The 139,900-nt window shown below is 53.7% G+C and overlaps 10 protein-coding genes across 14 annotated transcripts in view; 7 read left to right on the plus strand and 3 right to left on the minus strand.

The window, feature by feature from the left end:
* fs(1)h (female sterile (1) homeotic) overlaps positions 1–6,184 on the plus strand; it is a gene marked incomplete at its 5' end in the record, with an annotated part of 6,362 nt that extends 178 nt beyond the window's left edge. The window contains 8 exons of the mRNA XM_037223276.1: positions 1,209–1,382; positions 1,840–2,112; positions 2,824–3,071; positions 3,522–3,642; positions 3,787–4,177; positions 4,980–5,150; positions 5,695–5,817; positions 6,048–6,184. Coding sequence (XP_037079171.1) covers positions 1,209–1,382; positions 1,840–2,112; positions 2,824–3,071; positions 3,522–3,642; positions 3,787–4,177; positions 4,980–5,150; positions 5,695–5,817; positions 6,048–6,184 — 1,638 coding nt within the window. The remainder of the gene's footprint in view (positions 1–1,208; positions 1,383–1,839; positions 2,113–2,823; positions 3,072–3,521; positions 3,643–3,786; positions 4,178–4,979; positions 5,151–5,694; positions 5,818–6,047) is intronic.
* A 21,592-nt stretch (positions 6,185–27,776) lies between these two features.
* Positions 27,777–35,479, minus strand: LOC119101705 (endochitinase). Its single transcript, XM_037225122.1, has 2 exons — positions 35,399–35,479; positions 27,777–28,360 (listed from the first exon to the last, which is right to left on the minus strand). The coding sequence occupies exons 1-2, from the start codon at positions 35,454–35,456 to the stop codon at positions 28,158–28,160; spliced, it is 261 nt and encodes an 86-aa protein (XP_037081017.1). The 5' UTR covers positions 35,457–35,479; the 3' UTR covers positions 27,777–28,157.
* Positions 35,480–43,880: 8,401 nt separating this feature from the next.
* Positions 43,881–50,290, plus strand: Arp2 (Actin-related protein 2). 4 transcript variants are annotated; one of them, XM_037222990.1, is made up of 3 exons: positions 43,881–43,977; positions 47,815–48,667; positions 49,072–50,290. In XM_037222990.1, exons 2-3 carry the CDS (start codon positions 47,839–47,841, stop codon positions 49,425–49,427), a joined length of 1,185 nt encoding a protein of 394 aa, XP_037078885.1. In that variant the 5' UTR covers positions 43,881–43,977; positions 47,815–47,838; the 3' UTR covers positions 49,428–50,290. The 4 variants fall into 4 exon arrangements, with proteins under 4 accessions (XP_037078885.1, XP_037078883.1, XP_037078884.1 ...); XM_037222988.1 differs by having other exon boundaries at positions 43,882–44,148; XM_037222989.1 differs by having other exon boundaries at positions 43,882–44,054.
* A 2,207-nt stretch (positions 50,291–52,497) lies between these two features.
* On the minus strand, positions 52,498–60,254 carry LOC119099898 (proliferation-associated protein 2G4). The gene is made up of 9 exons (XM_037222992.1): positions 60,067–60,254; positions 57,790–57,918; positions 56,902–57,007; positions 56,144–56,306; positions 55,242–55,463; positions 54,666–54,796; positions 53,889–53,983; positions 53,330–53,457; positions 52,498–52,824 (listed from the first exon to the last, which is right to left on the minus strand). Exons 1-9 carry the CDS (start codon positions 60,155–60,157, stop codon positions 52,732–52,734), a joined length of 1,158 nt encoding a protein of 385 aa, XP_037078887.1. The 5' UTR covers positions 60,158–60,254; the 3' UTR covers positions 52,498–52,731.
* A 4,719-nt stretch (positions 60,255–64,973) lies between these two features.
* LOC119100168 (uncharacterized) lies at positions 64,974–70,409 on the plus strand. The gene is made up of 8 exons (XM_037223277.1): positions 64,974–64,988; positions 65,226–65,300; positions 65,370–65,497; positions 66,002–66,184; positions 67,915–68,070; positions 68,985–69,168; positions 69,455–69,628; positions 70,234–70,409. Exons 1-8 carry the CDS (start codon positions 64,974–64,976, stop codon positions 70,342–70,344), a joined length of 1,026 nt encoding a protein of 341 aa, XP_037079172.1. The 3' UTR covers positions 70,345–70,409.
* Positions 70,410–72,751: 2,342 nt separating this feature from the next.
* Positions 72,752–80,694, plus strand: LOC119100169 (dynein regulatory complex protein 1). The gene is made up of 12 exons (XM_037223278.1): positions 72,752–73,019; positions 73,344–73,498; positions 73,669–73,920; positions 74,289–74,451; positions 74,689–74,853; positions 75,302–75,400; positions 76,486–76,590; positions 77,147–77,304; positions 78,102–78,312; positions 79,133–79,431; positions 79,988–80,020; positions 80,646–80,694. Exons 2-12 carry the CDS (start codon positions 73,344–73,346, stop codon positions 80,692–80,694), a joined length of 1,689 nt encoding a protein of 562 aa, XP_037079173.1. The 5' UTR covers positions 72,752–73,019.
* A 1,625-nt stretch (positions 80,695–82,319) lies between these two features.
* On the plus strand, positions 82,320–97,131 carry LOC119100170 (protein kinase C-binding protein 1). The gene is made up of 11 exons (XM_037223279.1): positions 82,320–82,714; positions 83,528–84,258; positions 85,230–85,490; positions 87,892–88,072; positions 89,265–89,395; positions 91,547–91,662; positions 94,775–94,868; positions 95,465–95,615; positions 95,933–96,212; positions 96,621–96,852; positions 97,120–97,131. Exons 2-11 carry the CDS (start codon positions 83,548–83,550, stop codon positions 97,129–97,131), a joined length of 2,169 nt encoding a protein of 722 aa, XP_037079174.1. The 5' UTR covers positions 82,320–82,714; positions 83,528–83,547.
* A 293-nt stretch (positions 97,132–97,424) lies between these two features.
* On the plus strand, positions 97,425–101,703 carry LOC119101008 (protein kinase C-binding protein 1). Its single transcript, XM_037224246.1, has 4 exons — positions 97,425–97,771; positions 99,479–99,632; positions 100,539–100,756; positions 101,183–101,703. The coding sequence occupies exons 1-4, from the start codon at positions 97,481–97,483 to the stop codon at positions 101,270–101,272; spliced, it is 753 nt and encodes a 250-aa protein (XP_037080141.1). The 5' UTR covers positions 97,425–97,480; the 3' UTR covers positions 101,273–101,703.
* Positions 101,704–109,320: 7,617 nt separating this feature from the next.
* On the minus strand, positions 109,321–133,952 carry LOC119101041 (syndecan). Its single transcript, XM_037224289.1, has 5 exons — positions 133,721–133,952; positions 126,162–126,465; positions 115,443–115,588; positions 111,137–111,353; positions 109,321–110,380 (listed from the first exon to the last, which is right to left on the minus strand). Exons 1-5 carry the CDS (start codon positions 133,784–133,786, stop codon positions 110,211–110,213), a joined length of 903 nt encoding a protein of 300 aa, XP_037080184.1. The 5' UTR covers positions 133,787–133,952; the 3' UTR covers positions 109,321–110,210.
* Positions 133,953–134,456: 504 nt separating this feature from the next.
* Positions 134,457–139,900, plus strand: part of Cand1 (Cullin-associated and neddylation-dissociated 1) — a 21,273-nt gene continuing 15,829 nt past the window's right edge. The window contains exon 1 of one of the 2 annotated variants that reach the window (XM_037224087.1): positions 134,457–134,561. The gene's annotated coding sequence lies outside the window, so the exon portion shown is untranslated. The remainder of the gene's footprint in view (positions 134,562–139,900) is intronic. The other variant, XM_037224088.1, reaches the window with a different exon arrangement.

A 139,900-nucleotide genomic window follows, 5' to 3' on the forward strand; every position in this document is an offset into this window, starting at 1 on the left:
GTACCCCACACTTCATTTTTTGGTGTTCTTTGCCAGGTTAGTCAGGACAGAAGGAAAAGTCATGAAGTTTGTTCACAGCATTTGCATTTTGCAAACATATTGTTCCAAAGCCCCTCTGTGTGTGTGTGTGGTGTTGTGTGAGAGGCATATGGAAGCATTTGCTTCACGTTTGTTTGCAATTTCCATGAACAAGGATATCATTGCCTGACCTAAATATTGGTAAAATATTTTAAAAGCACCAGGACAACTTTCAAACAACGTTGGTTCGCCATTAGTCAGGATAGTGTCATTTAAGTTTGATCCCATAGCAGCGACATGAAATGTATGCAGTGAGAGGACATTGTGGCTCACAAAGGGGAAATATGATGTGCATAGCTTTCTAGTCTTTTAATGTTTTGCTGTTCTGGTCACTTCTATCTTGTGATTTGAAATGACATGACAGGGCCAAGTCCCTGAGTTGATAAATTGCATTGTATCTGCATTAAAACTCACTGCCAATGATGTTTGTTAAAATTAATCAGGAAGCTCTCATCAAGAATGAAATAGTTGCTTGACTTAAAATTAATCAGGAAGCTCTCATCAAGAATGAAATAGTTGCTTGACTTCTGTCTAGGTGCTGGTAAAACTGTGTGTGTTAAGATCTGTTCATTCTGTGGGATCATTATTTACTACAGAAACAAGGAATATCAAAAACTCTGGTTACTGATGTTGCCATATCTTTGTTATGTACAGTTTGGTGTTGCTATTGTGTTGTTTATTTTGGCGATGTAGGAAATAGCTCACTATGAATGAACAGCAATACATATGCTGTTAGTAATTTCACCGATTCTCTGGAACTCCAATATGCTTATCACCCATGAGCTCTTTTCACTCATTCTGGTCTGTTAGGTTGTATGCAGGACATTCGTCATTTCTGTGTGTCGTACCTGCTGAAATCTGCTTGTGATACTGACATTCCCTGTGCCCATGTATATGGTTAGTTCGGGGCGTCTCTGCTGAGCTCTGTCCGCCCCTGCCGAGCTCCTGGTCAGGTCAGCTCCTGGCAGCCATGTGTGCGTGTGTGTGTGTGTGTGTGCGTGTGTGTATGTGTGCGTGTGTGATGTGCGATCACCTGTATGTATCACCATGTGACCATCTGCGTGATCGTCCCCGGACGTCGCCGCGCGGACTCGTTTGTCCGTTATCAGCCGCTGACGCCGTGCCTGCAGGTGCTACCGGCGGTGACGACGGCTCCCTCCAGTCAGCCGGCGCCGGCCGCGCCGCCTCCCCGGCAGCCGGCGCCGGCTGCGCCCGCGCCTGCCCCCGCCCCGGCGCCGCCGCCAGCCGCTCCCGACGCCCAGAAACCGGCGCAGCCCGTCTTGCCGCAGGTGACGCCGCACAAGGTAGCTACCTGTGCCGAGAGGTGGGCCGAGGCCGACCGGCCCGGCGGCGCAGACATGAACCCGCTCAGACATACGAGGCCTCGAGGAGAGGCGACAATGCGGTGCATGTGTTTCTCAGCAATGCGGGTCATACGCTACTGAATTGGTCTGTTGCATGCTGTGACATGTAATGTGGTGGATGAGTGGACAACAGCTGGGCGTGCTTTCTTGGTTGGATGCATATTTTTCTGCTGTGTTGACATGTGCTTGAAATGAATGCCATCTGACTTGGTGAACTAGCTGTACATGTCGCCACTCATGTCATGTGATGTGTTTCGCACCTGAGTCAAAAGGCGCTATCAAACCCAGTCTTGTAAATCCTTCCAGACATGTGCGTTGGTCGTAGCTGTCGTGTGATAACTAACGGCTCACTTTGGCAAAGGCATATTTTACTTATTTCTACGTGTTTTGCCTGCAGGTGCCGCAGGTGAAGAAGGGTGTCAAAAGAAAGGCGGACACGACGACGCCGGCGATGGCCGGTACGCCGGACCCGCCGTTCGCTCCCACCGAGCCCAAACTCACCAAGCTGGGCAAGCGGCGCGAGTCGGGTCGCCAGATCAAGAAGGTCGTCAAGGATCTGCCCGACTCGCAGGCGCGCAACGCCAACGCCGGCAAAAACCGCGAGAAAATGCAGGAGTCGATGAAAGCCTGCAACGAGATCCTGAAGGAGCTCTTCTCGAAAAAGCACTCGGTGAGTTTTCGGGGCTTTGCGTTTTGCTTGTGCGTGGTGTCCATACAGTGGCTGGGGTGAAGGTGACAGAGAGTTTGTTGTTGGTTAAGAAATGACACTAGCCAGTGCTGGAATGGAGTTGCTGTATGATCAGAGGCTTTGGGTTGGCCTCGGTAGCGTACTCAACAGTACTGCGGTGTCTGGCCCGCTCCCGTAATGTGCTTCTCGTCCGATGATGTGGTTCCTCGTTGCTTTTTGTGCCATTGAGTCCAGCGCAATATTGTGGGCAACGTTTGCCTGTTTTGTTTGGAACCCAGCATAATTGAATAAAGAATGGGTCAATTGACGCAAACCTTTATCATGGCGTGTTTACTTTTTCAGTTCTTGTGCAAACGCCGCAGTGCTATGTGTCCAAGCCCCTGCGTTTGTTTTGCTGGGGCCGAATTTCGCTGAAATAGAAAGGTCTTGCACACGGCTTGTTCCCCGACCGTGGCGCCGTGTCCATCGCAGTTCAGCATGATGACATCTTAGCCCATGCGCGTCATCTGAGGCGGTCCGCCCGGCGGCTGGGCGCCGCCGCCGGCCGTGTTCTACTGCCGGCGGCCGGTGTCCGCTCGCTGGGCCCCGCCCGGGATCATAGCGGAGCTTCTGACCGACCGGCGGCCGGTCGCCCGCTGAGTCCGGCCTCCAGCCCACCGTGACGTGGCGCCCGCCGGCTCCGACTGCCCGCAGGCGTACGCGTGGCCATTCTACAAGCCGGTGGACGCAGACAGTCTCGGCCTACAGGACTACCACGACATCATCAAGCAGCCGATGGACCTGGGCACGGCCAAGAGCAAGATGGACAACCGGGAGTACCGCACTCCCAGCGAGTTTGCCAACGACGTCCGGCTCATATTCACCAACTGCTACAAGTACAATCCGCCCGACCACGACGTCGTCGCCATGGCGCGTAAATTGCAGGACGTCTTCGAAATGAAGTGAGTGGCGCTCACCGCTAATGGTTTATGCTGGTTGGTTGTATTCTTGTGATGGCGAGTTTTGAATATTGACGCTGCGCACCGTAATGAATTTTGTCACGTGCCGCTCCATGTTGGAAAATTATTTAGACGAAAAACACGACTAAAGCCAGACTGAAGCTAAAGCAGACTGAGCTCTACCAAAGTTTAAAACAGCATTCGGTAAATTATGTTAAAAGCTTGTCTCAAAAGGAACCATTTCGAAACAGCTTTGGATGTATGCCCCCAAAAGCTGCCCGTTTTGCTAGTTGCACATTGTGATAGCTTTATATCCCAAACTATTGTCGGTGTACGGAATTTGTCTGTCCGGAGGCTCAGCGGCGCCGTCCGGTGCTGTGGACGTGGCCGTCGGCCTCAGCGGGACGGCAATGGAGCGGGGCGTGTATGGCCGCTGACGACGCTCGTTCGCAGGTTTGCGAAGATTCCGGAGGACGAGGCGCTGCTGTCGGAGGAGGAGAGGTCCAGTTCGGAGTCCGAGTCGGACCACTCCGAAGAGGAGAGGGAACAAAAGCTCTTAGTCCTTCAAAACCAGGTGTGTGAGAAATACAGTTCCCTTCCTATGACATCAACTTTCGAATTTTCCCCAGCCCCGATTAGTGCGTATCGTCCGCGAGCACGTCCTGTGTGCGGACCTGCAGACCTGATAGCGAGCTGACCCTGGGCTCGGTGCTTGCAGTTGCGAGTCGTCCAGGAGCAGATCAATACGCTGCTTCAGGAGAGCTTATCGAAAAAGAAGAAGGACAAGAAGAAGAAGAGCAAACGCGACCGGCACCACGGCGACGGGCTGACCGTGCTCAGCCCGCTGACCAACAGCCTGGCGGGCGCGGGCGCGGCGGCCGGCGCCAACAAAACGCTCAAAACGAAACCGATGAAGGCTCCCAGCAACAGCAAGCTGGGCGCCGGGCGGCGGCCGCGCGCCACCAAAGCGGCCAAGGCCAACAGCGTCAAAAAGAAGCAGACGGCCGGCCCGGCGCCCGCCTACGACTCGGAGGAGGACGAGGACAACGCCCGGCCCATGTCCTACGACGAGAAGCGACAGCTCAGTCTGGACATCAATAAGCTGCCAGGTGAGGCGTCCACCGGATGTCAAGGCGACCCGCGATGAGGTGACGGGGTGATCTGTCTGCGGGGGACGGCTCGGCCTCGCGCGCCGCCTCCCTTGCGAGAGGCTTTCTTTTCTTTTCGACTTTTGAGAGCGTGTCGCTACGTCGGACTGTCCTCGTCTCGGGTGCCAGTCACGCTTTGTTTCGCGACCGACGCCGGTCCTGTTCGCTGCTGCGGCACGGATGTCGGCCGCGCGGTGTCCCCGCGACGGTAGCGAGCCGCGCTCTGCAGCTTGCGACTGGTGCCGTCCACACTCTGTGTCTCCCGCCGACTGACGCCGGCGCCGCTGCGTATGTCGCACCACTGACGTCGGCGCTGCTACGTGTGTCGCACCACCGACCGGCGCTGCTGCGTGTGTCTCACCACTGACGCCGGCGCCGCTACGTGTGTCGCACCACTGACCGGCGCTGCTGCGTGTGTCTCACCACTGACGCCGGCGCCGCTACGTGTGTCGCACCACCGGCCGGCGCTGCTGCGTGTGTCTCACCACTGACGCCGGCGCCGCTACGTGTGTCGCACCACTGACCGGCGCCGCTGCGTGTGTCTCACCACTGCCGCCGGTGCCCCTGCGTGTGTCGCACCACTGACTTCGGCGCTGCTGCGTATGTCGCACCACCGACTCCCACGCTGCTGCTTGTGTCGCACCACTGACTCCCGCGCTGCTGCGTTTGTCCCACCACTGACTGGCGCTGTTGCGTGTGTCCCATCACTGACGCTGGTGCTGCTGCGTGTGTCGCACCACTAACCGGCGTTGCTGCGTCTCAGGAGACAAGCTGGGCCGCGTGGTGCACATCATCCAGTCTCGCGAGCCGTCGCTGCGGGACTCGAACCCGGATGAGATCGAGATCGATTTCGAGACCTTGCGGCCATCCACGCTCCGAGAGCTCGAGTCATACGTGGCCAGCTGTCTGCGCAAAAAGCCTAGGAAACAGTTCGGTGAGTAGCTGCTACTGCTCGGCTCCCCTGTGTGGCAGGCCGAGTCCGACTCTGTTGTTACTCCGCCGCAACTAGATACCGCCCCCGTCATATCATCTGTATATCCTCCTTCCCCGACGTCGCGCGCGCATTGGAGTTGAATTCGGATTAAGTTATCCCATTTCCGTTACCGGGCTTCGATGAAATTAAACACCGCGCTGGCATTCATTTAAATGCCTCCGTGTTCGTGGGAAAATACTCCCGCGGTTATGTCCTCTGGCAGCGAGCAATTATATTCTGAGTGTGAGATCCCGCGTTGCAATTTGTGTCGACATTGTTGGCAACCCGTATGGAACTCGTTTATCAGCTATTGTTTTTTTCATTGGTGACTCCATACTTGCCAGGCATTGAGTAAGACCAGTTTGTTGAAATGTCGTTCTTGCAGTGCTGCAACATTTGAAAGGTGCGGTGGGTTGTGATAATGGTGCAGCATTTAGCTCCATGTGACACTTCAGTTGTTGCTGATTGGACCTATATTGACCTAAATCGGTCTGTTTAATTTTAGACAAAAAGCAGAGCAGCAAGTCAAAGGATGAGCAGATGATGGAGAAAAAGCAGGAGCTAGAGAAACGGCTTCAAGACGTCACCGGCCAACTTGGCACTACCACCAAGAAGCCAGCTAAAAAAGGTGCCTGCCAGACCGTAACGTTCAATTTTTTGCTTTCATTATGTCTTCAGTTGATCAGATTTTATGATTGCTATCTTCTCTGCTTCACACTGATGGGCCCCGCTGACATATTCGTTGCTCAACGTGTAACTCTATGAAAGCGTTCGGAATCCTGGCTGACCGGCGCCCGACTTGTACTTAGCTGTCGGCCCGGATGTGGTGCTAACCGCCGCTGTGCCTCCTGTCGTCAGACGAGGGTAAGGGTGGCGGCGACGGCGGCGGCGCGTCGCGACTCTCTGCCTCTAGCAGCAGCTCGTCCGACTCGGACAGCAGCTCCAGCTCCTCCAGCTCCAGCAGCTCCGACTCGAGTGACTCGGAGGCGGGCTAGACTCAGCGCCCGGGCGCGCCTCAGCCATCTCACACATTTTTATACCGGACCAGTCGCGCCCGGAGTCGATTCATGCCCAGCGGGCGGCCGGCGCCGCGGCCGCAGTGGAGCCGCGCGCACTCGTCCGACCGTTCCACTGGTTGTGAATTTTAAGTGAGCGTTTCGTTTTATGTGACCGTGTGAAGCCATTGAGTGCAGAAATGTTTTGGCGTTCGGCCCTGCCGCAAGTGCGCGCCGCGCGGGCCAGCCGGCCGGCGGCGCTCGGCCGGCACGTCATGGAGAGGGGGCCGCTTGTGCACGGTCCTGGTAGGGGCGCGCGCGCACCCGCGCCGACGCCAGGCCCTGATCTCGCCTTAGCACGGGCTGGTCTGGCCGTCAGGCGTGGTACGCACTTGATGACCCGCCGATCCTGCTGCGCGAGCCCGCGCGTGTTTGTGTTCGGCTGTCGTCCCCGCCCATGCCCAACTGCCCATCGCTCGTCTCGCATTGTCAACATAGACGTTTATTATTTATCTAATGTGTACAGCGAAGGTTTATGAGTGTTCTCCAGGGCTAACGTCACTGGTCGACAGTGATACGTTTTATATGCTCCCTCGTCCCCCTGTAGTTCTGTCATAATCATTTTTGTAGAAATTCGTGTAGATCGCGCATTTCTCATGATCTTTCTCTTGTGCGTTGCCACAGTTCGTTCGGCCGCTTTTCAGATGTTGCCATATTGTAATTAGCAATAAGGTCATGCTCGAAAATTCATGTTCATTGTAGCGGTGTGCGTGGAAGCGAATAAATGATCATTTGTCATTTGCGATGTCCGATATTTCTGCACTCAATGGTTGGCACTGAATACAGGCTATGACGTGTGGCATGCTGTTTGGCATCCCGTCTGCCGCGCGCGGGAGACTGTGCCGCTGGTGTACGGCACACGAATGGGGTGTGCCACACGTCGCGGTCAGAGCGGTGTGAGGTGTGAACGGTGACCTGAAAGCCCATTCGCATGTGAGGACGCTGGCGACGGTCACGCGCCATCGGGCCGAGGGCGTTTGTTTGCAGGCATGTTCGTGTGTGGCATGTGGGACGTTCTGCGACCGTGGACATTAGACCCGTGTGGCCGTGGTCTGGCCGGGCCGTGCGCCCCGCTGGCCAGTGCGACGTCGCGGCTTTCGAGGGTGACCTGGCGCCGGGCCTTCGCTATCATTCAGTTTGTCAGATCGAGACCGGCAATTCAGCGAATGCCATCCCGGGTAGTTGCATGAAACAATGCCATCCCGGGTAGTTCCATGAAACAATGCCATCCCAGGTAGTTCCATGAAACAATGCCATCCCGGGTAGTTCCATGAAACAATGCCATCCCGGGTATTTCCATGAAACAATGCCATCCCGGGTAGGTAGAAGGTGGTAGACAGAGCGTGGGAAGAACATGCCCAGCGCGTCGGCGGGTCATGCCGCAAGAGGTGCGCCGCCGACACGACAGACGCTGCACCCGGGAAAGGAGGGTGGCTAACTGTGATAAGGAAGACCCTACCTGGCCGTCCCGCTGCTTTGCCGATGTCCGTGACGGTGGGCTTAATACCCGTTGTTGGGGATTAAGGGCGCGTCGACAGCCGCGGTCAGGGCTTGGTACCCAGCCGGCAGGGTATAACCCTCAGCCTTCGGGCGTGTTAACTTGAAGGCCTCGGTTTCTGTGGCGCCCAGTGGTCGGGGCGGCCCTCAGCTGGCCGGTGGACTAAACCAAGAACTTGAGACTGCTGTACAGATAAATCAATGGTAAACCCATTCTATTGGCACGACTGCAAGATGGGCTGTGAACGGGATAGTGAGATAATGTCAAGTCCATTAAGCGCAGGGCGTTTCGAACTAGCGCGTTCCGTCATTTGTATGCCAAGGTCTGTATAAGGTCATCATAGCAGACAGCAGGCTGAAACCATACGTTATACATCCTTTGTTCTACCGCTTAGAAGCCTGCGGTTTCAACACATTGTCATCAGCACAAGTTGGCAACAGTAGTTGCAACACAAGTTGGCAACAACATACCCCTGTGCTTGGGGTATGCGGGAGTCCCGGGTTCGATTCCAAGCAGAGCACAGAACGTCTTCCATCGTGTGGTGTTGGTAGACAGGCCTTGGCACGTAAAAAAACTAGGAAATATTTTTGCCCTGGCTGATTAAGATCTGTGAAAGACGCCGATTAGCGTCTGGACTGGGTTGAAAAGTGTCGGATTGCTATGGATCGGATTCCAAAGATGCAGTCTGAGAAGCTCTCTAGTTGGCAGTTGACCTATTCTCGAAGTAAAATACCACTATCGTCACGCCCCGCGTATTCTTTGCGTGCCAATAGACCGCGATTATGCTTTATGAATCGGCTGTCTTAATGCTTTGATTAGTGTAATGGGTTGACTCCAGATGAAATATCGATGAGATATGTGCATTTCAATCTTGTTAATATCGCTCGCGGCACAGATGGCGGCACTGCGTGCGCACAAAGCAGTTTGAGAGCCACTGTTCCATGAGCCAGGATAGCCAAATATAAACCGTAGAGCTGCGCATGCATAAATTTCGTTGGACGGACGTTACCCGCCACTTACCTCGCTATGTTGACATGCCATCTGGTCGCTAATTGCTTACGATTCAAGCAAATGTCTCGAAGCTGATGATCTCTATATCAGCGCATTCTCGAGACCGCACGTGACCTCAGGGATGCGCGAACCTTTCACTGAAAGCCTCACTAGCCGCGACGTTCTTCAATTTGGCACCACATTCACATTCAGATTGCAGTCCATATTCGGAATCCAGTGGACTCCTCAAATTGGCCTGAAACCTTCTATACAGATGCCGTTTAATCTCCTTAGCACAATGAGGACAAAATATTGGACCGGTTCGCCCTATTACCGCAGATATATCAATATGAAAAACCACAATAAAAAATGCGGACACCTTCAATTGGTTCGAAACTCCGTATGCTGATAGAAATTGACCTCCTGATTACGAATAGCACAAAATCTTGCACCGGTACGCTGCGTCAGAAAAGTTAGAGCTTTTCAAATGCCGGGGCCGCTAATCCAGCAATCATGTCCAACTGGGACCCATGTGGGTCCAGGGTGGGCAGCGTTATGAGGCCTATCAGGGCTGCCCACTTCGGTCTCACGTAGGCATGTCATGAGCAACCAACTGGGTCCCACATGGGCAGCCCACCCGGGGCCTACGTGTGGACTAACTGTGATCCACATGGGGTCCACCTGGACTACCCAGTTGGGACCCGCGTGGGCATGTTCAGCTGGGGGCCCACATGGGTATGTCTTGCTGGGCCCCATGAAACCAGCTCAGATGGGACCCATATACTTAGCCCAGATGGGACCTTTTTAACCGCCCCAGATGGACCCCAGTTGGGCTCCACCGTATGCCCTTTCAAATTCCACCTGGTTGATGGACCGCCGTAATTCCAGGCATACTGTTTCATGTCATTGATGATAAGTCAGGTCAAAGTTTATTCACCATGTATTTGACCGAAATTGCCTCGGCGACAGCACCATTGCACAAAACGTACACTTCTCTGTCATCATGCCTGGTGCGATTATCACTAAACCATTCACGAGATGTCACGCGTTGCCGTTGCTGCCGTTGTCAGCGCGATGTTTCCGCAGTCTCTCCCGCCAAAGCCATTTTTCTGGTACCTATTCCGTTTTGTTGCGGGAGACACCGTAGCGCGATGTGTTGCGCAAGATGGCCCCTGAAAATGGCGATATTCAGTGCCTCAGATCACCGCCCCATGGCTTGAGTATGGACGATAATTCATGTAGGCGGATTTTATGTTGAGTCGTTTACCGAGGTAGAGCCGATGAGAGCAACCATGTCGAATAGAAGTTCAGAAATGCACTACACATGTATTCTCTTGGAGTGTTTGTATGGCAAAACTTTACGTGAGATCTTTTGCATGGAGTACTTGCATGAAAGCCGACTTGAGTAATGTTTGCCTGCGGTCACGTTAACAACAACAAACTATTGATGATGCTATTTATGAGGGTAATCCAGCGAAACGTTTGTATTTTATGAGAATGACATGCAGTGTTGTCTGTTACTTTGTCAGGACGATGATAACGAGCTTATCAGCCATTATTAGAAAGACTGGAACATAGTAGCTGCCAGCCAGCTGTCTATACGGGAATAAGATATTGTTTCGATAGATCATTTTCTAAAGGGCGGCTGCTTTCCGATGCACTCACTCATTAATTGATTAATCTGGGTCGTTTTAGGCACTCGCTCTTTGTCCCCGTAATGGATGGCCTGCGTCTGATAGCAACAAATGCAGTCGTCAATGATTAATAGATGCACTTGTTAAAAGTGTTTGAAATAAAGAATAAAACGGCAAATCCCGGGCAAATAGTATCAGCACCCCCCTTAAAAGAGATTGCTGCCTTTTTGTTACGTCGCGATTCCAAAACGTCGTTTACGGATGTTTGTCCGTGAAAGTGCTCAGAGAAATGAAACAGATAACATGGATTTGTCTTCGCCATGCTCATCTTATGGAATTGCCAAAAATCGTGACAAGGAAACCATCGCTGTAAATTTTAGCAGTTGTACATGAAGTACGAGCCGAATATTACGAAACCATATAGATAATACCTGCTTTCCCAAGGATGATGATTATGGAGCAGCACCAGTTGTCTTTCACAGAAGCTTCTGATTGCTATGCCAGCTTGCTGACAGACATAACGTTTCCGGGCGACCACGGGCAGTCCTCAAGCAATCCTCCAGAGCGGAGCAGCCGCAGTTCCCAGCAGCAGTTCAGAAGTTCAACAGTGGAGCATTTCTCCAGCTAACCAAGGGCTGGAGCTGATGCCTGTCCCTCCCTCGTCGAAATGCGCAACAGCGAACCTCATCCTGCCGGAAAAACACGCAAAAATGGGACGTAAACTGAAAAACAAGAGCACATCGCTTGCATATTGCAAACACATCGGGAGAAACAGGCGATGAGGTGTTGCAAATGTATTGTCGAAAATGAAAAAAGTAATGCACGCTCAGGGTCTCTTCTAAGACCTTTTCAAAAAGGGAGGGGGAGATTTGTTACGCATGCATAATTAGCCTCATATGACGCTTTACACAATGACGGGAACCGGTTTCGTTTTACTGGGGTTCATTTAACTAGGGCAGGGGATTTCCACACCACTGGGTGGAGAGGGATGCACAACATTACAGGGATGTTCGCCCTCTATTCCACATGGGCGCACGGCACCCTGCACGGCACAGCACGGCCCTGCGGGTGTACCGGTCGTATCAAACACATCAAATCAGTCGAAAGGAATCCTGCCACACGAAAGCACAATGCACGAAACGAAAATGATTTCGCACAACGCACACTCACCGATGCGCCCAGTACGCAAACGAAAACGCTTCCAGGGACCGTCCTCCCCACGCGCCTACCTGCCTGGGGAACGCAGCCACCCTTCCCGAGCCGCGCGCTGGAACCGGCCTAACGCCCCGTGGCCGCCAGCCTCCAGCAAACAGCCTGGACGCCGGGGCGGGGACAAGCAACTTTTACGTGCGTGTTTTTGTGAAGCAAGTTTGTGTGGCCAGCATCGACGTGCTTAAGATTGTTTAAGATGAATTTCATACTTTACCTAATGCATGCAAACTCTTTGTCTGGGAGCTTTAGCCTCCCCTTCAGCCTATTGTTATAACAAATATGTTGCAGGCGTTCTGCATAGTTTGCATGGTTTAATCATGAAAATATTTGCTTAATAGGTCTTTGGTTATAGCTCTTTCGCACGTTCATTTACCATACGCACTTCTACGTACGTTCTTTTACCATACACGTCATACGTATTACGCACATTTGTTTGCTGTGAACTGTGTATGAATTTGCTCGATGCACAAGGCATCTTCCAAGCGCATTTTTGTCCTAAAACATTTGTCTTGGTGGTGATTAATAACAGGTTTCCAACGTAAGTGTTGGCTGCAACAGCAGCACACGACTGGCGATCAGTGCCTGCTAGTTCATACTGTGATGGCTAAATTCGATACTACTGCAATTAAACTGTGATTTAATCCCGGAACTGAGTGGTAATGCCCTATATATTTATGCTATTGAGCATGGGGATTCCCTCATAAATAAGGCATGTTCTGCGCACCGAGCCACGGGAGCCGCAGACCGGGTCGCTCGCTGATATATTTGTTCCCATACCCTGCCATTGCCGTTCATCTATTGCGAAATTGGTTTGCACGCATATGCATTAGGGTACATGACTGTGCGGTTGGTGGTGCATGTACTTACTTGTGTACGGCTCGGCTACGGCTGCGGCTCTACGGCCCACTCAGGTGTCGAGGCTATGTGGCGTCGCTTGCTTCTTACCCTGGGAGGAAGAGCGGACACAGCGGGGAATCGAATGGAATCCCGTGTCCCTTAATTTTTAGACGTGTTCGGCTTGTCCACTCTACTGTCAGCACTCCTATGTATTCACTTGTGATGAGATTCAACATACTCTATGTTTTCACAGCTGCTGGACTTAACTACTGGGCAGCACAGACACTCGAAGGATTTGGTGGTCCTCGCTGTTCGAACTGCAAGAAGCAGAGCTCCCGGGACAGGGGACCAGCCCACAGAGAGTCATCTTTCACCAGCCCAGCCAGCAATTCACTGCTGTCCACGTAGTCCGTTCCTCGCCAGTCCAGCTTCCTCCAGAGACGCCCATCTGTTTCCAGCTAGCCCAGCTCCGTCATAACGCCCATTGGCTTCCCCGTCAGCCGAGCTCTCTGCAGGACCACCCATCTGTTCCCTGTGAACCCAGCTTCCGCCAGGACCACTCACCTGGCCGTCGCCAACCTAGCTTCCCCACACAAAACCCACCGGCTCTCCGTCAGCATTACTCCCCCATAAAACACCCTAGATCGGTCATCAGCCCACCTCCGTCGTACCGCACCCGCCGGATCCTCGCCAGCCCGGCTCCCCTGTTCCGAAGCCACCTGTTGTCTGCAAGCCAAGGTCCCTCGACCGCACTCGCCGCCGCGATGAAGACTTGCGGCGATCGATCTGTGTGCGTCCTAATGCTGCATTAAACATGTGTTCTCGCGGCAAATTTCGTGTATCATACATTTGCCGCTGATCCGGATTATGCCCAGAGGCGGACACAAGTATTACAACGTGGGACTGAGCGGGGAAAGCTGTAACTTACATCTCAACTCTTCTAGGTATGAAAAATGACTGCATCGTATATCCCCAGGATCTTGCTTTCGTTACCAATTTGAGGTACCTTGCAGCGGTGCTTTATGGTCCTCAGGTATGTAATATGAAAGTGCTAAAAATGTAGTCAGCTTAAATAGTCCATGAAGTTTAAGAAAAAGGGTTAAGTTTGTCCCGCTCTTAGGCCTTGGCAAGGACACCAATGAAGTTGTTTGATCTTTTGTAGAGGCTGTTCGGACCCTCAGTTTTAGATGGAGACCTGGCTCGTCAAAATCGGTACCCATATGGTCTGATTTGTCTGGAAAGTAGTTAAATATGAACGTGTAAATGTGATTGCTGCTTCGGCGATCATCGTTGCTGCTTTTTTTTTCTTTTTACATCCCATCACGTACGTTTCCGTGGAATGAGGCATATTCCACAAACATAGTTCGCTCAAAAGTACATGACGGGTACCTTTGTGTTTGGGGGAACCTCTGCACTGATGTACAATGCCCTGCGTGATTCGACGGCCAACATCCTCAGCGCGACACCATGGCTGACCGTGAAACGCGCTCTCTGAAGCATGTGCGGTCTAGCGGTCTAGCGGTCTACTCTCTGAAGCATGTGCTAGAGAGTGCTCCGCATTTCTATGGGGTTTTGAGCTGAAATAGCCATCTTAAAGATCAGTCGGTGCAGTTCACAGCCCCGCCCATCTTAAGACCTAAATCCTTGTGGTGTCTGAACTACATGCCTGCGAATGTATGGAGACTATTTCGGGAAGAGTATTTCAAGATCACATTGGCATTCAAGACGTCATAATAACGTCACTCAAATCCTGCCACTCCATAAGCCGTGCGGTAATCCAGGCGAGAAAACATGTGATGGTAGATTCATTCATATCAGGCGTTCGTGAGCACGATTATTAATGTTATGCAAGGTGCGATGATGTATCATCATGATGATGTGCCAACAATGACGTATCAAAGAGCATGTTTAAGTTGTTTAGTGCATTTGCGAGGAATACTATTCACATAGGTAAGACAGTAGTAATAGGCTTATTGCTCGGAGAAAGATGAGGAGAATAGAGATGCAGATGCGTTGATATTTCGGCAACATGCCTGTATCGAAACGAACAGCGAAGTGGATTCACTTCTGCTATCTGTCGGTCACGCACTGCACGACGCTTGAAATCTACGTTTGCTGCTATTCGCCCCTCGGCCCTCACTTCTAAGCCAAGCAGCTGGTCGCTACGTTTCGTGGCCGGCCGGGGCTACGTGGCCCTCTAGACGGACACTTGCCCCTCAGTGTTACGGCGGGAAGGTTGTGCGAGCCTTCCCACTTTGTCAGATGATGATTTAAAGTGCAACATCACCCGACCGATGCGTATGTCGTGAGTGGATGTGGGGGGAACTGAATTGAGGCAGAAAGAGCGTTGAAAAGACCAAAATATCCCTCCTGGCCAGGTACACGAATGTCGTGTTAAACTGTGGGTTAAACTTTCTTGCGGGTCATGTAGAACCGTGATGGCGACGTGCTGCATGACATGCAGAGTGAGAGCTCTGTGTACACCAGAAGTGAAGCTTCTATCGCGTTGAGGGGCAGGAGTCTCCGCCGGGAAACGTGGATTGATCAAGCGCGCTTGGCACGAACGCCTCAGACGAGCCGACTAAAGTAAAGAAAGGTGTAGTTAGATGGGTAAAGTGGGCGACAGAAACGAGATGTTTTAAACCTAAAAACCGTATGCCGTTGGCGCGCTTTCTTGGCAAGCGATATATCCGTCTTTGTCTCGCACCTCCAGCTCAATTAGGAGTAAAAAAAGACGTTATCTTTTTTAGATGTTACGTTTAAGACAGTGTTATCAGGGGAGAAGGGAACAGGTTGCCCAGCCTCACAGTGCGTGACAATGGGGGAGATAGGGCTGAAAACGGCCGTAAATTGCGTAACGTAAGTTGTGGACGGCCTGTGAACATATAAAAACCATCCGATCCCGGGAACGCACCGAAGCCAATCCGGATGCATGAGTAAGAGTGTGGTGTTGGTCGCTAGTGCCGTCGTCAGTGGGGCAGCTGTCAGACCGACTGGGGACGGGACGCAGGACGGCGTACTGGTGACCATAAATCAATCAAAGCGAACTGGTTGGCCGGCGTATCGGTGACAACAGCAACACTGCCACCAGCTAAGGTCGGGAGCGGGGAGTGGGCTAACTGCGGCGCAGCGCAGGAGCTGGGCAACTGTTAGGAATCCATTGGTCTGGCGGATGGAGGGTGTCTGATGGTTACACTGAAAAGCTTGCAGCTGACTGCTACCAGAGGGTGGTCACGTATCAGCCCACAAATGAAAACAATGTATCACTCGACGGATGCGTTTCGGATGGATGCGAACTAAAGTTAACGCGCATCGAACAAAGTAGGTTGAGTTTGCGAATCTTTAAGGTATACGTAATTGAATCCTCGCTCGGCGTATTGGGTCCCCCGGTCTTTCTAATCGGTGCCTGCTCTTGGGCTGGCGGGGCTTCCTGTGCTCGTAATGTAATCAAGGATGGGGCATTTCGGGCCTCCTGTCGACCAAAATGGCGTGATGTTGATCGTCTTAAGCTCTTACAGGTCTTTTTCTCCTATTTTTTTCTCTCCTATGTGCCTTAACCCTCGCTCTGGTAAGGGGGTGGGGTTATACAACTCCCCTAAGGTCTTTGAGGATGCCTCTCCGGCATGTTGCGCGATCCCCCTGAAATTTTCAGCAAACTGTGGAGCATCCAGTTGTCTGTTCTGACACTATAATCATGAATCAGGCAGTTCTGGTTTCGGAGCAGCGGCGGTTTTAGGGAAAAACTGCACGGCGACATACGGCCGACGCATGCGACGGGCAGCAACCGATGATGTCGTTGAACGCGCGCGGGGGATCGTTATTGTCACATTAACGTAGCGATATATCATAACTGTATGCTCAAAACGCATGAAAACACACCATTGTGCTCAAAACGGAACAAGAAGCACGTCTGTTGAAGTTTTGTGGTTCTGCAAGGAACTTCATTGCATGTATAATGCTGCAAAGCTGAAAATGTTTAATTTTCTGGAAAGCTCGACCTTTGACCTGTCATAATGGGCTCAATTATGAAACAAACAGTTTGAAAACTAGTACCAATCGCGAGATGCCGTTGAGACCAAACCACTGGTGTTTTTCGCCAATTCTGATTGGAAACATGAGAGGTCTCATCCTCCGCCCATCAGTCCACGTTAGGAAAACGGCGAATCAGGGCGAGGATTAAGGGCCGTTTTTTTGACTTGATGAAAATGCATACAAGACTAGCGAACAACGTGAGCACGCGCATTGTCCGCCGGTGGCGTCGGCAGCGATCCTCTTGTACTAGGTCCGCTTGCCGAGGACATGTTTCAAGCACAGTAGCTCCAGTATCCGGGTGCCGTATTGCTAGCAGAACACATTTCACACATGTCAGTTCAAGACCCTGAACAAGCCGGCTATCCGAAGAAGCGATAGTCGTGTAAAAGCTCCCATTTTAGGAACGCGTGGAAGCAACCGCAACACCAGCAGCCTTATGTTGCACAAGGGCAGAATAGTGTGTGTCAAACAAGCCGAGTCAGGCAGTCAGAGTCAAGCAGTGAGTCAGAGTCAGGAAGGCAGGCAGAGTCAGGCATGGCCTGGCAGTTAGGCAGTCAGACAGGCAGTCAGGTAGTCAGAAGCAGGCAGGCAGTCAGGCAGGCAGAGTCAGGCAGGCAGCCAGGCAGTTAGGAAGGCAGTCAGGCAGAGTCAGACAACCAGAGCCAGGTAATCAGTCAGGTTGAGTCGGGCAGGCAGCACCAAACAGTCAGGCGGGCAGCAGGCAGAGTCAGACAACCAGAGCCAGGTAATCAGTCAGGTAGAGTCGGGCAGGCAGCACCAAATAGTCAGGCAGGCAGCACCGGACAGTCAGACAGGCAGAGCCAGGAAGGCAGATGGGTTCTAGAGAGTGATATATATATATATATATATATATATATATATATATATATATATATATATGTGTGTGTGTGTGTGTGTGTGTGTGTGTGTGTGTGTGTGTGTTTATACATATATGTATATACATATTCAGAATATACAGCAAATTCAATGCTCATTTTTGTTTGCGGTCAGTGCATCACATTTGTTTGCGTAAGTCTCCAAGAACTGGACGGATTAAACAGCCGCCAAGACCTATTGACAAGCCCATGCTTCTAGCCTACGTCACAGATCAATACAAAACCTTCACAGTTTGATGCTGATTGGTCAAAAGCTTACCCATACCAGAACATGGTGACCCTAAGATCGGTCAAAGGTCACCAAAAATTCCAAAAAGTGGAAAAATAGACCTGGAAACATCCCCATCTCCAAGCGTATGGAACAGATCACTACAAAACTTTCACTTATTGATGCGACATTGTTGGAATCCTCTCCTTTTCAAAACATGGTGACGGTTGGTCAGGTCAAACGCCACCAAAAATATCCGATACCTCCAATATTGGCATAGACAACCCATGTTCAGAACCTATGTGGGTGATCGGCACGAGACCTGTGCCAATCGATGCGACATGGTCGATAGCCATTCTATCCAGAAGGTAATGTCCTTGCGTAGGTCAAAGGTCACCAAAAAATGTCCCAACCTACAAAAAGTTAGTTTGCAGATAAGCTTCGCCGACGGTCTACCCTTTCCAGAAGACGGTGACCCTGGGTCAGGGCAGGTTGCAAAAATTCCCGAAACCTCTTAAGTTAGTTTGCAGACAACCCCATGCTTTGAGCCTTATGGGACAGGCACAAAACATCTACCAACAGAAATCTGTACCATTCGGTGCCGCTTGGTGGATAATCTGGCGAGGTCCATCTTCTCACCTATTCATCAGGCCACGATCTCCGCACAATCCCTGACGTTCTTCAGCCGTCGTCTGCACAGTAACTGCACGATCTCCGCACAATCCCTGATGTTCTTCAGCCGTCGTCTGCACAGTAACTGCAACTTTGAGACCATCTGCCTGAAAAAAACGCGCTTCATCCACATAATTGCAACTCGATTGTCTAATATTGTCACGGTATTGTCACCCCAATATTGTCACGGTTAGCAAAGTAAGACAAAACTGTGGTTTATAAAAACCTTTTCCATCGCATGTCATGTTCGGGCTGTCATCCATTTAACAAAAAAATTTAAGATGTGAAATGAGTTATGGTGTAGACAGTGGAAGGAATTTCACAGGTTCAACTAATAGTGAACTCAAGCTTACCATGGCTTTGTCTGCCGCCGAGCGTGCCGTTTTGTTCCGGCTTCCTGTTTTGACTCTTAGAATTTCAGATGTATTGGAATGTGTTTCAGGTGCACGGAGGGAGTGAAGGGAGGGAGGGAGGCACAGCGCAATAAAGGCTGCTGATGAAAATTATAAAAAGTTTATCAGACTTTACCTAATTTTTTCACCTTATAATCCAGTTCTGTCAGCGTTCGCGCATTTAGAGAACATCAATAGATTTTACAAACTTAGGAGACCGTCGGATATGCGGGACGGGGGAGGGCGTGGGCAACACGCTAAGATGATAGATATACTGGTGCATAGCACACTACTCACACTTGTAGATGGTAGCACACCAAGGGGGTAGGGAACATTGCCTTTCCAGGTCAGTGGCTAAAGAACCTTTCCATCCCAGCCCAAGGTATTCACTATTTGCCAACTCGCGGCATGGGGATTGGGCCTCTTAGTCCATTCGGAGGCCCCCAGGGAATGTATCGTATATCGGTCCCCTCCTCGACGCAGGCTGTCTTCTGACCGAAGCAGCTGCAGCCGGATCGACGCAGTGGCTCTCACTGACGCAAAAAGATCACTTACGGGCGCAGATTTGCACAGGGGACCAATAATTTGCACAGGGGACCCAGTTCCGCTCAACGAGTCACTGGTTGAAGCGGGGTAGAGGGCTCCGGATCGTTACTGAGGCCTCCTGTCTGAATCGGAGCCCTTCAACTGTCTCGCTGACTCATTATGTACTCTTTCACTGCTATCAATCTTCTGTCGTTCTCAGAGTGCCTGAACCAACGGAGGAGGCCTGTGATGGGCTGTGATGGGTGCTAAATGGGCCTCTGGCCGGCTCGAGCAGCACAGAATTTCCTTTTATGTTTGCACTGTTTGTTATTTAGATTTATCAGATTATTCATATATTATATTATATATTGTATTATACATGGATATTGTCAGAGGGTCCGGTCCTTCGGATTGGAGACCCCCGACCAGCCCTGCGGCCTCTCGAGCCTTGTAATCGGGCCGTTGACTGTCAATCCCGAGGGACCTTCTGGATCCCGGGGGACCGAAGGGGCCACGTGCCCCTTGTGCCTGCTTCCCCCTCCCCTGTCTGCGCCCGTATGTGAGATGGCATCGTATCAACGATGGTGGCAAATGAGTACCACTCAAAGTGCCTATGAGATTCCTTATGTTCAAAACAAGCAAACTTTATCGCGCCGGACGGGGTCCCAGCTTCACGGAACTAGATCAGAGTGTATGTCTGGTGCTTGTAATTATCTAGGACCGGTCACCGCCTCCAATATCAGGATAACAACATGAAGCGCCGCTTTCGTTACACCGGGCTGAGCACATTGTAACCAATAATGTGCATATCGGAGCGTCGGTTGTAAGCCTCCAGGCTTTGTGCCGTACGTATAACACGACAGAAACGTTTTCCCATCGCGTTACGCGAAAGTCAGTTTTTGGCTGTAGCTCGGCCTAAAATTGAATGATTTCAAACGTTTGAGAAGTTCAGACTCCTTTTGAGGTCTCGCGTTATCTACGTTTTGCCACGAGAAGATCCGTTGACCAGCATTCTTCCCGTGCTAACTTTAAGTAAGGCTCAACACTACGTTCCAACAGTAACCTATATACGCATGAACGGAGATAAGACATCGTATCGGCTTGCCGATTCCGGTCTCCAAAACTTTGTGTTTATGATTGATCGAACAACCTTGTATTATTACGTTGGTAAATTTCATGACCATAGCCTAACCGGAAGTGACGTCAAGGGGCATTTGGAATTGAGGATGAATCTACCACGTCGATTTTCCGAGCGAGAACCAATTCATCGCTGACAGGGATAAAATCATCACCTTTGTGTTAGTTCTCAAAATCAGACACCGGCAGAACATAAAATTCGCATACAATTGGTATCTGCCGCGGTTATTCAAAAAAATAAGATTAAGTTACGATCCCGGTCGTTCATTGGCGTCCAGTGTGGAATAATGTGCTTTTTCTTGCGCAATCTATCTCCGAAAATGATTCAGAAATTGGCCTATTGGTCAAGCAACAATGGTTGTCCCAATGCTGCTCAAAAATTGGATGAGGCGATCAGAGCTCTATTTCTGGAAGTTGACTCACCATGATACGGGCATGCCATTGTGTGACAAGACGTAAAGCACGACAATACACTCACTTGCTTTGTTGTGGTGGGTGTTACATTCTGACGTTAGTCAGAACTGCTGAAGGTATTCTTTAACGTGCTGTATATGTTGTTGGAATATTATAAAGCGAGTCATCTAACATTTCTAGTCATGTTTCCTACAAAAGATGGCGTTTTGCATTGTCCTTTGATTGAAACTATTTGCGTCATTCCATTTAGTAAAGATGCCGAGTTATGAGCTTACTTGAACCTTATCATTTGATATCAAAATATACCATGCAACCCTAAAAATGCGTTCATTTCCACTTGCCGTCAATGATTGATGATTTGCCACAAATTTTGACGGGCTGCAAAAATCCGGTTGTGAAAAGTAATTGGCACGTCAACGGTTCAAGCTAGGCGGGGTCCAACTAGCAGGATACCACAAACAGGCCGATTTTTGACACTCAAGTGCGCAAATGAAACGTAGCGAAAGTTGTATAAAAATGCTAGATTACGAGATGAAATCATTTTTTCGTTTTCTTTTCTATAGTGATGAAAATTTCTAATGTTGTTAAAATCAATTGATTGATTACAGAAACACGTACTCCAAACATTCCACCTGAAGTGTTTAACATCTAAATAAGTGTATGGGACTCCGACGTATGGCGCTTTTTTAGTCGCATATTTGAGGAAAATGAAATCTGACAGGACGTAGAAAACGGCGAGCAACAAGATATTGCAAGGTATAGTAACAACCCTTTGTTGTTATATAACACATAAACTTTAGGCACAACAAGCTAATTACATTTTTGGCGATCTCTTTACCTTCAGTTGGACATTGCTGTTTGATCCGATGTATCATTTTGTTGTGTTTCTTACACAACGTGGACGTTGCCCGCATCTATCAGGTACGATGAACCTTATTTCAAAACTGAGTTAACCAACAGGCAATATTGTGAGAAACTATACCAAAAAAGGTAAGTGACTTTAACAAATTTGTTTCGATTGCTGCTTGTCGGCACGCCCTTAACGCCTATCTGGACGGGCTGCTCAGCACTGCTTGTCAATCGTTGTTTCATTCTCAACGTATTAAACCATAGGCTGACAAAGTTGACCGTTGACAAAAGTTGGAGGGTAAAGTTGAAGTTGTGTAAAAGTTGGAAGTTTATCAAAAATGGTGCAGTTATGACTTCAACTTCCATCAGCGTGTCTCGGCAATATTGCTGACGTTGGCTTTGACGTAAAACACGACCCAACACACAAATCTGGCGACGTGATTTACACAGCCCCGCAACTTTTCCTTAAGTAACTGGAAAGTGCTACGAAACTTTTTATATTCGCTTGGTATGCTCTCTATGAAAGGACTCCTCTACTAAACTTCTTATCTCCGGGAAAGTGAGCAAACAACTTTTGGAATCGAGCGACCCAGCCATAGTGTAGCCACAGGGTAAGGATTCATGAAATATCACCATGCGAAGCTTTTGCTACTACACGTACCTACGCACCGTTTAGCACTAACGCCTACATACATACATATACGCTCACTGCCTTTCTGCCTCACTGCCTTTACACTGCCTTTCGAGACCCTCGGTCCCTCAAATCAGACCCTTAATCGTTGGTCCCTAGCGGCCCTTTAGGCTCCTGAAAATCCAAAGATGGGGAAACTGCCCCCCCCCCCCGCCCCCCTGCTTGCGCCACTGGCTAGCAATCTAGCATCGGGCTAGCAATCGGTTGGAAAAACAAGCATGAATGCACGCAGGTCACCGAGCATGCGCCCTCGCGGGTTTCCGAGAAGACAACCATGAATAGCCCCATGAGAGAGCCGATGAAACCCACACTGCTGTCCACAATGCCCGGATAACATTCACGCGGCGACCGCCTATCTGATCACTTGTGAGGGACGGTTCCACGACAGTAGTGCTACAACAAAAACTCCTACCGACAGTAGTGCTACAACAAAAACTCCTACCGACAGCAGTGCTACAACAAAAACTCCTACCGACAGGAGTGCTACAACAAAAACTCCTACCGACTGGAGTGCTACGACATTACTCCTATTGCCAATGCTTATGCACGACATTAGTGCTACGCGACAAAACTTCCTTTGCAAAGACTTAATTACGTCATTTCTTCTGATGCGAACATTTGTGCAGTCATTACACGCGACATTGCATCCACTGCCAAAAACTTATGCGCAGCGTTAGTGCTACAAGACAAAACTTATACTTTGAGAACTTAAACCTGCTACTACCTTTGCTGCAAAATGTATGCAGCCATGGCTTATACACGACATAGCTTCTACTGCAAAGGCTTAGACGCAACATAAGTGCTACAGCATAGCTACGACATTAGTGCTACAGTATTGTGATGCAGTCCGTGGTCTAAAAGTGATGACGGGCATAAGTTTTTGCAGCATGAGTTTTGTCGTGAAGCACTCATGCCGTGTATCATTTTTTGCAGAAGTAGTGTCGCGTATAAGTAAGGACTAAGTTTTTGACGCATGAATGCTGTCGTGCAGCGCATAGTCTTTGCGGTACAAGTAATGTCACGTATATGTAAAATATGTTTAAGTCTTTGCAGTAGAAGTAGCGTCGCATTTAACTAATGTAGCACTAATGTCGGCGGGAGTTTTTGCCGTAGCACTAATGCCGTGACACCGTGGGTGACATGTGAATCATCAGAACCACTTCGAATGCGCATGAAGGTCTTATTGGTGGGAGGTAAGGCGTGTGGCGGAAATGTATGTCTTGTTGAAATGGGGCCGGTGTTGGTTGTGCAAAGCTACGTAAATGTGTACGTAGATGAGAAAAATTCACTCGTTCAGGATCTATAAAATCGGCATCCTAAGCAGGTCGCAAACGCGGACGAGTGTTATTACTTTAATTTTTACGGTTTAAGTTTTCCGTGGACCCTTACATGGGAGGAAGATAACCACGGCACTGCACGTGGAGGAGATGAAAAGAAGTGGATAACATATGTGATATTGATATGCACTCGTGCGATTTCCAACACTGTGTTATAGCCTATGTTATACCACAGCGAGGTGCAGTTATGTAGATTAACTGTATTAAGCTAATCCCGATCATTTCATATATGAACAACATCAAGCGCAGCGTCCCGACACGCAGGGGACTACCAATGACGCAAACATTTCAGGCTTGGAAAAGCTTCTCAGGACAGCGCACATGAGAAACTTCTCGCAACATTGATTCGCATCCCTTTTTAATACGAGACGCGAATCAATGTTACGTGGCAGGGGGCGGTGCCATACCGGCGCAAACGCAGCCAGCGTCCTCAGCTGGTCACGGCATCGGCCCGAAGAAGCGAACGGGAACCACAGCTTCAAAAGATTTTTATCTATTGTCCTGAGCGCGGAGAACAGCACTGCGTCGGAGCGATCCTTGGGTATCAACAGCTTACAAACGTCAGCTTAAGTCCGGTTTGCACCGCTGAGACACAAGACAACGTCATGTCGTTGATGGTGGCTTCGCCGGCGCCAGAAGCGTCAGCTTAAGTCCAGTTTGCACCGCTGAGGCACAAGACAACGTCATGTCGTTGATGGTGGCTCCGCCGGCGCCAGTAGCGTCAGCTTAAGTCCAGTTTGCACCGCTGAGGCACAAGACAACGTCATGTCGTTGATGGTGGCTCCGCCGGCGCCAGTAGCGTCTCCTGTTCGCGAAGCGCTGAGACACAAGACAACGTCATGTCGTTGATGGTGGCTCCGCCGGCGCCAGTAGCGTCTCCTCTTTGCGAAGCTTAGTAAGCGGAAACTGCTTGTTGCCATTCCCAAACATTCAAGTCGCTGAAGTCTGAATCTGTTTCCGGCCTGCGTTCTGTTTCCGTTCCCGATGTTTCCAACCTGTTTTATACGACATTAAGACAATACATTTACCAAGCTAATCGAATGACAAGGTAAAACAATGGTGATATAGCGCCACAAAAGATATGCCACCTGTTCAAAGCAACCCGGACTTGTGCTCCAAAATATCACAGCACAACTTTTAGATAATTGTGGCAATATTTGCTGAAACATTCATGGTAGCACGTTCAGTGCACTAGTCGCAGCGTGCTGCTTGGGCATCACCGTGTGCACCAATCACCGTGTGCACCAGTGCAAATACAAAAACCCGCCAAAAACGTTACTGCATGAGCCAGGCCACACAGTTGAATAACATTAACCTTTTCAGGCTATATGAAATTGAGACTTACTCGTCCTGCGGCCCAGCAAATCATTACTGGTCGACTCCTTATGTGCAGTCATTATGTAAAACATTTACTATAAATTGTCAATGGCGAAGCCAATACGGCTTGGCTCGGCTGGCTTGTGGCTTGGCTTGATGGTTTGTGCATCCGTATGTTGGAGGCCGGTTTCCCAGCTATCAGTGACGTCATTCTTCACATTGTCATCTCCTTTCTTATCCATTTAAACATCCCCGGTGCTTGGGAACATCCCCGGTTGGTCCCATTTTTATGGCCGGTAATCCATCTGACCCATACAATTTCGGTCCTATATCTCTCGTCCCTGTTATTACCAAGTGGGTAGGGCGAGTCGTCCAGCAGTAGCAGCAGCAGCTTTACTACAAATCATCCAACAACCATCTTGCATCCTCCCAGCACGGTTTCCGTCTTCGCCACTTGACGGGAGTCGCGCCGATGTCGGTCTCCGACCACAATCTTGGCCTCACAATCACAATCAATAGGGGTGAGGTTTCAATACTGTATATGATTCATCTAAGTAAGTGTTTTGACGAAAGTTCCTAAGTGCATTTGGAAATTGGTAAGGGCTGTCTTGACGTCATCCATCAGCAGATTTTGATTCTTCAGCTGCTTATGTACGGTATTCAGACCTGGCTCGTTCGCCGCTTGTTTTCACCCACGACTCAGACTGTGTGCCTAAATGATGGGTACGGACCCAAGGTACTGTCACGGTCGCTCGCCAACAGCAAGGTGCTGTAAAGGTTCAGCATTAGGCCCAGTCCTTTTTACAGTTTGCTCGAACGGCCTGTCTCTGCACGCAGAAAATGCACATGTTTTTCGATATGCAGATGACATCCGGGTTTCTGTGTGCGGTTCGAGGGACAACCTGAGGAGACTAATCTTTCACATAGAAGCATCGCTCGCGTCACTTAGCTGCTGGCTCCGCTCGCATGGCCTGAAGGCGGACGCTGGCTCCGCTCGCATGGCCTGAAGGCGGACGCTGGCTCCGCTCGCATGGCCTGAACCCGAACGCGACCAAAACACAAGGTGTCACTTTCGGCAGGGGTCAAAATGCATGCATTCTTCCGGACTTCACCGTAAGTTTTAGTGACGCTGAGCTGCGACTATGTGCGATGATGAGGAGCATCGGTGTTATCTTTGACAGCGGCCTGGCCCAGGATTCGCACGTGTCTGAGCGCCCTGGCCCGGGATTCACGTGTGTCGGAACGCCCTGACCCGGGATTCACACGTGTCGGAGCGCCCTGGCCCGGGGTTCGCTCGTGTCGGAGCGCCCTGGCCCGGGATTCACACGTGTCTGAGCGACCTGGCCGGGATTCAAGCGTGTCTGAGCGTCCTGGCCCGGGATTCACACGTGTCTGAGCCCAGCCGCCGGTGCGTTAACGCGCTGACGGACCTGTCCGATGCGCGGCACTGCCCTCCTGACGGCGTCATCAAGACTCTGGTAACACAGCGCCGGTGCTCTTGCAGATCCGGTGCTGTCGCACGGTCTACGGTAACGAAGCACAAAAAACTGCCATCGAATCGAAAGAATCTGAAACTTTGTGGTCAGAGTGATATTTGATGTATGTGGAATTTGACCACGTGTCTGACCTGCGTGAGACACTTCGATGGGTGTCGCCTCGACATACGGGCGAATTCGAACCGGTCACCCGGCTCATAAGGTGATGCTTCACGGCGAGCTCGTTGTGCTTAGACACCCGTCTGTGTGAAACCGCGAGGCACATGTGCGACCCACTCGGCAGGATGGGCTCCTACATCTCCCTAGGCTGGTAACCGAGGTCGGTAGGAGACGTTTCGGGTACCACGCGCCAGCATTGTATGATGCACCTCCAGCCGACCCTACACAGCCAGCACAGCAGCGTTTCGCACGCATGGTGAGAGCGCATCTGTCCAGCTCTAGCGCTGTTGGTAATCGTAAACAGAAAGCTTACTGTGTGTTTTATCATTTGTACCCGGATATTTTGTCTCCTGTACATTTGGCCCGGAGCTGTAATAACCACGCTCCGTTAAGGATGTTGTTTTAGAAGTTAAGTATGTCAACATGAGACGCTGTTTGTTGCAATTAGCAGTCTAAAAGCTGTTGTTGTTGAAACCTAAAAGCTTTTTTGCTTTCATCATGAGGCATTGCCATAAAGTTAGCGTGGCTGCTAAACCGCCCAAAACGACTGGAAATACAAGGATTGCGCTTGTTAAAGATTAGACGCTTTGGATATTACACGGCAAGAATACAGCAGTTGCACTGCAGGAAAATACAGCTTAAGATTAGTTGTATTCTGGCTGCCTCGCTGCATCAAGCACCTATAATTATACTTCACCGGGTAGCTTCGAGCTTGCACCAATGTTGCTTTGTTGAAATAATTATCTGTTTTACCTGGTATTGCTTTTGCTATGCCGGCGTTCAAGTTCATCGCGTTACGGCCGGTGGAAAGCGCAGAAGTGGCAATATGCCAGGTTTTCAGGATTTTCTGTGGTTCCTCAAGCGCTTTTTTGAACCAGAATCTTTTGCTCACTCTAGAGACAAATATCGTTTTTTCGCAATGCTGATCCCATTCCGTGTTTCAGAAACTCTCCAATATGCCTGAGAATATCACGTTCATGACATTTGAAAAATAGACGCTCTGGATGTTGGGCAACACTGGTCTTGATATCCATATTAAAAACGTGTCGGTTCATGTGACTTGGTCATTGTTCTTCGTTCGAGTGGTAAGAACCAAGCAGATGCTGCATACCTTATCTGAAATGCTCAGCGTCGTGAACAACATAAAAACTAGATGCTAGATAGGCACACATGTATTACATGTGTACCTATCGGATGCGTATCAGTGTGACAGAGCAGCGCGAAGCTTCGCAAGAGTGCAATCATTTTTCGTTTCTTTAGCACGCAGCTGTTGCGTGGCTTACATTTGTTTTATCTTCAACTTTTAGACACAACAAAAAGCCGGGCTAACCAGCAAACCAGCGCACTACGACCGCGGCCATGGTCCTCGATGGTCGAGCCGCGCGTACCTGTACGCGCGGTTGTCGCGACGCATGAATGAATTATAACCTGCTCATCCCTGACTCAACGAATCGGATGGCGACTTTCCATGTATTAATGTGATACCGTCCGCCGATGCTAATTTCCACAAACTACAGATCATCCAAGGGATAGTAAGCACCACCAGGCCTACAGTTGGCTGCAGGACATTGCCCCTGTGCAGAGCAAGCGTGCCTGCTTGCGTTGAGCGCCTCAGTTTCATCCACAGCCCGGCACCTTGTCTTCAAACTCGCACTTATGTATCTGCTCCGAGAAGGCGGTGCCGTTCGGGCAGCGGAAGAAGAGCGAGCGGCCGTTAGAGCACTCGAAGAAGCAGTGGCAGTCGTCGGGGTCCGGGTACAGTCCATCCTTTTTGCTGTCACAGTCATACGCCGGCGTGGTCGTCCCGCCCTCGGAACCATCTGCAAGCGGACCGGGTCAGTTGCAACTGGCTCCCTGTTTGTTATTGCATCACATAAATAACAAAGTATGCAGCCATAGTGGCCGACGTGCCCGGCGACCACTAACATCGCAGGCCATCGTGTCAGGCGACGCACTTGGGAGAGGGAATTCGAGGCGAGATCAACACCTGCGCGTTTGAATATATAGATATATATATATATATATATATATATATATATATATATATATATATATATATATATATATATATATTCAAATATGTAGCCTAAGATGCTTTTTTCAAATATATATTCCTAAATAAATATATTTACATACACGTGTGTGTGTGTGTGTGTGTGTGTGTGTGTGTGTGTGTGTGTGTGTGTGTGTGTGTGTGTGGTGTGTGTGTGTGTGTGTGTGTGTGTGTGTGTGTGTGTGTGTGTGTGTGTGTGTGTGTGTGTGTGTGTGTGTGTGTGTGTGTGTGTGTGTGTGTGTGTGTGTGTGTGTGTGTGTGTGTGTGTGTGTGTGTGTGTGTGTGTGTGTGTGTGTGTGTGTGTGTGTGTGTGTGTGTGTGTGTGTGTGTGTGTGTGTGTTGAGAGATGTTTACAAGATAACACAAAAAAATGAACCAATACGCACTGCAAATGAAGCAACAGTGCTCTCGCCATCATAATGCTTATCGTCAACTTGGTTTAAAGATTTTTTAGGTTTTTAAGATGTCTGCCTATTACATGGTTATTGTTAGGCTAACGCCGGTCAGGCGCCTTACGTGGTTGATGAAGGGAGCGCGGTGGCAGCAGACGTGACAGCTATGACCTGCCATTGTGTAGGTCGTAGCGAACCTTAACGACTGGAGCCGGACACTTGTGGATACCCCGTCACCCATAATTATGAGTCAACAGCATCAATGCATTACAAAATCGTGATTGTTGTAGTTTTCATACTGTAAATATTACCAGACTTACACCAATGGAGTCGGTAATGGAGCCAGTCTATTAAAAAAATTCATGCAATTGACCTTGATCAAAGCATTGGAAAATTGTAACACATTTGTCTGTTGGTATCGTGCAGATGGGGCTAAACACAAACCAACGGAATCGATATTTGTTGAAACCAATATAAATGGGTTCCATCAACACCCAGAAAAATCGTGACGGATATCAGCTGTCACCCTGCAAATGATACCAAACTTAAAGTAACTGAGCCAGTCACATGTGAAAACCCACACAAATAAGTCTCATCGACACGTCCGTGGATACGCCTCTCGTCAGAGATTAACATGCAGTGTTCAATGCCATAGTGCTCGCGTGCTGGCTCACTAAGCTTGACCATTGGCTGTCTAGACTCTTCCCAGGCCTGCAATGTCAGCCCGCGGAAAGAGAGAGCTTGTAATGATCAGTGATTCGTGGTGACCTTGCTCAAGGTGTTTTGAAGGGCACGAATGTTTGAAATAGAAACTGATCACACTCAGGGGTAGCACAGCAGGGCGGCAGAGGGGGCAGTTCTCCCCTTGCCGGCAAGCAGAGGGGGGGGGGGGGGTATTAGAGTATGGCTTGCCCGCTCAAAATTTTGCGGGACCCTTTTCCAAACTACAGGTATTGTAGCTATCCGTAGATGATCCAAATTCAGATCAAGGATGCCCACATAACTGACTTTTACTTTTTTGTTTACAAGACAATCAGGAAGCCCCACTCTGGATATTACTTGGATATGATGCATGTATAAATTTGATATAAGGGTGCATACCTTTGGTGCCCCTCCTCTTTGAATACGACACTGCTCAGGAGACCCCCCCCCCTCCCCTCCCCACGCCCTGTGAGGAGGTCCCATTTTGTCTGGGAGGCTCCTTCGAAAATCTGGCCCCCTCTCCAAATTCGTGGCGCCGCCCCTGGTAGCGGTGCCTGGCTAGCACACTTGTGCGGCTTGCATGGCCAAGTCTCTGTCGCTTGAGGTCGCAGTGTGCTGTACCCGTAGCCGCTTTCAAAAGAGTTGCCAAGGGCGACTTTCAGATCGCCCGCTGACGTAATCACGGGCCAGATGGTGTTGGGCTCCTTTAGTCATTTGTAGGTGGTACACTCACCTGCATGGTACAGTTGGTTTTACGTTACGTCAGATAGCATCCGTCCTGGTTACTGAGGCCTGACATTGATTCTTAAAAACGCTTCAAAACTAGGGATCTATTGTTTGGGCCCGAGCGGATGCGACTGGCCGCACACATCGGCTCATACTTTTGCTAATGCTTTGCACTTTTTCCTTACAAAATGTGTTGGTGCCTTTGTCATGAAGCTGTGCTGCTTTTGGGAAACTATCAGGTCGTTTGTTAACCGTGTTTATCAAGTTGGAAAGTCATTTTTTGTTGGCATTTTCATGTCACGGGAAAATCACACCTCATCTAACATTGAAAACGCAAAGCCTCACACGCTCAACGGCGCAAGCTTTGCGGAACTGCTTTTCTTGTTGCTAAGGTTGACACGTCTGGCATGGGTGGCTGCAAAGATATCATCTTACATATCTTTGCATTTAAGGTTATCTTCTACAACCCTCCACCTATGCGGAACTGATTTTCATCTGCGTCGCGCTGGGCCGCTCGGATGTGTTGAAAGTTTTCCCACTGTTTAGGCAAGGCTCCGTCCGCCTGCTGTCTCGCTTGTCGAAACAACACTTGGCTGTGGCGTTGGTTGATCCTACGTATATCTCGCAACTTAAGAGCATTCGCAATCAAAGGTGCCGCTGACGCCTGCGCGCTCTCAAAAATACCCATGCAAAGCCCAAAAACATGTCAACTGTAGGGGCGGATCCAGGATTTTGCTAAGGAGGGACCGCTTTCCTTCCGGGGTGCTCAAATGGGATCGGATCCGCACTCAAACTTTGTTTATGTTATTGGTCATAACACCGCACCTATATAACACGGTGCTTTTCTCGCGTGTTCATGCGCATGCGTCACGCTCAATCTTACGGGGACTTGCAATGTTTCTGGGCCTCAGACTAATTTTGCGGGCCTGCAACTTTTCTCATCTCATGGAGCCCCACGTATATGCCATGGGGAGCATGACTCCTATTCATTCATTGGATCTGCCCTCGTCCTCTTTCCTTGCCCGATTGATATTGAAAAGAGAAATCTCCTCGACAGAGGAAAGGTACTTCATGGATCAGGACATAAGTCACAATTTTCAGTTTATCTACGGTTCGAACGGACACCCGGTAGACTCAGCTCCTTAAAATGCCTCCGCCTTTTACCAAAGTAAAAAAGTAAGCTCGTTCCGGTTTTCTGTAACAACATTTTTTTGCACTTTGCTTTGGTATTGCCATTTTAATGTTTTTGTATAAGCACCCGACAGCGTTTACTGTTAGCCTGGTAGGGCCAGTTATACCACACCCGATCACGCCAGGCAGTAGCGCAGGCAGTGATGGGGGCACAGGGGGAATGGCCCCCCCCCTCCCCCCATTAGGTTCGAGAGGATCGAAGGACCCCTTGGAACCTGTGATCCAAGGCCCGCTTTGAGGGCCCAAAGAACCCAAAAGGCCAGCCTGAGGTCTCATTTAGGGGCCCCGGCCCGCAGGTCCGTGCACTCCAATGCCAGCCAGAGAGTCCTGCGCGCTGATTAGGGGCCCACTGAGTCAATACGGGTCTATATTTTGGCCAAACTCCACCAGTAACGCACAGTCGGTTCAGTGGCGGCATGGGCCTGAGGGCCCAGTTATCGATCAGCTAAAAAGCCGGGACCAGCGATTTACACTGGTCGGGGCCTCTGTGTCTGTTAGGGGCCCGCAGTGTCCAACAGAAGGTTCTGTGCTCCCAAGGGGCTCGCACCGACCAAGGGCAGTGTTTGATGAGATCTGGAGAGGGGCCCGGACGGCCCACCGGAACCGACGATCAAAGGCCCGGTTGGAGGGCATAACGACCCGAAGGACTGGCTGTAAGTCACATAAAGAATCGCGGCCCTTAGGGTAGTGACCGGAAATATCAGTCAGGGGTCCTATTGCAACGTTTCAGGAGCCCCTGAGACAATGTGGGTGTATAAGTCGGTCAGAGACCACAAACACCGAACCGTCGACTCCATTTCCGTGTACGCCCCTGAGACCCATCACCCAAGCAGAAACGAGGCCGGGGTCAGCGATTTGAAATGTTCGGGGTCCTGTGTCGGTTAGGAGGGGCTCACGATGAGGGCTCCTGTGTCGGTTAGGTGCCACAGTGCCGAACAGGGGTCCTGTGGCGGCAAGTGGCCCCAGGTCAGAGCGGTGTTTGAGGCGACCCGAAGAGGGGCCGAAGGGTCTCTCGAGACCAAAGATCGAGGGCCCGATGGGATGGCTGAGAGGTCACAAGGGCTGGTTGTAGGTTACATTAAGGACCCCCGCCCACAGGGCCGTAATCTCAAATGTCAGCAAGATGATCTCTTGCACCGATAGGGACCCCTGAGACGGAGCGTTCCTCTATTTCGACCAGAGATCACGAACAACGAACAGTCGTTTCCGTGTTTGTTTGAACTCTGGGGGCCCATTTCCCAAGCAGGGACAATGCCAGGCCCACGATTTTCATTGGTCGGGCTCCTGTATAGTTTAGTGGCTTCCAGTGCCTAGCAGGGCATTCTGAGGCCTTCAACGAGAGGTCTCGATTCGTTCATGGGAAGATTTGCTGATCAGGAATGGGGACGGGAGCCTGAATGGCAGACGGTCTAGTGCGTTGGTCGGGGCCCTCTGGCAATCAAAGGAGACATAATGATTTATAATAAGTGCTCACACTGAGGTACTAGAGGAGTCCTTCGCCAGTCACGGCCCCCAGGACAGAACGGTGGACGCTCCATCCCTATCCCAGTATGGGCCCGTTAAGCCGAACTGGAGTCTATGTGTTATATATTTGACCACCTGCGGCGAGCAGGGATGTTGTTGCGTTAATGGCGGTTCATGCGTCGATCTGGGGTCAACTGCGGGGGTCCGTAGGCCTCCCGCGTCAGGGAGCGGACCAAAAATATATGATGTATCCCTCTTATGGCCTCCGGATCGGCCAGGGGCACCGCGCTGTGTCGCCAGAATGACGGCCGAAAAACACACCGCGGTTGGACAGAATGGCCCTGCAACCCTTAACCGGGAACAACAATGTGCCTCGTGGTGCTGTTCTTCGGAGGAACCCTTTATCGGAAAAGTAGGGGGTCTCATTAATGTTGAATTGAGTGGGACGAAAAGAGTGCAGGACACACAAGGCCATCCCATGCTTCCCTGAAAACATTCATTATTTTGCAGAATCCACTAGTAAAACATACCATCAAGAGTTTGAGCCTGCGCGCCGGGTGCCGCTAGTGTAGTGGTGTACGTGCCTGCGTTAACCGCTGCACGTCTGGGAAACCACAGGTCCGGAATTCGATTCCCCACGTTGCCCGCCCTTCCCACCAGGATGAGGGGCTGGCGGCGCCATATAGCAGCTGATTGCATCATAAAGCCCCAATGACATGCCCGTAATCTGGGGTAACAAGGATAGCGTGGCTTGGGTTGCATTTTTCGCGAAACCGAACGGCGTTGGCCACTACAAGTAACGCCAGGGGTGGGCACTGAACAACAATGTTCATTGTAGCATGATGTTTCTTAATGTCTCAAAGTAATTCGTAGTTCAACAATTACACCGGGTGGAACTTGTTTGCAGCTTTGAGGATGTCCTCTGGACAGATTAATAGTTACAGCAATACGGAAATTAGAGATTTTGCCTCACTCTTTCAGATCCACGACCAGATTCCAGCACCACTTCGCGGTGCTGTAAATACCAATACGTTTTGTCATCAATCCAATAACCGCTCAGGTGAAATATACGCCCGGAATGCCTCTAAATATGCGATTTGGTGTCCAAAAGTACTCAAAGGTACTTCTTTCAGATGTGGTACCATTTTCGTGCACTGTTGGCCACAGCTTAGTATATATCGCGAGGCGGACCCTGTGCGGTCTAGGGAGACTGCAACGCCTGGCGTCGAGATTTTTACAAGATGTGCGAGTGCGCTCAAAACTACGCTACATAACTTGTACCACTAATCGCTTCTGACTGAATGTTGAATATATCCAAACAAACGTGGCTTGGCAATTTTAATACACATTGTTGACCCATTTTGGTCTTGATTGTGCTTTCGCGAAATCCTTGCTTGCTCTATATAGGCCAGATAAAAAATTCTGACAAAATTTCTGAGCTCCATCCGCTTAAAAGAGTTCACTCAGCCATTCTGAGACGAAAAACGCCGACGATTTATTTCATGCAGCTATCTAACGCATGATTATGTCAGTATATATATACTGCGAACTGCGAAAGGCAGAATTTATCTCACGGTAGCGTCCGGCCCTTATTCCAGTTAGAGGGTAGAAATATGCTATATATATATATATATATATATATATATATATATATATATATATATATATATATATATATAAGAAAAACATGTCCTCAACAACAATAGGACCATATCCACCGATCTGTTTGCGGTGGGGCGTTTTACTGTCAGAGGGCCTGTAGTGTTCAGGCGTTTTGAAAGTTTATTTCAGTAGTGATGTTAAACAGTAGTGCCTTTAGTAGTGGTTCGGCCGCCTAGCGGAAATTGCAAGAACCTGTGTTTGGTCATGTCACCGCTGCGGAGTCTGCGGGTGGGGCGACGGCTTTTGGTGCGAATTGTTGCATGTGTGGTGCGGCGCGGCTGACTGTGTGGCTGTTGTGGGCTGTATGCCAAGCTTTTTGGGTTGATGTTTTCGCAAGTAATTGCTTGATTTAAGTATAAAATAATAAACCTGTGTTGGCGAACGGAACATTGCAGGGTCTTTTGTCAACCCCTTACCCCCCCCCCCCCCCCCAGTTGGCAAAGCTCTGGCTGCGCGCCTGATATCAGGTCACCAAAAAGGTCACGGCTACCGCACACATGCCGAGCCAATAAAGTCTGTGCCTCCCACTCAGCAGCAGTAAGTCGTTGCAACCAACATATCATCAAATCAAGAACTTCCATTTGCCATGCAGAGCGCAAATGCAGAAAAAAACGGTTTACAAGACATTCACCGCGCTGCTTATGGTTCGGACTGCGATGGCAGCTTACCACCGATGAACTGAGCCCAGGCGACCCCGCAGAGCAGCAGGATACAGGCGGCTCTCATGGTGACTCGAGGGTGCTCGTCACGGCAGCTGAAGAGAACGGACGTGCGGCAACCAGCTAGCGCCTTATATACTGACCCACGGCGCCATGGCTCCGGTCTTATCAGCGCAGGACGGGTGCAGACGTGAGCCCGCGCCAGCTGGACGCCGGACGGTGTGCCCAAAGAGTGGGTGGGAGCGGCAGGATGCTGGCCGCCGCCCACCTGCTGACTCCCAGAGAAATCCCACACCCGTCAGGGCAGCGCTTGGCTGACTCCCCTGTGCCCGGACAATAGCGGTCGAGCGTTATCCGCGACCACTGGTGCAATCACGTCCGTTAACGGGGGGAGGAGGAGCCCTCAGCCATCAGCTAACACGCCAGAGGCGTATTGCGTGCCCCCATGTGCTAGCCCCCAACCCCAGCACCACCACACTATACTGACTTTAGCCACCAATGCCACTCTGAGCCCCCCCCCCCCCTGCCAATGCTACTCTGAGTCCCCCCCCTGCCCATGCTACTCTGAGCCCCCCCCCCCCCCTGCCGACATGGACAAGAAACGAACCCTGGGTCCTGGAAAATCAGCAAGTTTTCCTGAAATACGGGTACACTAGATACCTGAAAACATTACTTTTAGGTTCATTTCCATTTCGTACCATACAGTGTTCTGAAAGGTATCTTACGTGTTGTCATTCCAACTCCTTTATATGCCAGGCCAGTCTGCAAACAATGGTAAGTTTGTCACAAGACAACACCTTACCATGTGTCCCTTGTTTCCAAGGTGTTCATACAACTGGTCACGAACACTACATCTCGTGCCTTCATGCAATATGCCTGCGCAGGGTTTGCAAGCGACCTCACATGCTACGTTCTTCCGAATCATTTTGCTTTCATCCGACCGGCACATTTGTGGTGAACCCTAACCCCAGCTGGACGCGCTGGGGTCTCGAGGACTGATCGAGCTGGCACAGACTTTAAACTAACACTACCAGTCCACGCCACCCTAAGGTCGCGCACAACGTTTGATGGTACGATGGTACGATGGGACGATGGTACGATGACATTCGCCTGTCCGCGCGGCCTGTGAGCTACAAACGGGAGTTGCACGAAACGGCAATTCGTTTATTTGTTTCACCTTTCTATCACGTCATTGTGAACCTGGTGTATTGTGCAAACACGAGCATGTGTAGAATTTTACAATTGGGTGGGGGAGGAGAGCACAACTCGAAAACGAAACAGGGCGAAGTCTGCTGCCTTCGCGAGGATTTCCTGCGTGTCGCAAAACAGCATCGCATGTGCTCGAACTTTTTGATTTTACGCGTCCAGCTGAGATCTTTGATTCAACATTCCGCTGCGTTCATGTTCATACATGAGCAAATTTGGTAATGAGGATTAGGATGGGGAGGGGCGCCTCCTCCCCCCCCCCCCCTGCCCCCGCTGCCATGTGCGTACGCCTCTGTTTTAAATCAAGAACGTGGTGTACAACCGACGGGCCTCGCCCGATGTCTTGGCCCTCCGCTGCCACGAGAAAGAAGAGAAACCGACACGCTTACACGACTAAGGATCAGAAGATGCACACACCCCTCTCCACATTTATGTTGTAAGGACTGCCTTCTTAGCCATCACCAGCCTCTACCTACTCTGGTCTGTCAGTTATGACCTGTCCAGTGATCAGTATCTACCTACTCTGGTCTGTCAGTTATGACCTGTCCAGTAATCAGTATCTACCTACTCTGGTCTGTCAGTTATGACCCGCCCAGTAATCATCCTTTACCTACTCTGGTCTGCTAGTTATGACCCGTCCAGTAATCAGTATCTACCTACTCTGGTCTGTCAGTTATGACCCGCCCAGTAATCATACTCTACCTACTCTGGTCTGCCAGTTATGACCCGTCCAGTAATCATCTTCTACCTACTCTGGTCTGTTAGTTATGATCCGTTCCGTCATCATCCTCTACCTACTCTGGTCACCTCATAGGACAGAACAAGTAGGACTAACTCTTCGGGCGTCGGCCATAGGGGTCTGAGTCGCTGCAAGTTTGTGATTCGGTGGTCAATCATTGGTGTATTTACTACCCACGCATATTTATGCCGGTTCCCGCAGTCATGCCGGAGTGTTTCTGCTTTCCCACCCTAGCACGTGACAGGCACCTGGGAATGGGTTCCTCAGGCGGCTGGTTGTTTAACCTGCCACATGCCAGTTTGCGGGAGGTAAAAGAGTCTCCACGATTACACGGCATGACCGTGTCAGTGCATTGGATGACGCGTAATAGGTCCCCCGGACTGTTAAAGGTATTTTTTCTGACGAATTGCGCTTAATTGTAACCTCAAATCGTTATCTCTGCACCGTTTGGACTAAACCAAAAATGAGAAGACTAATGCATTATTAAGAAAATACTTATTACTTGCTTACTAAACACTTATTACTATTTCCACACTTATTTGTATTTCGTGGCTCCAAGCAATCAACACCCAACACTGGAAGGTCACATTCTTGGTTTTTTTAAACTTAACAAGTGAGGGAATCACCAGCTTTGCTGTTTGTCACAATCGACGTATTGACCCAGGGCACCAATTTTTGACATCCAGACAAACGCCTCGCACGCACTGTCGTGACACTTATAGTGCACGGTGCCGCACTATTTTGCTCCTGCCCGACGAGCGCACCTGGTGTCCCTGAACCCAGAACTGTTCAGAGCTTCCTCCCGCAAACTCATGGCTTTCTGAATGCCGTTGTAAGAAGCAATGGTTGCTGCCACATGCTCGAATGTACCGGCACTCTTCCTCAGGACTTCTAAATAGACCGTAAATTTCAAACGGTTGAGTACAGCATGGCTGACACATTAGGAGTTCATACATTCAGCTATATTCCATGATACGGAAACACTGCGAACAATACTGACCCGGTTACCGACTACGTCAATACTAAATATATGCCCGATTTTATCAGGCTGTTTCTGAACCGCCCGACTTTCCTCTAACGTTTCATAAAATGCCTAGACATGGTACATCGGTCAGGCACACAACAAAGCGATCTTGCTTGTGGAAAACGCCGGCGAATTAGTGGGATTTAACACTATTTCTTATTGATAGCGCAGTACCAGTGATTTTAAGTCACTTACATACACCATCGGCAGCATACAAAGCCTTTGTTTTTGCATGACATGCACAGACTACGCCGACCGCTTATGACATCCGTCTTGAACTCCATGATCCTGCGCTGAAGGATTGCAAACAGGCATGCAGAAAAAGCAAGGCAATATCAAAAGACAGAGCGGAGCCATTGGTGCAAGTCGATTCAGAGGACCTTGGAAAGAAAAATCATATGTTGGTCTTCTCCGTGGCGCAGAAACCCATCTGACCCGGGCAAATGGTCCCAGATCAACGCCAGAGCCCTCACTTACACTAGGCGACAGCTATCGCCGCAGGTGATCCTATAATTAGCACATAAACTTCAGTTAGGTTTAACGGACCTCAGCTGAAATGGGGTGAAGGGCTCCCGTTCGCTGCTGAGGCCCTGACTGCCACAGGGTCCCTCGATTGTCCCATCGGGACCTCTCGTTATATATCTCCTTCCATTGTCGGAGAGCCCGACCAACGCAACAGGCCATCCGGCATTGCAGATACCGTCCCTCTCCCTGTGGTTCGACACAGGGCTCCCTGAGGGCCACTGTGGGTCCCTGACCGTTAAAGGGGCTTCTTATTGTTCCAGAGGCCCGACCAAAGCACATTGCGGACCCCAGTCCCGTCCCTGCGTAGGAAATGTTCCCCGCAGCTCAGACCGAATTGGACCGGCTGTTCGGTGTTCGTGGTCTCCAGCCAAAATAGGGGCCGCGTTCTAACTGGGGTCCTCAATCGGTGAAAAAGACACTTATCAGAACATCATGTGCTCTGGATCGACCTACGTTTAAGCGTCTATCTTGATTTACTTGTGGCAATTCACGCGTATGTTGATACATGCAAGCAATTTGGTAAAGGGAAGGTCGCGTGCCTCAAGAGCCGCGCTGTAGATACGCCCCCACACATAACGTGCATCATGGTGAACTTTCGCACCTCGCAATCTTGGTGTCCCCAGCTTCTATAGTTTCGTAGACAGGTGTGTGTAGTTTTGCAAAAATTAGTTAGGGTCTGAGCACTACGCAAAAATGGCTTTACAAACCGTCTAAATTCATTAAAAGCGTTTTTTTCACCGGTTTGAACCACTTTCCCCTCAAAGTTAGGGAGGAGATCGGGCATTTTCCTCTTTCCAACCGAACAGGTAACTACATCCCTGCTCCGAGGTCGTTAGAAGTGAATGAATTATGCCTCTTGCCAGAGCGGCAGTTATACAAAATCCCAACCCAAAGGCAATGATTTTCGGAATCGGCGTGTCCAGAAGGTCCTGCGGACCAAATTTTGCATGCGATCGTGACTCCCCGGAATATCCAACTGGCAGTTGAAAATCGAAATGCTGATAGACCTATCCACATCCGTCAATCCAGCAGCAGGTTGATATCCAACTGTTTTTTGGATGTTCCGGGGTGTCACGATTGTCTCCAAATTTGGTTTGCAGGGTCTTCTCAACCTGCTGATTCCGAAAATCACTGTCTTTGGGGCGGTATTTTGCGTAACTTCCCAGTTACACGACGCGTAACACGCCTGTTTGATATTGCAGGGCGTCTCGATTGCCTCCAAATTTGGCGTTCGGATTCAGCGTGCTGAGCGTGACCTTGCACACCGAATTGAAAGCAAATCGAGACGCCCTACCATATTCAACTAGCATGTCATGCGTCTTGTAGCTCGAAAGATACGCAAAATACCACCCCTCAACCTACACTTTTCGAAATCAGCGTCTTGACAAGCCCCTGCACACCAAACATGGGGGCAATCGAGACGACTCGTGATATGAAACTGGGATGTTTAATTTCTGGTAACTAGGTAGTTGCGCAAAATCCCTCCCCACAACCTATGCTTTTCAAAATTAGCCTGTAGAGTAGAACCTTCACACCAAAGGTGATGATGATCGCGATGCCTCGCAACATCAAACTGCCATATTACGCATTTTGTGAATTTGGAAGTTACGGAAAATCGCACCCAAATCCACGGGATTTTCGAAACCAGCGTGTTGAAAAGGCCCTGCACACCAAATTTGAAGGCCATCGAGACGCCGCGCAACGTCGATCTGGCGTCGTTACGCGCGCTGTGTTTCGGAAGTTACGCAAAATCCCACCCAAAAATTAATGATTTTCGGAATTCGCGTGTTGAGAAGGTCCTGCACACCAAATTTGGAGGGGAACGAGACACTCCGCAGTGTCAAACTGGCCTGTTACGCGTCTTGTAACTCGGACGTTACGCTAAATTCCGCCCCACAACCTATGATTTTCGGAATCGGCGTGTTCAGAGGACTCTGCACGCCAAATTTGGAGGCAATCGAGGCGCCTCGCAATATGAAACAGGCAGTTGGATATCCATCTGCCCTCTGGTTGGGACAGAACTACTGGTCAGCTATTCTTCAAACCGGCACCAATCGAAAGCTAGTATGCGGTTTCACTAGCCGCTCTAAAACTGGTGACCACAGCTCACCTTCTTTACCTTCAAAAGCAGTATAGGACTACTTCAAGGCATTGCAGTCCAAGTCCAAACACGGAAACCCTCAACCGATCTGCTTGGAACCCTTGGAACCTGCTTGGAACCTTATACCTGAAGATAAAGCGCATGCGATTTCATCAGCCGTTCTAAAACTGGTGACCTCAGGTCACCATCTTTATCTTCAAAAACCGCATAAACCGCTTTAGGGCATTGCAGCCAAGTTAAACTGAAAAACCGCTCAACCGATCTGCTTGAAACCTTTACTAGAAGATACAGAGGATGCAATTTTATTAGCCGTTCTAAAACTAATGAAATCAGGTCACCATCTTTACATTCAAAAACCGCATGAACCACTTTAGGGCATTGTAGCTAAGTCCAAACTTGAAAAGCGCTCAACCGATCTGCTTGAAACCTTTGCCAGAAGATAGAATGCACGAGATTTCATCAGCCGTACTGAAATTGGTGGCCTCAGGGCGCCATCTTTACCTTTAAAAAGCGCATAAGCCACTTTAGGGCATTGCGGCCAAATCCAAACTCGGAAACCGTTCAACTGATCTGACTGGAACTTTCACCAGAAAATAGAGCACATACGATTTCATCAGGGGTACTGAAATTGGTGGTCTCAGATGTTCATCTTCCTCTCCAATACTCGCGGTTAAGGCAGACGCATTTGAATTGAATCAGCGTCAAAATGCGTCGTGTATACATAAGTCGTGTATGCACCACACACGTTGACAACATACACGCGCGTGCAGGCGTAAAGACACCAAAACATACACACACACAGTCAAACTTCGACTCCCAATGTTTCCAGGATGTGTTATTTATGCACGCTTGTTAGTACAGGAAGCGCATCTGCGTCAACTCGTATAAAATCGCGTTTGCTTATAAGATTGAGAAACCGTGACGTAACACTTGCCTTCGTAATGTGATAAAACATCCTAGTCATCTTTTTAACAGTTGCAACTTCTTACTACCACATCTCCAACAGCTCTTAGAAACCCCCTCGCTCCTTAAAACTGGACGATGTCGTGAGGCTTACGTAACGCCCCTCCAGTCAATTTTTATTCCAAGATTTACATTTCTTTGTTTTGAGAGAGGTTGCAACTTTGAGGAATGGTTCTTTATTATGGCAAACTGGGATCTTAGATCTGAGGGGTCGCTAATGTGGCTTCCTCCCTACCGAAGGTGGGATTGTCAGTGACTCACTAATGTTGGTGCATAACGGCTTCGGTGCTTGGTTGAAGAACTGATCGCGTCTGATCTTGCGTTAATATAAGCTGATTTCGTCACCGGTCGCTGTAAGCAGATGTTCATAGGATTTATGGACTGTGTACGATCATTGGCAGTCATAAGCTTTGCCCACTCCGGCCTCCTGGTACATAACCACATCACGTAACGTCTCAACGATGTGATAGATGCCAAGACGCTGCCGACTGGATGCTGCGGAAATGACATCATTTATGCTCTCAGTGCGGTTGGCAGAAAACTTATCACCCATAATTCCTCTGATAAAGCTGTCGAGTGTGTATTTCTTGAACCATTTCGAAAGCTTTACTCCCTTTTGACCCAGGACACTCATCCACTTGGCCATGCATGCCTCGAGGTGTTGTGAGAGTAAACCGGCATCGGTCGTATGAACCAAACCAGCATTTTGGTCAAAAATATATGTTAAAACGACACTCTGCTCAGGTACCCCGATGAGCATATCACTAAGCTTACACTTGATATGACGCCTGAGATTAATGTGGCAGAGGTATGGTTCAGCGTGCGGAGAGCATGCTTTAAATGCACTGTGGAGAGCCTCGTCGTCGTCGCTTCCAAATGAAGCCAATAACTTTTCATGATCTACCAACTGGCGCATTTCGCAAACAAAGGCAAAATGCGTGCCCCTATCTTTATTCACATGGACCATGATTGGACCTAGCGATGTTAGATGCTTCTGTGTAGCATTTGAGGTGACGCTGAGGTTTTCGTAAGTTAACGAGGCTGACGTAAAAGTCACCCAAGTTGCACATCGTGTCTACGCTGCAAATGGAATAATTGTGTGGGCCACAACAGAACTTACCAACGTTAACTTTCTGATGTTCGGTGTAAATAAATGTGATAGGCTTATGTGCGAAAGATATTTCGCGTAGAAAACGCGTTCCACGAAAATCTTTTTTGCCCTCAGCAGTAAAACGTTGCAAAATTTCTAGTTAATGGTCACCATAAGAAAAGCCGAAGTTGACAGAGGAGGAGGCTTGGTTTGCTTTCAGAACAGCTGATGAAATCGCATCCTCGCTATCTTCTGGTAAAGGTTTCTAGCACATCGGTTGAGCGGTTTCCAGGTTTGGACTTGGCTGCAATGCCCTTAAAAGGTTTATGCGGGTTTTGAAGGTAAAGATGGTGACCTGGAGTCGCCAGTTTCAGAACGGCTGATGAAATTGCATATGCTTTATCTTCCGGTAAAAGTTCCAAGCAGGTCGGCTGGGCGGTTTCCCAGATTTGGACCCAGCTGCAATGCCTTTAAGTGGTTTATGCGGTTTCATAAGGTTAAGATGGTGATCTGGGGTCACCAGTTAACCAACGGCTAATAAAGCCGCATACTAGCTTTCGATTGGTACTGGTTTGAAGAAAAGCCGGCGTGTAGTTCCGTAGTTTGAAATTGGCTACATGGATGGCGGTAAAGTAGTGCTGTCCCCTGACGGACATGATCTATTTCCTTAACGCTTACTACAAATATGGCGAGGGCGTATTTCACTGAACGCCGCAATCTCAAAACCTGATCGGTAAATGATTCTGCTGCTGTTGTAAGCGGTAAATGACACTAAAGCTTCTGGCATTGTATCCAGAACGCTTGTTCATTGGCGAATGATCTAGAAATCGCCGCTTACTTTTTGCTTGGGTTATTTGGGCAACAGAGTTGGACGGAACTGCCGGCACCGATAGCAACGCGTCGCAAGTGTGTTCCGACGTCTGCCAGTCTCTGCCGGAAGGTGCCTAGCCGGTTTCCTGCCGGTTTTGTGGCATACATCGTAGATAATTTAATATAGCTTTCATATGACAGTCCGAGGTATTTAGCATCTCCTATAGCAGGTTAGCAATGGACCACGGAAAGTGACCGGGCGATGTTGCCGTGGGAGTGCACTATGCATTGCTAATTATTCGTAAGCATTTTGTGATGTCACGTTGTGTTTATTATCCATCATTGTTCAACTATGCGTGGTTTTTTTAAGCTGTTGATGTGTTCTTAACATATTAATCCTTGCCTTGAGTCACTGTTTTGTTATGACAGAATGGTAAGGGGTTCCCGTGTCCACACAATTGCTTGTTGCCCAGCAAAGGGAGATATATTTTGGTGGAATATCACTGATTGATTGTTATCAATAAAATGTTGTGATTGATGATGTGTTCAATTTTTCTAGGTACATAATTTACAGCTTAATGCCAAGTCAAAGGTCAATTTTTTAATATGTCAAAATTTTAGCTTTACATGCTCATATGCATGAGAACATGCTTTGAGTGACATAGTACCTAAACATGTGGATTCCATGTTCAGTTCTGAGTACTGCAATATCTAGTTTTAGGGACACGAAGCATGCACCTTTATGTGCATGGGCCACCTGTACAGTGTTAGGACATTAATAATACATGCCCCTTGGGCTGCTGAAAATTTGGGTGTGGTTGAACATTATGTAAGAGAAGCATCCTCAGGAATCCTTGTGGGTTGCATAAACCCTTCTATCTCGGGATGACAACTAGAAATATGAAACTGAGTGCATCTATTATAATGAATAGCTGAATACTTACAAAGGAAATATAAATAAACATGTGCCAAAAGTGACACAAAATGTTGACTGTTCAATGTCTACTATCCTGGTCTGTGTCATGTGTTAGGGTCACATGTCAACAGTCTGCAAAAAATAAATTTGCTGGGTGGGATGCCTATGCAGCATCTGTCACTGAACCTAGCAATGCTTGTGCTGAGCTTGGCTAGGTTAAAGTGAGCTGAATTTTCAGTTTTTGATTAAAATTTTATTCAGTGTATTTTTGCTTAGAATTACCTTTGCAATATCACAAGCTATTCACATAATGGTTTCTGTACTGAAATCATTCCTGGCCATGAGGCAAACTTCCCAAATTTGTAAAGTATGTGCACTGAAATTTTATCCTAGTTTTGCTTTCACCTCAGCCATGTTTTCTATAACATGTCTACTTTTTGAAAGTTTGACCACCATTGTGCACAGTAGGCATCTATTCATGATATGTTTATCCCATTGACTTGTAATTCATGTGTGTCAGGCCACATGTCAATGTAGTCAGATTAAAATTATGAGGGGAAGTTGGGTTGTTATGATATGAGAGGCCATCATCAGACAAACAAATCAAACACTGCAGTTTGTACTCCATTGTCAAGTGGGGGAAATTATTTGTCATGCAGCTTGAAATAATAAATTGTCATCAATAACTGCATGTTTGCTGACATGAATTAACCTAAAGTTCTTGTGCATGCTTATTTCCCAAAGGGGACTTTGAGGCAAGTGTATGTTATATTCATTTTTGACAAAGTTGGAGCCATTTTGTATCCATTCCCCAATTAGCATTTCACATACAGCATACTGTAGTCTTCAATGTGCCAGTTGGCTTGTCTGCAAAAAATCCATGCACTACACTAGATATCAGTGTGCTGTGATCAGTGTGATATCAGTGTGCTGAACCTGGATCATGTGTGCACCAAATGCAGGTCACCTCAAGTCCATATTGTGTCCAATTTTGTATGCATGCTTTGTGTGAGAATTTTTGTGCTTTCTGCTTAAATTACCTAGGGACATAATTCCAGCAAATATACTCTATGCACAGAAATTTGTAGTGACTATGAGCCAAACTTGGGATGATCATATTTGCTGTATGTACACAATGAAATTGTTGCTTAAATGTTACTCTTACTACAGATGTACTTCAATGCAGCATGTATTGTTTAGTTTGGCCAGGATGCAATTGTTAAAAAACACTGTTAGGCAAGCAGTTGTTATATCAAGAAAGCTATGACCATGAGTGCAGTGGTTACTGTGACCTTGAGCACAATGTGAATCACCCACTTTTGTCAATGTAGCTGTTGTTTGCACATCATTTGACCAATACTGCTGTCTTGGTATATTGGAGGCTGGTTGTTGGCAGCAGGCACCTTATCAGCAGGTTAACCAAGGGCACTCATGCTCAAGGTCTACAGGAAGTGATTCAAAATGATGGTCCACTTGAAGAGGTGCACTGAAGTGAGCAAAAATACACTTAAATACTGGTCTCCATCAGTGTATTGATGTGAAATACATAGCTACCTGATGAAGGCTAATAGCCAAAAATATTTTGCATCTCTGTAACATGAGTCATTCCTGACTCAGATGACTTACTTAGCCATAGCATCAATAACACTTGAATACAATGGAGTGCATACTGATTGCTGATACTGAGTGTTTGCATATTGTTGGTCATGATTAGGATTAATGTGTCCACAGTTTATCTGGGGCTCTGTATATATATATATATATATATATATATATATATATATATATATATATATATATATTGGGTATGGTATCAGATTTGGGCTTGCGCCGATGGTTACTGATAATAATGTTCCCTTTTATATAACACTTATAATACTTATCAAATCTAGAAGTCTAGACTTTTGGCTGATCTGGAGTGCTCAGGTTTGGAGCTCTGCCTTGACTTATTAGCCCTGAGTTGCTAATATGATCACCATGGCTACCAACATTTCATGGAGGATGCATGATCACATGCATCATGTTCCCTGTAAATAGGAATGAAGCTTTACCATAGATAATGCTGACAGCACAGCCAGGTGCTGCACAATCCCTGTAGGGTTAAAGAGAGGTGGGGGAGGTGCAAAAACATTATTATCATGGCACATTACAACAGTGACATTGTGTTTTGTCAGTGCCCTTGGTAGCTACCTCTTGTTGTATCTGCCACTTTGTCCTGGTGCCCTGCAAGAGATGTTTCATTGCCTTAATAAGTCATTGTGGCAATGACTCTGTCAAGTTCCTGTTCCAATATATATATATATATATATATTCATGGTAAAAATCAGGTGAATAATTATGACCTTTTTTCATCAACAGTGCAGGGCATCAGTGGGACAGCTGCCTCATAAGGTTGTCAATATTGGTTAGTGAAGTGTTTGAAAAAACGAGGTAGATAAGTACTTAAAATGGCATTAGGTCCTAAGCATTCTAGGGACACACATGTAATAGCAAATATTCACAATCTGGGCATTTGTTATTTGAACAATAACAAGCTAGTTTTTCATTGCTATTTATGTTCATATCTTCATATGACCCATGCTGGTATTTTACCTGCATTCTGTTTGAGCCTGGGTCTGAAGGAAAACGTTTTTGCTGTTTGGGTGGTTTGGTTTCAACTCTCACAAAAAGAAGAACTAGTCCCAGCCACTTATTACATATTTTTGTGATTTACACCCCTTTAGTGGTAGCCCAGTTGGTTGCTCCTTAATGCAAGGGATATTTTGCAGACATGTATTGTGTTGATTGGTTGTATTTTTCACCTACATGCATTACTAATACATTTGTATTAAGATAGATGCATACATCCTTCTGTGATGTAACATTGAATGGCATATGCTTCTACTTGTGGTCGCCGTGAGGTGGCTTGCAATGCTTTCGCAAAAATCTGTCATGCTGCTGCACTGCAGAAATGGTATTGAGCACTATAAAATGTTCTGCCCTCACTGTTGCCAGCTGCGAGGCATTTTGTCTGTCAACCCTACCCTGACGCATGATCCTGAAACATTGCAGACTGACACCAGCCAGCCAGCAGCCATGGACAGCCAGGGCCGCAAGGTGATCGTGTGCGACAACGGCACTGGCTTCGTCAAGTGCGGCTACGCGGGCGCCAACTTCCCGGCGCACATCTTCCCGTCGATCGTCGGCCGGCCAATCATCCGCGCCGAGAACAAGATCGAGGGCATCGAGGTCAAGGACCTGATGGTGGGCGACGAGGCCAGCCAGCTGCGCTCCATGCTGCAGGTCAGCTACCCCATGGAGAACGGCATCGTCCGCAACTGGGACGACATGTTGCACGTCTGGGACTACACGTTCGGCGCCGAGAAGATGAATATCCAGCCGCGCGAGTGCAAAGTGATGCTGACCGAGCCGCCGATGAACCCCGTGAGCAACCGCGAGCGCATGGTGGAGGTGATGTTCGAGAAGTACGGCTTCGCCGGCGCCTACGTGGCCATCCAGGCGGTGCTGACGCTGTACGCGCAGGGCCTGCTGACGGGCGTGGTGGTGGACTCGGGCGACGGCGTGACGCACGTGTGCCCCGTGTACGAGGGCTTCGCGCTGCCGCATCTGACGCGCCGACTTGACATCGCCGGTCGCGACATCACTCGCTACATGATCAAGCTGCTGCTGCTGCGCGGCTACGCCTTCAACCATTCGGCCGACTTCGAGACGGTACGCATGATGAAGGAGAAGCTCTGCTACGTCGGTTACAACGTGGAGCAGGAGCAGCGGCTGGCGCTGGAGACGACCGTGCTGGTCGAGTCGTACACGCTGCCCGACGGGCGTGTCATCAAGGTCGGCGGCGAGCGCTTCGAGGCACCCGAGGCGCTCTTCCAGCCGCACCTCATTAACGTCGAGGGCAACGGTGAGTGGGTGGCCGGCGGGTGGGGCCGTGAGCCGGTGTGGTGCGATGCTCTGGACTGCAGGGCGTTGTGATGCGCGAGGTTCGGCGCTTGCTGCTAGTGGCCAGCGTCCACCGTGGGCTGCATTTGGCTGTGATCAGTTTGCATAGCTTGCGGGAACTGTTTCAGTATTTTATCATTCAGTTGGCTCGTATTTTCAGTAGGTAACGCAGTCTGGTCTGGATGTTAAGAGCGTCCTTTGCCGTACTGACTGGACGTCCAGCCCAGTATGCTGCGCTACTCTGGGCCACCCCCAGCCAGGATCGCTCTGCAGCGAGCGACTGCATGCCGTATGGATCTAACGCCGCGGACGTATGAGCCGCCAGGCCCTGCGACCCGGCCTGACCGCGATCTCGCCGTCCTACAGGGATCGCCGAGCTGGTGTTCGGCACCATCCAGACGGCCGACATCGACATCCGGCCCGAGATGTACAAGCACATCGTGCTGTCGGGCGGCTCCACCATGTACCCGGGCCTGCCGTCGCGGCTGGAGCGCGAGATCAAGCAGCTCTACCTGGAGCGCGTGCTGCGCGGCGATGCCGAGAAGCTGGCCAAGTTCAAGATCCGCATCGAGGACCCGCCGCGCCGCAAGGACATGGTCTTCATCGGCGGCTCGGTGCTCGCCGACGTAATGAAGGACAAGGAGAACTTCTGGATCACGCGCGAGGAGTACGCTGAGAAGGGGCTGCGCGTGCTCGACAAGCTGGGCATGCGCGTCAGCTAAGGCTCAGGTGCGGGGGGCCGACCGGCACTGGCCAATTACGCCGCGGTTCTGAACAAATAGGTGCCGAAGGGAGGTCGGAGGTCGGATGCGGCGGTTAAACGCTCATAGGCCGTAAAACGGAAAAGAGAGCCGAGCTTGAACGCTTTGAGTACCTTGGATGATTTTTAGATGAACTGAAATTTGGCATGGCTGATATTGGCGCGTTGAAATTGAATTAACTAGCTTTTCCCTGCGCATTTTCACGTCCGTTTTTGCTGGTGCCTTCGCACAGGCATTCAAATATGTCCGAGAAGATCGCGCCTTGCACAAATGAAGCAACCCATTGTTATCCAGACCAAGTTACGCTACGCTACGTTAAGCTATTTAAGTGGAAGGGCAGGAACAGCTCGAAGCCTTGTGGGACCGAAGCACAGTAATTCTCGCCCAGATCATAGGCTCCAGTGATACAGTTCCATGGAGGGACGATTTGGGCGGCAATGCACCGCGAAAGCTGCCCGGTAAAAGGTTGCAGACTATGTACGGATCAGTCGTTGTAAAGCATGCTAGTTGAATGCGGTAATCGCCAAGGTTATTGTGATTTTGATATCTGCGCGCCAGCCAATTGAACGGCTGATCGCCGCGTTTACGCGAACAGCCACCTACCGCCGCCACGGCTTCGTATTCTGAACCGTGCGTGTGTGTTTGTGCGCGCGATGATTCGGCTTGCGCTTCTATCGGAGCGGTGCGAGTGATGTGGGCGGACTGGGACAGCACGGCGCCACTCCATTCCAGTTCCCGGACGCGCCGAACGCCCGCCTTCCCACAGCTGCCGCCTCCGGGCAGCGCTGCCCCTCAGATCTTATAATAAACACGTTGTTTCTGAACCTGCGTGTGGCGGCGGCCGGCTGGCGCCGCGCGATGACGCCAGCAGCTGACAGTAGTGGGGCCGCACCCGGCCAGAAGCCCCGCTGGCCCTGACTGGGCCGCGCCGCCCGCCGCCGGTGCAGCGGGTCGCCGTGAGAATCACCGTGGCGGCCGCAGATGCGTCCCCCCCCCCCCCCGCCCCCGCCGCCTGACGGTAGCGAGTGTTCCCGGCCGGGGTCGTCGTCGGGCTAGGCGGTGCCGGCGCCGGCGCCGCCCCGCTAACCGCATGCGGTCTCCGCTGGGAGCAGCCGGGTGGCAGATTGCAAGATATGTGTACGGAGCACGGTCTTCACAGACGGAGGGGGGGGGGGGAATAATGGGTTCAGCTGGTGACGGTGGCGTTACCGACATGAGGTGGCGCCGCAGACACATGGACAGTGACAAGGCACGGGTGCGCTGCGTGCGCAGGCGTCCAACGTCCGAGCTGCTGCTCGTTCGCTTCATGTGGATTATCGTCAACACCCTCACTGCTCCGCTCACACATTCCATATCGCCAAGCCTGTTGTCAGCCAACAACTTTTCTGCGCGTGACACGCGTGCATGGATGGTCGAGTATACGCTTGCCGCACTTCCCTCAGTGGGTTTGTCGCGCGCGCGTTTGGAATATTGCAAGAACTAACCGTATAACGTCTGTCACGAGCATGGACTTCTGTTCGAGCCCGAATTCGTATTCTCCATGTCACTGGCGCAAGTGTCCTTTCTAAGCCATGTGCATTGCTCGGGCTAGTTATCTAGTTCATGTCTGGGGTGTGGTATGTTTCCTACTCAGGTGGTGGCGGGGTCCAGTCTCCCCCCCCCACCCCCACCAACTTGGGCTCCACCCCCTGTAATTTTAAAGCGTGAGCCACATGGAGGGAAAACACGCTGGCGTGATATTGGGGGCGAAGGTTCCGCCATTTTTCGCTATTCAGTCGCCCCTCCCCAACTCATTGTGCGAGACTTCAGCTCTGTTGAGATCTGAGTCGCTGCAATGCACTGGAAACTTACGGAGCTCGGACAAATCACACCAACACTGGGCCAAGCTGATACCAGAACCGAACCCAACATGCGTGGAAGATTGGCAAAAGATGCTAGTAAATAATATCCTGAGCATGTCGCACGTGACGTGGCGGCGGAACGGCCTCCGTGCAAATAGATCTAGAGGTTACAATGATTGGATGCATAAATAAAGTCATTACATGCATCAACCCATTGCCTTCGTGAATGACTGACGTTTATTTCAAGTGTACGCGAGGATGAGCAGCAAAGCCGCTGGCGCGCAACGGGCTGAAACTTCCGTTCTTGCGCACACAGAAGCGTACCCCCGAGTACGCCGGTGCTGCGAGTGCGGAAAAAAAACTGAACATATCTATACTCATTTTACCTTAGCCTCAGGAGACGCCTCGTCACACTGCTTCACCGTCGTAAAACTGGGAGCGGCTACGTAACGGGCCGCATCCGACCTCGTCAATCGGAGTTCACTCATCACCGCTGACAATCCCAGTCTCCGCCCGGCACTGAGCCGTCAACAGCAGCAGTGACACGCATGATGAGCTGCACCATCGCCCCCGGCACCCAACAGCGACACGTCTGATGAGCTGCACCGTCGCTCCTGGTACCCAACAGCGACACGCATAAGCTGCACCATCGCTCCGGCACCCAACAGGGACACGCATGAGCTGCACCATCGCTCCCGGTACCAAACAGCGACACGCCTGAGCCGCACCATCGCTCCCGGCACCCAACAGCGACACGCCTGATGAGCCGTACCATCGCTCCCGGCACCCAACGAGGCAGGCCGACCGTCAGACCACACCGCCAGGCCAGGCCGGCGCTCCGACCCAGGCATCACGGCGCGCCGACTCGGGCGGTCCACAGCGCTTACCCACCACATACCTCCCGCCTGGCGAACTAAAACGGGCAGAGGCTTGCACTCTCGTGCCGCATAACCAGCCGGCCTCTGTCGGCGCAAGTGCTCACGGTGTAGCCGACACCGCCTCCACCGTCCAGCAGCCTCACATCCTCCTTTGCTCAGCGCCCCGCATCGGCACCACCAGGCATGCGTGGCACCACACGTGACGTCGCGAATCCCTCGGCCTCGGCCAGCAATTTCTGACTCCACTTACCGTGATGCATCATCCAGCGCCGGCCGAACCGCCCGCGGGCCCACGCCAGGCAAACGCGCCACTTCACAAAATCCCTTTATTGTTCCTCCTGCGTGATGTAAAAGAGCCAAACCAACCAAACACCTTATTAGCACAGAAGCAGTATGGATGTTCTCTGGCAGCGCGTCGCGCCGGGCCCGCTGCCTCGAGGAGGGACGCTGCCGGACACTGTTGTACTGTGGCCGGGAGGCCGGCGACACGGCGGGCCGCTGACAGGAGGGCGGACAGAGACAGAGTGTCGGCACCACGCCCAGCCGCTACTCCTTGGCCACCGGTACCGCCTCGGGCACGGTCGGCTTCTTCTTCTTCTTGTTGGCGCTCTTTTTGTCCATGGGCGTTGCTAGCAGCGACTGGAGGGAAGCACACGCGTCACACACAGAGGGCAGCAGCAAATTAGATTATTCGCGGCAGGATGAGCGGCCATTGTCAGCGTCACGATAATCCCTCAGATCCCTTAGAATCCCTCAGAAGTCACTCAAAAGCAACACAAATCGACGGACCGCATTCGTAAAGCACTCGTAAATGTCTGCCCAGCATCGGCTGAACGTGTCGACACCTACCACGGCAGGACCGTGTCAGACCCGGTAGCGGCTGTTCTGTCACCGGAATAAGCTGATTGGTTACCCCTCGTCATTGTGAGTCACCTCAGCACAGTGAGTCAGTCGCTCACTAACTTTTGCGGTCAACTGCCGAGCCACCTAAAAAACCCACGGATATCGCAACAGATATTTGAAGCCTGCCCCCAGTCGGCCAGCCGCCAGCACCGCAGCGCCTCTGGCAGCGCTGGCAGCGCTGGTCGGCCGCCCGCTTCAGCCTGCCCGCCCGGCGCGCACGGCGCCGCCGGCCGCTCCGCACCTTGACGTCGGCGTCCTCTATGGAGTGCTCTGCCCGGCAGGTGGTCGGATCGAACGGCACGCCCGTGATCTTCCTGGTGGCGTTTGGCATCAGCAGAATGGTCGACTTGAACTGGGCCACCAGCTGGTCTGAGGCAGGGCCGCGCGCGGCGCGTCACGCAACGCGCATCGTCTACCACGTGACGATGCCGATGACGGCGGCGTTTTGGGGGGGGGGGGGGGGACAGCGATACAGCGGGGACAGCGATAGTCAGTCACGGAAACGGAGCACAGGTCTGCACAACGTAACCCAGATCGCGCAGGCACTGCCCCAGGCCAATGGAATGGAGCCAGGTGGCGAGCGCGCTCCCTCGTCAGCGATAGCCAGTCATGGAAACGGAGCACAGGTCGGCACAACGTAACTCAGATCGCACCGGTACTGCTCCAGGCCAATGCGTCCCTTCGGCGTTGATCTTGCGTGGAATCACGCCATCCTGTACTCAGCTGTACGTCCCGGCACGCCGGCGGCTGCAGCAGCGTCGGCGCGCGGCCGCGACCGGTGCGAGCCCGCCGGTGCTCACCTGGTTTCTCGTACAGGACCTGGAACGGCTCTATTAGCCTGTGGTTGACGCACTCCACCACGCCCAGCTTGGCCTTCTTCTCGTCGTCCATCCCTCTGCGGAGAGAGCCGGTGATGTCACAATAACGTCAGCCGCGGCGCACCGCAACGTCCGGCGCGATACCGAATCAGTCGCGACGAGGAACGCCGAGAGCGCGGCCACGCAGAGGCGTGCCGCGGCGGCCACGTCACGCGTGGGAATGTGGATGCCGGTGCCCGGGTCGTAACCTCCCGCAGTGCGAGTGGCATCACGGTGTCACGCATTACGGCGGCATTCACTGCGGCGATGGCGGCTGCTCAGCAAAGTCGCAGTCGCCATGAGCGGGGGGGGGGGGGGGGGGATCCATCAGCGGTCTCCGAGTCTTAAGGCGGTACACAGGCATGCAATACAGGCATTGGCCATGCACGGTGGATATACAGACAATACGGCAACGGCGGAGCACGGGAGGGCGGGGCTCAGCCCCGCCGCGATGATCCTATTCACAGGCGGTCCAGCAACACCCGCTGGGCCAAGGGGGGCACACGCACACGCACACGCACACCACATGCACGAGGCGCTTTCGGGCTTGATGCCGAGAACGGCGCACCAGTATGCCTAGTATCCTCATCAAAAATATCATTAAATGCTGGAGTAAACAATACATAAACACGGCACACGACAATCACACATTTCACGATCATCCCTGTTTCAGAAATCGAAATGCCCAGAACAACCACCACTGGCAGAAGGTGGCCGCACCTAAGATTGAATGGCATGGTGCCACACTTCTTGTTGACCTGCGACAAAAACTCTCGGGACGTCTTCATCTTGAGACTGTACACCTCGTCCGTCTTCTTGTAGACCGTGGTGCGCGCGTCCAGCTCCCTCGCCTAGCGGCAAAAGGTATGACGTCAGCAACACCAACACCCCGTCAAGCTCGGTATGGACTGTGTGGGTTCGACAGCAGCGGGCCCCCCTGGTTGACCGTCCGACACAGCCCGCCAATGGACCATGCAGGACAACGGGCCGAGACGGACTGTAACAGGCCGGACAGACCGCCGAACACGCCGGAGGACCATGTAACCAGAACACAAGAACGGCAAAACTAGGATCTCCCTTACAAATATTCTATGCATAACGACCTCTCTCAACCACTTTCTCGTTTTTTGATGTCCATGTGGATCCCATGCTCACTGTTCGCATGCAGTCTGGGACGTACAAGAGCAGGCCGGACACCCCACACCGCCCCGTCACACCAGCCCCGCCGACTCCGTGCCGGAGCGCTCCTGCCGCGCGATGTCCCCGGGCTCTACCCCGTCCCCCCAGCCGACGTACCGTGCCGTCACCGGTCGAGATGAGCACGTCCAGGCCGTACACCTCATGCTTCTCGAAGTCGCACTTGTCGTGCTCCTTGCGCTGGCCCTCGGTCGGGTTCTGGATGATGGTCTTGTCGCCGTTGATGACGTTCTGCTTCAACTGGTGCGAGAGCATGCCCTCGATCGGCTTGGTTTTGTACTCGGCCGCGATCTTGGTCACCATGTCAGTCACCGTGTAGTTCTGCCGGCCCGGCCATGGTCACTGGGAAGCTTGGGCAGACGGTCAGGCAGCGCAAGCTCACACGAACTCAGCCCACACCAGGTGATAAGGCGAGCCGGATTAAAGGTGATGCAAGTTTCGTTATCCCCCGTGTGCGGGACTTGCAGGAATTTTAGTGACGCCAAGATAAACTCATGAAATGGAAAGAAACAAAAAAAAAACTTTTTTAATCTGGAACAATATATACACTACCAATAAGGAACCTCAGCACAAACACAGGGTGTTCGGAAAGATGCAGGACTCGGGAAACAAAAAAGAGAGCGGGGACTACAAAAACTGCGCGAATAAATCCGACCCCGTCGAATGTGGCGATGCCAGACATCTGTCGCAAAATCGCTCAGTCGACATATGAACTATCTGGATGCTTCTTCAAATCCACTGAGCCACTGACATAGCCACTAACGATAAGGCCCACACGCAAAAAGAAGCCGACCACCAAACCTACAAACCACCCTGTCAAAAGCATCCAGTAACGCTCCTGACCCACGGGAAGTCCGTCCGCAACGAGCCGGATGCGGCACAGACCCGCCACCCGCTGTCCGCAGCGGAGTGCGGCCACTGCCGACGGGGCGGGGCAGGGGCGGCTCACGCGCGCGCACGCACGCACGCACGCACCCACACCCACACCCACACCCACACACCTCCTGCGCCGGCTTGACCAGCCGCAGCGCCGCCTCGAAGGCGTAGTGGGCGGCCAGCAGCACGTCCGCCTTTCGGCCGGTCACGGGGTTTTCCTTGTCGGCGCCCACCACCAGGCTGTGCGCCACCACCGCCGGGAAGCCGTCCACGTGGCTGCCCAGGTCACTGGGCGACGGGGTCACGCGGTCACTCAGCCACCAATGGCGAAGAATGTGCCGGCATACAGCCACCATTGGGGCGGCAGAAATACAGTCACATGGTGGCTAGAATGCTGAAAGATCCTGACACGCGGAGGCCACCAGGGTGGCAGATAGCTGTATAGCCGTCTGCATGAAGGGACAGATGCTGGCGCATGACAGTTACTGGGGAGCCAGACACATCGACACATCAGACGACACACTTGGGCGTCTGACTGGCGCACAGCGGTTACTGGGGAGTCAGAAACATCGACACATCACACGACACGCTCGGGCGTCTGACTGGCGCACAGCGGTTACTGGGGAGTCAGAAACATCGACACATCAGACGACACGCTCGGGCGTCTGACTGGCGCACAGCGGTTACTGGGGAGCCGGACACATCGACACATCAGACGACACACTTGGGCGTCTGACTGGCGCACAGCGGTTACTGGGGAGCCGGACACATCGACACATCAGACGACACACTCGGGCGTCTGACTGGCGCACGAGTGGCAGAGGAAGGCGGACGAGGCCACGCCACCGGCGGCGGCGACAACCGGCCGGCGAGCGAGGCTCACATTTTCACCAGGTCGCCGTCGGCCAGCGTCACGTCCGGGTCTGAGTCGAGTGGCGAGAAGTGCCCGATGCAGTGGTTCACCGCCACGCACGTCGGGAACGCGATCCCTGTCGGCCGGGGCACGCGTCATCGCCCGGCGCCGTGCCGGGAAGCCGGACTGGTCGGCGGGAGCGGGGACGGTCACCGCAGGAAGGTAGGAGTGGTCGGTGGCAACTGAAGGAGCTGGAATGCAGTGACACTAAGACAGAGGTTACCATCCTTATAATGTATGACTGCGAGCGCGAAACTGGTGCATACATTGCCAGAGCTATAGATTTCTGCTGGCAAAGCCCATGAATGCCCCTTAATGCCCAACTTATAGCCAGGCTCACAACATAAGAACCAGAAGCAAGCAACACAGCTCAGGCCCAGCTGCTGCCCACACAACTGCACAGCATTCCAGGCCTGTCACAGACTACAGTACTACCTGTCACCCAATGAGAAGCTTGGCTGGCATCTCTACAAGCAGTGTACTGGTGAGTACTAGGGGTCCCACTGCAGCCCAGCCCAGAGGAGAGCAAGCACTGTCCACAGCTGGCACCCCAGGACAGTGCTCATGCGATGAGTGAGGAATGGGGGATGCACTGTAGTTGGCATCACCAGCCCACCACCTGTGGTGCCCAGGGTCCTGTCATTTTCCCGAAAGCTCCCACTTCCAAGTAACACAACTGCTATACATGGTGGAAACAACTATGGCACAATTAAAGGGAGCATGACACCTGATGCCATGCATGCAGGTTGTTATGAAAGTTTGCTCAGTATCTAGCCACTAGAGATACATGCATGTCCTAAATTGATGTCATCAATCAACTATATACAAGACATGTCACAACAGGCAGCTCATCCCTACCTTTCTTCAAATTCTTGTCTTTTCTGTAGACTTTTGCAAGTTCCTCCTCTAGAACCCTATCTCCAGTCTTGCAGAGGTCTCTTACTGATGCACCAGCCACACACTTGGCCATAACTGCCTTGAGTGCCTCTGTAAATAAAAAGGAAATAATCATCACAAAAACTGGATGCCATATTCACAGTTCCACCACACAAAAACATGAACACTAGGAAGAGAAAGATCATGTCACTGAAAAGGAGATCATAAAATATCACTGTTGTTTTGAAAATTGCTTCCAAAAATGAGAAGTTGTGCCCAAACCAACCATGCATTTTTGTCTACAAATACCATCACAGTGCAGCCAGTTTGGTCATATGGTGGTGCTTTTCAGTCATGTACAATAGCCTGACCAAATTTGCTGAATTTACCAGTATACCTAAATAGCTTTGTCATTGGCAGATATGATGTTTATGCTCCTTTGGGAGGAGACAGATCTATCTCCCACATACACATAAATATGCATGTACAAAAAACTGCTACAGCAATGAATTTCAGTACCTCAATGCCTCCTTATGCATAGCAATTTTATAACAGCCACTGACATCCATTTAGCCATGCCAGTTCACTAGACCTGAGAAGTATCCAAGCAACCTGATCTATCTAACAAACCTCATGGTTATTTTGGCTAATCTAATGGACTGGGTGATCAAGACAGACATCTGCCCCTTCCCCTCCAGCAGACATGATGCCTCATATAACCTGAGTTAAGCCTCAGAAGTTACTGATTATGTGTGCAGTCTTCATTGCCTATTTTTCTGAAGCTCACTGTTTCAGCTAAACTTTAGGTGGATGTCATTAATATATTGCTGGGATGGGGAGGGGGTAGTTAATCCTCAATGGAAAACATGCATGTGTACATCCATCATCCACTAATTATTGATGAGCATATACCCCTAAAGAAGAACCAGCAGTAGGACCAGAGATTGGATAATGACCTCTATGCATGCAGTACATCCAAATACAAATGTTCCTCTGACATGTTCTTTTTTAAGCATCTTAACCTGTATACATTTCTCACAGAATTACAAAGTTTTGGAAGAAAATAAATTAAGTTAAATTGAGCCTGTATATTCTAGTGACAGGCAATCTCCCTGCACAAATGCTGATGGTTGAAAAACAAATCTGTGTTATATGTTCTTGATGTCACTTTTCTAGCATCTCTCCATTCACATGTCCTACAAACAGCAGGAGCCTCTGACATATAAGTTCCATAACACTGTGGGAGGCCAAGCTCATAGGAGGGGGAGGGCAGAAGATGAAAAGCCCAAAGGAGGCAGAGGAAAACCAGCAAGGGGGCTGAGCAAAAACCACAAGGGACAAAAGAAATCCTTTGAGGGGAGCAGGCAAAAAGCTATAAAAAGGACTTAATAATTCAGGGCAAGGACTTACCATATCCAAGAAGAACAGGGAGCTAGAAATTGCTACTGCAAGCTAATATATTAGTAGCACCAGTATTATTCAGCCAGTACAGACCAATGGACCTGGTGATCAGCAGCTTAATTCATGAATATTGATAAACATCAGTTAGGGGTTGTATCACTTTATTCAGTTAGCTTTGCACATACATCACAAATAGCACCTACGGTTGACCTGTCATTCATACCTTATTACTACCAATGCAGTCCTTTGAATGTTTTCATGTATGCACACCCATGCTATTTTCCCATAGGCCAATATAACCATGTCTTAATATGACACTGAGCTACCCAGTTACAAGTACAGGAATTCTCTGATTGTATCAGACCTTTGACAATCAGACACCACAGTAATACTGCGATAAGTCAAAAAGCATTGGGAGAGGGAGGGCAAGCCCTAAATTTGGAAGGCAGAGAAATCCCAAGATTTCTCCCACTTCCCCCAAGGCCTTTAATAATGGAATGGGTGAACTGTCCTGTGAGGGGCTGCATCAACCTTGAGTGGACCATAACATCCTAAGAAACACAAAAATCTTCACCCACACGCAAGTCAAACATCTGAAAACCCCCCCACCTGGTGCCCACTGGGCTCAGGCACGATGGCAGGTGGGCATCTACCATATGTCCTGCAACTGCCAAGCACAAAAATGACTTACACAGCAAACTTCAGATAAAATGAATGATTTTGCATCATGGTTATGATTTCTTTATAATATGCAACACGTCCAATACAGAAAATTGGTACAATTCATGTCATTCATGCCAGGCAGCGTGTTACGACAAAACTGGCGCCCACGATGCTTTCTAGATCTACGGCACTTACTATTCGCAACCTCGGCTGCTGTCTGGTATTTTGTCACCACAATATCTTCGGCAATGGTCTTCTCCTGCTCATCATCTTCTTTAGACGCCATGGGTCCGGAATTACCACAAAAATTAAAACTAGACGCTTCCCGACCCCAATCGCAGAAATGCCGCCAACGCAAGATTGCGCGACCTCTAGTTATTGTCAGAATTGATTCATAGCTACTGGTAGCGCTCGGCGTGGATTAATACTGAACTATGAAAATAAATATGTATTGAAAAGGAATTACACAAAAATTCTTGCCATATTTGGAGTTATTTTTTAATTTTCACTACACATTATCTATTGTTACACTACAACAAGAATACGCCAACACGCCTCGCATCGTGAGGTGGTGAAAGTTTTCGTCGAGACCGAGTTCGAAAGAGAGCCAGTTGCATGCGAGGCCTTAGGAGCTGCATGTTACTGTGGGGATGTTTTGCATGAACAGTTATACCATTTTCCTTTTCTGGATCCCTTGAAATGTACACAATTTGTTTATTTTCCCTTACTTACTAAAATGGCTCGACTGCCTTATCGCCCTGCACTGCATGCGGTTGCAAGGAGCCGTAGGCCATATGAGCTCCACTCAGATTTACGTTGAAATGGATTCAAGGGGACTCCTGCGCAATAGAGCGTCGCCAACCTGTCCAGGCAACGTAAATTAGCATGATCGACCCTTAATTGCATTTAGGGTGGATCCAGGCGAAAGTTTCGACATTTTCTTTCCCTGGCATCAAAAATTGCGCCGTGCACCGCGCGGAGAATGACGATTGAAAATCCGTATCGATGAACCAGTGAACGCTGAAGGCTGCTGGTACGGCTCATCGAGAAACTGCGTACGCATGTACATAAAAATTGAAAAGCTGGGTGTTTCGTAAATCGTGTTCATTTCGTCGTCAACGAGCAGGCTGCAGTTTCGCTGTTAAGAGGGCTAGGGCGCTGCTTTTAACGATTGTACCCTGTTTTTCGTAGGATTGTAACGCTTAGCTACTAGTTCGAGCGATGAACAGCCTTGCTGGCGTAAATGCCGAATACCATTAATTTTTTGCATTCTTACCATTGCATGCCTTCGTAAAGGTAATGCATTTATTCCTTTCATCCCTGGATACTGCGTTTTGTTTGAGATCGTGCTTGTTTTTGGTGAATTTGGCAAGATATGTGATTTTTGGTAGTTATTCAGGACCTCCTTCATGTTACATGTTCGCGTTTGTTCGTGTTGGCTTGTCTGCTGTAGGTGTACCGATCGGGACCGTGACCTTTCGGGACTGTGCACGTATTGTTATCCATGTAGGTAACCTCATGCAGCAAGATTTCCCAGCTCAGTGAATGAGAAGGCAACCTGTGCCATAAGGTGATAGAAGGTACAGTGGACTTATGGGGAGGAGCGGCGTGTGAGACGTAGCACCCTTTTCTGGTCATACTCCCATTTCTACTTTTGCAAGCTTTGCGTAGGAAACGTTAGGTAACCAGGTTTTGTGGGTAAGTCCTCCAGTTCTGGTGAGAATGAGATGGTCTCGTGCTATCATGGGTGGCAAAACAACTGGATGAAGTGGGAGGTGAAAATATCCTGGGGATGCCTGTCCATACATGCTTGTGTTGCTAATAGTGGATGAGCAATGCTTTTAGCCCACTTGTCACTTGTTTCCAGCTGTATGTGATGAAGGAAGGACACCTTGCTCATTGTTCAGCCCTAAATTGAGTTAGATTGTTTACAAAGGTTATAACACGATGATAACTACCTTGATTGCCCACTGATAAACCTAGTGAGTGAAGGAAATATATTAAATCACTCACTCATTAATTATTCTACTAAGGAACTAATTAAGAAACAAATGATAGTTGGATGATGACACAATGCCTACAGAATGCAGTTAGTTGGCTGAACCCATTGGTCTGAAATATCTGGTTGTATCATATTTGTTATATAAATGTTGTCTGGAATGTCATAATCAGTGATATTCCAGACCAGGCAGTTCTAATTGTTTGCAGACAAGGAATTGGAAATGGCTGCTCTCAGAGCAAAATAGACATACACCTATGACAACATATGAGTAAGTGTTCTATGTGAGATAGAAGTCTAGGCCTGGTCTAAGTTTGCACAAGACTTAGGTCACTTGGGCCAGCCACAGACTTTGATAAACCCTGGCAAGCCATAATCCTCATGTGTTTTTTTATGTCCTGTGCACTTAACATTATCATAGGCTGTGTTAGAAGTTCCACACATGTTATGCTGGCTAGTCCCATGCTATGGCAATTTGTTTTATAGCACACACCAGCCATTTAGATTTTGGAAGCATTTTTTGGAGGCAAAATAACATTGAGCCCTCAGAGTTCAGTTGTTGGTAGAAGACATTAATAAGCTGGTTACCTTCAGGCTTTCATTGTGTTAGGCCGTGTTGACTCTTCAATGTCAAGGTCATGCTTGTTTTGTTGAGTTATAAATGTCTTCTTAAGAAGATGCTGGCATGCCCTTTTGTATGCCAATGTTGAACCCAAGCGTGGTAAACTCAAAAGTTTTGCTTCACCTTGAGGTGACCACAGGTTAATGTTATATGTTTTAAAATGATTAAATGGGGTATGGTAGTATTGGTAAGCACAGTGGGATACCACCCCATTTGTTCACGTAACCCATTTTATCAGTTATAAGCTTGGAATGGATGGCTGCCCCTCTTCCCACAAGACTGGAAAATATATCAAAACCGCAAGCTGGTGTGGTTTTATGGCATGATTCACATGTCAGATGGGGCAAAAAGCATGGGGAACTTTCATGGAAGTTGAGTAAATGCATCTCAAATGAGAGTGAGAACATCATTTTTGCCAAGAGTTTGCAGTTGGCTGAGTGCATGGCCAGGGTGTTGCCATGGAACAGCAGACAAGAGTGACAGGATGAAAAAGATGAAGCATGGCCCCAGTTTTAGCTTCAGTTTCAGGTTCATACCATGTGATATGGTTGGCATTGGCTGGGCTTTGAATTTTTAATAGCTGGCTTCAGCTTGGTCTTTGGCTTTGAACAAGTATTGAGTTATGACTCCCACTGTGGCTCCATGCAAACTTGAACTTCTGCCTTCCACTTTATAATTTTGTTTTTTCCCTGCATTTACAGTTTCTTTACAATAGTCTGTTGCCTCACCCCAAACACACCACCCAAGTTTTCAAGGCTGACATAAGCATGGTTGAAAGTTAAAGCCAGCCAATCATTCTCAGGATCAACTAACACTTGACGGCCAAAGAACTAACAGTTTGAAATGTTTTTTACATACTTACATGCAGTGAGCGAAAATGGTATTCTAGCGCGACGGACTATCTAGATGATACTCTGTTCTATTCATCAACGAGCTAGACGCATATGATATTCCGAAATAAATCCTCGGTCCGCAAATCTACATATTGTTGCAGTTATTCCCGAAAACGCTGTGATATGACAGTTACCATGGTGTTCAGTGGACTTCATCATGGCTTTGGTTCTGCGAAATAAGGTCACTCACGAGACTGGCTTCAACCCCGTGAATTTTAACCAGTGGGTTTGGCTTTGGCTTGTCGTTGCCGTATATGAAAGCCACTGGCTTGGGCTCGGGGCTCACCCGTGCAAAAGTCGTAGCCACGGCCTTCTGACCCGGGATCGCATGTTACAAATATACGAAGCCACTGACTTTGGCATTTGCCTCGCGGTTCCAGACTTCGAAACCAACGGCTTCTCCTTCCGACTTCAACTTCATGTCATTGTCTTGGCTTTGGATTCGGCTTGGACGCCAAGAGACTGGATTCGTCCCAACACCTGATTCCCATGTGTTTTATTTACCGTAGCTATCAAGGCGAAAAGCCTCCTTGTGGATCTGATGAAAAGTGCATATCATTATCATCGTCTAACAGCATGGCAAAGCAAACACTTGCCAAAATCCCATTTGTGCGTGACGTACGAACAATGTCAGAGCTTTCTGCCCTGACACCTTGCGAAGGTAAACCTGCCAGGGCAGGTGTAAAATATTCAAAGATCAGGTGGCCGGAGCATCGTCACTAGCTCATGGCCCACCGAGCAGCTTAGGAGATGCTTTCGCGAAAATGGAGGGCCTACAAACCTATCTCCAGACAGTGGCGAGGTCAAGACAGAGGTCACGATATTGACAGGTCGCTGTAAGGGGAAGATCCGTTCCGTATTGTGATCTGCTGATAGGACCGGCGCGGTTCGGTAATCTGGAAACCTGCCCGCAACCACGCTACTGCCTGCGGAAGTGTATTACGGTGCCAGTTTTACCATGACAGCTGTTCTGGCTTCTCATAGGGACGATGTAGGACCAGTCCTACGCAGAGATATTGCAGTATAAACAACAAATAGCTAGCAGAGTTCGAAATCGCCTACGGAGCTGTGGGCCATGCCATAACTTCGTATTCACGTAACTAAGGTTTTTACCAGAAATTAATTTCCGTAGCGTATTATCGCGCACCTTGTATACCACATACCACATGATCTGACCATGCATAAACACTGCCCAAACGTTCAGAAGACTCTGTTCTTCTGTCAGGACTGTCAGGGAAATATCTGTATCGCCCATTTGTAAAGACATCTGTTTAAGAGTGGTTTTTAGCGTGTCCCATGATGCCTTGAGCCCATGTAATCTCATGTGCAGCCCGTTGTACTCTGACCCGGACACAGACACATCGACCTTGGGAGGAAAGTCCCCGTCCTCCCCGCCTGGGACCGGGGGAGTCGACGAAGTTGAAAATTGCTTCCCAGGGATTCGATGGTGTGACTAGATATTTACTCCGCGGATTAAGGTGAGCTTCAAGTCGAACTGCTGCGCCGCATCCCGGTGCCTGACCGTAATCACGATAATGTGGTGTTCCACTGCCCGTGTGTGCAGCTCGTAAGCTGGCTCGCATGACTCATGTTCGGCGTGCCGGTGACCGGGCGGGCCTCCGTTGCTGCAGGTGCTGCACCGCTTCCGCCCGCCGGCAGACGTCTTGCGCCGCCGGTGAGTCACCTGTGACGTCACGCGGCGGTCGCGAGGGCCGGCCGGTGCCCGCCTGCAGGCCAGTGTCCGCCGACGGGCGCTGACAGTCGGCAGCTGCGCGCCGCCGACGCCCGTCTGCCGCCCGTGCTCTGTGCCGTGCCGGCGCCGCACCCCGCCATGCCGCAGACCGGCGCCGCCGCCAAGGGCTTCCAGGACTCGGCCGTACAGAGCGCCTGCGGCCAGGAGGAGCCGGCGGCCGAGGTCGGCAAGGCCGCCGAGCCGGCCGAGCTGACCGCCGGAGACGAGCCCGACCGCGTCTCCATTGTGGAGCTGGAGACGGATCTGGCTGTGCTGGACGTGGCCGAGGGTGGTGACAAGGCGGCCGCGCCACCCGCCAGTCCCTACCCGGAGTTTCCGGAGACGAACCCGTTCCGGCTGCCGGAGACCGGCGCGCGCCGGCGCGACACGCGCCGGGCGTCGGCCGAGTCGCTGGCGCGTCGCCGCGGCTCGGCCTCAGAGCTGACGGTGGTCATCCCGCCGCCGGCCGCCGTCGGGTATGTGGGGCCACCGGAGCTCCTGGGCAGGTGCTGGGACCTGCTGGTGGCAGTGTGTGCGGTGGCATGCTCGTTCTGCTTACCTGTGGTTCCAGGCGACGTTTAAACGGAAAAATGGAAGTCAGGGGCATAAAGAGTCACACCTCATTTAACTTATTCCTTACGCACAACGCACCCCTACAGCGTTAAGATTAAAATTGGTGACAAATAAGCAAGGCGTACACCTCCGCAGTCCCTTGTCCTACATGTTGCGCGATGCAATTTTGATTGTGATACACTGATTTGCAATCGATTGTATGTGTTTTGCCAATATTGTCGGAACTGAAAATTGGTCGCTGTTTTTTGCGTCTCACAAAGAGGTACGCCAGGGCGTGTGCGGCGCTGACCGGGATGCCGCCGTGTCGCCAGGAGCGGCTCTGCGTTGGTGGCCCAGCGGGCGGTGGGCGTCGAGTCGGACCCGTCCGGCGGCGGCCGGCTGGCCAGCCTGGAGCGGCGCGACAGTATCTGGGATCGGCTGCCGCCGCCCGACCTGGAGCAGCGCCGCCTCTCGGACCAGGAAGGCGGAGCCAGCGCCGCCACCCGCCTGCTCAGGTGCGGCCACCGGCTGCTCGCGGCAGCGTTCGCTTGGGTGGCGGGGGCGCCGATGTTTGGTCATGGTATCGCGCCCCCGGCTCGGGGTACGCTGCCTGGTGCGCTTCCCTCGCTCAAGACTGGCAGATCGTCTTCGCTCGCCTCGAGCTTGGCAAATGGTTGGTCAGGCCAGATGTCAGGGTTTGGGATCGAAGGGCGACGGATTAGCAGAGGACGAATGGTGCGTGCGCAGGCTGCCGGAGACCCGTAGTCTGGTAGCATGAATAGATATCCGTCTGCTGCACACTACTGGATGATTTGTGGGAGGCTGGCCCAGGGCGGTGGCCAGAGGTGGCAGCGGCTGGCCGTCTGGGCCGGTTACACGGGGTCATGGCCGGGCGGCCAGGAACCGGAAGAGTGCATTGTAGACGCGTCCGTGGTAGCTCATTGTAAAATACGAGGCTCATTCGCCCAGTGCTAGAGGCTCGAAAAGAGAAACGAAAGGGTCTGATGCACACAAAGAAATAATCACAAGCAATGTCTGATAGAAAGGCAGAACAACCCTCCCAGTGTGATCATCCGCCTCCCATCACTCACCTGTGTCCAGTTGTTGTTGTTTCGGCTCCGCGCCAAACAGTTGTTTGGCGCGGAGCCGAAAGACCGCCGGTCTTTCGGCAGGTCTGCTACGCACGGCGTCGAGGCTCTAGCGGCTCGTGCTACTAAATGACTGCAGAGTCCCCTGCCGGATCTGTAGTGGGCAGATGTTGTCAGCTAGAGAGGTGCCATTTTGGGCTTGTGTTACCTCGGCCGCGGCCCCGCGAGCTAAGTGTGGCGCCTCTAGTCCGCAGCAGCCGGCGACCGCAGAATCCGCAGCTGTTCTGTAGTCATCGCGTAAGGTGTAAACGGGCCTTAAAGGCCTATGGCCGTTCGTGGTACGCAGCGGAGTACACAGTTACTTATACTGGCCGCTTGGTCGGTCCGGCTGCTTGTTGCCGTTACCTACATTGCCTTAATCACTTCACCGAGTAGTCCTCCCTGCCCCGTCGCCGTCAACTGACAGAACCGAAACATCCTCCCGGGATGGCATCTGTTATGGTATTTGGGTCTTGACCTCCGGTGCCTCCTGCTCGGACCTGACGCTGCGCGTCACTATGCACGTGTGTCCGGCGCGATGAAGGCCCGCTCCTCTTCATGTCCGCCGCCGCCTTAGAGCTCTGCTGAACAACTGGCTTATTATGTGTTAGACGTACTGTGTTCAGGGAACAGCGATGCAGCCTGGTCGCAAGCGCACTTCTGTGTGCACCCGGATGTTACGTTTGGATGTTTCCTCTGACGAAGAGAGCCCTTTTGCGCGCTGTCAGCTGACTGGCCGACGCTATCCGCATTATCGGCGTTACATCTTTGATGGTTCATGAAGCTCTTTATTGTCATCAGAGAGGCAAGCGTATGTCATTCGGACTGGTTCATGCGGATGCTACCAGCTGCGCATGCGACGACGGGACTGTGACTCCAAAGCGTGGTGCCACTCGGTGTTTTCCCTCGCACAGTGGGCCTTTTCACTTCGGGCCGGCGAGTGACCATTCGTTGTGCTACCTTTGGTTTGTGATGCTCACATAGGTAGCAGAGACTAATGGGGACACTCAAGTTTTATCGGTCGGGCTATAATTAAGTCGGCTTTACGAGTATCATGGACACAAGGGCTCTGGCCTGTCAACACGACACTGATAAGCGGCGTTTTCATGTCATCGCAGGTCTCCGTTCACCCTGGGCCAGGCGACGCCGACGCCGGACCAGACCAACGACGAGGGCCGCGACCTCTTCCTGGAGTTCGTCCGCGACAGGATCGAGGAGGACATCCAGGTTGACGAGCTGGCGCTGCAGGCGCAGAACGACGACTACTTCAACAGGTGGGCACGGATGCGAAGCGGGACGCGACCCGCCGGCCGGGCCACGCAACGAGCCCGTCACCGGGCCATCGTGGTCCGGTCGCGCCACGCTCTTACCGGCCATCGCGGTCCAGCCGCGCCACGCTCTGACCGGTCGGTGGGTCCGGCCGCGCCACGCTCTTACCGGCCATCGCGGTCCAGCCGCGCCACGCTCTGACCGGTCGGTGGGTCCGGCCGCGCCACGCTCTGACCGGTCGGTGGGTCCAGCCGCGCCATGCTCTGACCGGTCGGTGGGTCCAGCCGCGCCACGCTCTGACCGGTCGGTGGGTCCAGCCGCGCCACGCTCTGACCGGTCGGTGGGTCCGGCCGCGCCACGCTCTGACCGGTCGGTGGGTCCGGCCGCACCACGCTCTGACCGGTCGGTGGGTCCAGCCGCGCCACGCTCTGACCGGTCGGTGGGTCCAGCCGCGCCACGCTCTGACCGGTCGGTGGGTCCAGCCGCGCCACGCTCTGACCGGTCGGTGGGTCCAGCCGCGCCACGCTCTGACCGGTCGGTGGGTCCGGCCGCGCCACGCTCTGACCGGCTGGTGGGTCAAGCCGCGCCACGCTCTGACCGGTCCGAGCGCGGCAGGTCCGAGCCGCGCCCGGTACCAGGCTGGAAGTCGTGCCTGATAGTTCTGTAGTGCTGGCGAGGGTGCGTGGGCCGGCCATGGCAGCTGGGGCCGTCGGTCGAAAGCGGTCCCGTTTCTCTGCTGAGTCGCAACGCGCGATTCCGATTCGTTTTGACATGCTGGGCGGGCTGTAATCATCCTAAGAGTTCGGCTCGTCTCTTATCCGAGCAAGGTCAATTGCAGAGGTCGAGGCGCCCCACGTCATCCGCTATCAGGGGACCCAGTCGACGCGCCTCGTGACGTCACGTTGGCCGTTACTGGCAGGATCATGGCGCTGCCTGGCCTCAGCAACCCAGTATGGGCGCAGACAGGCACAGAGCTGCGTGCGCTGGCCGACGCCTTCGCGACCTCCCACCAGCGTCAGGAGCTGCGCTGCAAGGCCTTGCAGACCGACCTGACCGGCATCTCATGGGACCGGTTCCGCCAGCTGCTCGAAGAGCTCTTCTCGGTGCGTTCGCGGTCGGTGGAGACCGTGCTGGGTAGGATGGGCTCGGGCGAGGAAAGGGTGGACGGCCGACACCACGGGCAGATCGTGGGGGGGGGGGGGGGGGGGTAGGGGCCTGGCAGGGCGGTGTGACGGGCCCCATGGCTCCCAAGACTGCGAAGGCTGTGTCCTTTTCAGGCCTGTCTTTTCAGTAAGTGGTGTGGTTCTTGGTCCTCCCCCCCCCCCCCCACCCCAAGGACTCGATGCTGGTCCGGCCGGCGTCGCTGACGTGACCCCGGTGCGGCGGCAGGGCGAGGCGGGTGTGACCCAGGAGCGCATCCTGGTGCTGTTTTTCTTCCTGTCCGACTGCGTGGTGGCCACCATTCGACGGCACGCCTGGACCCACCTGCGGCGCCTTATCGAGTGGAGCCTGCGCTACATCGTGGAGCGCGTCTGCGCCCTGGTGCAGCAGGCTGGCGGATGGGTGAGTCGGGCTGCATCAGGTGGGATGTGTTGGTATGTGTCGGCCAGCGGTCAGTTAGAGTAGGCCTCGACACAAAATATCTTGCCGGTTCTTACGTGGAAACCTGTGGTGTCCTCTCGGCTCTAAATGTGTCTTTCCTTTTGTGAGCATTCCATCTTTATGAAACAGCATCTTAATGAATTTTTATCGTCCTAATGGGCCCTATGAGAGGCCAGAGAACCATGGCAACGGCGCACAAATGGGCCTTTGACCGTTGATCGTCTGATTTTGGAGGATATGGCATCCGTTCTGGGAACAAGACAATTAGAAAGCGCTTTTGTTACATCCAATTATGTTAAAACAGGCTTCGTATGGGGCTTCGGGAAATCGACAGATCCAATGCGTCAATAGGGAATGCTGAGTGGAGTTAAGCGCAAATATTGGCAACGGCGGGGTGTCGTCAGACTCACGTCAGTAAACCAGGTACAGTGTGCAACTTAGTCGGCATTCAAGCCCGGTGGAGTCTTGTGAAGTGTACAACATCGGCACGTATAGCTGACATAACACGCACGAGACCCAGGGTGCCCTGATTGGCCGGTGCGTTGACGCACGTCGCCACTCTGCAGGGCGTGGTGCTTCGCACATCGGCCGAGTACGTGTACATGGCGCTCAAGATGGCCACCTGCGGCCTGGTCTGTGTCGCCGCCATCATGTACATCAGGAAGTCGCTCAACTAGTGGCGGCGGCGCTGCGGTCCGCCCGGCGCCTGCCGTGGTCAGGGACGGCGCCCGGGGCTGGACGGTCGGCCGGCAGCGGCGCTGGGGCCCGCCCGGCGCCGGCCGAGGTCAGGGACGGCGTCCGCGGCCGGCGGCGGCGCTGCGGTCCCCCCTGCGCCGGCCGTGGTCAGGGACGGCGCCCGGGGCTGGACGGTCGGCCGGCAGCGGCGCTGGGGCCCGCCCGGCGCCGGCCGAGGTCAGGGACGGTGTCCGCGGCCGGCGGCGGCGCTGCGGTCCGCCCGGCGCCGGCCGTGGTCAGGGACGGCGCCCGCGGCCAGACCGGTCATGGCCAGCGGCGGCGCGCCGCGTTCGTCGGATTACGTACGTTTGACCGATGTTAGCGTCCGCGGAGGCTCTCTCGGCGAGCTGTTTGAATGATAGAATACTCACGGCTCGGACATGGGTGTATTGGTCGCGCCGGCTGCAGCCTTGGTCACACAGCGTATCGGTCAAATCTGCTCTCTCTTTCATTTAGCTATACGGTCTAACTCGACCGTAGCCGGAGTCAGGTCGTTTCCTTTTGGCGAGACGCAGGCTGCCGATTGCCAATTGCCGCGGCCCTTGTATGTATTATGTTCCTGCGCTTTGAAGCCCTTGTTATTCGGCCGCTGTCCGTCTGCGTGATGCCGCGACCGCCTGGAGCGCAGGGTCCACCGAGGAGACGGCTGGTCTGTGTGGTCTGTGTCTGTGGTTTGGCTGGTCTGTGGGGCCTCTGGCGAATGCTCCCGGCTCGCCGACAGCCGGTGGCACGCTGGCGTGCCGTGGGAGGCGGCTGGAGGGGTTTTGAGTGTTTCAGTTGTGATATGAATATCTTTCAGACGTCGCCCTCGGAGCGAGAGGGTGGCCTCGTTCGTAGCATGCTGTAGCCCGTGCACACAAATGATTCCTCACCTCAACCGGCTCCATAGACCAACTACTGCCCAAAGTACAACTCAGAATATTAGGATCAATCCGTGCCGTCCAGTGCCGGTTTCCGCCTGTCTTTGCCGTCGCCCCATCGCGTTATCAGCGCCGTGTCATCTTTGCCCGGTGCTCCGCTGACATTCAGCCCACTGGCAGTCAGAACTGCTCCACCGAACCTCACACCGGTCCGCCACCGGTGCCAGGCGCACGCGGCCGCCACCGGCTCGCTCCGCTCATGAACGGACACGTCCGGCGGCGGACCGGCCGTGCCGTGCACCGCGGCGGTGGCCCCCTCCCCTCCCCGTCCCTCGCCGAGTGTGGTGAGACACGCCGTGGGGGCACGCCCGCCCCGCCGCGTCACCTGCCATGGGAGCTGGTGGCCGCCCGAGCTGCGTGATGTCGCGTGGCCCACTGGGGACGTCACCTGCCATGGGAGCCGGCGGCCGCTCGAGCTGCGTGATGTCGCGTGGCCCGCTGGGGACGTTACCTGCCATGGGAGCCGGCGGCCGCTCGAGCTGCGTGATGTCGCGTGGCCCACTGGGGACGTCACGTGCCATGGGAGCCGGCGGCCGCTCGAGCTGCGTGATGTCGCGTGGCCCACTGGGGACGTCACGTGCCGGAGAGCCGCTCTCATCATCGGCGGTGACCCCGGATGTCGGTGAGGGGCTCCGACGGCTGCCATTGGTCGCAGCGTGCGCGACCGTGCGTCTCGGTGTCGCCCGTGTATCACGGGAGGCCCGCGCGCGGCTGTAGGCGGGCGGGCGAGTGTCGCTGGGTTAGGGTCGGAGCGGGGGTGACTGACAGGAGCGTCCGCCGACCGCCGCTAGTGTGTCCGCCGGGGTCCGAGGGACGCCTGTGGGCCGGAATGACGTCATCATCGCGCACAGCGTCTTGGTATGTTTTGTTGGAGAGCGTCTTGTACTGAAATGGGCTTTTCCGCCTCGTTCCTGAGTAGAGTGGTTACACTAGTGACTCGCTCTGTCGTATTGGAAAGTTGCTCCTAGTCGTTTGAGTAAATAAAACGGCAATTTTATACGTGTTTTCGCCTGGTGACTATACGTGAACTACCGAACGAAGTGAGGATGAAGCTATCATGACGGGGCGTTGTGATAGGCATGACTGTTGTGATGTGCACGTAAGGTGGCATCTCGAGTAGAACCCGGTGATGTCAGGGTGACTTTGCAAAATCAATCTTCTGGGATGTAGCTCTGTTTCTGTTTTTGTTTTGTTTTGTTTTTGTTTGGTACGATGCCAACACAGCTGCTGAGTACTGAAGCGGGTATTTTGTTTCTAACCGAGTAGCGGAACTGAACAGGTGCTGGTAGCTCACATGTAAACAATCGTCATCCCTTGCGATCGATATCGGCTGCAATTATGCGTTGGGGCGAGGTTCACTGTGACGGAAGCGTTTGCATGCTAGTACCGTTACCAAGGCAACGAGTGTCTCCGCAGCTTTATCAATGAGGGGTTCAGAATCCGGCACGAACCGAACCGCAGGCGGGACGAATCTGAGTGGTCGGCAGTGGGGTGGGTGCGTGATGACGCCAAAAGGCGATGCAAGCCCGATGCATGTGCAGTGGACTAGCATGGCTTCCTTGCGAGCTAGTGACGCATCGATTGTTTAGCCGACACTGAAGTAACGACGCAAGAACGAACGGCTTCTGCGAAACGACCACAGCCGACTGAAGCACGTTTGTGTTCGCACGACTGACCACGAATTATTCGATAACGAGGTAAGCCCACGCTTGGTGTGGAAACAAGCATTGCTGCACCGTGCTTTAGTCCAATTCATTTACTGGCTTGCTCGAAGTGAAAATGCCGCTCTTCGACGGATGATTGATGGTATCTACCAACAAAGAACAGTTCGGCCGTGGGCGGCTGTCCATTGTCGCGTAATGAGTTAGGTCATTGCGAATGCCCACGTTTCGGCCACATAGCTGGCCAGAACTACTCAACAGAATAACCCGACGGCGTTCGACCCCTTTTCCTGATTCGGACGGATTTGCCGGTTCATCTACCATTTGCCAGGCCGCCGTTAACGCTCCACGCCAGCGCAGATGGCCCACCGCGGCAGGAAGATGGAGGAAGAGGCGCTGAAGAGCAGCATCGCCGCCGACCTCGAGTCTAATGTCGCCGCCGTCCGCATCAACGCACGGCGCATGCGCATTCAGCGCTTCAAGGAGAACGTGCGCCGGCAGGAGCAGCTCGCGCAGTACGTCACCGGTGGTGGGCGGTGCATGACCCAAGGCAGCTGCATGGGAATCATCGTTTGTCGTATATTACAAGTTCGATTGAATACATCGGGCGAACAAAGCACATCTGAGCGACAGTCTGTGACAGTCACTGCCACTGTTCTGCAATGACCCCGCTCCCCGTGTGCAGGCTGGGTCTGGAATCGGCGCCGGTGGAGGTGGCCATGGTGACGAAACAGCTGGCCGAGAGCCGCCAGAAGCTGGAGAAGGTCGAGGACGACGGCCTGGAGATGGTGACCAACGTTCACGTTGCCTTTCTGAGCCGGGAGGCGGGCTACCGGAAAAACGCCGAGCTCAGCCAGCAGCAGCGTCAGCAGCGGCTGCGGGAGGACGCCGAGCTGGCGCAAGAGCGGTTCGACAGGATCTCCGAGCTCTGGGACAGGTGGGACCACGACCGGCTCGGGGGTCGACATTCAGGTAGAAAGTGATGGGTGGACACCGCTTTCAGTGCGTTTCGTGACGCTGTTACGCCGCTGCGAGTGACTGCACTTTTTGTCGGTTTTCTCGTGGCGCATTGTCCGCTTGTCCTCCCAAAATCGATCGCATCAGAACACCAATCGGCCTGAACCTTTTTGCCACGGATTTTTGCCCCTGCGTGACACGAGGCTTAAATAGAGGCTAAGCGTGCGCCCGTCGGGCGTTGGCACTGTATCGCTTTGTGTTCATCAAAGGGTTAGTCACGGTGGTGATGGCGCATGAGAGCTGTCGGTTCTCATTTCGCCAGCTGACGGGTGCTCTGCTGCCGCGCAGTGCTATAGCACGTGCTCCGGGCAGTCTACATGTGCACCTGACGAGCCAGCGGGCGCTCTGCGACGAGCTGATGGCGCAGAAGGAGGCGGTCGTCAAGAGCCTGGAGGCGGAGCTGCGCTGTATGGATGACGAGTACAATGTTGAGGTGGCCACCCACGGGCAGGTGAGGTGGCTCCCGCTGCGCGAGCGTCATGACCAACCCTCCGCCGTCGGTCAGGAGCGCTCTGTGGCTGTGTTATCAGGAGCAGTGTTTGTGTTGTCTTACGAGCATTGTTTGTCCTGTCAGGAGCGTTTATCTCCGGAAAATGGTGATGTCACATGGTATCTTGACGCGCTCTCGCCAGTGACTATTCACGAGCGACCTTTCACTATTCGCCAGTTCTGCTCTCTGGCACTGTAGGACACCACGGTGCTGATTCAGAGGATGAAGGACCAGCTTGTCATCCTGCGGAACGCCTACGTTCGCGAACTGATGCAGATCTACGATGCGATGAGGGAAGACCTAGATGAGACGCGAGAAAGACATCAGCATGACTGGCAGGAAAAGCTGGATGAAATCGTTGCCGTAAGCGATGGGAATTGCGTGTTGTTTCAGTGCCGAAAAACGCTGTTTTAGATATACGTCAGCTAAGAAACGTGTTCACGTTATTTTCTGCATACTCAGCACGTTGAAGAATTTGCAAAGGAATTCCCAGTTTAGCGTCTTGGTGGTGCGGTACGGTGGTGCGATACCTCGGTGGCTGATGTGGCCGAGCACTGATGTTGACACCAGCTCAGGCCTGCCGAAGTGCTGGGGGCCCGTCAATATTTCTGCTCATGACAGGTTTGCTGCCAAGCTCATAAACCTGCGTAAGTTTACTGTTCAAAGCAGAACCGTTGCGAAGACAGTTGCGCGCGATTGCTGGGACCCTCGCCTGGTGACCGCCGCGAGAGTCGCGTGTACCGAACGAGAGAATGGCCCAGATGTGTGCCGCGTGGGTGACGCCCGTCTCGCGCGCGCCGTCTGACGGCAGATGGAGGAGAAGCGTCTAGCCGGCTACATCCAGATGACGGACGAGCACGACCAGGAGATGGACAGCGTGCACCGCGAGGATGCCGATGAGTACCGCCAGGTGAGGCGACCGCCACAGCCGCTCTATCCATGCCGTGGACAGCCGACGAGTACCGCCAGGTGAGGCGGCCGTCCCAGCTGCTCTGGCCATGCCGTGGACAGGCCGACGAGTACCGCCAGGTGAGGGCGGAACCGTCCACAAAAGCTGGCTCTGGCCATGCCGTGGACAGGGCCGACCCGAGTACCCGCCAGGTGAGGCGGCCGCCACAGCCGGCTTCTGGCCATGCCGTGGACAGGCCGACGAGTAGCGCCAGGTGAGGCCGGCCCACAGCCGCCTGGCCCGTGGACAGGCCGACGAGTACCGCCAGGTGAGGCGGCCGCCACAGCCGCTCTGGCCATGCCGTGGACAGGCCGACGAGTACCGCCAGGTGAGGCGGCCGCCACAGCCGCTCTGGCCATGCCGTGGACAGGCCGACGAGTGCCGACAGGTGGGGCGACCGCCACAACCGCTCTGGCCATGCTGTGGACAGGCCGACGAGTACCGCCAGGTGAGGCGACCGCCACAGCCGCTCTATCCATGCCGTGGACAGGCCGACGAGTACCGCCAGGTGAGGCGACCGCCACAGCCGCTCTGGCCATGCCGTGGACAGGCCGACGAGTACCGCCAGGTGAGGCGGCCGCCACAGCTGCTCTGGCCATGCCGTGGACAGGCCGACGAATACCGACAGGTGAGGCGGCCGCCACAGCTGCTCTGGTCATGCCGTGGACAGGCCGACGAGTACCGCCAGGTGGGGCGACCGCCACGACCGCTCTGTCCATGCCGTGGACAGGCTCTGCGGGGGCGATCCGGGTACCGGCGGGCGGACTCACCAGTGGTGTGGTGACGGTCTGTTTGCCTGCTCGATGGCTGGAGCGGGGTCAAGAGCCCGTGTGTGCATCGTATGCGCTGGCGTAAGCCGCTGGCTTCGTTGCGGTCAGTACGGAGTGTCTTTTCGGCTTCTGGGGAAGCGGAGGGGGGGGGGGGGGCTTTGTCAACTTCTGGCTCCATTGATGTAATGCACTTGCGAGATCCCTTGCCGGTGGCGCGATCTCGACCTGACTCTGCGCTTAACCGGGGATCTGAGTTAATGAGAAGTGCGACTGCAGGTTCGAAGCACGCTGGAGAAAGACGTGGAGCTGTTACAACAGCAACTGGAGCAGCTTAAGGCTGCCTGTTTGCTCAACACAGAAAAGCTGGACTACAATTACCAGGTATTGTGACATTGTCCGTGCCTCGCGTAAATGTACGCACATTTGACTGGTAGTGATTTGTTGGACACCGATGGCTAACTGAGCGTATCCTGATTCCCGGTGTTCAGGTCAGTGTGGCATATTGGCATCTCCCTGGTGGTGACCTGATCCTGGCATAACGGGCCGCCCATGTTAGCTGCATGAGAAGCTCATCGCCACCGTCAAAGCGAGCGCTACCTTCGATGATGGCGCCGTCTAGCTCCAGGCTGTGGCCATCTGATCCAAGACCTCCAGCCAAACCATATGTTATTCTCCTCGAGTCATCGAGAAGATCGAGAGATATCATCGAGTCGCCTGATACTAAAAGAGCACATGACAACTTTGCGCGATGCTTTTTGATGCAACACCGTCTCCGCAAACAACAGCGTGCCCATATGGATACAGTATAGGTATCTCGCTAATGGTCTTTTTTGTGCGTAGCTATCGCCAGCTTTTTGTCCGTGGCTGATGCGCAGGCGGTCTGCCCGCCTCCGTTCCTGGATGCGCCACTGAATTTGGCGTCTGCCACCACCGACAGGTACTGCGGCGCCGGGACGAGGAGTCCACCATCACCAAGTCCCAGCAGAAACGCAAGCTTAACAAGCTACAGGACATCTTCAACGGCCTGAAGCAGCGGCTGGCCGAGCAGGAGCGCAGTCAGAAGGCTGAGCTGCAGCAGCTGACGTCTGATATCAGGCACGGGCGGGCGGCGGTCCGGACGAACACAGGCGCAGCGGACCCCAGACGCGGGACCCAGCTGGGGTCCGAGCGGTCCCAGGCACGAGTCTTGAAATGGAAGAGAGAGGGACTGTAACCCAGCGAAATTGAGCGGACGTGTTAGACGTGGTGTGTGCCTGGGAGTCCGAAGACACCAGCAGCCGCGCCGTGTTCGTCTCCTGGCGTAGTCATCATCCGCCAGCGCTGCCGCGATGAGCAACCGTGGTGTAGCCAGTGATCCTCGCACCGACTTATTGAATTACGAAACTTTCCCGCTTGCCTAATTGGTATATTGACAGGGAAAGTTCCCGTAGAACTCCAGCTTGCCTGCTGCACATATGTGTTCATTGACAGTGCCCGGCTCGGCCGCTCCGCCAGCTGACAGTACCCAGCTCGGTCGCTTCGCCAGCTGACAGTACCCAGCTCGGCCGCTCCGCCAGCTGACGGTACCCAGCACGGTCGCTCCGCCAGTTGACAGTACCCAGCTCGGTCGCTCCGCCAGCTGACAGTACTCAGCTTGGTCGCTCCGCCAGCTGACGGTACCCAGCACGGTCGCTCCGCCAGTTGACCGCGCCGGCTCGCTCGCTGCACCAGTTGACCATGTCTGGCTCGGTCGCTGCACCAGTTGACCATGTCTGGCTCGGTCGCTCCACCAGTTGACCATGTCTGGCTCGGTCGCTCCGCCAGCTGACCGGCGCCGGCTCGGTCGCTCCACCAGTTGACCACGTCTGGCTCGGTCGCCCCGCCAGCTGACCGGCGCGGGCCGTGTGGCGCAGGCGCCTGACGGACATGCTGGTGGACCTGGGCGAACGGAACCAGCACTTCGTGTCGGTGCACAATCGGCAGCTGCACCAGATCTTCGAGATGACATACGAGAGCTGCCGCCGCCAGCTGGACAAGGTGGTGCGCGCCGACAAGGTCATCCACGAGCAGCAGCTGGGCCTCCCCTTCACATCGCCCGACCTCGAGTTTCTGGCGCCGCCCGAGGTGAGAACCAGGTGGCACGCGCGGCCGCTGGCTCGCGGGTTGAGCTCGCCTGCCGCCGACTACAGCTCACTGAGAGGCCATTTAAATGGGTTTTCATATTTGTGTGGGGTTTTGAACTGAAATAGCCATCTTGAGATCATTCGGTGCCGTTCAAAGCGCTGCCCTTCTCCATACTCAAATCCCTCTAGTTTCTGAGCTACGCGCCCGCGAAGGTGCGAACTTTGGTGGAGACTTTTTCAAGGTCACTCAGGCATCCAAGACGCCGTCATAACTTCATTCAAATCATGCTATTCCACTGTCCATGCTGCGATCAAGGTCAAACAAAAATATAATTGTCTCGTTCATATCTGACGTTTGTGAACACGATCTCCAGGTATAATGGCCGTTAAATGGCGTTCAAGTAATGTTTTGCAAGGTGCGATGACGTAATCAAACAATGACGTATGCAGGAGCATATGCACCGAACAGAGAAGTTGTTATGTGTAGAGGAGTCTTTCCCACTTAAAATAAGCCAATATTTGTAAGTGAGCTCATTTCATCATGGCTGATGCTTGCTTCAGTATCTTCAAATATGGAACATTCCCTTTAAGGTGGGGATGTGGCATTTGGTGGCTAAGAGTGTGTATTGTCAGTTTGTTCGACGTGCCGTCTTGCTCTGGTGTCTTGAGCTTTCCGCACCAGTACAGATCAGTCATCTGTAGACGTCGTAGCGGACCTTCCCGTTCCAGTCGATCACACGTGTGTAGCCTCAGTCGGCGGTGTGCTCCAACATGTGCTCGCTCGCCTCTTGAATACGTCACACCTCTCCCTTTCCCGCCAGATCAAGACGGACTCGGCGATGGAGGTGGTCCGCGAGACGCTGAGCGGTGAGGCGGAGGTGCCGGCAGCCGGCAGCGGCCCTGCCCTCTCGGCCGTCACCGGGCCGGCGCCGCCTCTGCTGCGCCGCCTCCTGCTGCTGCTGAGCGACGAGGCCGGCTTCCTGGTGGAGGACAAGCTACACCGGCTGCTGGCCGAGGTGGGCGGCGAGGAGGCGGTGCTGCTGCGGCTGGACGCCGTCATGACAGCGCTCGGCGTCCGCTCGCCGGCTGATCTGGAGCAGCTCTGTCAGTACTTCGTCCGGTGAGGAAGGAGGCACTCTCGACTGCCGGGTGTCACGGTGCTCGGTCAGGGCAGCGTAGAGATGGGCAGGGATGCAGTGTTTCAAGTCAGGACAGGGATGAACTGCGGCGGAGTTTCGGTACTCGGTCGATTCGGACCAGCACTGGGCCTGATGAGCGGAGTGTGATGGTATTTTATCCTGCGGGATCAAGTTGGAGACGGCCGTGCGACGAGTGTGCCGCTGTTTTTGCACTAACTACTGCGTGCTACGGTGATTTCATGGCTCACTGCATCCAGGCCTCAATCCAGTTATGCCATGAAACGTAAATGAATAAGCTACCTTTAACCATACATCGATGTTGGAACAGCTTACGTGCCACTTGGCTTCGTTCACTGACAACTGGGCGTATGTCGGCCTGAATGGCGGACTATCTGACGAGACATGGCTTATCCGCTGACAATAGCCGCCACGTCTCCATCACGGGCATCAGTGCCACGCGACAGCCGGCGTCACCTGAGACCCGAGCGACACGCCCCCCCCCCCCCCCCCCCGCCCACAACCCGCTCCTCCGACCAGGTACGCGTCGCCGGCACCGAGCGAGGAGGAGCTGCCGCCGCGGCCGTCGCGGCCGCCGCCGCCGGCCGTCGTGCGCTCGTCGCCGGCTCTGGGCAGCGCCGGCAGCCGACCGTCCGATGCGGCCGTCTCGCCCTTGGCTCGCAGCGTGCAGCGCGATCCAAGCCGCTCCGAGACGTCGTCCTCGGCCTCCGAGGAGAGCGGCAGCGGCAGTGGCGGCGGCAGCGGCGGCGGCGAGCCGGCGGACCAGCCACCAGAGCGGCTGCTGGTCTCGCCGGACGGTGTGCTCCGTGGCCTGGCCGACTTCCTGGACGAGCAGCGGCAGCACGCCGGCGCCAGTGTGGCCAACGACGGCGCGCCCAGCGCCGCCAGTCGCTGGGCGCGTCGGCCACCGCCGCCGATCGGCGCCAACTTCTGGCACCGTTTCCTGCACGTACAGCCCGACTCGCAACGGCGGCTGTGGCGCGCGCTGGCTACCGGCCTGCAGCGCTACAATACGGTGCTGCAGGAGCGCCAGCAGCTGCGCCTGCAGGTGCAGCACCTGGCGCAGCAGAACGGCGAGCTGCGCCAGCTACTGCACTCACACCTTAGCCGTCAGCTGGGCGGTAACGGCTGACGGCGGTGACGCGCGCCGGCCAGCAGCGACCCCCGCGACCGTCAGCGTCACCTCCGCCTGCGCCGTCACCGTCACCGTCACCGGACCGGCCTGAAAAATCGCACTGTCGCGGCCGACAACGTCATCGTTTTTAAAGCGTCGTGAACGGCGAGTGAAACAAAATTGTTCGAGCGTATGTCAGGCTTTTGGCTGGCGAAAGACATAAATATGGTAGTCGCCGCCGATGTTGAAGTACTTATGTTTTGAGGAGGACGACATGTTTTTCCCCGCTGTCTTGTCCGTTACGCTCACTCGTGACGTGCTGCCGACAGCGTGCTCGTTTGATCCCTCTACCCTGTAGTGAGGCTGTTAAGAAATTGTCGACTAATCATCTGCATTGTTTTACATTGTTTGGCACTTGGCGCGGGCTCTGGCTGCCGGACGAACCTATTTCTGTGCAGGCTGCCATCCGGGAGGCTGTCGCTGGGACTGAACGTCGTGTGACTGAATGAGTGAACATCGCTGACGACTTCTGGACCTGATCAAGTGCATAGGAGTGTCGGCGCAGGTGCAGATGTGCTGGTACTCGTTCCGCATTTTCCGCACGACTCCTAGTGGACCAGTAACGGCGACCGGCCGCTGCGACGTGTGCAAGCATGGTCTGCCCCGTCCTTTGATGCGTACGGATGCAGCGACCAACGGCGTGATGCTGAGTACGGTGACTGCCTTGCCACGACCAGACCATTGTAGTTGCTTCTGGAACGTCCGCGTCGCCATAGCCATTGAACCACATCTGTCACGCCTAAATACGAGTGTGGACGGAGGCCGTTGATTTAAGCAGCAAATCTGCATGTTCCGCCCTGCGTTTGTGGCGCCGAGATACAAGCAAAACAGCTGACCAGGCCAGGTACTTACACCACATGCCGTGATGAACCCGGCAAGAAACTCTTCGATCATCTATGGTCTCGAGGTTTTAGTATGCGTATTGCATACCGTCCGGCGAGTCCGACATTTGCGACTGCAGCTAGGCAGCCCCAGAATCAGCACAGTTCTGAGTACACTCGTGCCGTGTCCCAACGGTGCAGTCGCGCGTCCTTCCTTCTGCCACGTCCAACTCCACTCAATCTCTTGGCACTCGCATTCAAACCGCCTCGCTGTTCACACGCGTCCGACGCGCGCCGCCCGACACCACCTCCGCGGTGACCCGACTCTTCCACGCGAGTGTCCCACGCGTCCCGCCATCTGTGACCTTGACCGAGGCTCACGGTGCGGCGGGGACGAACCAGTGCTCGTTGCAGCGGGGTGATGAAATCTACCACGACAGTCGGTTCTGGATCCCATCAGAACACGTGTCGGCATGGTCGGCACCAAGGGATCCGTTTGAAATCCAGACATAGGCGTAGTGAGGGTGGATCGGTGGGTGCCATGACGCCTCCACTCTCCGAGTACGCTCAGTATTAGCCACGTGACAACATTTGGCGAGATTTGACTTCAAAATCGGTCTCGACACCCCGACTTTCTCATAGGTTCCTTCACCCGTGGATCCAGGGTCCAGGCACATGCATAATCTGATGGGACAGTCCCTGCCCAGCTATGGGCTGTGGCGGCCGCAAAACATTAACTGTAGGACAAGACTGACGGCGGTGGCGTTGCAACACGCGACTGCGCGTTCCGACAACACGCCGTCGGTATTGCGCTGGCACGCTCGGGCCCGCTGCTTTCGGTCGGAAACTTTGAACGCCGAGCACTCAGCCGATTACGGTTACGGCGCCCGAAAGTCCCTTCCTAATCGGCGGCACTCGTTGCCTTGTGATGAAGAAGCCCGCCTTTCACCGGCTTCTCCTGCCGAACCCACCTTCGCTCGGGGCTTGCGCTTTCCACCCCGCGCATGCGCAGAAGGTATTGAGGCCTCCCGTTGTGTGCTGCCATCATGCGGACAAAGACATGAAGTGCTGCTCCGCTCCGTCGGATGCCGGCTCGGTACCTCTGGCGATGTGGCTGGCGTCCGTCATTTTGCACGGAGGCGGCGGGCGGCGTCCTGATCTGTACGATACTATGTGAACGATATGGTGCTACCACAGCTACCGTGATTGGCCGTTGCATAGTTTGAAGAGAGCTCATTTTAGGCGCTCAAGGTGAGCAGTTATTTCAACGCGTATGTTCGTACGGAGCGTTGACATTGGGACCGTGTTGCATGCATTTGTTCGTATGAAGGTCTTAGAAGCTGCCATAAGTCATGTCTTGTCATCAATTCCTTGGAATATGGATTTACTCTGACTTCATCAAATATGTTATGCCTTTGATTCTTGTATTTTTAAATTATTCCTTAAGTGTGAGGGTTGCTTGAGTTTTTAGCATGTGTAGTGAGGCTCCAGCCCATTATGGTACAATTGGATATATGATGCAATTAACCCACATGTTGGAGGTTTATTATTTGCAAATGCTTTGCTTTCTATAAGCCAGATGGCCTTGAAGCAATTTTTACCTTGACTAAGTTCCAAAATTCAGAAAGACTTGATGCCCTTATACTTATTGTGCCAATTTTCCTTGTACCTTTGGTATTACAGGCACACTAACCATGTTCCAATGGTACTCTGGTCACTGTGTGCAGACACTGTGATCGGGCTGCATGGATCATTGCATTATGGGATGGCTAGCCATCAGGATGCGAGTTACCTGCCTGCAGTACTTCAGTTGGTGAACTGTGTCTGTATCCTCCTCTGAAAGTAGTTGTGCAATTACCTGTGTAGTTACTGCATAGTTGTTATGACCTGATAGTCCTTGTGTGAAGATGAAAATAAGCAATATCAAATATGTATTATTATGGCATAAAAAGTACTGTCTCAAATAGCATCTTTGATGTTAAGTTGATGTGTCTATTTAAGACAAACTGTGAGTGTAATTGCTTTCAGTTATAAAAAGCCTCTTTATACAATTGTCTGTTCCAGTTTTTTAAACATCAAAAACTATGTCTGGTGAAGAGACAGAAACACCAATTGTGAATGAGCAGCTGTCACAAGATGTTAAGGAGCAGCCCCTGAGAACAGAACAAGAGGCTGATGCAAAAGTGGCACTCTCAGAATTAGTCAATTCTAAGCCAGAGGTCATGGATACTACAGATAGCTTGGATGAAAGTGAAGGTGAGGTGAAACCTGTACAAAAAACACCACCTCCCTTGGATGGTGGTGCCCCTGATGTGCCTAAAGCTCAGGAGAACCAGGCTGAAAAAGACAGCAAACCTCCAGTTGTCCCCAAGGTCAGTCCAATGAAGGCAGAGGGCACTGCAGCATGTGCGGCAGACACTGCCGACTCGGACAAGGCCGTCGCCGAGTCGGATCCGTCTGCGGCGGACACCTCGCGCGGCTCGTCGACGCCGGCGGACTTCACCCGCGCCGGCAGCGCCTCGTCAGACGGCGCGTCGGCCGACGGTGCCTCCGCCGACGGCACGCCGCGGTCGCGCGTCACGCGCTCGCGCAACCCCGACTTCGCCGCCAAGCAGAAGAGCTTCATGAAGGAGTACCAGCGCAGCGTGAGCGGCGCGCCGGGCACGCCCGAGGCGGCGCCCGATGGCGCACGGTCGGAGAAGCGGGCCGCCAGCGAGGGGGCGCCGTCACCGGCCAAGCGACGCCGGCCAAGCCGCGCGGAGGACGGCCGCGCCGGCACCACTCCGGCGCCCACTGTGAGTGCGTTCGCGGTGCTGTCGCCGAGCACGGTCAGCTGCTGCCCGGAGTGTCACTAAATACCATGATTATCTTAGGTCTTGCTATGCGGCGGTGATGCTAGGTGGTGTTGCACGGAAAGCCGTATTGAAGCATGTCGTCCGAACAACCACGTGTACGAATTGAGGGGCGGCATGAACTGACTGGGGCGGATCTCAGTGACTCGGATCAGTGGGGACGTTGATAGCGTTGTTCCTCTGGGTCCGGCTGCCACGGCCCCCTCGCTAGCACCGCCAGCGGCCGCCCCGCCACTGCCGCGCCCGTGATCGCGAGAGAGCGCCGCTAGTGGCTCCAGCCTGCCGCCGCCCCTGCGCGGCCGCCGCTGCCGCTGCGCCAGCTGCCGCTGACCTTGGGAGGCGGCGGTGCCCGGCTGTGGGCACGGGGCCGGCCGGCCGCGGTGGCAGCTCAGCGGTCGGCTGGCAGACGGGCGAGTGGCGTGGGCAAAAGTCCGCTTCACAGACGCACGCACACCGGGGGGGGGGGGGGGGGGGGGCGGGGTGATTCAGGTGGCAGGCTCGCCTGGGCTGCTCTGTGTAGACCAGGCATTGACCACGGGTATGACTTTGCTGCTGTGCTATGCTCTTTGGACTAAACAGACCTGCTGTTTTCGGCGTCGGCCAAGATGCGTGCCTCATTTTTCCGGTTTCGTGGTCTTCAGTGTCACGTCCTAGCATTGTTGGCCTTGGCTGTGCTGTACGGCGTGAGGTCGACGAGAGCTCTGTTTGTTAACCGTCTCTCGGTGCGCGTGCGCCACGTACGCTTTGCAAACGGCTCGCGCATCAACACATGAAGCCAGACTCCGTTTCTCCCCAACCGGCCGGTAGCTGACGTGTGCTGACAGTGTGTGCGGACAGTGCTGACACTGCGTCCGACCGGCCGGCCGGACCCGCCCTTGGGTCACCCGCACCCCGTGACCCGACCTCGTCCGCAGGGCGCGCCCAATGACAACTTCTGCTGGTCGTGCCACCGCGAGGGCGAGGTGGTCTGCTGCGAGGCCTGCCCCCGCGTCTTCCACCTCAAGTGCGCCGGCCTGGCCGCCGACCCGCCCGGCGACTGGGTGTGCGGCGAGTGTCGGCGCGTCGTGCAGGCGGAGGCGGCCGGGCCGGCGTCGCCGGCGGCGCGCGACCTCACGCCCGAGCGCTTCACCCAGCTGCTGCAGTACGCCATGGGTCGGCTCAAGAACCTGCCGGGGGTGAGTGCCACGGAGGGGCTGCCGGCGCTGGGGCACGAGCGAGCGGCTGTGACTCCTCGATGGCGTAGTGTTTGTGTCACTGAGGCAGCATCGTCAGATAGCGCGCCAAGGGATCTGAGCTTCACAGCAGTGGCAGGAAACAGTGTGGCGGCCGCGCTTTTGGACGGGATTTCTACTACTTCGTAGTATAACGTTGAACAAGTTCCTTGACCGCATTTCTGCAGAGCGTGAAGTTGACCGATGACGAAGAAGGTGGTTAGTACGGCCATGCGGGGACGAGCTGCCGCGAAATGAACGAGCTATGATGTCGCTGTTTCAGTCCAACCCGCGTCGCTCAGACCGCGACAAAACTCTTGCTGAGCACGACATTGATCGTTGCGGGGGAATATATCCAGAGACGTCCAATTAACCAGCGGGGAAAATGTGCGCGTTTTCCGGTCGTATTCCGGGTTGTGTATTCCGAAAGTCCAAGCGTGTCCACGAGCTTACCGCTGCGGTGAGTTGTGCGCACCACAGCCGGCCGTCTGTTAGACAACTGCTTACTGGACGGGTTGGGAACGAGGTCCCTTTCCGGCTGCGAAAATACACCCCTGATTGGAGAAGCGAAATGTGCTGCCAGTCGGTTCGCCCAACCCACTTCATCAGTGCTGGCGCAGGAACCAGTGAAAAGTGAAAGTGTTAACCTCTAGTGGGGACGGATGGAATGAGGGTAAATAAGTGTAGGAATAATAAATATTCGCGGCCTATCGTCGTATAAAGTGTAAGTGTAAGAATAACAAGTATTCGCGGTATCTTGTTCCCGTCTGGTGTGTACGTGTCTACACTAACTTATGCAGGTAAAAGTACTAACGCTCCAGAAGGCGGTCGGTAGTCAGAACAATTATCCCAATCGCAGTGATAACGCTCTTCAAGCGCACCTTAAAAATGTGGTCGCAATTGTATCTGAAATGTTCTCAAGAAAAACCAAGCACACAGTCTTTCTCACTCGCACAAGTGTGAAGACGCCAGACTGCGCTGGGGTCAGCACGTTGTTGTCGTAGTAATGAGCTCAAATGCTAGATGCTTTGGTGCTGTTCTCTGGGCTTATTGACGGAAAATGTCTGGGTTCCAGCCGGTATTCTTGTTTGTGTGCGTGGTCTTTGTGGGCATTGTCGGCGTATCGTCGTTGCATTTGCACGGGCTCCCACCCATCCGAGGTGCGATGGAAAATGCAAAGTGAGTTATGTGGAGTCGCCGATCGTTCCTCACGTCTGTCCCACGACCATCCCTCTGACCCACGCCCTTGAAGCCCGTTGTCGGCTGACTGTGACACTGCCGCGTACATCCACGCACGCCGAGCGCCGCGCGCGGCGACCGCCCGCCTGCGCGCACCCTTTGGCCGTCGACGGCTAGCTCTGGACCGGCCGGGCAAGACTGACTGGACTGAAGCGGTCGCCTGGCCGGCAGCTCGCCAGCCATCGTCGGGTGTGGCGGGACTGTCGCGGGCTCGGCCCGGCCCGTCAGACGCTGTCCGAAGTCGCCGGCACGGTTCGGCTGCGGTGCGCGGTGCGCAGGATGGATAATGGATGCGACGGGCACACATCTCGCTCCCGTGCGGGGAAGGCCTGTTTTTGCGGTCGAAGGGCCGACCGTCCCATAATTGGCCGGTTCTGACGGCTCCACGTGGGCGTTATGACGAGTGACGGGCGCAGGACGAATTTCGGATATTTTAAGACTTGTGTGATTATCTGTGATGACGGTTTTAACGTGTTGTTGCGAGAGTTTTCTTCCACTCCAACTATCTGGACAGTCCTCAGAAGGGTTTCGTCCTGTCCTCCGGTCCGCTAAAGACCGCTGACGTATGCCGCCACTCCTTCAGCGATGGTTGAGCTGCCAGGTCCGGCCGGATTAACAGTCTATCCACAAAGGTGATGAAGGCATCTTCCACCCTGGGGCTCGCGGGCCCGGCGGCCGGACCCCACGGGCGGCGGCTGGCGCGGCCGGCCGGCCGCTGCCCACCCGCATCGGGTGCGGCCATCGGCCCGCGCGGCACCGCCCGGCTGCCGACGCATGCGCAGTGCCGCGCCAGCCGGCGGGCGTGGGCTGCGCTGATTGGCCGGGCGCCGCCTGCTGTCGATCGGGCGCCGGCTGGCCGGCGGCCGGCCAGCCGGGCGCGGCGCCGCGGCCGCGACGGCCCGGTCACGAGGCGCCCGCCTGCCGACACGCCCCGGTGGGACGCCGCCGCCATCGCGCGGCCGCGGCACTCTTCAAACGATGTTCGGGACGCGAGAGCGCACCGCCGCGCGGACATGTTTGGGCTGTTGCGTTTGCCGTTGTAAAGCAGCACGTCCCGGGGAGTGGGTCATCGAGGTCACGAATGCCCGCAGTAGGCGATGCCCGCACGTCCGTCTCGGTGTTTCAGGCGGAGCCGTTCATCCACCCGGTAGACGAGAGGAAGTTCCCCACGTACCGCGAGTGCGTCGGCTGCCCCATGGACCTGTCCACCATGGAGGACAACGTGACGAAGGGCCTGTACAGCTCCACCGAGGCGTTCATTGCTGATTGCAAGTGGATTCTGCACAACTGCATCCTCTTCAATGGCAGTGAGTCACCAGGGCAGCTGTAGTCGGTTTGTGATGGGGACAGCCTCCACACGTCCGTCCAAATGGCCGATAATGGAGGCATTGGGGTTTTGTTTTCGCAATGTGACGCTTACAGAGAACGTGCATGAAACATTGCCCGTTTGAAACACCGGCCAACGTACCACTACCGTGCTGTTCGTGCTGTTGGTCGACCGGCGTCGTGATCATGGCAGCGAATGTAAAACTGAGGGCTGTGAGTGCCGTCTTGGCTCGACCGGCAACGTCGAGTTTGGCTGGCCTATTGCATAGACACCCTCAGGGTGTGGTGCGGGTCTGAAAACGGACCCATGGACGCTTCTGGACCTGCGAAACTGCCGTCTGCTCTCGCGCTAAAATATAGTGTCCGGATGGTCCTGCTCTTGTTCACAGTTTCTCGTTCGCTTGTAAAAACATTGGATTAACGGACTTTGATGATGATTAAGAGTCCAGAATATGCCGTTTAAATGCTTCGATCAGACGCTGCAGGTAACCTCCTCGAGGACGTAAACCCTTGGTCCTTTTTGTTTAAATGCGATTCACGCAATTCTAGTCATCGCCGTTCAATAATAGCGCTATTTGTTTTAAGATGTTGGTGTATTAAACTTGCATAAAGCACACGAAATGATTTAAAATGCGGGTTACAGGGGACGCTGAACACGTATGTGTGGCTGAAACCCGATGCCTGCGACGCCGTTAATTGTTGCTAATCATCCCTGGGGTTTCCGGTTGTTTCGTAAGGGAATCGTGGCTCAGCCTCCTCATCGATTTTGACCATTGAAAGGGGCGTCTGTATAGTTTTTGTTTGTGTGTCCTTGCATTTCGATGTGTGTGAATACCAGATGTGTCACTGTCACGCCCTATACGGCATGGGGGTCGTTTCCCAGCTTTGTCAGTCACACCCCTCAGAGCGTACTAAATATGTTATCCTCTCCCTTTTCAAAGACACGCGTATTGTGTACAAAATTCTCGGAAACGCTGTCAGTATTTGCATAACCTCGTGACGGAGCGATGAATCGATATCACGTGGGGATACCCGCGAACCCGCACAAGAAACCGGCCCCATGATTGGTTTGGTACGCGCCAGTCACTGGTGCGCCTCACCCTCAACCCAGCGTCGTTTGCCGCCGCACGACCGATGTTTTGGTCTATACTGACTCCACCCGCCCACTGGCAGCGACGAGCAAGCTGACGACGCTGGCGAAGGCACTGCTGCGCATGTGCAAGTGGGAGGCGGAGGAGATCGAGACGTGCCCCGACTGCTACGGCCACGCCTACGCCAGCGACAACTGGTTCACACTGGCCTGCGTAAGTAGTCCGGCCCCCAAACGTGCGGATAATCATGATTGGAGGGTTCAGAGCGCATCAGCATCCTGATGATACCCCCCCCCCCCCCCCGAGGTCGCGGCTCGTGGCTGACAGCGATGTCGCCGCCACCTCTCCAGATCTCCAGATCAAGGAGCTGACTGATCTCTCGGAGATGCCGTTACAGTCGCGCCTCACGGTTCGTCGGAGCGCCGGCGCTGGCAGCCGCTTGTAAATGACGTCAGCGCCGCCGTATTATTCTGTGCGTCGACGTGGACGAGAGAGAGGGAGCACGCCGCTTGCTCAGTTGCTGGCAGATACCAGGGGGGCTGAGTGTGATGATCATCTGTTGTACGTGCCGGCGTCTGGGAAAGAAAACCCGTCGGCTTCCCTTTCGCCCTGCCATAAAGTCGTCAATGGCAAAATTTGAGGTGACCTTGACATTCTCGCTATCCTTGATGGCACTGGGGAGAGCCCTTGTCAGGCGTCCCCATTCGGGGGCGCGCCTAATGCGCAGTCCTGAATGCCTTGCTGCATCTAGTTCCGTTACTGCAGGTTGAAGCGGGGGTATGACATGGTGTATGCCATTTGATGTTGGCGCTGGCGGAGAGGTGCCGTTATCCAGCTCCTCAGGAACACTACGTCGTGTCGACTGGTCTCTGGTCGTGGAGAGCGTCTGGAGAGCCGCCGGCGTCCCCAGCTGTTGGAGCAGGCGGTCCGTGGTCTCTGGGGCCCAGTGTCTTGCCAGCCGTCGTGGCTCATGATTGACCAGCGCGGTCGGCGGGGACGACCGCGAACGGCGCTTTGCGTGTGCGCGTGTACACCCCAGCGTGCTCTTCCGTGATGTTTTTTGGATGTTGCTCTCTGGCCCGACGTGCATCGTGTTGAGACCCGCACACTGTCACATTAATTGTTTCCAGGCCTCGCCACACGTTTCCTAAACAGTTCCAGCGCCGCCGCGAGACGTCCGGGCCCGCGCGGTCCCTGCGCTGCTGAGCGTGAGCTCGGGTGCTGTCCTCATGGCAGCCACGGGCGCGTCGCCGCCGCCGCCGCCCAGCTCGGCCAGTGCTGCGCGGTCGCCGCGCATCTGGCAACGGGCCAAAACGCCGCTGACGTCACGCGGGGGCGGGGCCTGGCGCCGCCGACCGAAAGCGAAAGCGAGGCCGCGGTCGCCATCTTGGGTCGGCGTTGGCCGCGTGGGTGCGGCTCGGGCGACGCCTGACTTGTCGGACGCCGACAGAGGGCATCGTCCCCGCCGCCTCCGGTGCCCCCGACGCGCCGCCAGTGACCGCGTTCAAGGGAAAGCTGGCGGGGTAATCATCGCCACACCGCGTCTGTCTCAGTCTCGGAGCGCGCGTCATGCGAGAATTCGCCGTGGTCAGGCTCGTGCGTGTCCGTGTGGGACGGCGGCTGGGGAATAACACTGCGTTCGTTTTGAGATGATGACGCGGACTCATTGTGCTGCCGGTCCGTGTGTGGTCTACGTCATGCCTCCGACATCAGCCTCGCTGTTGGCTTTCACTGGGCACGGTTGGGCGTGTCGAGCCGTCGCTGCGACAGAGACACGCTGTTTTGATTGGCGGCCGTTCGAGCCACCGGTAACAGATGGTCCATGCAGATCCGTCCGAGTTCGGCCGTGCATGCGGCGGCACAATAGGCACCTGTAACTCGGAACATTGATTGACGTCCGCGTGGTGAAGTTTGCTCGGTGCTGCAGCTTTGCCTCCCGGCGCTGGCTCGTCGCGGACCTCGCCTGGGCCGGGGTAGCGTTGGTACGCACCGGGACGGCGGTGGCCTGTCGTGGCTGGCCTGGACCGCTGATGCGGCGACCCTGTTTGGAACGCACCGCCCGCCGCCAGCACGAACCACCTCTGAACGCGTGCCGATGACGAGCGTGACTCCCTCCAAGGAGCGGGACACGGGCCGCTCGGTGCGGGTCGATGACCCTGAGCGGGGCATACCATCCCACGGCTCGCTGCATTGGATAACCTGTGCCGTCTGACCCCTGACCCCCGACTGATCCCTGACCTTGAGCTGATCCCTGATGACCTCCAGCTGACCCCTGACGACCTCTAGCTGACCCCTGACTCGCAGCTGACCCCTGACCCCCAGATGACCCCGAACACGCAGCTGACCCCCGCCGATCTCCGACAGCCGCACCCGCACCTGCTCATCTGGGCGCGCCTCAAGGGATTCCCGTTCTGGCCGGCCAAGGCGGTGAAGACGCGGGACGGCAACGTCGATTGTCGCTTCTTCGGCCGCCATGACAGGTGAGACGGCCGGGACGCCGGCAGGGTAGAGATGGGACAGTCGGGACACCGGCAAAATAGAGATGGGTTGGGCAGGTGGCCGATGATATTAATGTGGACGCCGGGGCGCCAGCGGGATAGAGATGGGACGACCGCGACTCAAACTCAATGCAGGGCTTAACCGAGATACTGACCGGGTGGAGACTGGACGGCTGGGACGCCAGGAAAACCGAGGCGGGGTGGCCGAAATCCCGGCGAGATGTGCTGGGACAACCGAGGTGCCGACAAAATAGAGCTGGGTTAGCCGGGACGCTGGAGCCGTCCCACCGAGTGGCGGTGGGACGACTTGCGTACTGGAGGGATAGAGTTGGGATGTCCTAACCAGGGCTGCAGTGAGGTGGAACGTTCGCAAGATCCCTTCAAGGTGAAACATAATTATGAATTTTTATCAAAACTTGTTCCGAACGGCGGGTGCAAAATTGTGGCATGATGATTGGACGGAATTATTAGATCCTGCGTGTTATTGAGCCGATTCTTAGCACAGATCCGTAGCCCCAGAAGATACTTCTGCAAAATTTGGGTTGGGCGCAGGGTTTCAGAACATTATCTAGTTAAAGTTTTGACGCATCGTGAACTCCCTACGCATTATCCGTCTGTGCGTGTGTGGATTGCTCGTCCGTCGCCCCCCTCATCTGGACCGTAACGCCGACCTTATGCGGCCCGGAGCCACATCTTGCCATATCAGTTGACCAGGCTCTGGTAACATGCTGGGCCGCAGCGCTCTGGCGTCGCTGATGAAGCCCACATATGGGCAGCGCAACAAGTGTGCACAATGCGATGTATGTGTAATGGGTCGAAAGCGTCATGCCGTGTTGCATCATGAAGCCACAAACAATGTAGGTCGCGCGTGGTTGCGTTCTGACCTTCTGAGCATTTGGTGTCCTCAGCGAAATGGTCAACCATTTCATCAGAGTGTACCGTTCATTGCGTGGTGTGTTTATGTTGCAGTGCCCGAAGCGTTGTTTTCCGGTTGTACGATTCGCCATGCAGTGAAAAGGCATCGCCAATTCGTCTTTTTCTTTGGGGACACAACCTCACTTTCCAGACAGTGCCATCTTTGATCTCAAAGGCCCCAACCCGTCTTAGCGTTATGTCGTAACCTCTGAGTGTTCCCATCAGCTGGACACCGAGACAAAATATGTCAAGCAGTTTGTCACGCGTTGGGACGTGTGCTAGTTATCGTTTGGATGCTAGAGAGATGAAGCCCGTGGGATGGCTGTGTGCGGTTGGTGACTGGGTGCGGTCAGCTGCGATGTAAGGTCGCCACTTCAGCCGGAGCTCCGGACCGGGCCCCCGTTTCGGTGTGAGGCCTCCGCTTCAAACCTAGTTTTGGACCGGGCCTCCGTTTCGATGTGAGGCTGCCGCTTCAGCGGGAGTTCTGGACGGGGTCCCCGTTTCGGTGTGAGGCCGCCACTTCATTCCTAGTTCTGGACCGGGCCTTCGTTTCGGTGTGAGGCCGCCGCTTCAGCCAGAGTTCTGGACCGGGCCCCCGTTTCGGTGTGTGGCCGCCGCTTCAGCCAGAGTTCTGGGCCGGGCCCCCATCTCGGAACTCCTGTCATCGCCAGCGCTGCTCTGGGCCTTAGCTTGCTGGACGCTACACTTATTGCCGTCCGGCCCGGAGCCCAGTCACAAAGCGTAAACACCAAGTGCAGAGTATCGATGAAAATGCGTTATCGGGTATTGCTGGAGGTTTTGCCACATTCTGTGTGGTGAGGACCATCTGTCACCCTTCGTCCTCCGTGAATTGCTCTGAAACGGACCATTTGAACGGGGCGATTCCAACAACAAAAATACCCCTGGATCGCGCGGGCATGGTGCATGCTAGCTATGCGCTTGCAGGTCTTAAGGAACGTCACATGTCAGGTCCAGTGTCGCGGCTCAAAAATCCACCCACTTGCGACGTCATTCAAATTGAACGAATTTTTGCGGCTTAAGGGTTTGCGTTCCCCTCATTTTGTTTGTACTGGGACGTAGCGTAGAACAGTGCAAAGATGCGCAGTCCCTTGCTATGTATGAGATGAGCCATATATATATATATATATATATATATATATATATATATATATATATATATATAATCGGTGCTCAGACTTATGATTTTATCGTAATCTGACTAAGGATGGCGCGAATGTGTTTGACGGAAGGTGCGTGCAATACCTGTTTAAAGGCCATGAAAATCTCAGATGGCTTGCGTAATTCGCTCCGAAGGATAATAAAAGCAATAAAACAAAGGGTGTGAACGCCGAACATCCCAGAATTCCATGGATAATGAGGCTACTTGCTTCAGTCGCCTTCTCCTCAGAGGGATGGCCGAAGTGGTCAATTTCCATCAATTACAAAAACCAGTCACGCAGTATTGCCTCTTGAAACGAAGCAACCTTTAAACCATACGGTCCCGTTAAAAACAAGGCTATTTTGATATTGGATATACGCTCTTGTCGAGACGGCCTGATACGGACTCAGAGTGGAGCGATTTGGTTGGATCTTTACGCTGGAACGTCAATATAACACCAGAGGTAACGGGCTCGTATCTTCACACCATGTGAAGTTATTCAGCTCGTCAGCGAATCGTGAAGCGCATGATCTTATCAAGCTTCCATGTCACTTGTGGTCGTACACGGTCAACCATGGTGTTTGCTTTGATGGTCCATGCGCGATTTTTAGGCGTCCAGTTTTCGCTTTTGCTATTACCGCTCTGCTGTGCCAGCGTGGGTGTCATATGAAATCGACCGTGCACCTGTGCGCTGTGTTAATGCCGTGTGTCGATGCTGTTTTTATCATTCTCCGTGTTTTCCTGAGACGGTTCAATTAAGGCCGACCGCAGCGCTGACAGCGCTGACAGCGCCGCGGCGCGTAGCGTACAGCAGACTGATCATGTCGTACCAGAGGCCCAGCTCGCCTCCCGCTCTGCGAGCCTGCGGCGCCCGGCTGTGTGAGGCCCGCTCTGCGAACCTGCGGCACCCGGCTGTGTGAGGTGGACGTCCTCAAGGGCGGCCTCCTCCGGCCTTCACGCACCGCCCGTCGCCTACGTCCGCCCCAGCTAACAGCGCGCCGGCGGCATCTCCGCCCACAGAGCGTGGGTGCCGGTGAAAGAGTGCTACCTATTCTCCCGGGAGCCGCCCGCGCCGCCCAAGGGGCGCAGCAAGAGCCTGGACGCGTGCGTCGAGGTGGGTCGCTGCCGGTCGATACGCTCCCCGCCTGAGGCTGCCATCTGTTGGCGGCGCCGCGCACTGCCAGCGGCCGGCGGGCGCGCGCTGCCGACACGTGGCGGTCTGTTGGAACGTCGGCGGATTCTGCGGTCGCTGTCGAGAGCCGTCACGTGCGCAGCATACCTGTCGCTGGCGGACGGGAGCGTGATTCCGCTCCAGCGGGATCGAAATCGGGATCGGTACCGAGCGATTATGGCATTCGGTTGATTCGGACTCTAATGCCGAGCGGCGTATCACAACATATTTTATTCTGTTCCTGACCCAGGAAATGTAATCTGATTCCGAAATCGGTTCTGTTAGAGTCCGTTGGTGACGGTTCGGGGATAGAGATGAGCCGTTACATTGGCTTTCAAATACCTGCGTTTTGTCTTCAGCCGGGGCTGAGCACGCTCTTGGTGATGTGAGGGTCTTGTGCGTGAAGTTATTTAGTTTGGGTACGAATATAGCATTTGCGTTGATATTCATCTGAATTGCTCGTCATAATACCTTCAAATGTACTATATGTTACTGTTGACTTGTGGTGATTAACGAGTTTGCGCATTTTCTTTTTTCAGGAACTTGAGGAACACGTTCGAAATCTGGAACAGAAGTTTGGCGAGTATGTTTATGCCAAGCCACGTACTCAGTACGACCCGAAAAAGATATCTGCTCAACTGAAGATGACGTTGCCTGGTTACGAGTGCGACACTGCGCCGTCCGACCAAGGTGGGGCGTGTGGCTTGGTCTGCATCGTCGGGGTCACTTTACAGCTGCGCTCTTGACTAGAACCACAACATTGGGATATAAGTTGGTCTCGTCGCGCAGTCTGGGTGCTACCTTCCAATATGTATGGCAGGCGCTGTGTGTGGCACGACTGGTTCTGCGGGCGATGGTCATTGCCGGTTTGCTGCATGCGACGATGGTTGCCTGCTGGTATTCCAGGATCGCCTGATTCCTATCGCAACTTAGAGGCTCTTTTGAAACACGCGAAAGGTGAGACCTCGCAGTCGGATTCATAACCCCTGCGGTTCCTCGGGCTGCAGAACGGTCGCGGAAGAAGCGGTCCAACAGTGAGATCCAGCTGGAGATCCTGGAGCGGCTGCGGCAGGGCAAAAAGGCGCGTCTCTCGACTTCCGACCGGCAGACGGCGGCAGACGGCACGCCAGCGTCACCGGGCCTAGCCTCCGCCCCGGCACCAGCTGAGACCGCGGCGCCGGCCGAAGCGCCGGCTGAAGCCCCCGTGCCGGAGCCGGCGCCGGCTGTCATCGAGGCCCCGGCCTCCGACCCGACCCCAGTGAAGACGGAGTCGCCGGCGCCGGCCGCGTTGCCGGCCGAGCCGCCGGCCGAGCCGCCGCCGCCGCCGCCGCCGGAGCGGGCCGAGCCGGCGGCGGTCCGGGCCGACGCGCCGGCCGACGAGCTGCGCCGCAGCGGCGCCGCCCGCCGCAAGACGGCGCGTAAGTCACTGGCGCAGCGGCGGCCGGCCGGCGGCGAGGCGACCAGCTCGCCGACACCGGCCGTGGCTGGCGCCGGCCCGACTGTCAAAACCGGCATCACTCCCGCCGCGAGGGCCTCCACTCCTGGCAGCAGGAGCAGCAGCGGCTCCTCAGGCAAGATCAGCACGGGTTCCTCCGCCAAGGTCAGCAATAAAGCGGGCGGCGGTGCCGTCAGCAAGAGCGGCACCTCCTCGACTGCCACCACCATCACGACCGCGGCTGTCGCCGCCGGCGCCAGCCCCGGCGCCGCCTCCCTCACCTTGACGGTCGGCAAGGCGGCCAAAGTCGGCTCGCCGTCCATCAGTCTGGCGAAGAGCCAGCCGGGGCAGCTTGTGCGCGTGGTGTCCTCCAGCGCTACCGGCGGCGGCAAGGCAGCGGCGGTAACCTCTGCTGCCACGCTGGTGCTGGGCAGGAGCACCACCCAGGCCAAGGTCACTACGCTCAAGCCCAACAACGGCATATCACAGCAGGTGGGAGCATGGGTGCGCCTTTACCGTTAATTAGGGTGCAGTCGCGTCCCCATCATCTCAGACAATTGACGTCAGATTATCGTGTTTCATAGAAGGATGGACCCAAAATAGCTTTTACATCTCAACATGTTTTTAAAAACTTATCTCTGGATGTGTGAGATCAGCGGTCTGGCGAAGAGTCATCGAGGCCCCGAACTTGTTGAGCCCTGAGCACCCATCCTTCATTGTGGGGCAGACCTGGGTTCCTGGGGGTATCATGGTTTTCAGGTGCCCGCATGACGGGACATCGAAGGCAGTATGAACCCTTTAGCTGCCAGCTTTGTGCTTTTTCAGCCAAGTGCAGATCAGACAAGAATTTTTTTCTCGCTCTTCGACATCCCCCATGATGCTCATTGTGGCGAATATGCAGTCCACAGTGGACCGGGCCAGCATCACTCGGCCGCGTCGGCGGTGCCGCCGTCTGCACCCGCCCCACTATAGCGCTCCCGACCGCCGTGCTCAGGTGCTGGCGCAGCCGCTACGTCCCAAGATGCTGCCGGCGTCGCCGCTGCGCGCGCCGGCGCCGGCGCCGACGGTGTCGGCGGCGCCGCAGCAGTCCATCATCGTGAACCGGGCGGGCGCGCGGCTCATGATCCCGCGCGCCTCGCTCAACCAGCTGTACGTGCCGGCCGGGCCGGGGGCCGGCAGGCCGGCCGGCGACGCGCCCTTCACCATCAGCACGCAGGCGCACCTCGGCCCAATGATGGTCATACCGGGCGGCCTAGGCGCGGCCAGCAACGGCGGTGCCACGGTCGTCACGTACCCGGCCGTCAGCTCGGTGGGCGTGGCGGCGGGCGGGCCGACGGCGGCGCTGCCCACGGCCGCCGCACCCTCCGAGGCCGGCCCCGTCTCGGCGCAGGTCAACAAACAGGCGCAGACGGTACGTGGTGGCGAGGCCGAGCCCGGACGGGGTCGAGACAGCGCGGCGTGGCAGGAGACGGACTGGCTCGGACGTCATGTGGCACCAGGAGACGGGGCTCAGACGGTGCGTGTTAACGGAAAACCAACACCGCGCAGGGAACAGGGCACCAGCAAAGGCCGCACACGGTACCGGGATATGACAATGGCTCTGATGGTATCCGATAACACAGGTGGTGATGACACCCGATGACACAGGTGATGCCCGGCAGATAGACTGATGCCTGTAGCGATGCCTGGTAATGGGAGACGAGATGCGACAGCATTTCGATCCACTGTGGGGCAGCAAAAAGTAAGGACGCCGCGTCAACTTGGCAAACTCGATAACTTCGGTACGCTGGGACCCCACCCCGGCCCGGCATGCTTGCCTAGGTCCGCCGGCGGATGCTGGCAACGTGATGGGTCATAAAGCCGGAGCTGCGTCTAACCGAAGCGAGATTTGTCTGACGACGGAGATTGGTCGGTGACGGACCCTGCCAGGTGTCGACTGACTAAGACAGGCTTGTGCGAGCGCACCTGGAACTGCGCTGAAGACGTTTGCTTTCCACCACGCTGGTTGAGCGTGATCGAACTGATGTATTGCAACATGTCACGATGTCCCTCCGAGTGATCGTCCCGTAGCCGTGTGTGAACACCTCTGTTTCGGCCAGTGAAGCTTATGCTTCAGCCGAGCGTCAGGTGGTCTGTGGCATTTGACCTCCGGCTGCGGGGGGTCACACACCGCAATTGAATCTGTCACGGCCGCCGAGGGGAGGCATCAGATCCCGACTGATGTGTGAACTCTAGGTGCTTCTATCTGACCGATTAATTTGTGACCTTTGGGTGCTACTGTCTGATCCTGACTGATGTGTGGCCTCTGGGTGCCGCCATCTGACCCTGACCGACGTGTGACTTTCGGGTGCTGCTATTAGACCCTGATTGATGTGTGACCTCTGGGTGCTGTCATCTGACTGACTGATGTGTGACCCCTGGGTGCTTCCATATGACCTTGACTGATGTGTGACCTCTGGGTGCTGCTGTCTGACCCCAACTGATGTGTGAATTCTGGGTGCTGCCACCAAACCTTGACTGATATGTGACCTCTGGTTGCTGCTATCTGACCTGGACTCATTTGTGACCTCTGAGTGCTGCCATCTGGCCTTGACTGATGTGTGACCTCTGGGTGCTGCCATCTATCCTTGACTGATGTGTGGCCTCTGGGTGCTGCCATCTGACCCTGACTGATGTGTGACCTCTGGGTGCTGCCATCTATCCTTGACTGATGTGTGGCCTCTGGGTGCTGCCATCTGACCCTGACTGATGTGTGACCTTTGGGTGCTGCTATCAGACCCGGATTGATGTGTGACCTCTGGGTGCTGTCATCTGGATTACTGATGTGTAACCTCTTGGTGCTGCCATCTGGTCTTGACTGATGTGTGACCTTTGGGTGCTGCTGTCTGACCCTGACTGGTGTGTGACCTCTGGGTGTTGCCATCTGGCCCTGACTAATGTGACCTCTGAGTGCTTCTGTCTGGCCCTGACTAATGTGACCTCTGAGTGCTTCTGTCTGACCCTGACTGGTGTGTGACCTCTGAGTGCTTCTGTCTGACCCTGACTGGTGTGTGACCTCTGAGTGCTTCTGTCGGACCTTGATTGGTGTGTGACCTCCGGGTGCTGATGTCTACCACAGCTGACGGAGCTGATGCGCGAGGGGGTGGAGAAGCTGCTGGGCGAGCTCTCGGCGGCGGGGAGCACGCAGGCCACCGTGACCAGCCTCCGACTGCAGATCGAGCGGCTCCAGTGGAAACATCAGACCGAACTGGCTGAACAAAAGAAGACACTAGGTGCGTCCCTTCCCCCATCCCGATAGTCTGGCGGCACAGTTAACGACTCGACCGGATTGTCAGTGCGAACCTGGTCTTCCTGACAATTCCATTTTGGTTCCGCACCTTCTCCTTTTTGCAAGAACTCCCTGATTCTTGCCAACCACGCCATGCGGAATTTTTCTAGCAAGCGACAAAGAGCGCCCGTGCTCGCCGACCCCCCCCCCCCCCCCCCGTCTTGCGTGAGCTCGCGGCAAACGTCATCCATGGTACGGCTAGGTTTCCTGTTGGATGAGGTCGGAGACCTGAGGTCAATGCTGTGTTGTGGCCAGCTCCCCACATTTTACCTCTCCTCACTCACGGTTCTGATATGGTGTATTATTGAAAGAGCCGTGACCAAACCAAACGACGATTTCTACTAATCGATTGCTCCTGCTGCCTGGCACCGGGTCGTACTTTAAGCCTCCGAGCCGCAGTTACCCTCCCACTGAAATGTCACTGCGTTGGCAGATGGTCCGGTTGTAGGTTCTCTGAAACAGGCGGTCCCTCTTGTCCCGCTTGCCTTACAGCTACTACTTTCCACCTGACCTGGTTTGCCATCGCCGCTTTCGTCTGGTAGATGACATGTGCTTCCCCTATGTTAGCCCGTGTTTAAGGTCAGGGCAGAACCAACATCAGATCTTGGAAGTGACTTAACTTCGTTTGTAGCGGCCAAATTCCAAATTTGGTACTTCTCGTCTTAGGACCGAACAACGGTAATGCAAGTTTGGTGCTTTGGCCGTCTTGTACGGAGTTATGGTCGGTCCCCTCGCTCTATCCCCCCCATTCGCTCGCCCCCCCCCCGCCCTCCCACAACTTTGGCTGCGGTGTGCGCACGGTTCCCCGGCTTGCCCGCCGCGCGGCTGATGACGCCCCTCTGCTGGCCAGAGTCTCAGCTGGCCGAGCTGCGGACGACCATGGAGCAGGAGCAGCGGAAGGCGGCCTTCAAACTGAGCGCCACGCTGGCGGCCGAGCGGAAGGACTGGGATCGCCAGCTGGAGCAGCGCATCAGCGAGACCAAGAAGAAGCAGTGGTGCGCCAACTGCGGCAAGGAGGCCATCTTCTACTGCTGCTGGAACACTTCCTACTGCGACTTCCCCTGCCAGGTGAGAGGGGTGCGGCGACGGCCGGCGCAGACCGGTGGGATGGCGGTTGGGCTTGTCTCGTGCCTGAGGCTTGGCCCATGCAGCCGTGTGAACTGGCGGGAGGCTGGTGGTCCGGATCGGGATACGAGTAGGCGGAACATTTTCATCAAGTCATTACTGACAACCAGAATTGGCTCTTCATGTGGTACTGGAACAGTAAGTCATTCGGTTGCCGTCTTCGTTTCCAGAATGAGCCAAGTATAAGTCACGTCGGTCATGCTGACTGGTTTACATCCGTTCTCCAGGTCGCTCGTCGTGGGCATGTTAGACCTCAGCCAAACACGTATTAGGCTCCGCTCGGCAGTGGCGTCGCTGGCAAGCTCACGCGGCGCGCGCGCGCCGTACGGCCCGGCATGGCGACACTAACGCCGCCTCCCCGCCGCGCAGGAGGCCCAGTGGCCGAAGCACATGTTGACCTGCGCCAACCAGCAGGGTAACGGCGCGGCGGCGGCGGACGGCTCGGTACCGCGACACTAACGCCGCTTCTCCGCCGCGCAGGAGGCCCAGTGGCCGAAGCACATGTTGACTTGCGCCAACCAGCAGGGTAACGGCGCGGCGGCGGCGGACGGTGGCGTCTCTGGGGACGGCGACCGTCTGCCTGCCGCGTGAACCGCCTCCCGCCGGCTCCAGGCACCGCGGCGGGCTCCCGCCGCCCGGCCCACAAACAGCGCATGCTGGTGGCTGTGCGCGTGCGCGCGCGCGCGCGCGATCAGGTTGCTGCCACTTTCGCTACATTTTCATATTCATCATCGTTGTCACTACCATTTGACATGACGTTCGTTTGCTATGTGCTCGCAGTGGCCGTTTTTATGTCGGAGTTTTGAGCAGAACGTTCGGCTTTCGGGCTTGGACGCCAGATCAGTCTCGATTGAAGCATTTGTCGAGAATATATCGTTTATATGAAGTTCTTGGCCGCGTGTGCGACTCTGTTGACGAGACGCGGCGGCCAGGATACGCCGCGGTCGTCACCAAGCGCAGAATGTTACGTTGCTGTTCATGGCCCTCGACAGTGCGTATGATGCACACCGAGATACCGTCCGCGCGCTTACGACTTTTTAACGCTTCGGTAGTGGCGCCACCACACTCCGCAGCCGTCGGCCAGACTTCAGAAATACGCCGCCAGCGGTAATACTAATGAAATAGGTGCCGTCCGCAGAGTGCCGTGTTACGGCGTCACTTCATATCCCTTCGGCAGTGTCAATAATTGCAAATGGTCCCAGGCTCCACGAGCGATTTTATTTTAATTATTTTTTAGGTCTTTCGTAGTTTCGTACGGCGCAGCCCGGTTACATTCAGTAATGCATTGTCAGGGTTAAAAGCATGGAGGACGTTCCAGGAGCCACATCCTCCGGGCGCGATTACAACTATTGTTACAAACCTGTCATAATTTGGCCAACATGGCCCCACTCCGGTCATCCGCTAGCATCCGGTAACACGCTGTCGGGGTGCAATGACAATGCAATTGGTGTCAATGGCCGAGCGCAATGACACGGTGCCAGTTCACAGCCCGTCGACAGCGCAATCAAAAGAATGGGGTCGCACCCTCTGCACGCGATCATGCATATTTCTTACGTGTTCAAGTGTTCTGTTCCGGCCACGAGACGGTCGATGACTTGCATCAAATTATGCACTATCAGGGGTTAATTAATACCAGCGAACCAAGTACCGCTGGTTGAGAGGGATGCTACAGTGCCAGTTGATTGCAGAGGGATGCCAGTTGATCGCTCACCGTCGCCACAATCAACTGGCCTCTGTCGCGATAAAAAACAAACGTTTTCGTAGCTTTGTCTGGGAGCGCGTGCCCAGCCGCACGGACTCATTACCGCACTATCCGAGACCAAAACAATGAAGTTGTGCCAGTGGTCACACACTCCACGCGCAATTGCTAATATTTGCCACAACGCCGCCATAATGTTGTTCCCAAGGTCCGACCGTTCGTAAACATTCATTGATGGAATGCCAGTGTTACGGAAGCTAGCGCCATCGGCGGAGCATAATGTCATGGCGCTAGTTCCCAGGTCCTCGTCTGTGATATCAAATCCGCATGGTCGCACCCACCGCGCGAGATATAACTATTTTCAAGCCAACCATGACAGGCAGCCAGCATTCAGTCAGCAGAACTGTCAGCGTTGTCAAACCTTTCAAGAGAGCGTACCAATGGAATAGGTAACGTTGACTGAACACGATGCTACCGAGCCAATTCACGCCCGCCCCCCCCCCCCCCCCCCCCCCCCCCGACACTGCTATGCAAGGCTCGCGGCTACACTACACGCGCAACAGCAAACATTGTAAAAGTGATGCTACATTTTCGCAACACTCCCGCCGGCTGTTTGAATTTCGTAATAATTTGTCAGGATCTATACACAAAAAAGACGTGCCGTCGGCCGAGCGCGAGCTAACGGTGCCAACTCATAGCCCTTCAGCATGGCATCAAGGGCTCATAGTCGCATCGTTCTCGCGCTATTCTAAACGTCGTTTGATGCCTTAAGTTCCCCACAATTTCCCGGTCGAAACGAGCATGTCCGACGGTTTAACCAATACCATATTGGCCGCTGGCCGGACAACATGCTACGACGCCCATTAAAAGCCCTCCCAAAGATATGTTAAACGCACATGCTTTCAGTCCACGCACATGGTTGCAAACAGCCTTGGATATCTGCACATAATTTCACCACAACGCCTCAGTTGGCTGCCCGCATTCAGTATTGCGCTCTCAGAGGGTAAAATAAATAAGCTAGGCGCCGTCGGCTGAGAATGATGCCGTGGGAGCAGCTGACCGTCGTCTGACTGTGCTACCAAATGTCATTGTCCGCAACCTCGGCTCGTGACTATAACGTTGTGTAAGCCTCTGCGGTATTTTTATTCGCCGGGGGCCGGCATTCAGTAATGCGCTGTCAATTACACCACTAAAATAAGTGCCACCGACCACGCTCAATGTCGCGGAGCCAGATCTCTGGCAGCGCTAAAAAAATGCACAGGTTTACACCCTCCGCGCGCTAGTAAATTGCCAACATTGCCGTATTTTGGACATAACTCTCCAGCTGGTCACGCGCGTTTAGAAAAAAAGTTGAGGTGTCATACTAGTGACGCAAGTGCCGTTGGCTGAAAACGATGTCACAGCGCTGAACGAGATTTAAAAATAACAGCGTTATAAGACGCAGATGGACCCTCTCTCGGGGCCCAAGTACGAGTATCTTTCAAGCTTTGCTGTATTTTTGCCACCATTCTTGGGCGCGACACCTGCATTCCGAATATGCTCTTACAGGGCCACGCCAATAAATTGGGTTCGTTTGACCGAGCCCCGAAGACGACGCTGCGGCGCTAGCTAGAGGCCCTCCGTCATTGCTACCAAAGCCACGCCGTTGCACACTGTGCGCGCCTGTAAACGCTCGAAGCGCCACCGTGGTTTTGCTCCGCAGGCATTCAGCAGGACGTTGTCACGGGTCAAGCCAATAACAAAGGTGCCTTCAGCCCAGCACGACGGTACGGTGTCCGTTGATGGCTTCCCAGCAGCGCCATCAAATGTATACCGTTGCATCCTCTACACACAACGATAAAAAGTACGACCCGTTCGGCGTGACGAACCATTCCGGCGTGGTGCGCTCGGACCAACACACGGCTCTTGCACCTCCATTTGTAAACACCCCTACTTTGGAGCATGGTACGAGTACAATGACTCCAGAGTCCAGCCCACCCGTATGTGCCGCGTCAACAGATGCGGAACATGCATCTGTTTTCCGAGCTGGCCAGTCACTGACCTGGTGCCGACCCGACCGCCAGAACTCGAAGGAGTCCATTAAGGCTGTCCCACCTCCAGTCCCGCCGGCTAATCGCTTTTGTATCGTTGATTTGAGTAGAGTTGTTGATATGCGAATGCAAATAATCATTTTAAATTTATTTGCGGTGAAATTTTAAAACTTGCTCGTATTTTCGCTACCACGCTCAGGCAGGTAGTCCATAATCAGAAATGTGCATTGAAGTTAACATGCAAATCAAATAGGTAATGCCTGCCGAACACGATGATGCAGTGATACTCATCCGCCCTCCGAGCGAGTTTTCAAATGCACATAGTCCGCCTGCGAAGTTTTAATTAAAAAGATCCTCTCACATATTTACTACCACCCTCCTCTCGGACGCCTGCATTTCGTAATGTTTCGTTGTCGCGATTACCAATAAAAGTACGCCCTCAGCTGATTATGATGTTACATTGCCATAGCCTCCCAACAATGCCATCAACAAGAAATGGTTGATCCCCTTTCCGCTGCGTAATACTTAAAAAAACGACTGTATTTTCGTTAGAACTCGCGTTGGCCGGCCGGCCGTATTCAGAGACGCGCTGCGAAGGGTTCACACACACACACACACACACACACACACACACACACACACACACACACACACACACACACCACGCAGCACGCACGCACGCACGCACGCACGCATGCACGCACGCACGCACGCACGCACACATACACATACACATACACATACACAAATAGCTGCTGTCGGCCGAGCAGGATGTTAGGGTGCCAGCCGATATATCTGCGACAGTGCCATCAAATTCACGCAGTGGCACCCTTTGCGCATGACCATGATTTTAAGTTAACGTTTCCGAATTTCTGGCCACCACGCTCTATCCGGCTGCCTGCATTCAGAATCGCTGTCCTAAGGTCATACCAATTATGCAGAGGCCGTCCGCCCAGCACGATACTTTGCGTCAGACGCCACCGTCCTGCTGGACGTCCGCATTTAGTAGTTACGATGCTAGGCGGCTACACCAACAGAACAGGTGCCCCAGGTCGAACATGATGTCACTTTGTCCGACGAAAGCCCTCCAGCCGCGCCATCAAATGCAAATTCGTACACATTCTGGGCACGATTACTCATATTTCTAAACGCTGTTGTGCTTTCGTCTCGACAACACGCGCCGGCGTGCCAACCACGTGCAGCGATACTAGGGATCAACTTACTTCAGTAGACACTCATCCCTGATAATACTCTACCAAGGCGTCACACCTAAGACATCAAAAACAAAGGTGCCGTCGGTCGAGCAAGATCCACCACATTGCACGTTTGATTTGGATTCAGGTGCAGTAATTCACGCTTGTTATGAAGCGGACGCAGCGTAACCAGCGGAGAGGATGAGCTTCCGCACAGCGCAACCAGTGCGAGCAATGGCCAGAAAGTAATCTATGGGCGGCCCCTTAAGATCCGACTTGGCTGGATCAAATTGACGGAGGAGCGAAGGGGGGCGCGAGGGCAACCCGTGGTCCCCACAGACCACCCCGCGCCGCCCTCGGACACATTCCGCGCGGGCCGCCGCCGGCCACGCGAGCGGCGTCTCCCTGAGCCGGCCTGCCCTGAAGCGGGTCCACCTGACGGCCAGAAACGGGGGTGGCAGACGGGGCGGCTGCAGGTGCAAATCACTGCTGACCGGCGGCCGGCAGCGGCGGACGAGCCGCGGCGCAGAGGATCGTCGGACGGATGCCACCCGGCGACTAAGCTGGAGCAGGCGTGGCGTTGGTGTCCAAAAACGCAATTTACCGGGCGCCGACTGCTACGTGTTCGCGTGACCCGCTGCGGCGTCTTAAACAAAGCGGCGTCGCGAACCCCCGCATGCCACCCCGCCGGGCCGTGCGAGCATCCGCCGGAAGATAACCCCTCCTCGAGCCCTTACAACGCATGGCGCGGGGGGACGCCGGTCGGCGGAGGTCTCGTCAGCCGGCAGCAGTGCTCCTGCACACCATTCTGCAGTGTGGTGCTGCGTGCGCCGGGACTCCCGCGTGCGTTCTGCGTGTGGGTCGTCTTCCGGAAGCCGGCGTCAAGGTCTCGGTCGCGTGGCCGCTGCGGACTGGCCGGTGACAGACGGCTTGTGCGGAGTCCTGCGGGATTGGTGCGACTGTGGCAGTGCCCCCGACGCTGCTGACGATCTTGCCGTGAGCCGTCCAGCGGCCGATAACCATGTTGCAAGAATGGGCGTGTGACCCTCCGGTGACTGCGACCTGCAGGCGGGCCCGGGCCGTCACCGAGTGCCGGCGTCTAGCCCCAGCGACGGCTCTGCTGCGGTTGATGTGCGTCTGGTCATGGTGTACTCGGCTCGTGACTAGATCCACACTCATCCAAAGTTGGCCGTCACCTCTGCAGGGCGCTCCCGGACGGCGACACCCGACGGGGTGCTGTGGGCGCGCCGAGACTGCGGCCCGTGGGGAGTTTGGCTTGGTTCGGAGTGGTTGTTGTGGCCCTGGTCGCCTCTCAAGCATCCTCCAGTGCGTGGTTTACCTGTTACTCGCTTGCTGTGCACTGTCGCAGACATGGCACGGGCCCTTGAAGTTCTATGGAGCTGACGAGAGACGATGGTTTAGTGTAAGGATGTGTGCTCGGACTGGCGTATCGCCAGGCAGGTGTTATTTTGACTGCTGTCTACTCGCCAGATGAAGTCGGTCTGTGTTGGTATTTGCACGCAAGACTGCAGTCCGAGCAGTTTCCATCCGTAAGCGAGCATGAAGACTGGAGGGAGCAGCGTCCTGCGCAGTACGTTCTGATCGAGCGCAAGTTTCGCCGGCGAGCGTGCGCCCTACGGCTAATCAAGCTTCACTGTCTTTCTAGGCAGCGTAAGGATTGCTGCAGATTCTGCACTATGTCTGGCTGGCGCCCATACACTGTGTGAATCCACTAAATTGCTAGGTGGTCACTCGTTCGGACGATATCCGGTGTTCAGCGCTGGGTCCGACGTTCAAAGTCGCGGGATCACGCCGCCGCCCGCCATTACGTTCGTCCGCTCGGGACGGCGCGGGCTCAAACGGCGCAGGAGTCAACCGCGCGCTGAAACAGTGTTTTGAGCAAAGAGCGATGCATCGCTTTGTGGAGCTTGGGGAAGAGCAACGCTCATCTTAAAATGAAATGCCATGGGCGCAAAATTACTATGAACCCTGACACACAAACGAGCGAAATAAAATGGAAGTGCTTTGCTCCAGCTGGACAAGTTTCAACCAACATTCAAGCAACCTGTTTCACAAGGTTCCAATGCACTCAAATTTTAAATGCAATTCTCACCCCAAGGAATGCGAGGTTCCACAACGCGAGTTTCATTTAGCGACTCCGTAAACCACTGGCGACAGCCGGCGGGAGTGTGACGGGCCTGCTTACGCCTGCACTGCCGCCGCGCGGAGGGCGCACAGGGACAGATTGCCCGTCTTCGCGTTGCGGAAGGACGTTGGTGACGTTTCCAGCCACCCAGGCGTGGAGGCGACTCGCTCTAGACAACGGCTTGCCCTTCCCGAATCTGTTTCTCCCAGTTCGGTCTGAAAAACAAGTGCCTCAGCTCGCCCGTCGACCACCCGCGGAACCGGCGCAAACAACCCAGACCGTGACGGCCGGGATACTATCGCTCGCGGGTCTGGAGGGGCGCGTGAGCAGCGCGGTTGTGCGTAGCGGGGACATGGGAGCATGATCAGGCATGGCAGTTACCTGTACACACCAGGTTTGCATACGCAGTTCCTGTTGTGAGGTTCCATGGTGTAGTTAACGCTGGTGAAACTTATCTGACCTCTGGGTGGGGGTAATAAGTCTTTCGTAATAAAAACTGCTCGAACCGCCGACCTTCAGTCGCGCACGGACCCTTCCCGTTCCCCACATATGGTCAGTATCGCTGAGTCAACAATCCCATAGCGCTAGGTAACTGATATGCGAATGGCATATCAGTCCAAGTTAGTGAAATCAGCGCTAGTAGATGGTACCCTACTGCAACGCATCGTCGGGCGCGCCATGGAGTCTGTGTCAAGCGGATGGTTTTCCCACCCTGGGTACTCTCCAGAGAACATCCAGCCGTCGGTCACTACCAGGCGCGTCCTGCGCTAGTGCGGCACTTTGCAGCACCCGCTTCGTGGCCGCCAGGGGAGTGCCTGGCCTACCACCAGGTGGCAGTGGCGGGCCGGGACACCCACTGGACGCCTTGACCGTGTTCCTGCTCGTATGCGACGCTTGAGTGCGTTCGGGTCGGGCGTTCGCAGTCACCAGACGTTAAGTGTACTTAATATACAAGCACACGTTTCTCCACGTGAGCCGGGCTCACTTAGTTCCTAGTTACGAAACCTGTCGCCGAGAAAAAGCGAGAAACCCAGATGTTCAATGTTCTTCGCACCTGCCGTCACGGAATACAGCAAAGGCTCTCGAGAGCTCGCGTGTCGTCACTGGCTTTCTCATAGCACTGCACCAGATGAAATGCCACGCGAGACTGGCCTGTCGCCTGGCCTGTATCCTCGCCTTCTCTTGCGGCCGAACTTGTCTTTTGTCCGGACGCAACGTGGGCTACAGGTCACTAACAATAGGCACCACTGTTCGACCACGCTCGACAAAGGTCAAGCGATCTCGATGGACCAGGCGCTTCGCGTCCGCCGCCCGGGCAGACGCGGTGCCCGGCCGCGACGACAGACAGGTCCATTCGCAGCGCGTCGGGGCAGCTCCGGTTCCCATACGCTCGCCCAGCGCTTTCCAACCATTGGCCGCTGGCGAAAATGCAACGAGGATACAAGAACTAAGTGATATTTATTACGGATGGTTCGGTACAAACTATATTACAGTCGGCACGTTCCGGCGCACTGGGCACGGGACGCAGATCCGCTGGCCAAACCACCTCCGCACGCTGAGCAGAGGTAAGTCAGAGGAACATTAGTATCTATGTATCGTTGTACACGTAAAAGTCCGAGCGGAAGTGATATTGTGACGAGCAGAAACAATACAGTAAAAAACAACGAGCGAGCGACTGCCCGCAGCTCGACGACAAACAAAGACGTTCACATGCAGCTGCCGCCGCCGAAAACACGCTAAACACCTCACGAAAACAATGCAGCCTCTGGGAGGCCTGAGCGAACACTGAAAAAGCTGTCGCCGACACGGGGCGTGGGCGGGCGAAGCCAGTGGGGAGGGCGGGGGCGAGGCGGTGGCGGAACACTATGGCACAGAACGCCGCTCCCCTGGCGCCGCGGCCACCCAGCCGAGCCCGGACAGCTGCCGTCGGCAATGACCAGCTGCCGTCCCGCGTCGGGGCTCGCGTCCTTCCAGCCGGTCTCGGCCGTTAAAGCACGTACAAATAACAGCGGCGCCGGTGCTGCCACCTACAGCTACGGGGAGCGACGCGCGCGGGCGCGACGGGGAACACGGAGGGGCGCGACGGCACACGGCGCAGCTGAAGCCGTCAGCTGCATAGAGAAATCCTCTGCACTTTCTCGTCACATACTGGTCGTTCCGCCGCGGCCGGCCGGCCCGCGGTCACTCGCTGAACGGGGCGAAGGGTGGCGCGCGAGGCAGCCCGTATGTACAGCGCGGGGCGGGTCGGACCGCAGCTGCCCGCCTGGCCCGGCCCGGCACCACGCCAGCAGCACACGCAAACGACACCGTTGTACACTAAGAAACGCGCCTACGCGTAAAACTCCTTGTTGTAATTTTTCGAGTAAGTGTTGCCGGTGAGCGAGCGCTTGGGCTCGTCCAGCGCGTACGAGCCCTCGTCCTTCTTGCGCATCCGGTAGACGATGAGCATGACGAGCAGAATGGCGCAGAGCAGGCCGACCACGGCGCCTCCCACCACGGCTGCAACATCGGCGGAGAGGGGCCGGTCAGAGGCGTCACCAGCACCGGTGGCAACCAACACGGACGGCCAGGCGGCAGCTACGGTCCAGCCTGGCGTGTGACTGACCAGTCTGACCTGTGACCTGATGGACTGAGCACCGCCGAGCTGAACCCGCAGCACCCCAGCAGCAGCTGATCACCAGGCTCCAGGTCATCTCATGCCAGAAGCAGAACAGCGTACGCGGTGCGCGTTTGTCCGCCGTGGAAAACGGCACAGATAGACGACAAACAGATAGCAACAAATAGCAGAGAGCGTAGGACCATCAACCGATGGCCCCGGCACAGAAATCACCGACGAAGCCGGAGAATCCGGGCCGAGCATCAGTGACAACCGGAGAATCCGGGCCGAGCAGCAGTGACAGCCAGAGAATCCGGGCCGAGCAGCAGTGACAGCCAGAGAATCCGGGCCGAGTAACAGTGACAGCCAGAGAATTCGGGCCGAGTAACAGTGACAGCCAGAGAATTCGGGCCGAGCATCAGTGAAAACAAGAGAATCCGGGCCGAGCGTCAGTGACAACCAGGCCGTAACGCATGTGGGACTCAGCTCACAAACTCACGGGCCATCGTCGCATATGGGAATGATTTCCACACAGACACGGAGGATGGCCGTCGCAGATGCGGCCGCCAGCGACGGTCTGCGACGAGCGCACCTTAACGCAGAAAGTCCCCGAACTGACCGGGCCCCGGCGAACGCAGCCTCCAGCCGCCATCGCTCACCTGCCAGTATACCGGGCTGAGCGAAGAACGACGTGTTGCGGTCGAGCGCCTTGGAGCCCATGCCGTCCAGGCCGTGCGGCGTGGGCCTGCCGTCGACGGTGCCGTCCTCGATGGCGTTCCCGGCGCCGTCCAACGTGTCCTCCGGCTGGATCACGATGCCGTTGTTGTGCTCCGTGCCGTCCTCCCAGTCCTCGTGCAGGTCGTCCTCGGCTCGCGGCTGAGGACAATGGATGGTGAGGACGGAAGCGCACGTCTCCACCGCCGCGCAGCACGTTCACGTCAGGCAGGCAGGCAGACCGCGCCTGGTGTAAGTACCGTGCTCTACAACTTGGCTTCAAATTGCTAAATTTTGGCACACGAGAGCTTCAGGGGACATGCGGGCTGAGTTGTCCCCGTGGCAATAACCTTAGCTACTTCCCTCGTATTCGTGCGGGACTATGCACTTCAACCGAATCTCTGTAGGACTTCATCCTTATGGAGTCAGGGCACCCAGGTCTCAGTCCGGTAAAGTCAAGTCAGCTGTGAATGCGCTAGAAGAGGGGTCATTCTTCTCCGTGCGGTCAATACCAGTGGTGTCTCTGCCGGGAGAAGAATCATCTGCTTCGTTGTCGGGTGATACGTCGGCCGTGCCTCAACCGGGTGACAAGGTAGCTGTATTTGCCCGGTGTGAGATAAGCCCTGCCCCAGGCAAGTGAAGCCTGCTCGTTTCGGTGCGAGGCCGGTCCCTCTTTAGAATAAAGCCAGCCCTGTTTCTGTCCCGTGAAAAGCCAGTTCTCTTGCACAGCACGGAGCCCCGACATCGACTCTGTCCGGCGACAAGTCAACCAGTCAGACGAGTCACACCATCTGGAATATTCCACGCCCCCAGCGCTGTCCCCGCCCGGTAAGAAGCCTCCGACACCGAGTCCCGATCAATGACAGCGGCGGCTGCACTGAAATAGCCGGCCGCGCTCGGCCTGCTGTCGGCCAGGGGGCGGCGGCGGCGGCAGCGGCTGCACGCCGCCAACACGTGGGCACGCCCCGGCAGCCGGCCGAGGCGCGACATTCGGCGACGCTAATTTGTCGTCAGGGGGCGGAACGCGCTCATTCAGGCCGGAATTCCCGGCCGTCAGACATCGCATGGCGCTGCGCTATCGTGGCAGCCGTCCCAGCTGACCTGTCGACCCGGAACTCCAGCAGATGCCGCAGGCGGAGCCAGCCGCTGATGGCTGGGGCTGGGGCACGGACGGGGGGCAGCAAATCATTTGGGCAAAGTACCTGACCTCCCCTTAAATTCAAGCATCATTTTCTCCTTAAATTTACGCCACTTCATTTTTCCTTATTATACAATTTGAGTAAAACATTAAGCAAAACTAAGAAAATCTATTGGAAAGTTGACAGATGTTGCCTCTATCTGGGGCTTCGGCTATAGCCGTGTTATTTTCCCACCTTCTTCAGGACACCCTTTCGACAACAGTAAGGTAATCCATCTCAAGCTTAGCCCCTACGATGAAATCAGTCGCCAGGTGGCGGGATGGCAAAATATTCAGGCGAGTGGCGAATAACACACCCCAAGAGCACGATAGTCTCCTGGCCAAGTTATTAAACGTTCAGAAAAAAATAAAAATAAAAATAAAAATACGGAAATAACCAAGCGTGACTGAGGCTAAAATCATGCTCTGCAAGTACGCGCCGAAGGTGCTCATGCTGGTCGGTTCTGCAAGATGCCATGATTTGAGTGCGCTTTAACGTTTTGCCTGCGGCAAATTTTGAACCCAACTTTTGGCCTGTTCTGGTGACCCTACACGAGGCCACTCAGCACCGCAAAACTGACTCGACCTGAACCCCGTCTGTTTCAAACGAACCCCCTATCAGCCGCTTTGCGTGTAGCTTGCATATTTTATAGGGAAATCGTACTTGTAAGCATAGTTCAACCCGCGATGTCGGTATGGCGAGACATCTGACGCTCACAAACGCGGCAGACTAAACACGGCATACGTGACATCGAGCTGGCCACGAGACACCCCGGCAGGTGAGCCCCCGCCGCCTGCCGACCCTCTGACCTCGCGCTCTCACGGCGCGTCCAGTGGAGGGCACCCCCATAAGGCGACCGGAGCCTAGGGCGGCAAGCTTTCAGCGCCCCCCGACAGCTGCCCACCACCACCCCACCCCGCTTCCACATCACACCAGCACTCCCCGACAGCTGCCCACCACCACCCCACCCCGCTTCCACATCACACCAGCGCTCCCCGACAGCTGCCCACCACCACCCCACCCCGCTTCCACATCACACCAGCGCTCCCCGACAGCTGCCCACCACCACACGTCTCCGCTTCCACATCACACCAGCGCTCCCCGACAGCTGCCCACCACCACACGTCTCCGCTTCCACATCACACCAGCGCTCCCCGACAGCTGCCCACCACCACCCCACCCCGCTTCCACATCACACCAGCGCCCCCCGACAGCTGCCCACCACCACCCCACCCCGCTTCCACATCACACCAGCGCTCCCCGACAGCTGCCCACCACCACCCATCTCCGCTTCCACATCACACCAGCGCCCCCCGACAGCTGCCCACCACCACCCCACCCCGCTTCCACATCACACCAGCGCTCCCCGACAGCTGCCCACCACCACCCATCTCCGCTTCCACATCACACCAGCGCTCCCCGACAGCTGCCCACCACCACCCATCTCCGCTTCCACACCACACCAGCGCCCCCCGACAGCTGCCCACCACCACCCCACCCCGCTTCCACATCACACCAGCGCTCCCCGACAGCTGCCCACCACCACCCATCTCCGCTTCCACATCACACCAGCGCTCCCCGACAGCTGCCCACCACCACACGTCTCCGCTTCCACATCACACCAGCGCTCCCCGACAGCTGCCCAGCACCACACCACTCCGCTTCCACACCACACCAGCGCCCCCCGACAGCTGCCCACCACCACCCCACCCCGCTTCCACACCACACCAGCGCTCCCCGACAGCTGCCCACCACCACCCATCTCCGCTTCCACACCACACCAGCGCCCCCCGACAGCTGCCCACCACCACCCATCTCCGCTTCCACACCACACTAGCGCCCCCCGACAGCTGCCCACCACCACCCATCTCCGCTTCCACACCACACCAGCGCCCCCCGACAGCTGCCCACCACCACCCATCTCCGCTTCCACACCACACCAGCGCCCCCCGACAGCTGCCCACCACCACCCCACCCCGCTTCCACATCACACCAGCGCTCCCCGACAGCTGCCCACCACCACCCATCTCCGCTTCCACACCACACCAGCGCCCCCCGACAGCTGCCCACCACCACACCACCCCGCTTCCACATCACACCAGCGCTCCCCGACAGCTGCCCACCACTACACGTCTCCGCTTCCACACCACACCAGCGCCCCCCGACAGCTGCCCACCACCACCCCACCCCGCTTCCACATCACACCAGCGCTCCCCGACAGCTGCCCACCACCACACCACTCCGCTTCCACATCACACCAGCCACGTTATGCCGCTCTCCCGACCAACGGCACGCTCTCGATCCCCCGGCCCGGCCGCTCTCGCTGCAGTGGCCTGACCTGCCACGTGCGCCCCCCCTCCCCCTCTCCAGTGCACACTCAGCGCCACCCCCACCACGACAGCCTGTGTTGACACGGACGGAGTGTTATTGAACAGTGTCAGCGGTGCCGGATGTGCCTGCACCGGAGCTGATTCGTCCACGGCTGTCAGAGCGACCTCACCGCGTCACACGCAGACACAGACACAGACACAAACACAAACACAGACACAAACACACACGCACACACATACAAACACAAACACAAACACAAACACACACGCGCGCGCGCGCACACGCACACGCACACGCACACGCACGCACACGCACGCACGCACCCACAACCACACCACCACATCCACAATTACACGTGTCGTGCAATATATACTATATATATATATATATATATATATATATATATATATATATATATATATATTGACATCGACGACAGTCTGCACGTTCTCCATACAAGCCTGCTGCTGTAGCCGTGCCTCCCACTGACCTGACCATGTAAGGCCGCAGCCGTGCTTTCCCTGCATTGACCTGGCTGCAAGCCCACAACGTGCCTCCTCCGTACCGACCCGGACCTGTAGGCTCGCAACCGCAGCTGCTCTGTACTGACCTGCCTCCATGGTGGCGCCTGCTGCTGCTGTACTCCGCACTGACTTGCCCCCGTGGCGGCGCCTGCTGCTGCTGTACTCCGCACTGACCTGCCCCCGTGGTGGTGCCTGCTGCTGCTGTGCGCAGTACTGACCTGCTCGGAGGGTCGAGTCTCGGTGCCGTACACCAGGCCCTGCTCGGGGCCATGCCGGTCGGGCAGCTCCGTCTGCTCGGGCTGCGGCGGCGCCGCGTGGACCACGCCGATACGCTCCGGCGCCACCGCGTCATGATCCAGCGGGTCTGCGGGCACAGCGGCCGGCCGTCATCACTCGACGCGCGCCGCGCCGCCGGCCAGAGACGGGTAGGGCGGGCGCCAGCACCAGCGGCAGGTGGGCAGGTGCGGAGTACGGCAGACACAGCTGTTGCGTGGTCACAATGTATCTCCGGGGAGTCGGGTGGCCGGCATCTGTCGCGGGCGGCGCACTACTTCCGCTCGCTGCGGCCGCTTTTTGCGACATGGACCGCATCCAGGTGAGATTGATACACGGCTTTGCACACGCCACGTCAGTCTGCCTTCCAAAAGCTGGACCTGGTCCAGGCTGGAGCGCGCTATATCTGCGACCACCTGGCCACTGACGAGATGCAGCGACGCAGCGTCAACACCAGCCGCAGCGGTCCGGCCGGCGGACCCGGCGGCGCCCGGCTACATCGCCGGACGGGCGGCGGCGGCGGCGGCGGCGCGGCCGCCGCTCCGGCCGGAAGCGGCGTGCCACCGAGCACACGACACCCGACACCCGGACCCGCGCTCCAGTCAGCGCCAGCGGCTCGAACTCGTCACGTGGGAGCGGCGAGCGCCATCGGCCCGGTGTTGCATGACAGGCCCGGCGTGGTTGGACGCGGACCACAGGCCGGCCGGCGGCAGACAGGCGCCGCGGCCGTCGGCCCAGCGGCCGCCGCTGGCGCCGGGCCACCTTCATACCGTCACTCCGATGACGCAACGACCCCACGACCGGGTGAGACATCATCGGCAGAATCATCGGCGACCGACGGCAACAAATGAGCTGCGCCCATTACCGCCAAGGTCGGAGGTCAGCGAGGCCAGCCAATGGCCGCGCCCGCGCAGGAGCGACGACGGAACGTCCAGGATCGATCAGAGACGATGATCGATGGCGTAAACTTCTAGCGCGGTTATTAATATATCATCTAGAGCACTCAACAGCACCGAACAGCACTTCAACTTCACCGCGGTGCGGCCCAAAGTGTCTGCTACCTCCCGGGTCCTCTCCACCGAGCCCATCTTTATGACAGCAAATCCATCATCGAAGTAGGCACACGAGTCATGATATGTCCGCCGCAGGGCGACCGCTGCCAGAACGCCCACCGCCCGCGCGCCGCACCTAAGAGCAGCGCTGCATCAAACCCGACCCGTGACGTCATCAGTCAACAGTGCGCGGCCGGGGGCGCCTTTGGTGGGCCGATTCCGGGCAGGTGGGGCCGACCGCGGCGGCCGGCGTTCAGCCGGCAACAGGGCGCCGTGACTCAGGGGTCGGCGCGCAGCCGCCGGCAGCGACGCGAACGCGGGCGCCGGCCGGGTCGGCATCCCAAACACGCCGCACCGGAGCCGGCCGCCGGCCCGGTGACGCCTCGGAGACGCGTAACAGGCTGAGTAGGAGGATGGGTGAGCGAGCCAGCAAGCGACCGCGATGCGATCAAGATGAAGGAATGAGTGGGTGGGAAGTGAGTGCGGGAGTGAGTACGTTGGTGTGAGTGAGTGAGTGAGTGAGTGAGTGAGTGAGTGAGTGAGTGAGTGAGTGAGTGAGTGAGTGAGTGAGTGAGTGAGTGAGTGAGTGAGTGAGTGAGTGAGTGAGTGAGTGAGTGCGCCCGTGTGTGAGTGAGTGCGGCGCGACAGGCCGGGTGCACGGCTAACTTCAGGTCCGCATGCGTGACCGAGAGGCCGCGACATCACGCGCAAACCACCACAGCGTCCGCGGCTCGCGAGGCCCGCAGGCGGGGGGAGCCGACGGCTCGCGCCGAGGCCGCGGGCTGGGAGCGGCACTCGGGGCCGGCCTCACAGCCCCCACTCGACTGACGCTGGAGGGGCTCACCGAGGCCCGGCCGCACAGCAGGAGGAGTGGACGCCGGGTCAGCCGGGCGAGCTCGGCAGCCGCTGCCGCCCGCTTGTTTATCTGCGCTGACCTGAGCCATTAATGGCGGCAGCACCCGTTGACGCGGGCGAGTGGCTGGGGTGACGGCGCCCGGGAGCGAAGCCGAGGACGGACGGCCAGGTGCCGGCTCAGAGGCTGTCGACGCACCGGCCAGAGAGCAGGCGGCGGCGTGGCGGCCCCGCTGAAGGCCACGAGACTGCCAGGGGAGGCACAGGCGCTGGTGGGACGATCCACTGGCGAGGTCGCGGGCCACCGATGGCGGCAGAGCACTAGAGAGAATCCAAACCGAGGCTCTCAGTGGAGAAGACATGGCAATTAGATGTCTTCAAGAGCAATGACGGGCGGCCCAAACTTTATGAGATCTATGAGTGGGCTCTAAGAGATTATTCATAAGCAGCCAGCCACCTGGAGAATACCGACCAGAGATCCCGCCTGTTTCCCCACCAGAAAGGGAGTCCGACACTACGCAGATCGTCGATAGACAGCCCTCCGACATACGAGAGATCTCTGAGAGATATCCTGTTCAGCACCGAGGAGACCACAGATAAATAGTGTAACAGGTGGCAGCCTGCCTATTTAATACCAGCGTGGGGCGCCTCCCCGCATGCCTTCAGTAAACCGCGGCAGCCGGCCGGCGACTGAAGGTAAACGGCGCAGCATACCAGAACAAAGCATCCGCTCTCCCGGCGAGTCCCCGCCGGGCGCAAAAACAGCGAGAGGACGGCCCAGGCGGCGCGGCGTTCCCCCGCCGTCGGCCGCCTGCCCTCAGCGAGAGGACGGCCCAGGCGGCGCAGCGCTCCGCACCGCCGGCCGCCTGCCCTCAGCGAGAGGACGACCCGGGCGGCGCAGCGCTCCCCCGCCACCAGTCGCCTGCCCTCAGCGAGAGGACGGCCCAGGCGGCGCAGCGCTCGGCGCCGCCGGCCGCCTGTCCTCAGCGAGAGGAAGGCCCGGGCGGCGCAGCGCTCGGCGCCGCCGGCCGCCTGCCCTCAGCGAGAGGAAGGCCCGGGCGGCGCAGCGCTCGGCACCGCCGGCCGCCTGCCCCCAGCGAGAGGACGGCCCAGGCGGCGCAGCGCTCCGCACCGCCGGCCGCCTGTCCTCAGCGAGGGGAAGGCCCGGGCGGCGCAGCGTTCCCCCGCCGCCGGCCGCCTGCTCTCAGCGAGAGGAAGGCCCGGGCGGCGCAGCGTTCCCCCGCCGCCGGCCGCCTGCTCTCAGCGAGCCGGATCAAAGACGCGCCCGGCGCCGCCCCGTAAACACAGCACACAAATGCCGACCCCAAGAATGCACGGCCGCGCTGACGAGGCCGGCCCTCGTCAGTGGCGCGACATTCCACCGGCGGATCGCTTCCCGGGAAGTATGCACATGAGCTCACGGTGCAAAGGTCGAGCACGATCATTGTGTGAGTGGGACGGCGGCTCGGATGCGGCGACCGTGTGCCGACGCCGCGGGCAGAGTACGCCGGCGCACGTCCACGGCTGAATGACGAGTTTTGGAACGATGTCGCCATGGGCGACGGCAGTGTACCGTCTTCGGAAGAACGCGAATAGAATGGGGTAATGTAATGCAACGCGAGACATGCACCCTTGCTTGAATGGCTGCATGCATAGCGTTCCTCGCTCGCTGGATAAACATCTTGCCTTTGCATCACTGCCGGGTCCGGTTGGACCGCGTCAGCGTCCCGATGCGGCGCTCTGTTTCCAGACGTCTCCCTTTCAACGCAGGCTTTACAGCGCTTCGTCTGTCGCAGTCACTCTTCGATTCGTGCGGGAGACCAATGCAAAGCAGCTGAAGGCGCGAAATATATTTCGAACCACGCCAGGTGACAACACCTCAAGGAAGAGGCCGGCGCACCACGCGTTGCACACCGCCTGGCATCACCCGGCCGCTGCGGCGGCTGCCGAACGCCGCTCACTTCCGACCGGATCCGGCTTCAGCTCGGCGGGCTGCCGCCGCGGCCGGGAGCGTGCCGCGTCAGGGCATCTGATGGCCTGGGTCGCGCGGCCGACGCCAGCCGCGGACCGGACCGGACGGAGGCGCACCACGCTCCAGCACCCATCTGATGGTCTGAGCCGCGCGGCCGACACCAGCCGCGGACCGGACCGGACGGAGGCGCACCGCCACCCAGCACCCATCTGATGACCTGGGCCGCGCGGCCGACACCAGTCGCGGACCGGACCGGACGGAGGCGCACCGCCACCCAGCACCCATCTGGTGGACTGGGCCGCGCTGCCGACGTCAGTCGTGGACCAGACCGGAGGGAGGCGCACCGCCGTCCAGCACCCATCTGATGACCTGGGCCGCGCGGCCGACGTCAGTCGCGGACCGGACCGGGCGGAGGCGCACCGCTGCCGAGCACCCACCTGACTGGCGAAGACCGCCGGCCGGTGGGGTCCGCGCCGCGGAGACACGGGACCGGCGAGGGACGGCGGCGGCGGCGCCACATCCCCAGTCTCGCCGACCGCGTGTGGGTAGGCATCCGAGGGGACCCTTTGAACGCGGAGGGATGGCGGAAGGCCAGCACCCGCCCACCCAGTGCCAGAGGATTCGCTCACTCGACCGGCCACACCGGGCTGGCTGACGACCGGCCTCCATCCCTCGGCACGCGGGGTGTTCGCCGCTCTTCATATTTACGGGCCTAGCTAACGCGAATACCCACATCGGGCCACGCCATCGCATTCGGTCGCAGAAGGCTGCCCGCCAGCTGCAAGTCGACGGCATCAAACGTTTCGTATGCCACAGAAGTTCAAAGGCTGAAATTGCATGTCCTAATGCAATCTGAGACATCGCCCTGTTCAACTGGCTCTATATTCGTCCGCAGCCTTTGACGTTCCGTCGGTGGCACGACCGCTCAGTTCGCCGGCGCCACCGGCGGCCGGCTCGGGCATCGACTGCTGTCCCACATGTACGACCCGAGCGTCGCCGTTGGTCATGATCACTCGACACGACTTCCCAAGCCACACAGCTCCCGGGGGCGGGCGGCGACGCCTCTGTCCGGATGGCTGGCGGCCATGGCTCGAATCTCTCCTAGAGTAGGGAGCTTTATAGAGAGGGCGTCTGAAAGCGCTGGAGTTTTTAACACATCGTGCACTCCAGAAATGACTGCAAAGCGCTAAAGTTTTGACATATCGTGCACTCCAGAAATGACTGTAAAGCGCTTGAGTTTTGACACATCGTGCACTCCAGAAATAACTGCAAAGCACTGGAGTTTTGACACGTCGTGCACTCCAGAAACGGCTGCAAGTACAGGATTTTTCGCCAATAAAACTTAGTCAAGGATCGAGTGAAATCTTGACGCCCAGTATAATTCAAATGATCCGTATTCAATCCCATAAGATTAACAGGCCATGTGAAAATCATCATTACCAAGCGCACTTGGTAACTGCATACAGCTAGCATAACACCACGCATGCTGACCGTCTGCCTGTGTCTGACCGTAAAGACCATCACGCATTTTTCGTGCTTCATAATCAAGCTTTACTCATTCGCCAGATTTTCAACGAGGGATACAGCAGGGTGAGTGAAGACGGCCGCGCACTGTTCATTTGGTCGGCGATCGGCGGTCGGCTGGGCTTTTGGCCTGGGCAGGTTCAATCTGCCATCCGTCATGCGTTGTCCAAGCGCCAAGCTGCTGAAGATGCCACCATCGCTTTCGCGCCCAACGCTGCCCACGGACACATACATCACCTTGTAATTGGCGTCAACTGCCGCCATCAACGCAACAGAAAACTGCTTGTTGTAGTTAAAATATTCGCTTCCAGTGTTAGCGGGTGCTTGCACTGCAACATGCTTCCCGTCCAGGGCTGCCACACAATTCGGGAAGTGCCATTTCTAGCGAAATTGTTCTTCGCTAGCCCTCCACGCTCCTCAGGTTGTTGCTGGCAGGTACACGGGACCAAGCTCCTCCACGATGGCATGGCAGATGTCGTACACTATGGCGCGGCACGTAGACCCGCCCCAGCGATAGGTCGGAGCCAAGGCCGAAAACTATGCTGGACGCCAGGCAGCGCAGGGCGACGGCGACCCGCCGCTGCGCGCCGGCCGGTGCGCGGGAGCTGATTCGCTGGCGGGGGAATGCGGTGCTCGATTGGGGCTCGGAGCAGTCAAATCCCAGCCTGGACAGACAAAAATGTTGAACGTGCCCCTGCGCATCGCCGAGTCGCATCTCTGGCACCGGGTTTGAAAACTCACCCAGCGAGTGCTGTTTATGAACGACGTCGTTCGCCCCCTCCCAGCGGCCTGAAGCAGCCTGTCCTCCGGCTTGCAGTCTGACTTGTAACTGGAGTGACGCCAGCAGAAGACGCACGAAACGGGCGTTTGGCGCGGTAAAGCGCTTGGCACGAGGACTCATGGCCTAAAAACTGATGTAAAACGTTTCAAAAGGCTGCTGCGACACGCAAATACTTGTTGACATCGAAAAACCTTGCCGATTGTTTTATGTCACGAACATGTACGAAATATACTGCAATTTCCTTGATTTAAGCTGTGGCCTCATGCAATTTCATCACTTTGTCACAACGTACACCACCTGAAGCGCTTCAGTTATTTCAGGTATCACGTTGAATCATTTCCGTGATAGCATGGCAGAAAAATGTTACATTTCACTGTTGTTTTCAGGAATTCGGAAAGTCCTGGAATATCACGAAGAAACGCCCATAAAATCTAGCAGCGATTTCGTCGATAAAAATCGCCGCTACAGGCCGAGATACCAGCGCTGTCGCCGGCCGAATGGGCAGTGTGCGGCCGCCTTAAGTCTTGTATCTGGGAGGGTATCACTTGTACTGTAACAACTTTCATCTCGAGTAGCACGGCTCAGCCTGGCCGCCAAGCTTCCAAGAAGCCTATATTTCTGTAATCATTGATTGCACGTTCATAAAGCTTTCAGCCACGTGGAATGCTATTCTACAAATGTTGTGCCGCATAATCTATGAGCGCGGACACGCAAGTTGCCTGATTTTGCTTTACCTTTTCACAGGGACTTCACTATAGTATTGTAAATCATCACGATTCTATCTCCCCCATTCGCTTTACAAGGAAAAGGCAACATTTTAATCTTGCTAAGAGCCTGATCATGAAGCGAAATTGGGTCTAAATCTCGCTGGCCGAGCGCAGCAGGGATAAAAAATTCTGACGGAAGACAAAAACGGACAGGTGTAATGAAAAGTGTGGATCAGTGGGTACAGGCGGGACACGCCGCACGCACCAAGGAACACCCTCGCGTCTTGCGGCGCTTTTGTCAAATTCATGCCAGACCTCAGCAGGAAGAGCAGAGGAAGACGTAAACCCAACAGCGCGATACAGGCGGAAGTACCGGCTACAACTCGCCGACGGATCTCAAACCTATCTGACCCGTAAGTGCGCCGGTAACCAACCGGAAAATGCCAAAGTCAAAAAAGATTTCGTGTTAAATATGCTCAACGCTATGGCCTCAGCCGAAATGTTAAGCTAAGAATATCACAGCGGCTTGTAGCAATATTTATTATGACCGATATCCACACTACATTTTTGCGGTTTTTGGCAAAAATCGTAAAAAGTTCATCGATTTCGCCGACTTCACCGATCAGCCCTGACAATAGTAGTAGCCAGTCGCTTTTCGAGCATTTATTCGTGCATTCGTTTACGAATCTCACGTCAGCTACTTCATTTTGTCCACCCCTCGTGAACAAAAGTCTTTCCATGGCATTGCTCCAACCCATCGGCATCGTTTACTTAAATGCCTGATTATTAGCTCAGCTTTTGACATCTACACAAATCTCTTATGAGCTTGGTGGTGTCAAGTAACACAACTATGCGCCTCATTTGGCGCCGTCATTGGAGACACCTGCGCGCACCGTTATTCCCCAATCGACACTGCCGAAGACCTCTCCGAAATGCTTCGGCATGACACCACCGGGAGCAGTTTCCTGGATACGACTGTTCTTCACAATGCCAGCTTTTTTGGTGGAAGGGGGGGGGAGAAGCAACGTTTCCAACGCGAACTTTATCGGTTATCTTGGCAGTCGTAACGGTAAGAATTTGAGATACCTGCGGTTTACCACACAAATCAAGCATTTCCTACCCAATATATCCGCCTACGTCAGGTTCGTAAGAAACCTTTTCGACGCACCATCCATAAAAAAATAAACCGCATTGTCAACGACAACGAACCAATCGACGCCTCGTACAGAAGGAAGTCAATTCCCGCATTACCTCGGAACGACACGCGACCAGTATCGACCCCCGCCCCAATTGGTTCCGTGTTCCGTGACGTCACCGAGACTCCATCGCCCACAGCGGCCTGATTACGGGACAGGGCGCCAGCTTCCGGCGGGAGACGTCCAGCCCCACCGGCGGGCAGGGCGGCGCGTCTATCGCCTACTTCCGTCCGCGTCAGAGACCACCGAAGGAGCCAACATCTCGCCTACGCCAGTGTGACTTCTGCGGCCGTGCGGGAGCCGCCAGTGTTGCCTTGAGTCGACGACAGAGCCGACCCGCGCGGCCGAGGCCGACGGTTCGGGTCCCGCCCCCGGCAGCGAGAGCTCCGCTTCAGCCGGAGCACGCCGGCTCCGCTCCGCTGCGGCGGCAGCGATCCCCATGGCCGACCGCCGCCGCCCCTAGCGCCGAGAGCTCCGATTCAGCCGGATCACGCCGGCTCCGGTCCGCTGCGGCGGCGGCGGTGGTGATCCCCATGGCCGACCGCTGCCGCCCTGGCACCGAGAGCTCCGCTTCAGCCGGATCACGCCGGCTCCGCTCCGCTGCGGCGGCGGCAGCAGCGATCCCCATGGCCGACCGCCGCCGCCCCTGGCAGCGGCGTCTGTTTCCTGGGAGCTGCAGCTGGCCAGCCAGCCAGCCCGGCGGCCGGGCCGACGGCGGCGACGGGCGATCGATGGTCGGCAGCCTCGCCGGTCAGACGCAGACGGCGGTCAGGTGGGCAGGCCACCGCCGCCACCGGCTCGCGGCGGTGGCGGCGCCAGCCAGCGGCAGACGCCCACCGGACGGGGCGCGGCACCTCGCGGGCGCGGGCTGCTGCTGTGGATTAGGGTAGCGTGGCGGCCAATCAGGCGCGGCTACTGAATGCTGATGTGGTTCTGCAAAGACAGCTGCTAGGCCATGAGAACACCGGCCTACAGTGGCATATCTGACCATTGTAACGCTCAGCGTGTTCCCCTTATCGTGATCGGGCATGGCTTTATGTGTCGCGATAAAGTAGCTCCTGTAATGGACTTTTGACACTTAGCTGGGCGAACCATTACTTGGGTTGGGTGTGTGATTGAGAAGCAATAACCAATGGAAGCCCTTGGGAGGAGGAACTTCCGTCTCGAGCCGGGTGCTTCCAGCTCCCTGCTCTGGAAAAGTAGCCGCTGGAACAAGGTACGAGTTTCGGACATCCCAGCCGAGCGTATCGCCCCAGCGCTGACGGCGGCGGGACAGCCCCGCGACCGTCGTCATCACGGTGAACCACCCCGGACTGGCGATCGGCGGCCCGCCGAGACCACGGCTCGGTGATGGCCGGCGCGCCCATGTCGCTGGCCCCAATCGGCCGGTTGCGGGACACTTGTAACGCGTCGCCGGAAGCAGCTGGGGGTGCGAGGACGGCTGGCCGGATCGGACGCGTGCTGGCACGTCAACTGCCTGTCACGCCACGCGCTAACGAGGCGGCGGCCGCACGAGAGCGGGGCCAGCCGGGGGCAGCTGTGCTATGAAACCGGGAATCGGACGACACGCGCGCTGGGTGTCAGAAGACCACGAGGCTCTAAAAGCAGTTTATATTTATGCATCGAAATGAGGGACACGCGTTGGCACGAGGCCTGAGACTAGCGGGCGGGGCGGGGCGGGGGGGGGGGGGGGGCGAGGGAGGGAGCAGGCATGGTGAAGACTACGGACACCCTACGGGTGACATAGGGCAAGAACGTCTAGTAGAACCATTGGCGGCCTTTCCATTCATCTCGGGGGCCAAAAACGCCAGGACATTGCACTCATCAGGGGAGTGAACAAGGGGTGCGGGGGGGGGGCAGCGGTCCCCGTAAAATAGCACTAGACTGAAGCATATCCGCGTGCGGGCTGTGGCAATGACGGGGGGCGGCGATGAGTGGCCAGCAGGGTCACCGCCAGGGCCTCCGCCGCCACCTGGCTGACTACACCAGCAGCCCAACCTGACGCCGCGCTCTTCACCCCGCTCTGCAGGCCACACGGAAAACACCGGCGGGAAGGGCGCCGCACGGAGACCATGAGCTTAAGGCTGCCGAGGGTAGACGGCGGAGCTCAGCCCTGAGCGGCAGCCCTGAGACTGCGCACGAGCCCGGCCTCCGCCGGCGCCACGGCCCCCGAGACCGACCCGCAGCGGGGCCGGCGTCCGGCGCGCCACCTCCAGTTCCGGCGGGCTGCGAGCAGCCACACATCACCGGCCGCCGCCGGCGCCTCTTTGTATCTAAACATGTCAACGCTGGCCGCAAAGGTCGGCCGGCGTGACGGCGCGGCAAGCGACGCCGGCGGTGAGAGCACCGCTCCAACGCGGAACCCCTGGACAACGCCGAACACTGCGCTGGAACACACGCGGAACCCCTGGCCAACGCCGAGCACTGCGCTGGAACACGCGCGGAACCCCCGGCCAACGCCGAACACTGCGCTGGAACATACGCGGAACCCTCGGCCAACGCCGAACACTGCGCTGGACGGAGCATGAAACCCTGACTGGACTCTGAAGGCTGGGCAGCGCGCCCCTCGCGGGCACTCACCGTGATGCGTGTGGTGCACCGAATCGACATCGCCGTCGACCACGTAATCTTCGTCCTCGTCGTAGATGTAGTCTTCGTCGTAGTCGTAGTCGTCATCGTCGCCGTAGCCGCTGCCGTACTGGAGGTCGGGGTAGTTGTGCGCGACGCTGCCGTAGTCGGGCTGCTGGTCGACGTGCATCACGGTCCCGTACACGCCGCCGCCGGCCTCGGGCGGTGGCGGGTCAGGGCGGCCGGCCGGCGCCGCCAGCGAGCGGCCCGAGCCCTCGCGCGCGAACATGAAGTCCTCGTCATCGGCCGGCGGCCTCTGCGATAAGGGAAGGGGGGGGGGGGGGTTAATGTCAGCGATGGCCGGAGTGCGGCTAATGGTGGACAGATGGGTGAAAGGTTCGTGGGAGAAATGATGGGAATCAGGGCCAGTGAACATGAGCAATAGAAGCTATGCAGCAGCATGACTGACAAATGAAGGGGAAATGGGACACACTTTGCTGATGACATGGTGTGTGATGATGAAATAAGAATAGGCAAATGCAGCAAATTCATAAAAACTGTGGAGATGCTGTGCTCTCATAGTCCACCAAAAAAGAAGGCCTGAATGAGATGGTTGAATAGCATGCACCCATGGCGTATTTCATTGCTCAAAGATGTGCTAAACATTAATCGATGAATCAAATCAAAGTAATACATTGTTTGACTCGCAACCCGAATTTCTTTGCTGGTATGGTCCCACGAGAAAATAAAATCAGGTAACAGAATGCTTTTTTGGTGCGACATCCTAGTTTCAGAACATAAGTTTAGCTATTAAATGGAATTTCCGACCCTTTATAACAGAAAACACAAGTTTTGCTTGGACATATTTTGACTCGGATTCCGTCCTGAAAATAACTTATCGCTATCACTCCAAACCACTATCCAGCTGTTGAACTGAATATTTCACGGACTCATTCTGCCGTAGGCCCTTATCAGAATAGCACGGAAGGACCTTCCCCGCGTCATGCACTTATACTACTCTCGGCGCACTATGATCAGGCTGACGCTGTCAAGTCAGCAGTCCAAATGGCCCTCTTCGGCGAGCCCTATACGAACGCTTGTTCTGGAAGGGTACACTACACGTTTCACCACATCACAGATGTGGTCAGCATAACTTCAGTTGAGCTCAGCTCTACCAAAGTTGGGCTTCGGCAACGACGATTGGCGTGTCTTCGCAGCAATATAGCTTTTGCGAACATTTTGTGCGTTGCAGCCAACGGATTTACAGGAAGGCAATGCCTGTTAACCACCACATCACTGACTTTTCCCTAAGATATCACCTGTCACCTAGACATCAACCATGAACAGTCAAACTCAGATAGATGCATGCTACCATTGATAATAACCTTGCTGTTATATATATATATATATATATATATATATATATATATATATATATATATATATACAGTGTTCGAGAGCTTGACGTTTCATGATATAATGTATGCCACGAGATTTTGATTCCAGGATTAAGACTAGGTAAGATGAAATTTTTTTGTATTCCATTATGATGCAGCAAAAACAACTTTTGGAAAAACTCATTTTACCATCTTTGTGTCAGGACAAAATAAAACCGGAAGGTGCAACAGCTTGAGAATTGCTGCTTCCATCAGGAGCCATGTACTGATATCCGCAAAAACACAAATCTTACACCCACCAGACTAAGATGCCCAATAGCAAGCAGCCTGTGTTGCCACCTAGGTATATGATAAACCATGTATGAAAATGTGAAAAATAAAGAGTGTGAATGTTGAATGGAATCGCCTACGAACAAAACCGGGAAATGAGAAAGGAGTACCAGAATCGCACCCGTCTGTAGATTAGCAAAACTCTCACTTCCTATGTTCGCAGACCAACTCAAACTTAAACATGACTTAACCTACCATTGACGACGAACCGCATTCATTGCCAAGGATGCAACGAACAGTCATAGAAAACCACACGCCCAATCACCTACCACAAACGGCCACCTACTCACGCAACACCACTGTGTCATGGGAATGCAAATAAAAGAATCACTCGCAATTCAGCGTCGGAAACGTCCCAACTATTCAGCGGATTGCGCCCGCCTCCCAGCTCCGGTTGGAGGATTGAACATAGCAAAACTCTCCAATTGGTTTTAATGATTCGCCTCCTCGTGACTGATTTGACAAGAGCATAGATATTCTGCTGGCGCTCATGCCTTGAACAGATTTGTAAACATTTCGAGGGACGCTCTATAGAGATGGGCATCACGATTCTGAAGAAAGACTTATTTGTCCTCACCCAGAACCGCCATGTGGTTGCATTTTTGGCCACTTCCTGGTATCCGGAGTGCAAAAATGTTACGGCAGCTATGAATTTAAACCAAGTTAAATTTGTCACTTATGGGTGTGAAATTGAAGCTGGCAATTCGGGTTTTACAAAAATACCCTTTTTAAGTCGAAAAGCTTTGTTATAAATAGCCAAAAAACTGTTCGGAGAGGGCCATCTCACTCCGGCAAAAACACCAGGACACCAGAGTAACATGAACCCATAACTTTGGCCCGGCAAAGTAAGGAGAAGGCTTCGTTAGTACAGAAACATCAGTTGATTGCAACATAAATTATCATATTTCGCAATGATATCGGTTACAGCGCATCAAAATCCATTAAGACATTGCTTGATCCACCGAAGTAAGCGCAGTGACTGACTCCGATCCCTTTTGGCCGGCCTGCGCGGGTCGTCAGGCATTGTACTTGCGCTGGCTCGGTAAATCGGTTGAGAGTGCTGCCTGTCTCTATTGTTCAGGTGGGACGTGCAGGGCCTCGTGTGTTGACCGGGAATTGGAAGGTGGACATGAATATTTAGTTGTTTTTAAAACCAGTTAGCTGGTAGGGCGTGAGTAGCGTGACCGTCGTGGAGCGTGAGTAGCGTGACCGTCGTGGAGCATGAGTAGGTGGCCGTCAGTGGCATGTTCTTCCGCATTTTTTGTGTACCATTTTTCTCTGGCTGTGCGTATCCTGCCCATCCTCCATTTTGGAGGGTGTACAAGCCTGGTGTGAAGCCACCCGCCATTTTGGAGAGTGTCGAAGCTCGGTGTGTAATTATCCTCTATTTTGGAGGGTGTATGCACAGAGCCTTTCATAAACTGCAAACCCATGTATATGCACATGTGTTTCATGGTACCGAGTATGAGACTGTGTTGTTTCAGTGTGCCATGTTTAAAACTGATGTTCCCTTTCATTTAAAGTGCTTTTACATGAATTGTTGTATATGAAAAAGTGACGCCACCATCTGTTTATCTCTCGATCTCTCTCTTCTCGCAGCTATTCTATCTATCTCGCCGGAGTATCAAACTATCTCTTCCACAAGACTCCACGAGCGATATTAGATATATCTCTCTCTCTCTCTCTCTCTCTCTCTCTCTCTCTCTCTCTCTCTCTCTCTCTCTTTCTCTCTCCTCTCTCTCCTCGTCTCTCTCTCTCTCTCTCTCTCTCTTCCTATCTCTCTCTCTCATTCTCTCCTTCTCTCTCCTCTCTCTCTCTCTCTCTCCTCTCTTCTCTCTCTCTCTCTCTCTCTCTCTCTCTCTCTCTCTCTCTCTCTCTCTCTCTCCTCCTATCTCTTCTCTCCTCTCTCTCCTCATCTCTTCTATCTCTCTCTCTCTCTTTACACCTCAGGCAGGCAAGACAGGCAAGTTTGAGTTTGATTTGGAATCTTGTGGTCATGATGTTTTAAAAAGTTTAGCTGCGTTCTTTTACGATTTCCAGGGAATTCAAAGATTTGGGTCTAAATAAAGCTGTCAGACTGCAAAGAAGAAGTGTATCACAATGTGCGGCGAAAAACGTCATCATTTAGCAATTCGCAATCATACATGTCGGTGAAATTTAATTGGTGGGTTGGTGTGTTACTAATTCGTAGTGCTAGCCCATATGGCTATCAAGATTCCTTACAACATGTGGCACATATCCATTTCACGGACATTTACGCACGCCTCAAACAAGCACCAATTTATCGCGCGGACGGGTGGCCGGTTGACTGCGACACGCTCGGTAGGGGAGGGAGTTAACATGATCCTTGCCGCTAAATTCACAGGTTAGGAAGGCCTGTGTCTGAACTACTTGCGTCAAATTTTGAGATACACTTCGTCAAAATGCCTGTTGACCTTAGGATCAAATGAGGTCAAACTCCAGATCGGTGTCCGAAGTACATCCAGACCGCCTAACGCAACCGCCTTAACACAAGACACCCATTCCAAGCTAAAATTACGCTTGCGTCCCTTTCAGGTCACACCGGTTGGCGCAGATGCGCCGCACCGGTCGGAAAAAGGTTGATATTGATCATTTTACGTCAGTGACCTCCGCTGACCTGCAAGAAGTCCACATAAGACATCTGATGACGTCCGTGTGATCAAGAAATCCGACAGGAGCTTCAAAAACTACCTCTTACAGAACGTTCTTTAGTCAAAAAGCAGTTTGATTTTGACCTCGGTCCGACCCTCGTACTGACCCGAAATCAATGACATTAGTCCTAATCCTAATCTTAATTGGCTAATTGCATACGAAAGTATCTCATATATTTAAGGCTTCGTTTAAAGGGGTGTACAGCCTACGGGCATATTTAAGAAAAAACATACCATAGCGAAACATCAGGACTAGCTGCGCCTGCTAAAAACAGTGGGTAGTGCCACTGCAGCACCGATCGAGGCAAAGTAAATATATTATCTTAATTATTTGGAGTCCGAATTGCGCTGTGGACGCTCTGTGGCAGTATTACGCTCCTTCCTTACAGTCGCGACGACCCTCGTCATGACAACCAGCGCGCGCAAATCTACTGGCGCGAATAAACGAGCGTTTGTGATTGGCCCAGCAGGAAAGGGCGGAGAACCGCATTGGTTGAAGTTTCGACAAGTGCGTCGCATGTATCATGTGATGACCACATTTGCAAATCCAAAGTGCGCCTCGAAAAGAGCCACTGAAGACAACGCCATGGCGCAAACAAGGAGGGCAAGCAAAGCCATAGCATAACGTTTCATAGAATTCGCCGGGTAAAATCTTTATGCTTGCATATCGTTTTATGTAAACAGAGGGTTTCAAGCTTTCATAAAATGTATTACACAAATGTTTTGACACATCGCTGTGTTCCAAACACTACAGAACACACGCGTTGGAAAAAAAACATATCAAATTAAATTCATTTATTTCAAAGCGGTGAGGAGCGGTCCAATGAGATCTCTGCTGCAGGACTGACTACTTACAGTCAAAATTCTTGACTATTCATAAGGACTTCGAGAAGACTCATATTATTAATCAAATCACACGGGAGCGATGTAACAATGAGTGAAAAGTAAAAAGGTGGGGCGCTCCCTTCAATCTTACGTTGTCGCATCAGCTCGAACAGGTTCCAGAGAAAATTTTTGCTGGAATTCATGACCTGACTTCCACCTGCCATAGGTCAGCGACTTAACAATGTTTATCTAGCTTTCCACGCATAAAGACCCGTTATTCAATTGTCCACATGTATGCAAAGTTTGGCGCGGCGTAGCGGCGCCAAAACTTTGTCATTAATGTAACCGGTTGTTTACCTCCCGATGAAAACGTATGATTGTTGCGCATCGCTGTGCACCTACCCACGTTAGAATGGCTACCGGTCATAAAATATTTCGGAAGCCCTCGGGAGGGGAGTGGCCAAAGTGATTCCCGGCCCGAGCGCGTGTTAAAATAACAAAACACGTGGAAGTCCTATTAACCGCACACACGTTTTCTACCCCAGATTACAATACACTCATCTTCACAGTTTTGTTACAGCGCATTTCTAGGTATCCAACGAAAACTGTTCGCTTTTAAACTAAACCCCATACAAACATTGGTTAATGTCATTCTTGATGCCATGGCAAAAACTTGAATTTAAAATGTGGCACGGGGCCATAGCAAGTCCACATTTTTTGCGTACCACTCGCATGTCACAGAAAATATTTACTTAAATAAAGCAGCACATTTTGATGGGAGATGGGTGGAGCGCTGCGATCTAACTGACAGACAAAAAAGGACATTGGAGAAGGGTGTGTAATTTGGCCCGATGGCTTGGCCCCTAAAACCGGTAGCTACGTTTGTAAAGGCAGCTGGATGTTTAACATACGTCTCTATGCCTCCCCATAGAGACATATGTTTCTCGTATGTAGCTGCGCACCTACCAACACTAGAACCCTCTCTCCCTTTGTAACAAAAAGTCATGGTCGCCCTCACCACCAAATACAAATCACGATAACCGAGCAGATAAACAATGCTGTAATCTTTACATGCCTTGGGCCATTAGACAGGCGATGGTTTGTAAAAATTCACTGAAAAACTCTGGAGTACAGGAAGAATGCAAGTCTTTCATGGCTAACCCTCAACCAAGTTATAGTAAATACCCACAAACAAAATGTGTGCTGCCCCACTATGACTGCCATAGAAGAGCACCTTTTGCACCCAAAGGTGGCCTCTTAAGGGGCCCCTTCCCTTGTCAATTAGAAGAGGTGTGTACATCCAGTGCCTGTTCCCTGGATCTATCCCTGGATGACTTCTATGCTGCTCAAGTCAAGGACTTTCTATAAACTATATAAAAATTAAAGACATATCTTGCTTTTCATCAGAATGAAGCAGGCTAAATCTGATGAAAAAATGGGAAAGATTGTCTGCCTTTGAATTGGCCCCTCAATAATGTACAAACAATAACACCACTTACCTAACCTAACCTCCCCACCCTATCCCTCTTCAACCCAGCATCCCATTTGCATCCACGTTCCATCCCATACATCTAGTATATTTAGATGTTTTATTTAGCTGCCATGTTCTCATGTTGTTTTTTAACCCCACCCAATCCCCTCCTGATTGTTCATGGTGCCATGTCTTACAGCATATCAGTTGGTGGAAAACTTAACAATTCAGCTTTAGGTACCAATGTGAACAATGACCCAAAATAGGTATTGTATAGCTTGCAGAAAAGATTGACGGCTCCAGCATTATTCTGTCAGCTGCATGTGCTAGAAAAGCCAAGTATGGCAAAAGGACACTGGGAAAGAAGGATCTTACAATCATGTTGTTCAATGGCAGGCTCAGATGGATGTTTAATGAAAACAATTCCCCCATAGTTTGCTGAAATTTAATCCTAAAAATCATTTTGTTCCCATCAAACAAGTGTCAAAACCAAACTTACATTAAAGACAATGAATGACATGCATCGCTAACTTGTGTGGCCAATATTTAAAGACATACCTACTTAACATTTCCAGGAAAACTTCAGCCCAAAAACTGGGTTTATGTGGACACATTCATTTGAAAAGGAATTCCCTAGTGTTTTGTCTGCACTACCATCCTGGCCACTTGCATTACAAAACTTGTACCCAAAATCAGAGCAGTTTGAGTGGAGTGGAAAGAAAAAACAAAAGAAATTATACACATTAAATCCAGTGTGACAATATACATCATAGTGCAGGGGTACCTAACAAAAACTAATTCAATGAAGCACAGTACCAAAACCATCATAAGGACACCAAGAGCAAATCCAGCCTACATAAATTAAGTGGAACTTACCTGACAGTGGCTCAAAACGGCGCATCCCAGTACGAGGATGACGGGAATCGATATCCCGGAAACCATGGCTGATGAGCGCACACAGGATCAACCGAAGCAATCCTGACGAGCAGCGAACGTCTCTTTAATTCAAATTTACATAAATCCACGCTATGAATGATTTATCCACGGGCCCACCACCGTACTACCCCCGAACCCAGTGTCAGAAGCCGCAGCCGACACGACTGCCGCTGCGCACAAAAGCGACTGAAGCAAATGTACCATTAAGGAGTCTTTCTTGTGCTACCATATTGCAGAGGAAAAGTTATTTAATCACTTTGCATCCGGAACCTTACAAATCATTTTCGCTTTCAGCAGAGCAGACGATCTTTAGCCCCTCAAAGCATTCAACAATCGGCATATCAAATTCAAAATCAAACAGAAGTAAGAAACTGGGTACACTCAAACGACCAGTTCACTTTAAAAACTATGAATTATGCCTAGCTTCACAGTTTTGAACGACTGATGACTTTGGTTACACCAACCTACAGATGAAAATATAGCACAAAGATCTTAAAAGCAGAATAATTGTTAAGTAATGGCTTTTTTAAGCAACCACTTTCTGGATTATCGGGTGGAACCTCGTTAATTGTAATTAGTAGTCGCGTTTTCCACCTCAAACGACACTATTTGTCACGCATTCGCCACCGCTGCCTACGGAGGTTCAGCAAGTTTGCATACCCTTGTGCGTCCTGCCTCGGGTGGTGCATTTGTGAATTGCGAGGGCGGTGGGTGTCCGTGGTTTCGCCGTTGGTTCGGGTGGTAGTTCCAGTGTTCTGGGTTTCAACTTCTTATTAATTCGGTAAATATTTTCCTGATCACTTCAGGCTCATGGCCATATGCGCGTATTGGGCATCAGGTAGCGCGTAGAGACCTGCGCCTGAAAGGCGGACGTTGTACCGGTGTGGTTGTTACAATAGTGATATATTTGTTTTAGTTTGTGGCTTTACCATTTGTAGATTGGATTGACGTCTTGATCTTTATTTCAGCCCCTAGGTCAGAGATCAGCTTCTGTGATACACTTGACAAAAAACTTGATCATTCAAGGGAGCTGCATGTTTGGTGGCTCACAAAAAGCAAGAGTTTGTGATTGTTAACTGCCATATATTGAGCTTTAAGTAGTTAACCTTTTGTGGAGCAACAGAAAACTACCTTACACTTTTCTCTGTCATGGCTTCTTTAGGCTTCATGATGTACCATTCTTGCTTTCTTCTGGCATTGCACAGCTCATCTACAAATGTTAACATTTGTTTTGTTTTTCCACCTGTGAGCAGTTCTTTCCATACCTTTTATGTATTTTGTCTTGGGAGGACACATGATAAGACACATGAGGTCTCACTGAGACAACATCAAGAAACATTCAAATCTAACCATTTGTGTGTGTTGGAAATAAAAGATCAGATGTTGAATGAGGAGCTGGTGCATGAAACATGGATTCCCACCTCTGGAATTTATCAATAGCTTCTCATATTCATTTGCAGGAGCAGCTTTTATATGTCTTGTTGCATGCCATTAGAGTGTACTCTTGAGTCACCTAGCTAATAAAACCCAAAACTTACACTCACATATATAAGGATATAAAATACTGATGTAATATTTTAATAACATAATATCATGCTGACAAGATATTAGTAGATATACTTTAGAATATAAACTCATTTATTTAATCTTCACTGTATTGCCATCAGTATATTTATCATACTATATCATGATATGCATCCCACAAAATGGGAGATATTATGCTGTCAGTGAATGTTGCAAAAGTTTATTCATAAAGCTTATTTGGTTTTCAACTACCTATGCAATTAAATTAAGCCAATCCCACATATAAATATCTGATGCCTTCTTGCAGAATGCTGTGAATGTCTCAAATGTTCTCTGGTAACTAAAAGATGGCCTTGTAAGGTCACAGAGCCACAGCCTACCTGTACAATTATATTCTTCAAGCCAGATCAAGACAAAATGGACTCCTCCATTTAAAAAAGAAATAATTCACCCTGTAAAATACTGACTGTTTCACAGCATCTGTCACATCACCAGCATGGAAAGCTACTCACTTCAAGACCATGTGGGAATCAGTGAGAATGTTTTTGTTCCTGAGAACCAAAGGCAACTGTATAGAATTTTCTCTTTTATGAAGATGCTATAGAAAATAATGTTGTTGATCTGCTGAAAATAGAAATCTACTCCAGAAAGGATGGACAAAGCAATTAAAGTGAGAACTTTGTCTCAGTGTGATAAAACTTTTGCTGGTTCCTAGTGCAAAATGTAGTATTAATGGGACTTCACTCATAATGTGGGCACATCTGCTTATGAATTTGTACCCATGCTCTCAATTAATATTCTCAACTTTATAGTTTATTAAGAACCTTGAGTGCCAAAGTTAGAGTTTGGGTCTTGTCAATAATCATGATTCTTGTTTTCTGGATGCAACACATTCAGTGCCATCCTTCTGAATTCCTTTTTTGACAAAAATGTATAGAACCTATTATTATAAACTATAAGCTATAAAACCTTTTAAAACATATTCAACAAATATTCTTCATTTTGTGAGTGCATGTCATCCAGCATACTTAATCTACAACCTGACAAACACCCTGCATGCCTATGCTGATCAAATATGACAGATCAAGAAGCTGTTTTTATCTTGTGTACCTTAGCAATGACACCTTGCATTGGTCCATGAGTCCCAGATCTTCAATCTTACAAGATCCAGGACCATTTGTAAATGTATTCAAAGGAGCCTCTGACATGTGGATCTATCTCCAAATTTTCCTGAGGATTCTCATAAGATTTTATGATTTTCTTCTTCTCAAATTTTCCAAAATAATGATTGGTGGCAGTATTCAAGATCTTTTTCTATACTTTGTGAAAGGATCCTTTAAGGCCTGTGACCTCTTCCTAATTTGTCTCCGAAGTATCTGTTGCAATCTGGGAATTTTTGGCGGTGATCCAGGTGCTTGTCCACCTAAGACACAACTTACCCTATAAAGTTGTATGTTAAGTTCTCAGTTTTTGTCAGTCATCTTGCTGACTTGGCACCTGTCTAGTTCAGCCACCTGACATTGTGATGCCTTCCAGTAAAGACAATTTTCCTGCTTGTGCCAATTGCTAAATTACTTTGTTTATGGAATAATATGACTCCCAGCTTCCCAATGCCAATCAATACATACAAAGGTGATGCCTTGTGGCAACATGTTTTTCATTTGTATTATTGGCCTCTCTGGAACATACTAATGAAACACTGGAAAACTGGAAACTAGAGAAAAGACTGTCAAAGGATTATTTGGGTCAGTATCATACACAACTGTTGGATGTCCTTCAGTTGGCCATGTCCTGTAATGTTGCTCAAATGATCCAGCATCACTTTGGTAGCATGCAATGTGGAGTGGAGGTCAAACAATATGCCTTAAACATAATAAATTTGAAAAATACATGATTGCAGTTTTCATTGGATAACAGATAAACATAGACCTAGACATGTATCTGGGCCATCCACAATGAATGTGGGGCTATTACAGCCAGTAGGAAATAAAAGTTAATTACATGTCAACACAGGGCATCAAAGTTGAGCATACACACACAAATTCACATGTGCACACATGCAAATGGACCATTACACCTGTGGGGGAGGTGTAGGGATGAAAGATTGGCATCTAGTGCCTCACTGCTCACTCAGTATGACTCATTTTTTTGCTGGGCAGTCACCTGCGAATGAAATCGTTACTTCCACATCGCGATCCTTGATCAGGGCACATACAAGTCACCATCCTGTGTAGTGCTGGTCTCCCGAGCCTCTGCTGCGTGCGAAACGCAATGGCGAGGTCTCTGGTTCCCCATGTGACACACTGTGTTGCAGCACAGTGAGCACGTAATACCCCACCAAACACTCAGCATAGTGAGCACATAGTACCTCACCAAACACTCAGCGTAGTGAGCACATAGTACCTCACCAAACACTCTAGTACCTCACTAAACACTCAGCATAGTGAGCACGTAGTACCCCACCAAACACTGGGCGTAGTGGGCGCGTAGTACCCCACCAAACACTGAGTGTAGTGAGCACGTAGTACCTCACTAGACACTCAGCATAGTGAGTACGTAGTACCTCACTAAACACTCAGCATAGTGAGCAAATAGTACCTCACCGAATACTCATCTGGCAGCCTTGCCAAACTATGAAGCATGCCCAATAAGACGTGAACTTTTGTGTCCAAAGATAGGACAGTGTGGTTCGACCATTGTATCCTGACCATGTTGTTATGAGCATCATCACAATGCACTGACAGTCAAAAACACTGTATGAACCACATTTTCGGGTTTGCGGCAGATCAAGGTGTCTACCAGATAGGTGATAACGTGGGAAGGGGGAGAGGTGCTTCAGATGTGATGGACACGCCAACATGCCAACATAGCATTGAGTACAATGGCATATAGTCTCGCAAAGTGAGTTGGGGGTGCCTGTGCAGTAAGAAATGATGTAACCCGTCTCCCAATTTGGCCTACGAATGGGTTTCTCCACGGATTTGGTCCGCTTTCTTCTCAGAGATAGTGGGGGAGGCGGGCGGGGGGGGGGGGGGCACCCCAGGGGTGGGAGCTAAAGCTGCAAGCAGAATAGGAAACCACACCCCTGGTTGTATGACGAGAGTGTGGGGTGGGTGCGAGCAGACTAAATCAAGACTGCTCCCAAACAGGGATGAGATTGCGATCGCTAAGTTCGTAACTAAGATAAACTTGGGCTGACGTAGTAAGTACCACACATGCCTTGTTGAAGGTCCAACAACTGAGTTATGTCTGCGCTGGTCTTTAATTCCGCTAAACCTAAACTATAGATAAGACAGTACCAATAGCCTTACTCCTTGCAGGATAGCCAGGGGAATGGAGGGAAAGCAGTATTAATATTTCGGCTGCATACCTCCATCAAAATGAATATCAGTAGTAAATTTGAATTGTTTGAATTTACGACAGTACGACGATCGATCAGTAGTACGGTCAGTAGTAATCAGTAGATTAGTTAGTGGATTAATAGATTAAGTTAAGTAAAGTAAAGTAGTCAGTAGATCAGTAGTAGATCAGTAAATTTACGATCAGTAGTAAATTTGAATGTGCTTCTGATCTTTGTTTTGATGAAGGCGTGCGGCTGAAATGTTAATACATGTATCTCGTCATACTCCTGGCTATTCTAGGAAGACTGAGATTATTGCTACAGTCATCTATTTATCTATCTATCTTTATATACATATGATATTTATTATTTATATGATGTGATGTATATATATATATATATATATATGTATATATATATATATATATATATATATATATATATATATATATATATATATATATATATATATATATATATATATATATATATACTTACTGTCTGCTTGCTGGTGTTTTTGCAGAAAGTGTGGGCCAGCTGACCGAGATTAGGTGTCCTTCCTTTACTGGACTGGCGCTGTGTCCTCTATCAACTAGCAAAAGTTATTCGTAAAGGCACTGAAGAGCAGAGGGAGCAGAGAGGAATCCTGAACGATGCTGTTGAAAATGTTTGGTGAGAGGGGGGGGGGGGGGCGGTCTCTTAACTTGGTGATATTTGGAGATGTTGAGACATCCGGGTTATCAGTGGTCTTGCCATCCCGCGGATAGCTTCATAGGTGGGCCGGAAGCCAAGAAGAGTCAGTTTGCCGCCACAGCCGCCTGCTCGAGAGTTTGGAGCGGTTTATCATATCGCAACAATTCCTGGAGTCGAGTAAACACAACAACGAAATGCCTCAACGGCCATTGGCCGATAAGATATGGCCGGAAATGTAGGCTGCACGGCTCTCGCCGGGTGACGGAGACGGAAACAGTGCTGGAACGGCACGATTGGGCGGCTTCAGGAAAGCTAACTGTAGAACTGCTGGTGCACAGCCTGCTCGGCAATTTTGACCCGGCAGGCACGATCGACACTGGGCAGTGACCTGAAAGCAAGGAATGGTCCCTCGATTTTGACAGTAAGATCTATTGATGCGTCCAGAACAAGGGCATGCCTGAAAGATGCAGGCCAGAGTTGACGAGATGGCAATGCATCGTGTCGATGGTGCCAAAGCGGAGTCAGGCAGGTGGCCAGCATATCCCATCCTTACCGCCGGCCAA

This window comes from Pollicipes pollicipes, unplaced genomic scaffold (assembly GCF_011947565.3).
Source record: "Pollicipes pollicipes isolate AB1234 unplaced genomic scaffold, Ppol_2.1 Scaffold_4881;HRSCAF=5763_pilon_pilon_pilon, whole genome shotgun sequence".
NCBI lineage: Eukaryota > Metazoa > Arthropoda > Thecostraca > Pollicipedomorpha > Pollicipedidae > Pollicipes > Pollicipes pollicipes.

Excerpts from the sequence above, each read along its gene's own strand:
- Arp2 (XM_037222990.1), top strand. The coding sequence starts at position 47,839 with ATGGACAGCCAGGGCCGCAAGGTGATCGTGTGCGACAACGGCACTGGC. Across the intron at positions 48,668-49,071 it reads CATTAACGTCGAGGGCAACG|GGATCGCCGAGCTGGTGTTC; the intron begins GTGAGTGGGTGG and ends GCCGTCCTACAG.
- LOC119100168 (XM_037223277.1), top strand. Across the intron at positions 66,185-67,914 it reads GCCGCCACCCGCCTGCTCAG|GTCTCCGTTCACCCTGGGCC; the intron begins GTGCGGCCACCG and ends ATGTCATCGCAG. Across the intron at positions 68,071-68,984 it reads AACGACGACTACTTCAACAG|GATCATGGCGCTGCCTGGCC; the intron begins GTGGGCACGGAT and ends CGTTACTGGCAG.
- LOC119100169 (XM_037223278.1), top strand. The coding sequence starts at position 73,344 with ATGGCCCACCGCGGCAGGAAGATGGAGGAAGAGGCGCTGAAGAGCAGC. Across the intron at positions 73,499-73,668 it reads CGGCAGGAGCAGCTCGCGCA|GCTGGGTCTGGAATCGGCGC; the intron begins GTACGTCACCGG and ends CCCCGTGTGCAG. Across the intron at positions 79,432-79,987 it reads CTCTGTCAGTACTTCGTCCG|GTACGCGTCGCCGGCACCGA; the intron begins GTGAGGAAGGAG and ends TCCTCCGACCAG.
- LOC119100170 (XM_037223279.1), top strand. The coding sequence starts at position 83,548 with ATGTCTGGTGAAGAGACAGAAACACCAATTGTGAATGAGCAGCTGTCA. Across the intron at positions 89,396-91,546 it reads ACTGGTTCACACTGGCCTGC|CCGCACCCGCACCTGCTCAT; the intron begins GTAAGTAGTCCG and ends GATCTCCGACAG. Across the intron at positions 95,616-95,932 it reads CACTGCGCCGTCCGACCAAG|AACGGTCGCGGAAGAAGCGG; the intron begins GTGGGGCGTGTG and ends CTCGGGCTGCAG.
- LOC119101041 (XM_037224289.1), bottom strand. The coding sequence starts at position 133,786 with ATGGTTTCCGGGATATCGATTCCCGTCATCCTCGTACTGGGATGCGCC. Across the intron at positions 126,466-133,720 it reads CCGTTTTGAGCCACTGTCAG|AGGCCGCCGGCCGATGACGA; the intron begins GTAAGTTCCACT and ends CCCTTATCGCAG. Across the intron at positions 111,354-115,442 it reads AGACTCGACCCTCCGAGCAG|CCGCGAGCCGAGGACGACCT; the intron begins GTCAGTACTGCG and ends CATTGTCCTCAG.
- LOC119101705 (XM_037225122.1), bottom strand. The coding sequence starts at position 35,456 with ATGAGAGCCGCCTGTATCCTGCTGCTCTGCGGGGTCGCCTGGGCTCAG. Across the intron at positions 28,361-35,398 it reads CTGGGCTCAGTTCATCGGTG|ATGGTTCCGAGGGCGGGACG; the intron begins GTAAGCTGCCAT and ends GTCCGCTTGCAG.
- LOC119101008 (XM_037224246.1), top strand. The coding sequence starts at position 97,481 with ATGATCCCGCGCGCCTCGCTCAACCAGCTGTACGTGCCGGCCGGGCCG. Across the intron at positions 97,772-99,478 it reads TCAACAAACAGGCGCAGACG|CTGACGGAGCTGATGCGCGA; the intron begins GTACGTGGTGGC and ends TGTCTACCACAG. Across the intron at positions 100,757-101,182 it reads ACTGCGACTTCCCCTGCCAG|GAGGCCCAGTGGCCGAAGCA; the intron begins GTGAGAGGGGTG and ends CCCGCCGCGCAG.
- LOC119099898 (XM_037222992.1), bottom strand. The coding sequence starts at position 60,157 with ATGGCGTCTAAAGAAGATGATGAGCAGGAGAAGACCATTGCCGAAGAT. Across the intron at positions 54,797-55,241 it reads TCTCGACCGGTGACGGCACG|GCGAGGGAGCTGGACGCGCG; the intron begins GTACGTCGGCTG and ends TTTTGCCGCTAG. Across the intron at positions 52,825-53,329 it reads TAGAGGACGCCGACGTCAAG|TCGCTGCTAGCAACGCCCAT; the intron begins GTGCGGAGCGGC and ends GCTTCCCTCCAG.